Source organism: Malus domestica, chromosome 14, assembly GCF_042453785.1.
Source record: "Malus domestica chromosome 14, GDT2T_hap1".
Classification (NCBI taxonomy): domain Eukaryota; kingdom Viridiplantae; phylum Streptophyta; class Magnoliopsida; order Rosales; family Rosaceae; genus Malus; species Malus domestica.
Genome location: NC_091674.1, coordinates 5,295,359 through 5,439,537, shown reverse-complemented (window position 1 = coordinate 5,439,537; position 144,179 = coordinate 5,295,359). Strand labels below are relative to the sequence as shown.

Sequence of the window (144,179 nt, the reverse complement as noted above, 5' to 3'; positions counted from 1 at the left end):
AAACTACCTTGTCAAAGATTGGAAAACGCCTCTATAGGCTTCAGAAGGAAAACAAACCTAGTTATGGGACCAACTATTCCTATATCTTTTACTCTACTTGGGGATAAAGATGATGGGGAAAAAGAAAGAAAAAAGCTTGAGGCCAGCTAGCCAAATGAAGAAATAACCTTGGTAAAAACTCCACTTAGCCCATTAATATTCTTACAGAAAAATCAGGGGCAAGTCGAAGCAATGGTGGACAAGCATGCAGATCCCTTTTCAGAGGCCCCAGTAAATATGATTAATTTAGCATGGGCCGAGAAGAGAAAAGGAAAGGTTGCAAATGAGACAAAAGAAGAAAGGCTGGCTGATAAATCCACACAAAGGGTGATCAAATTGCCCGAACATCCAAAAGCAGCCATAATCAAAAGGATAGTTATGTGCAGTAGATGCCAATGCAAGTGTGAGCTCGAAATACTGCCAGCAGGAGTCCTCATTGATCATGAGCTGATCAAGAGAAAAGAAGAAGAAGAAAGAAAAGAAGCCCGCGAGAAAGCTAGGCGGACAGCAGGAAGAGATACTTCCTGAAGTGTTTTTCAGCGGTTGGGAGGGGATTCCCAACCTAGAGCTTTATCAGAAGTGTTTCGAAATCATGAAGCTTCTGAAGAGGCGGAAGACAAGGAGGCCAAAGGTCCAAAAGAGAGGGAGATATGGCATCCTCAATATAGCCATACAGGAAGAGAAGTAAAAAGAAATGATAGGATAACAAATCCTGTCAAAAAGGATAATCATGCCCGTCTCGGGAGAAAATGGTACGTGGTCGGAAAAAATGGGCAACCCGCTAAACAAATGGGAGCCTCCATGATTAGAAGGGTCCAGAGGCAGCACAAAGCCTACATGAACTCTTTAAAGACTCACGCAACATCTGATGCCTCCAAGAATCAAAAGTTCGAAAAAAACATCATCTGGGGGAAGTAGTCAGTTCCATTGGAGGAGTAAAAAAGATGTGGATAGGGCTAATAACAAAACAGAAGGCAAAGGGAACCATGTACCACAAAGCCTACACCCTGGGAAGTACAGGATTTTGAGGAGAGCTTAAGAGGATATGATAATGATGCCAACTCCCGAATGGAAGACATAACCTATTTGTTTTGGAACTGTTTCGCCCGAAAAGAGACTCCCTTCTATATCATTGGTGGATCCTTTTAGTGAAGTGCCAAAGCAGATACTAGATTCGGGCATACATCAACAGAAGGGGGCACCAGAACCACTACTCTCAGAAGATGCGATGGCCTGGTTAAATGAGTTTATGGGCCAAATTGAAAGCAAGAAAGAAGACTTTCCAAAGCCTAGCAATTTTCATATCAACATGACGTATGTGTTATCCGCCATGCTTGGTGCCGAGCTTGATCAGCCCGCCACTATGGAAGGTGACTATTTGATAGCAGAGCCAATGATGGCCCATGTTAGTGTTAAAGTAGCTGGAAATGGAGAGTTGGGAAAAGCTGAATCATCCGAGACATCCAAAGATGGTCCATTAAGGATCTATATAGATAAAATGGTGTTCAGCCGCCCAAACATATTGCTAGCCAACCATCTTAAGCCAATATATGTTGCAGCTCATTTGGAGGGGGTGCCCTTCAAAAGGGTTTTGATTGATGGTGGAGCGGCTGTGAATGTACTACTAGCTAAGCAAATGAAGAAGATGGGGAGAGGTGTAGAAGATCTCATTCCCACAGACCTCACGGTTTCGAGCTTCTCGGGCACTATCACCAAAACTCATGGGATATTGCCTTTAGAAGTGAAAGTGGGGTCCAAATAAATCATGCTGGCATTCTTTGTGGTGGATTGCACTTCCACCTATGGAGCATTACTCGGAAGGGACTGGATCCATCAAAGTCTCGCCATACCCTCCACTCTATATGAACAAGTTGCTATTTACCATGAGGTAGGGACGGAGGGGCCAGGCTTTTGGGAGATGGTGGAGGCCGAATCACATCCATTTCTCCTTACCGCCAATGTTGCGGAGGCAAGTTTCTACAATCCCAATGTAGGAATTCTGCAATGTTCATGAGCTGATAAGAACGGCCACCCTACCAAGGTGACGGCCCAAAAAACTCTTAAAACAAGGAATGCTCTTCACTAGAGAGGAATGGGATAGACCCTGCATCGTCCTAACATCCCGACACCATCAATGACAAAATAAAAGAGAAAGGATCAGGTAATGGCAATCAGGTCCCTGATAAAAAAAACGTTAGTGTGTGGGAGAGGAAGAAAGCAAGAAAGGGAGCTCTTAGAAAGAGAAGAGCAGGAATGGTAGCTAGGAACTCCAACCAGCCAGTATAAAAGTAGAGAAAAGCTTTGTGGAGAAGAATTGGATGCGGCCATATGAATGGCCGAGTGCATATATGACTTGGATGGGCCAAACGACTTGCCCGAAAGCTCGGAGTTGGTTGAATTTTTGTGCGCAGAGCCTAACAAGCCACCACCAAAAGTTCAGGATCCTTTGGAAGTCATTGATTTGGGGACAGAAGGAGATCCAAGACCTATACAAATTAGTGGCTTGTTAAAAACTAATGATCGGGCAAAGATTATCTGTCTTCTGCAAGAATTTAAAGATTGTTTTGCTTGGCATTATACTGAGATGCCATGTTTAGATTCAACCTTGGGGGAACACATAATGCCCATTAAGGAGGGATATAAACCTGTTAAACAAGCACCACGAAGGATGTCAAAAGAAATAGAAGAAAAGGTCAAAGAAGAAATTGAAAGACTAGTAAAAGCTGGATTTATTAGACCTGCCAAATATGTGGAGTGGTTGGCCAACATTGTACCCGTTTTAAAAGCCATAACAAAAGCAGTACAATGTTATGTTGATTACAGAAATATTAATGCTGCTACACCAAAAGATGAATATCTCATGCCCATGGCTGATCTATCCATAGATACAGTGGCAAAACACAAAGTCTTATCTTTTATAGATGGAAATGCTGGGTATAATCAGATAAAGATGGCCCAGGAAGATATACACAAAACAGCTTTTAGGTGTCCCGGGCATGTGGGGGCATATGAATATTAGTCATGCCATTCGGGCTCAAGAATGCTAGTGCAACCTATTAAAAGGCAATGAATGTCATCTTTCATGATTTGATTGGCCAGAACATGGAGATGTACATCGATGACATCGTGGTGAAATCCAAAACAGAAGAGCAGCATTTGACAGACCTCAGACAAGCTTTGACAAGGATGGGGATCCATAAACTAAAAATGAATCCAAAAAAATGCGCGTTTGGAGTGAGAACGGGCAACTTCTTGGGATTCCTGGTTCATCAAAGAGGTGTAGAAGTGGACAAGAACATGTCTCGGGCAATAATGGAATCACCTTCGCCCATCAACAAAGTGTAACTTCAGAAGCTGCTAAGCAAAATTAATTTCTTAAGGAGATTCATTGCCAATTTAGCGGGCAAGATCCAGCCGCTGACTCCTCTGTTGAGACTGAAAGATAAAGAAAATTTTGAGTGGGGACCACCACACCAAAAGGCTTTTGACAGCATCAAAGCCTATTTGACTTCCCCACCAGTGTTGGTGCCACCTCAAAGGGGAAAACCCTTAAAACTATATATCTCTGCTTCAGAGAAGTCAATCGGGAGTTTACTAGCTCAAAATAATGAAGGCAGGAAAGAACATGCGGTGTACTAACTTAGTAGAATTCTGACTGAGGTAGAAACAAAATACTCCCCAATAGAAAAATTGTGCCTAGCTCTGTATTTCACTGCTAGTAAGTTGAGGCATTACATGTTACCTTGTCACGTGCACATCATTGCCAAAACAAATGTGATAAAGTATATGTTGTCAAAACCAATGCTAACAGGAAGGATTGGGAAGTGGATTCTAACATTATCAGAGTTCAGCTTTCAATATGTACCTCAAAGGGCGGTCGAGGGCCAAGCAATTGCCAACTTCTTGACAAAGCATCAAGAGTCTCAAGATGAGATTATCAATATCCAAGGGACCCTGGAGGTGACTAGTGTTTGGATCCCACCAGGCAAGGGCATCTCGGGCAAAGAATAGTGGGTCCGACAAGAAATAAAAAGAGTAAATGGCCAATGGATTACTCCTTAGAGGCTCTATTTTGATGGTTCTTGCACTCAGAAGGCTTCTGAAGCTGGGATTGTCATCATAAATCCCCAAGGTGTTCACCATTATTACTCATTCCTCTTAGATTACCAAGGGAGCACCAACAATCGGGCAGAATATGAAGCCTTAATAATTGGCTTGGAAATCTTGATAGATCTGGGGGCAATGGAGGTGGAGGTGTTTGGTGATTCATAGTTAGTAATAAACCAGCTAAATGGAGAATATAAGCGCAGACATATCACTATGGCTGGGTATTATTTGGCTGCCACGCAATTGTTGAGCTACTGGGATTCGAATATATCAGTTAATCATGTCCCCAGGGGATCCAATCTAGCAGCCAACGAGATGGCACAAGTAGCCTCAGGAGTACCAATCCAGGAAAGGAAATATGGAGTAGATGTTGAGATTCACAGAAGAAATCTTCCTTCTATCCTAGAAAGGGGATTCAGTCTAGATGTAATGGTTCTAGAAACCGAGATGGAAGACTGGAGATCGCCTATCATTCATCATTTGAAAGATCCTTCTTCACCCATAAGCAAGAAGAACAGACAGTAAGCAACTAAGTATGTCTTATGGGCAAAGAACCTGTTAAGGAAAACTCCAGATGGGCTACTATTGAAATGCCTAGGCCAAGAGGAATCTATGAGAGTAATGGCCGAAGTACATGAAGGAGTATGCGGGGCACATCAAGCTGGAACGAAGATGAGGTGGTTGCTTAGGAGGTATGGGTATTTCTGGCCCGACGTAGAAAAAGATTGCAAGTCCTATGCTCGAGGCTGTGAAGAATGTCAAAGGCATAGACCCCTCCAACATGTGCCTTCAGTACCTTTAAATCCAGTGGTCAAGCCTTGGCCCTTCAGAGAGTGGGCAATGGACTTCATCGGGCAGATTTATCTAGCTTCTAGCAAGGGGCATACTTTCATAATTGTGGCGACGGATTACTTCACCAAATGGGTAGAAGCCTCGGCTGTAAAGACCGTAACCTTAGTTGCAGTCAAGAAATTTATTGAAACCAAGATTCTGCATAGGTTTGGGGTGCCCGAAACTATAGTCACGGATCATGGGCCATCTTTTATTTCAAAAGAAGTTGAAGAATTTGCAAACAAATACAAAATAAAGATGGTCCAGTCCAGTCCTTACTACCCTCAGTCAAATGGCCAAGCAGAGGCCAGCAACAAGATTTTGATAAACATTATCAAAAAAATGGTGACAAATAGTCCGAAAAAGTGGCATGAAAAGCTAGGGAATACGTTGTGGGCATACCGAACCTCTAAGAGGGCAGGAACGGGGACAACTTCTTATGTTTTGACTTTTGGGCAAGATGCGGTTCTTCCCATGGAAATCAATGTAAGTTCTATCAGAATTCAAAATCAATTTGGGTTACACAGTGAAAAGTACATAAAAGCCATATTTCAAGGGATTAAAGACTTAGATGTAGCCCGAATTGAGGCCTTTAACCAGATTCAAGAAGGGAAAAGAGTTGTTGCCCGAGCTTATAACAAAAAGGTAAAGTTGAAGTCTTTCAAGGAAGGAGATTTAGTATGGAAGCCAGTCCTCCCTCTAGGAGCTCAGCAAAGGGGCTTTGGGAAATTGAGCGCGACATGGGAAGGTCATTTCATTGTTAGTCAAGTATTAGACAAGGGAGGATACTACTTGGTGGACATCGAAGGAAATTGGCAGAAACATCCTATCAATGTCAAATTCTTAAAAAAGTATTGTCCTACATTATGGGATGTTAGGGATTGTTATATTGAAGAAGATTTAAGATAAAGCAGGCTTCGGGGTGCCGGAGTGCAGTGTTTGTTCATCAACCATTCAAGAAAACAGAAAGATAAAAGTTATTAAAATGATGTTTTATTCATTTCGACAAATTGGTGAAATTTACATCAGATTCAACTCCAATGTGCTATGCTCGATTCCTTCTAGTTACAGTGGTGTCTCGACCATTTTTCTGGTGTCTTCATGGATAAAACCCAATCAGGTGATCAGGTTGTGAACTACCAGGTATGATGGTGAAGTCCGACTTATCGGGGCAACTACCAGGATGGTGATCCCTCGACCAAACTTGTAAAAGTTCAAACAAGCTCAGAATGAGGAAACCGCCTGACCAAAGGTGTTGGGAATAGCGGGGTGTTTGACCAAAGATGTTGGAGATAGTAGTTATTTGAAGAAAATCCTTTTTCCCACGTTTTAGGAAACTTCACGTGAGTCCTGAGGAACCTATTTCCCTAGTTTTAGAAGAAAACTTAGAAGGCAGAAACGCCCGAGGGAGATAAAGGGGAATGTTAAAGATGATTTGTTGGTTGAGCATAAGAAGCTTTTGGCTTAAGTTATTTGTTCAAAAATGAAGATTTGAGCCAGAATTTATAAGAAGATCAGAGGATAGCTGAAATGTCATGGGAAGAGCAAGAAACGCGAGATTGTATTAATCTCGTCCAAAAGACATAAGTTAGGATAACAGGCGTACATGCACATACGACTATTCAATCAATATTGGTGCCTGGAATACCAGCCTGAATATTAATTGAAGGGGGCATTGTTTGGGTTAAAACTGGAACTTTAGGGTTAAAAGGAAGTTAGCCCAAAAGAAGGTCTAGAAGGAAGGAAGCCCATGGCTCAGCCGAAGCCTAGAAGGCGGAAGAAGCCTTTTTCCCGACTAAGTACAGATCACTTAAGCCACTTGCCCACCTACCTAGAAGTCAAGTGGTGTAGACTAGCCAGCTAATTAGCCCAAAAGTACTTTACAATGGCAGTACAAGTAAAAAGCTGATGAGTCACTATCTTTCAACAGCATTCGAGCAAGATCGATGTTGCAGGCAGCCAAGTCAAATCATCTATAAAAAGGGAAAGAGAAATCAGAGATAAGAACACTCAATCAAACAAACAAATACACAAACTCTGCTCAAGCCATATTTGCATACGAAGCTGTAGTCAGCACCAAGCCTTCATCCTTTTCAGGATCAACCTTGACCAAAAGTCTTTGTAAAAGCTCTGCTACCTTGTCTAAATCTTGTTGTAGTATCGATTCCCTCATGTAAACTCATCTCCCAATCTCCCCTTCTAGCTCTCAAACCCTTTGTAAATCACAAAGAGAGGAAGTTGCAAGACGATCAGCCTTGCCCGACAAGGTGAAATCTTGCCCGACCCTCTTTGTTCTGTCTTTTCATTCATAAATCTAGTAATATGATGTATACTTCCATCTGTATCCAAGTTATTTCTAGCAAGTTTATGATTCAAAGGTTTCTTGGTTCTTGAAATCTGGTCGATTTAGCTTGATTAGATCTAAGTTCTAACTTTTCGGGCATATAAGATTTATTAATCAATAGTCATTGGTCTCAAGGCATAAAAAAGAACTTTATGTGGACTTAACCCATCCATGACAATCCTTGATAACAAGAAGTCCGAAGTTACTTGGGGCGCAAGTAATCAGCCTATTTCTGAGTTTTACTTCTGTTATATTATGATTGCCACAAAACGCTTGAGTATAGAATTAATTATGATAGGAAGCCTCAAGGCCTATACCTAAGGCCCTACAAAGGCACCTATCTGGGTTCGTTCTGCTCTTTGGGCTCGGGTGATTAAAATATAACAGTTGTAATACTTCTGCAACAATGAAAAACCACTATATGTTCGAGTACTTGGTTAGTTTTGATTGCAAGCCTCAAGGCCTACACCTAAGGCCCTAGAAAGGCACCTTTCATAGCTAACTTGGTCTTTCGGGCATATACAATTAAACTAAACCTCTGTTTTACATCTGTCATGCTAAAGATGGTAGTGGCACGCTTGAACACTTAAAGTTAATTTTGATCATGAGCCTCAAGGCCTACACTTAAGGCCCCACAAAGGCAACTTTCAGAATTGACTTTGTCCTTCTCTTACAGCCCGCCAATAAGCAGAAGCCCGACAAACAATATCAACCGGCGCCAACCTCTTGGGGAGCTGTGTGCTCGTCGACCAGGAAACGTCCCCATCGGAAATTCTTCCAGACGAACAATATCTGCTCACTTATTGCTTTCAATTTCTTATGATCTGTGGAGAGAGATATTTTCTGGTAAGCAATTAGGGCTTAAGTTTGGTTTGTTCAATCACAATTAGGTTATTGAAAGTTATCAAGGGTGTGTAGATGGAGAAAAAGAATGTGCAGAGATCAGTTTTCTTTACTAGCCATTCTGATTTAGGGTTTGCCATTTATGGATAAATGATTTTTCTTATTGGTGACCTTTTAAACAAAGTTTTGCTTGTTATGTTGTTACAATAAAATAAAGGGAACTTTAACGAAAAGCTCCCGGTACTGTTCACTTTAACGAAAAACCACATTTTTACACTAAAAAGTCAATCCTGGTACTATTCACTTTACCATTTATTTTATCCTTATCGTTAAAACTCAAAGTTTTCGAACCTTTTTCATTAGTTTTCTTTAAAACAAAACATTTTATGTTTGTTGGAACTTTTAATGCTAAAAACAATATTTTATCCTTCTCCATCTCGAAGGAATTTATAAGTGAACAAAAGAACAGCAAAAGACAAGCAAACCCTAAACCTTAGGTAATAACTTAGAAAACAATTAAAAAACTTCATTCAATCTCAAAAATAATTTCATTTTCTCATTTTTCAACATGTTTGTAGTGAAACAGACACTATATTGTGTTACTGTTTTCTGATTTCAATACTTTGATTCATTGAAGATATTGGAGTAACTTACATATAAATTATATTTGTGCAAGTGTAGTTGTCTAGAAGATTGATCAGTAGACTAATATGGATTCATCTTGCACAATCAAACCAGTACTCTTAAGCAATTAATTGACCTTTCAATAATATCCTCAACCAAGTTTACTCAAGCAGGAGGCAACCACAATGTTCTTCCTTTTCCTTCGAGCACTCAGAGGACACCAACTACCGTCTCTTTGCCTTCAAGACGGAGAGTTCACCACCATCACATCACAACTTCCAAGTTCCCCACTATTGTAACAAACTCTACCACAAACCCCATATTCAGTGAGCGAAGACGCATATCCCACTTGTTCCGAAGAATACAACACTCGTCCCTCCCAACCAGTGCTTCTTGATCCATTCTCCTCTGTTATTGCTGTTTCCAACTACCTCTCGTCTGATGACTTCATCCTCTTCTGTCGAACTCGTCTTCATCAAGTACCATGCTAGAGTTTCTTAGCTACCAAAAAACTAAGAAATTTTGAATCTTTCTGTTGCTCGATCAAAACCCTGAATTGGGTTGCTTGGATGACAAGATTCATAAATATAAATAAACTTAAAAGAGACAAAAAGATCAATAAATTCGAGCAATACCCTGAACTAAAGGGTAAAAAGGACTGTGAATGCGTTCAGTGACTATCTTTGTTTGAAATTTAAGTTTCATTATATCTGTATTTTGTTCGCTTAGACATCTTAGTGTTAATTTATTCTAAGTAGGAACAATGGGATGGAAGATCGTTACAGTGCTCTTATTGAGCTTATTAGTAATCATGGTGGCTGATGGATTTCATCATATTTTTAATGGGAAGAAGTTTTCCCCTGGAGAGGTAATGAGCCTTTCATTCTATTCGCGTAATTTCGTTGAACATTTATCTTATATATATCTTGAGTTTATGTATGCTCTATTTTCTTTTGTATGTCATTTTTACAGGCTGAGTGTGCCATATTCTGTTTTTTGCATTCTGTGGACTACACAGATTCAGCTGAAATAGCTCGCACTCCTCCAGAAGAGTGTACTCCACTAGAAGAAAAATGCTCATGTATCACGGTGAATGCCTATGATAGATTGTGATCCACCACGAACATTGTGCACGTTAGTAATCTGAATGTGATAAAAAGTCTCAATTTCTACCACGGGTTATGTCGTTGTCAAATGTAATGTAACCACGGACAATGCATGTTGTAGATTGGAATCTAACACCACGTGTGTGGATGCAAATTTCTTCCTCTTTGATCTTGGACAAAATTGCACCTACAAAACAATTAACCCCTTAGGTCAAGGCCAGGAGCCTCATGCGCCCACGATGAATGGGGGGTTTTGGCCGAAGAATCTCCGATGCCAAAGTTAGAATTTAGAGAGAAAAAGTGTTTGAGAATTCTAGAGAATTTTTAGCAAGAGTTGGAAGTGGCTTTTTGGTGAGAATGGGAGTATATTTATAGGGATAGGAGGTGGCCAACCTAGCTAGGGTTTTTGGGTTTAATTTAGGTTTAATTAGGGTAATTAAAAAGGGAAAATGGTGGAAAAGGTGGAGAATAAGATGGTTTATTTTTTTATGGGATTGGCCGGACCCTAGCATGATTTTGGGGTGATTTGTTTGCCAATTAGGGGATTAATTAGGCAATTAATCTCTTAATTGGTCAATTATTATGGTTTTTAAAAAAAAAAGGTTTTAGGAAACATGGAATAAGTATATTTATTTAGCTAATTGATTAGCTAAATAATGAAATAGGAAATATATGAATAAATTAGATTTTAAGTTGATACCTATTTTGGGCACTTTTGACTTGGTTGAGGGATAATTGCTTGCTGCTTGCGCATAGGAATCCCGGTATGCTCCAAGGGTAGTTTTGTCTTCTTTTGTCAAAAATCCATGTGTCGCCCTGTGATTATTCTTGGCTCCACAAATGCCTCCACACCTGTTAGGCTGCTCGCAGGAAAGGGCAGCAGGTGTAGAAATCTTCTTGCTTTAGGAAACTTAAGATTGTTTCCTATTTTGATGTTGATTCTCTCTTTAATAGGAAATTAGATCCTTCTAGGAAAGGGAAATAAATTTTTCTCAAAGCCTATTTAAGTCCACCTTAAGTGGGTTATTAAATTAACTTTGGAGAGCGATTTATTCTACCCTACAAGAGAGAGATAGCTTAGAGGATATTTGTTCCCCCTCCTCTAGCAATTTTCTACATCTTGCCCATGCAAATGACCGTCTTTCGTTGGTTTCTTTGTCTTCTTCGTGGATGGTGTTACCGCGGGGCAGCTGTCAAGGTGGTGCGGCACGTCAGCTGGCATGGGCCAGGAGTCAGCTCGGCATGGGCCGATGAGGTATTGTGGTAGGGACCACTGCTTTAAGCTGCTGGACTTGGCTAGAACTAAGGGCAGCTTGTGTGGCTAGGGCCGCGGATTGTGGCGCTAGGGCGCAGTGCTAGGCGCGTCACATGGCTCATGTTCTTTTAGGCTTTTGGACATGACGCGAGTTAGGCCGATGATTGAGAGAAATGAAGAGGTAGCGAGCCTCATGAGCTGCTGGAATGTTAGGTTGAACTCCCCTGCAAGGTACCACGAATAACGTTGGCTACTTTAACTCTCTTTGTCAGGAGAAACGTGGGCTGCTCCCAAAAGAGAAGGTGAATAGGATTAAGGCGGGAAAATGGATCTTCCCTGCCTGCTCAAGAGATGCCGGCTGAGAAAAAACCAAAGACTTCTTTCGCTGCTCGCGCGGGTTTGCCGACTACTTCCAGGTTTGTGTTTGACTTGACTTTTTCCAAGGGGATGAAAAATGAGGATGTTAGATTTGAGCATGCGGCGCCTGCCATGTCAAGAATGGCTAGTACGATTATTGATAAGATTGTTCGGCATAAAGGTCCTGTCATGCCCCTAGTGCCAAATTTTGTACCAAGACATTTGTTGGGAGCTAAGTCTGGTTCACCATTGGAGAGGCTTACTATTATGAAGAGCGATAAGGTGGACTCTGCTGCTAAAATGACGTCAAGGCCCATTCCTTATGCTACTGAGACTAATTCGCCTGCTGGGAATTAGGAGACTGCTCACGTAGGCAGCTGTGAGAAATCCACTAAGCTTGCTTCTGGGGAGGCTGCTGAGATCTAAGTGCTTTTGAAACTAAATCTGCTTGAAAACATGGACGCTTATGCCAAGTTTGTTAATGGTGTCAGAAAGGTTGTTTACCCAAGCTCATTTGCAAAGCATACGACCCAATATAAAAGGACTGCTCTACTTGCTATGATGATGCAGATATAGCAAGGCTGCTAAGGAGATGGCAAATACTATGGCAGATTCTGAGGTCGGTGCTTTGAAAGGGTCTAATATTTCTGCCCCCACTTCTTTATAGCTTGAGACCACTCACCAAGAGATCGTTGACTTGAAGACTAGGCTTGACGCGATCCAAGTTAAGCATGAAAGTGCAGAGAAGGAAATCGGATGTCACATACCTTAGATTCAAAATCTTAAGCATGTCGTTTCTAACCTTCGTTCTGCTACAAAAGATGAAGAGTTGATTGCTGCTTATAACGAAGTGATCCACTTCAAGAGAATCATCGATAAGCTTGAACCCCAAGATTGTTGGAACTTCAAGGCGTACTGAAGATCAATGAAAGTCTGAAGAAGGAAGTGTATAAGCTACAGAGCATCCATGTTGGTCTGCTCGATGAGGATGAGCAGCTGAAATGTGAAAAGGCTGGGCTCGGGGTTTCGAGACCTTCTCTATTTCTCCGGAAGACTTGCTTGATTTTACTTTTGAGGCTTCCATTGGTGAAGTAGTTGGTGAAGTAGTTGGAGAAGTTAGTGCCCAGGCTGGGGCAGTCGGGGGTGAAGCGCCAGATGATACCGCTACTAAGAGTGTCACGGCTGTTGAAGGTGTGGCGACCGAGTAGTCGTGGGATGTCCAAGCTCCTATAGTCTTCTAGGTAGCCTTTAGGATTTTATTTGTTTTTCCTTGTAGCTCTTGTTTTGCTTGAACTCCTTCAGCCTTTGCTAATTGTTTATAAACATGCTTAATTCGCTTTTCTTCATCTTCGCTTCTTTTGTTCATGCCTTAACCTTTAGACTTGATATACCAGTGGCAGATATACTACTTTTTTTATAAGTAGACAAGCTCGCGTAGCCTATGCAGCCGTAGGTGTTGGTGTAGAACTTTGCAAAGTTGTTAGCCATAGGGTTGGCAGCCGGATGCCTTACTTACAGAAGCAGACAAGTCTACATAACCACTAGGCTGTTAACCTTGGCTTTCTCCAATTCTATAGGTTGCGTAGCAAGTATCACAACACTTTAGCACTTGGTATAGGTTGTTCCGTGCTTGGCAGAGGTGAAGCTTATCGACTACGTAGCATGTCAACAGTGGATAAAACTTCGTATATGCGCGCTAGCTTGTTTAACCTTTCACAAGAATGTGCGGTTGTATAAGTCTAGCGCGGTTTTACTGCTCGAAAGGCAAGTCGTAGGCTACCTTAGTGCACTCAGTAGTAGGTTTAGGGTCCCAGGCCAACCATCTGTAGAGCGTACTGTGTAATGTCCCCCTTCCGTCTCTAGGGCCCGGTTCCCCACAGATTCAGCCAAAAGACCAAAAATCCTTCAGTTAGCTAAGCCTTGAAAAAGACCATTGTGGCTACTTCTAGAAATCCCGGCGCAAGCCATCGTGCATCTAGTTATACTAGGGCAGCCAGGCTCATCCACGTCTAGATATTCAGAGTGTAAAGTTTATCCTCCCGTCTTGGAGAGCTAACCCATATGGGTGTCGGGGAATTGGTTTACCCTCTCGCACTGGAGAGAAATTATTTTACCCTCTCGCACTAGAGAGCATGGTTGGTCCCTCGGGGGGTGCAATTCCTGCGATGAGTCCCTAAGAATGGCGCAGTCTTTTTTTGAAGTGCATGAGTGATTAATTGTTGTAAGCATGCAGCCGAGCCAAGTTGTGATTACTTCTAAATTCCTTATTGAAAAATGAGTGAAACGAATGAGAATTTAGCTATAAGGTAGGAACTGCATAACAACTGGATAGTCCTCAGCTTGTGTGGTGGTACCCATCGAGCTTCTTGAGTCTTCGGGCTTTGATGTAGTGGGAGGTCACACATGGTACCTTTTCAGATTGTAAGCGCTCCACTGTTTTTCGATCTTTTTTTCATTGTGTAATTACTCTTGCTACCTACTCTTTTAATGTTATACAGACTTTCCCGAATGAGATTCATCTTTTTGGAGCCTTCTCTGTTGGCAGTGATGAAGGCTCTTCTTAGGACTAGATCTCTGGGCTAGAACTGCCGGATCTTGGCCCTTTTGTTGTGGCTAGAAAGGAACTATTGCTGGTAAGTTGCGATACGGGTGATAGTTTGCTCGCACTTCTCCTCTGCCAGATTTAAGCTTATGGCCATCTCCTTTCGGTTGCTCGTCTTTTGGTGGTGCAATATGCCTATAGACATCCAGGGCGTTCGTCTGGCCGTTTTCTTTTCTTATTGGTGGGGGATTTCTTGTGGCAGTCGAGGATTATCTTAGTGGATGCTTTGGCCCGCCTATTGCCTTTAGGATATCTTGGTGTAGACATGTGCTGCTTGATGTCATATTTTTGGAAGAACTTCACCAAATCTTTGCCCACGAATTGAGGGCCGTTGTTGGTGACAATGGATTAAGGGATGCCAAATCGGCAAACGATGCTCCTTTATTTGAAGCGCTCTATGTCCGTCTGAATCATGATCGTCATGGGCTCTGCTTCTATCTATTTGGTGAAGTAGTTGGTTGCCACGATCATTATGCCTTTGCCCTTAGTAGTCCAGTTGGTGATTAGCTGGGAATCGGAATGAATTAAAAGCCTTTTCACCACCAAGTCTTTTGTCATTCGAAGGCCTGTTAGTGGGGTTTCGTACTCTGCTTTGTTGTTAGATGCTTTGAAGCTTAGAGTGATCGCCTGCTCGAGCATTAAACCATTTAGGGTGGCAAGAACCACGGCTGTTCACGAGCCTTTGTAGTTGGATGCGCCGTCAACATGCAAATGCCAGAAATCTCCATTGAGGGAGTAGGTGTGGCTAAAGTGTGTTCGGCTGCCTTCAGGGCATCGTTGGGCCATTCTATTGCGTTGTCAAGGCTAGGCTTGAAGGCGCGGTAGGGAGCCGTGGAGCTGGGGCCATGTTACATGTAGCAGGAGATGCTCAACTTCCAGTATTAGGCCACTCTAGAGATGAATAATGGAGCAAGGGTCGGCTAGGGCCGTGTAACGCTCAGCAGGAGGTAGTGCTCGATTGCCAGTACATGTTGCTCTTATGTAGAATCTTCTGGGGTGACGAGGACAAAACATGCTTCTGAGTGTGTTTGTCTGCCCTTGGAGTGTCTTTTGGGCCGAGTTGTTGCGTTCGTCAAAAAACTTTGCATTTGCCACGGCCCACGCCTTTATTGTCGTGGGTTTGGATTCGGCGGAACAGTGCATCATGATAATGACTGCGTGCGTTTGAAGGTAAAACTTAAGCTTTTGGGTTATAACAACTATTGCTAAAGTTAGCTTTGGAATTTTTAATAGTATCGAGGAGAGCTTTTGAACTGTAGAATATAGGTAATCGGGCCTCCAGCTCTTCTCGCATGATGGTAGAGCTTATTGCTACTTTAGATATCGTCAAACAGGCGAATAAGTTTTTCACTGCTTCTAGGGATGATGTTGGGTACTTCTTCAAGTCCTTGAATGTGCATTGACGAGCCTCGTCCCAAAGTGCATGTTTCTCTGCCAAAGAAAAAAAGTCTGCCAGAGTTAGATCTTCTTTCATGATCAATTTTCCGAATAGCGGGTGGTCTGCAGGAAGGCCTTTTTGGAAGGCTGCTCTGACTATCGAGTCGTTGCCTCCGACTATCATTGCCTTCTCTGCTTTGAATCTCTTCATATAGTCACGAATTGACTCCTTTGGGTTCTTCTTGATGTCAAACAAATGGTCGGACTTCTTTTTGATCGAGCGATAGGATGAATATTCTTTAGTGAAAACCAAAGAAAGTTCGTAGAAATTTCGGATGGATTGTGGTGGCAGGGTGTAGAACCAATCTTGTGTCTCACCTTGTAGAGTGGTGGCGAATATCTTGCACATGAGGTCATCGTTGTTTCGATAAAGGATCATTGCGCTTCGGTAGTGCTTTAAGTGTCTCTCCGGGTCTTTATCCCTTTTGAAAGATGTGAAATGTGGCATGCTAAACTTACGTGGAGGCTCTGCCTACTCGATCTCATTCGTGAAAGGTGACCTGCTTATGTTGGTCATGTTCTGTTGTAGTGCTTCATCGGTGACCTCATTACGTTGGAAATCGTGCAATCGCTTGGTCAAGAGTCTCTTTACTTCTTCATGAATTTGCCTTTGTTGGGGTAGCTGAGCTCTCGGCTGCCCCCAGCCATGATTTGCTGGTCTAGGCTGCTGTTCCACATGTTTGGCTTGTCTATGCCGCGAATGCAATGCATGTGGTGCGTTCCTAGCAAGCGAGCGAGTTATTCGCAGGTTGCTGGTTGAACTTGAGTTGGATTGAGTGACTGCTTCTCTCTGTCCGTCGTGCTGCCTACTCCGATATGAGGTGGAGGATGCTCCTTGCGGGCTTAACCACGAATGAACACTTTGCCCGGAAGGTTGCTCATGTTAACTATCAGAGTGTGACCCCAACCGTGAATGTATGCTCATCAGTGGGCCTAGTCGAGAGTGCACGCTCCTCCGCACGTTAAGACGGGAGTATTCACTATCTCGGGGGCCCAATCGGGAGTGTACACTGCCCGAACGCTCGGCTCGTGGCTGGTCAAATGACTGTTTGCCGAGACACTGCTGGAAAGGTTCGTCCGCCCTTGTCTTACTTCGGGATAACTCGTCCGGGGCACGTTGGATCCCGATGCGTTGTAAAGGTTGATTCACCAAGGTTGTCTGTTGTGCAAGGGCGCTCGTTAACTCTATGACTTGTCGAGACAAGTGTTGTTCGCCATTTGGATTGGAAGAGCTTGGAAGGAATGTGCCTCTTTTGGCAGTGGAAGAGCGGTAGACTCCGGGCGCGAGATTTGAGTTGGGAAATGTCAAATCCACGAAAAACTGTGGTGAGAATGCCCCCGGCTCGATGGTAGGTCCGGATAGTTGAGATAGTCTTGGGCTAACTTGGGCTACTTGGAAAGCCACGATAGCAGACTAGGCCGCGAGAGCAGGTTGGGCCGTGAGAGCGAGCTGCTCGGCGGGAGCAGGCTAGACCACGGGAGTGGGCTGCTCGTCGGGATCAGGCTGGGCCATGAAAGCAGGCTGATCGACGAGAACAGGCTGGGCCGCGAGAGTGGGCTGCTCGTCGGGAGCAGGCTGGACCATGGGAGTGGGCTGCTCGTTGGGAACAGGCTGCTCAGCGCGTGATGCATACGAATGCAAGGCTTGGGCTGACCCGTGCAAGCTTGGATGGCACGGCTTGGGCCATGGTGGAAACTTGTAGTGGTGGTACCACTCCGTTTATGACCACATTTAGCCTCGTGGATCGCCGCAGTCCCATTTCTTGGGTACTAGAATTTTCACTTATGGAATTTTCTAAATTTCTAGCCATTATATTTTTCTTATATGTTTTATCAAAGAACCTTTGCAAATAAAAAATTCTAACAATAAGAACATATGAAAAATATTCAAATGAACTAGAAAATAGAGAAAAAAGCTTTTTATGCGAGAGTCTTCTACGAGCATGGATCTCAACTCTCAATGAAAGCACCAATTTGTGGATGCAAATTTCTTCCTCTTTGATCTTGGACAAAATTGCACCTACAAAACAATTAACACCTTAGGTCAAGGCCAAAAGTCTCATGCGCCCACGATGAATGACGGGCTTTGGCCGAAGAATCTCCGATGCCAAAGTTAGAATTTAGAGAGAAAAGGTGTTTGAGAATTCTAGAGAATTTTTAGCAAGAGTTGAAAGTGGCTTTTTTGTGAGAATGGGAGTATATTTATAGGGATAGGAGGTGGCCGGCCTAGCTAGGGTTTTTGGGTTTAATTTAGGTTTAATTAGGGTAATTAAAAAGGGAAAATGGTGGAAAAGGTGGAGAATAAGATGGATTATTTTTTTATGGGATTGGCCGGACCCTAGCATGATTTTGGGGTGATTTGTTTGCCAATTAGGGGATTGATTAGGCAATTAATCTCTTAATTAGTCAATTATTATGGTTTTTTAAAAAAAGGTTTTAGGAAACATGGAATAAGTATATTTATTTAGCTAATTGATTAGCTAAATAATGAAATAGGAAATATATGAATAAATTAGATTTTAAGTTGATACCTATTTTTGGCACTTTTGACTTGGTTAAGGGATAATTGCATGCTGCTTGCGCATAGGAATCCCGGTATGCTCCAAGGGTAGTTTTGTCTTCTTTTGTCAAAAAATCCACGTGTCGCCTTGTGATTATTTTTTGCTTCACAACGTGTATTATGACCGTTGTGGATTACTAATTTACCACGAGTAATGCCCGTTATAAAAAAAATTTCCAAAATAATATATATAAACCCACAAAATTGGAAAGTTACTAGTACAAATTTTTTAAAATAATCACATATTCAAAAAAAAAAATACAAATTGTACAAAGCTAACAACACCATCATTGATTTATGCTAGGAAATATCAAACTACACATGAAGCATCAACTAGGCCTCAAATAACAAGGAAATTGTCAGTTGAAAGACTTTACTTTTTCTTGAACACCTCCAAACACCTCTGAAAGTTAATACTATGAACATGTCATTAACCTATGAACAACTGCAATTAAAAACAATGTAAATCACGAACATTCAATAGTATTGAAAATCAATAAGCACTGACAACAACAAACAGACTCAAAAACATTACTTGAATTCTCTCATCGGTTAATATATATGCAATAATTGTACTTAATAAACAATTACTTGAAGTTGGGATTACCATTTCAACCAAATTTCTTGAAGTTATTTAGTGAGCCACCAAAAAGAAGGATCTTGGAGTCCTTGACCTTAAGGTAGAAATACAACTTGAGGTAGAAGCTTGAACAAGAGAAATTGTCATTACTGCAAAAAAAAATTCAAATAAAGCAATAAAGCATAGTGTGAGAAAAGACTCGAGTGCACACCAAAATACACATAAAGGAAGAAAAAATAATAATGAATAGGCAAAGAATATGGATAAGACAAATACATTTTCTGAGAAAACAACTTGAAAGGATTGCCACCACTCGTGGCCACCATATGGGTCTCCATTCATTAAACACCCACAACCAAAACTTATAAGAAAACAACTTTGAAATTAGGATTGCCATTTATTTGCAACCAGGTAATTCGATACAATTATATATAAAGTGGGAGAGAGACAGAGAGACCTTTGTAAACCACATCCCACTTATTATATCCACTTGTGTTGTTTCCAGTCCAAGCATAATTCATCCAGCACACATCAAATACTTTTATACACACCTACTAATTTAAAGGGGGCTGATCTAAAACCGTACAAATGAAAATAGAATTTACCCAACAAAAAAAAAAGAAAAGAAAAGGAATATGCATCCAATATATATCTTAAAGATCATATGATGTAGTTAAATACAAAATTATTTGAAAACACGAGGGACCACAAAGAGGGCCGATTCAAGCACACCATCCTTGACTTTATGGTCATGGGACACCTTCCCAATCTTAGCCTTCCCTGTAAACATCTCAATCAGTCTAACAAGTTCATATAAATACATCAATGATTTCAATCTAGATACTTGACAATAGGCATTAACCTTGTGTTTGGGTTAAAACTTAAATTTTGGGCTCAAAAGGGAGTTGGCCCAAAAAGAGGAGAGAAGCCCGAAGTCCAGCCCAAGCCCAGAAGGCAGAAAAGGCTTTTCCCGACTAGGTGCAAATCATTTACACCATTTGCTCACCTGCCTAGCGACCAAGTGGTATAGACCAGCCAGCTAATCAGCCCAAAAGTACTTTACAGTGGTAGTACAAGTAAATAGCTGATGAGTCACTATCCTTCAAACTGCATTCGAGCAAGATTACTGCCACATGAGGCCAAGCTAAAGTGTCTATAAAAGAAGAAAGAGAAATCAGAGTTGAGGACACTCAATCAAACAAACAAATACAAGCACAAACTCTGCTCAAAGCCAGATTTGCCTTCAAACGAAGTTGTAGTCAGCCCAAGCCTTCATCCTTTTCGGGATAAACCCTTACCAAAAGCCTTTGTAATAGCTCTGCTACCTTGTCCTAAGCTTGCTGTAGTATCGATTTCTTTCTGTAAACTCATCTCTCTACCCCCTTTCTAAAAACTCTCAAACCCCTTGATAAATTACAAAGATAGGAAGTTGCAAGACGACCAGCCTTGCCCGACAAGGTTAAACCTTGCCCGACCTTCTTTGTATTTGTCTTTTCATTCATTAGCCTAGCAATATGTTGTATACTTCAAGTTGTATTCAAGTTATTTCTAGTAAGATGACTATTAAAAAACTCTTTCAATGCTTGAATCCGATTTGAATATGTCTTCACAGTTCAAACCAGATCTAAGTTCTAAGCTTTCGGGCATGTAAGATTGATCATTCAAAAGTCCTTGGCCTCAAGGCATAAAAAAGAACCTTATGTGGACTTAACCCATTCACGACAAGCTTTGATAACAAGAACTCCGAAGTTACTTAAGGCGCAAGTAATCAATTGATCTCTTAGTTTTATTTCTATTATATTATGATTGTAGTAGAACGTTTCAGTATAGAAGGAATTCTGATGGGAAGCCTCAAGGCCTATACCTAAGGCCCTACAAAGGCACCTATTTGGGTTCCTTCTGCTCTGCGGGCTCGGATAATCAGAAGTATAATGGTTATAACACTTCTGCAAACAATAAAACAGACATCGTATGTTCGAGTACTGGGTTAGTTCTTGATCAGAAGCCCCAAGGCCTACACCTAAGGCCCTACAAAGGCACCTGTCATAACTAACACAACCTCTCGGGTATATGTACAACTAAAACTCAACATCCATTCTACATCTGCCATGCTAGAGATGGCAGTGGCACGCTTGAGCACTTAAAAGTTAATCTTGATTGTGAGCCTCAAGGCCTATACCTAAGGCCCCATAAAGGCACATTTCAAAGTTAACCCTGTCCTTCTCTTTTAGCCTTGCCCGACAAGCTTTGCCTGACAAGCCCGCCAGTGAAGTAGAAGCCTGACAGAAAACATCAACCGGCGCCAACCCCTCGGGGAGCTGTGTGCTCGTCGGCTAGGAGACATCCCCGACAGAAATTCTAGCCACGAACACCTTGCACAAACTGTTCTTTATTACACCGGAGGTTTTCCCTTAACCTCACAAAAGCACTCTCCAATTTATTTGATCATCGGTCTTTCCCTGACGTATGTGTAAAGCATCAGTACAAATAAACTAGTATTATGCCTTAATTTGGAAATCAATTGTACAAATAAAGTAGTATGATGGATCAGTACAAACTGTCTTTATTACACTAGAGTTTTTCCCTTAAAATCTCAATCAGAACAAAATAAGATATACTCATGCACATACCTAAGAAGCAAAGTGTATCATTCCACTGATTTTTTTTATCATTACTTTAGTCTAAAGTAGGAAGGGAAATTGCACTATTCATATGAACAGTGTTTTAGTCTAAGCAGGAGGGGGAAATTGCATTATTCATATGAAAAGTGTTTTAGACCGCATTTTAGTTTATTTACAAGACTGCCACTCGGATGCTTTTAGCCAACTATATCTTTATTTACAAATATGCCAGTTAGGCTTAAGACCCAATTTGCAGCTGCTTCATCTCTGGTTCTTCTCCCCCAACTCCAAAATCCCTAAACCCCAAATCATGGATCCAAAGCTCTTTGCAAGAACCCTAATCCGAAATGCGATAGCGAGCAGGACCAAGTAGCCGACCCTTTACAACAAAATCAGCCCGCTCGGAAACCCTAGCTTGAATGTGGTTCTAGAGCTCGACTACTGGGTCTACAATGGCAACAAAGTCCGAGTCACCGAGCTTCAGCGCATCATTCACGACTTCCGAAAGCGGAAACGCTTCTCCTAAGCCCTCCAGGTTTCCATCTTTCTCTCTTACCTTGCAATTTATGTTATCCCTTGTTTGGTTGCTCAGAAAATGGAAGAATTGATGCAGTTTTGGATTCTTAATTTCTTATGGATAAACCAATAGAATTAATACTGAAAATTTACCAATGGATAACACTTCAAAGTTAATTGTATAATATAGTTGTCCTTACTCTATAATAATTTCGAGTTTTTGACATATATGTGTGTGTGTGGAATGTAACATATTGGATTTAGGTTATACTGTGCATAGTTTTATTGTCTGTTGTTATCTGCGCTATACCATTTCTATGCAGGCTCTGAAAGTTATTCATGAGCTTTATAAGCACTTTCCATAATTTAAGCAATATGTTTTGGGTTCTTTTTCATTAGGTCATTAGCTACTGATTAATAGAGAAACGAGGACCATGCCACTGATTTTGGATTTTTTTCTAATCTTCTGATTTTGGGGTTTTGCAGGGAGTTCTGATGTACTGATCTGAGAACCATCTTCTTTTTCTTCTTCTGCTTCTCCCTGTGCATTCCAGTTTGACTGTCTGTGATCAAAAAGGTCAGTTCATCTAAATTCAGCAATTGACTCTCAAACTCTGAATTTGATTTCGTCTCCTTCTGTTGATCTCCTCCATTCCCCTCTTCTCTTTTTCTTCCGTAAATTTAATCAATTAATTCAATTATTCATTTTTTTTATAGAACATCTGTGACTCCACGAAAGATTCAGTTTTTGCCTGATCATTGTCAAATGCTGTAGCAACTGTAAGTTTGTCCAAATTTATAAGTATGGTTATTGATTGCTGGAATTTTGATGGTAGTGTTCCAGATTTACTTGCTCATGATCTTTGTATTGCCTTACTGTGAAAAGATGGATACTTTACTGCAAGATGTGTTTAATTTAATGGAGATTTGCTAGGTTTTTTAATACAATTAATTGGATAATGGATATTGGAGATTTTCTCCAAAAGATTATAATTTATATAGAATTTATAAGTTTTATTACTTTCGGGTTACTTTATGTTTCGATTTAGTTGGATTTAGCATTCTTCACAAGCTTTGATAAGTGTTTAATTTCTAATTTTTGTTCCATGCATGGTTGATTTTCTTTGATAATTGTTGAATTGCTTTTATATTGGCTTGGTACTTAGGATCTAAAGCATTTTGCCTTTTGAAGAGAAGCTGCAGGGAAAGTATGAGGTACCCTTTTCTTTGTTGTGTTTTTATTTTTAATTTCTAATTTTTATGCAAGACATGAAATATTGTAGGAATCAAATGTATGATTGTCACCAAATGTATATATCTTTCGTGGAATAGTATTGATGATTATGGTATGCATAGTTAGTTTTCCTTACTCTTGTTTGAATTTCTCTCTAATTTTCTTTACTCTTCCTCATCTGCTATGCTATGTTGTATGTGAAAATCTGAAATGATAGGATTTGTTAATCTACCTTATTATTGGTGATTATGGTAAGTCTATGCATAGTTAGTTTTCCTTACTCTGTTCGAATTTCTCTCTAATTTTCTTTACTCTTCCTTATCTGCTGTGTTGTTTATGAAAATCTGAAATGATAACATTTGTCAATCTGTGTTTTGGGTTGTGATTTCCATATTTTACCTAAGTCATTCCTTCTCCCATGGTTTCTCAACTTTTGAATATGTAGCGTAATGCCCTATTGCTAGACGTTCTGGCAACATAGGTGGTTATGTTGCCAGACAGTGTATATCGACCACACATTCTCGCAAAAGTTTACTTGATCAATGGTTTAGATTTATAGTTTGGCATATCCGTCTCTTAATTCAGGTATTGAGTATACCCCTTTCTGCTTTGGGGTCTTTAAAGTGGCTTTAGAGTAATAAGGGTTTAGGGCCGGATTAAAATTTTGGAGTTTCTCTCTCCTAACTCTCTCTGTAACCATCCATCCATTATGACGTTTGAGTGTTTCACAGGTTGGGGAGGACGACGACGACGACGAATCCGCTCTGAGTGAACTCGGCCTCCGCCGCAAAGCACTCATTGTCTTCGTTTCGCTTCAAAGATCCAAGCTTTTCTACATGTTGGTGAAGTACAAATTTGTTCCATAACTCTCGATTCAATCGTCGTTTGATGCATTAATTTCAATCGTCCTTTTTTTCCCTTATTTTCTTCTTCCTCTGCTTCGCTTTTGCTACTACTACTTCTTCTTCTTCTTGCCCCTTTTGGTTCCCCCCTCTCTTGCTTTATTTCTTCTGATATTTTCTCTCTCTCTTGCTCTCTTCAAAATCCCACAAGTCTTTGGAGTTAGAGGCTTTTGCTCTGTTGGGTTTTTTTCCAATAACTCAAAGGGCCGAAACGTATTCCCTTTTCATCTGCTTCGAAAAGATTTCAACTTTAATGTCTGTATGTGTTATGACTCTTCACTGAATGACAAGAACTAGGGTTAAAGAATCATCCTATAAAGTTTAAACCGGAAGGGGGCAGGTTATCAATTACAGTTGGGACAAGATTTTGGTATTAACCATTTAATCTCTCTGTGTTCGTGTTGAATTTTAGTTGGGGCAATCGATTTTAATAAGTGGGTTTGTGACATTACTCTATAGGCGAGTAATTTTAGGAAACATGTTTTGAAATTACAGAAGTTTCTATGTCGAATTCACTTTATTTCACTTTGAATCGTTGTCAAATGACTGCTTTTGGGAACTTGGTGGTGCATGAGGAAGTTCTTCAGGTTATGCAAACGTTCGGAGGTTAACTTTCCATTTGGAGATTCTATTGAAAATAAGTTGTAGTTATGAATTTTCAGCAAAAGAAGCTCGTCAGGTTAGTTTGACAATTAGTACTTCTCAATATTTAATCGTTTCATTTAAAATGGTCTACAACGACATCCATTATTTTGTGTTAAGTTTTTTTCCGTTATTGGTTTAGGCACTTATTTGGTTATGTCTCTGTTCTCTACCTCCTCCTCTAACTCTCCTTTCTTTTTCTTCTTCTTCTTTCCTCTCTCTACAAATTGCAAATATGGCGGAATTGGTGGAGCTTCCCACTAGCCTCGACATCCTTCCTTTTGCGGAACAAGGTCCTTTTAAGATTTGATTTTTTTTTCTTTGGCTTATTTTCATCTGATTTCTCAAACGATTTTGCTAATGAAGAGAGTGTTTGGTTCTTTGATTTCTTTTGTCTGCCTCCTTCTATGTTGCTTTGTCATTTGCATTTTCCAGTGTTGGCTCATGGAAATTTGTAAAAATGGCTGTAGTTTTTTGAGAATGTTGGGATTTTGGTTATGTTTTTTGCATAGGGAAGGGTAAATGATTCTTATTCTGTTAATCAGTCTCTATGTGTTTCATTCTCCACTTCAACTCCTTTGTTTGGTAGTGTTATATATTGTATTCATGCACTATAAACTAATGCTTAAATTAGATGTTGCTAAAAAAGGGTCTTTATCTTCTAAATCCTTAGCTTGCTCTACCTTGAATATGTTTCGAGTTCTTTTATATAAGATTATTCCTTATGAAGAAGTGAACTAAATAGGGAGATTCTTATTTTTCTTAAGATTTGGTTCCCCAAAATGATTGTGACGATGATGGAAAATGTTTATTCTGTGATTTTTAAAAAAGGTCAGATAATTTCGTAATTTTACATTTTTTTAGTTTGTCAAATCTTCTACCTTAAATTTAGGTGGAGTTTCCCTTGAATGGAAATTTTGAGAAAAAAGGGTAAGATTTTGACATTTTATTGCTTTGAGATGCTACTTCTGAGATTATTTTGAAGTTCCCATTCATTACAATATTGTGATTTTTATATGAGCTTTTACTAGATGTTTTTTGTTGAGTAATGGTTTGCTTGGTTAGAAGAAACTCTTTGAGGTTATTTTAAAATCTACTTTGTGGATGAATCTAATTAGTTAAATTTGTCGGGTTTAAGTTATTTAAGAAATTTAATTGCAAAGTTGTGTCTTTTTTTCTGACTTATGTTAATAATTCTACCTAAATTTTTTTGTAAATTCATGGTTGGGTTTACTTATATTAGAAAACATGGATCATTCAAGTCTCAATACAACTGGATGTTTGTTTACTTGCACAAAATTTTTGTGCATTCAAGTTTGTTTCTGCTTCTCAGGTTCTTTGTCCTTGTGTTTATTAATTGTGTTTTTGTCTATTTATTTGGGCAGTCTCAGTGGATTGAAGATCTCAGTCAAGGTTCGTTCCCTATCATTTCAAGCTAGATTAGCTGGTGAGTGATATGCTCTTTGTACAGGTGCGCTATAATTGGTGCTCACTTTGTACTACTCCTTTTGTAACGTTGGGATGTTTCAAGATTTCTGACTCTGTGTGCTCTCTTTCTCTTTGCACTCTCTTTCTTCCCTCGCTCCCTCTCTGATGTAAAGCCATTTTATGGTACAATGTGTTTATCCAATAGGGAGAGAAGAGAAAAATTGTGAGTGAGGATGTCACCCATTTGTGTGGATCTTCGATTCGGTGGGTGGGATTGTGACAATGAGAGAAAGAAAGTATGATAATGGGAGTAAACTATACCCCTTACAAATATTAGTGGGATGTGCTATCCACACTCCAAATTACTTCTCACACACTCCTTGTTAATTTATGTCCGTTGATCTTCTTCAATTCACCAAATCCGACGGCAGAAAATTAGAAGGGTGTGTGAGAAGTAAAATGAGGTGTGTGGATATCACTCCCCATATTAGTTTCGGTTCTCATGTCCAAGTGTTTCTTTCTACTTTCAATTAAGTTTTGTTTGTATGTTATTTTTTCATAGAATCTCTTGCACAGATTTCAATTACGTTGTACTCGAATATCCCGAACTCAAGTCAATCAGGATTTTTTTTTTTTGGTTGAAACCATTGAGAGTGAGTCCACCCCTAAAGACTTTGCGCTAGCACCCAGCGCATTTATCTACTCAAGTGAACATTAATAGACTGGAGTGAATAGTAATAGGCCAAGGTATCTCCACTCCTAAAAAAATGCGATGGCACTCAGCGCACTTATTTGGTGTGTTTTTTTTTTTTTAAGTTTATTTCAGATAAGATTTTTAACCAATTTTGGATAAAATTTCAAATAAACTTAAAAAAAATACACACTAAAATAAAATTACATACTTATCAAATAAACTTAAAAAAAACACACTAAATAAATGTAGTGTAAGGTGGAAGATGAGGGTTAGGTATTTATAGAAAAAAAAATAACTTTTTTAAAATTTTACTGTATTTTTTTTATATATTTTTAATTAATTTTAATGTAGTTAATTAATCTGGACCGTTGGATTTGAAAAATATTCAAATCTAAGAGCCCAGGATCGGCCACATGGCCATGCGCCAGCAAATGGCCCGGCTTATTGGTCAGCCTGTTTTGTGCTGGCCCAGAGACCAGCATGGGCTGGGTGCCAGGCTGTTGCGCGGGCTAGAGGACATGGACAGGGTGATGGGCTGCTATTTGGACTAAGTGTTGGGCAAAGTCCACTCCGGTGGACTTGCTCTGAATTTCGTTGTACTTGAATGATATAGATGTGGGGAATACATTTACATAAGGATTAATTTTAACCATTGAAATTTTTTCATTTTTCCTTGAAACTTGAGTAACAAGATCATCAAATTCTTATATTCGTGATCTATGAGAATAAATCCAGATGCATAACAATATTGTTACACTTCTACTTTTATTGGGTTTTTATACTGTTTGTGTGTTTGCTTAGTCATGCCTTGGAGTTGGATGTACTTTGTGTAATGGATTGTGATTTGTTTGAAAATATCTTTAGGGTGATGATTTTGAGGATAATGCGTTTTCCTAATATATTTTTGGGAAAATTAGATTCTCATCCTTCTTTTTGCTACTCCATTGATTAAAATTCAATTCATTTTCAATTTTTGATCAAGGTCATTGGGTATTAATAGCATCATTAATTATTTCAATAATAAAATATGTTTTTTTTATTTCTAAATACATTCATTTAATGTTAAAAATGTTACAATTAGTATATTTATATTTATGACTAAATTTTTTATCATATTTTTTTAGTTTTAGTTTGTACCCATTTTTAATTTGTAATTCTTTTTTAACCTGTACCAATTATCTTTTCAATTTTAATTTGTACCCGTATATTAATTTCTTTTTGTGCCCATATATTTTAAAGTTTATTTGTATTTGTACCCATAAATATTTTTTTATTTGTACTTTTTATTTTGCTAAATGTACTCATGCTAATTATATGTACCCATTCAGGTAAAACTTTTTAATCTTAAAATGTACTCATTCTTAAATATACCAATTTGTTATATGTAAAATGTACCCTCTTTTTTTTATATATAAAATCTATTCAATTTTTTTCTAATCCATTTTTAAACTTATATGGGTACATTCTTTTTTCTTTGATTTTAAAATGTATCCATGTCAAGTTTAATCAAAGAAATTTAGTAATGTTATTAAGCCTAATATCTTTTTTTTTTTTTTTTTTTTTTGTGATTTTGAAGAATGTAGCCATGTTTTGATACAATAAATTTTTTGGTTAATTTTGATGAATGTACCCATGTTTATATATACACACACACACACAATAGTATATTTATATTTTAATATTTTTAATCCCACAAATTATGGTTTTTTTATTTAAAATGTCATTTATATAAACAACTAAAATTTCTAATTTTTAATTTAAAAAATATAGTAACATACATAGAAATAAATTATCACATTAATTTCAGAGACCTCGATTAAAAATTAAAAACCAACAAGGTTTCAATCAAAAAATATTCATAACTAAAGACCGCATCTAAAGTCTTCCTATTTTTTTTCTCCCTCTTTGTAGTCTAGTCGTGCAGAAGACATCTTCATTAACTGGTAATAGATGAAATCGTTTGCTGTCGAGGTTCTTGTGCAAAAGAGCGAAAATGCTAGAAGTGGAGGATAGATAACAGCACAAGACACATGGTATGAGGGTGCAGATAAACTATACATATGCATCTGGAAAAAGTAAAAAGTTAAGGCGGGTTGGCTATAGCTTCTCCTTCTCGCCACAATAGAAAATACTTTTGAACTGCATTAAGCTGTTAATAAATTAAGTTTAACTTATACATTACTTATCAAGAATGGGTAAACTGTTTTAAATAGGAAAATTACCTATATATTACTTATCAAGAATGGGTAAACTGTTTTAAATATGAAAATTAAGTGCTTATATTAGGTAATTTTACAAAGTTTTCTGGTAAATTAGATATATAGTTTAATTCGAAGAGTTGTGTTGACCTTATATAGTTTAATTGTGTCCCCTTTTTCCAATCCCTATATATCTGCTCAACTCTTGGGTCAATTATTTGCCAGTAGGAATATTTAATTGCTTGATCAATGATGTCGATTCAATTTGAAGAAGAAATAGGACTTTTGTTCAATAGGGATTGAGACTCTCACATATGAGTAAGATGTCCTAATTGTTCATTGATTGTTAGGTGCTATGTCTTTTTAGTTGCTTTGTGTGGAAACTATTCATACTTGTTGCGACTAATACATTCAAGTTCCGCAGCAACGCACGAGCATATTTTCTCGTAATGTCTATTTCAAATATATGGGTTACCAAGATTTATTGAAGCTTAAGTTATTTAATGAAATTGAGGGAAACGTCTTTTTAATTTACTAACCATATGATGGCCCAATGGAAGCTGTGATCAAACCAACAAAACAACTACAACAGTATTAGAACAAATACAATAAAAAATTAAAATACAAGAGGAAGGTTCCAAAATTTGAGTGAGAATATAGAGAATCAAATTCAAAACCCTAACCCTAAAATCAGTCCAAATATATGCATACCAATTTCTAAGTTGCCCTACAACCCAATCGTCATCCACCATCATTCATAAGAGAGAATAAATATAGGAATAGTTTTTTAACAAGAAAAATATTATTGCGACAAATTGTTATCAAGGGCTCATTAATAAAGGAATATCTAAAAAATAAGATACAAACGAAATCAAACTTACCCAACAAAAAAAAAAGGAATATTCATCCAAATATAAACTCTTCCTATTGGCTGGCGAAGAGATGAGATTCAACGGAGCGATGGACATGCGGATCAACAGAATGAGCGGAGAAGGTGAGAAAGAGAGCGAAACAAAGACCGAATTTATAAGGTTTTCAACGAAATTGGGGAAAATTGCTATAAAAATAAAGCTTTTGATGGCAGTTTTGAAGAGGTTCTGGTGCGCATAGTCCCATCTCCACTGAGTTGGCTCGGAGGAGGATAAAGGGTTCTTTTGGCATCTGCAGAGGGACGAAATGGGAAATGTGAAGAAGGTTTGACAAGAAGTATGAACATGGGTACTAGTGGGGACTTGGGATTGGAGTAATTATAGAAGTCCAACAGGGGCTTGTACCCGATGGATCGTGGATTGCACAGGACTAAATTGTTGAGGCAATGAACTCCAACCCATGCGAGCTTCAGCCCCAGATAGGGCTCGAGCAACAGGCCCGACACAAATTGGTGGCCCGAGAGCCCGAGGTGGAGGTGATGCAAGGCTGACGTCAGGGCGACGTCAGCCATGTTTCAAATTTTTTTGCGTCAGGCTCGTGCACTTTAAGCGTGCGCGGGGGTGCGTCCCCGACAGGTTTTTAAACATGGGGCCCGCGGTGCAGAGTCTGAAATGTTACCGTTACGTGGGACATGTGGCTTCTTCACGTTCGTTGGATTTCAATGGTTACTTTTTATGGACCGTTGGATTTCCAACAGTAAAAAAAAAAATTCAAACCTTCATTAATTTCAGCCATTGGATTTGAGATCAATGGTCCACGTTATTCACCTATAGATTAAAAAAAATAACAGTAAAAAAATGAAATATTACCGTTGTGCCACATGGCACAATCTAGAGGGTTGGATTTCAAAATTTTTTTAATCCAACAGCAAAAAATTAATTATGTGAATAAAAAACATAAAAAATTAATAAAAAATCCGAAATTTAAAAAAAATGATTTTACTTTTCTATAAATACCTTCTCATTATTTTCTACCTTACATCACAATTTCATATTTTCTCAAATACTTTCAACCACATTCCTATATTTCTATATCAAAATTGTTTTCCAACAAAATGACTAATGATCCAAGTACAAATTGGACAATTATTGAAGATGTTACGTTGTGTTCTAGCTGGGTTGAAGTTATTCATGATCCAATTACGGGTAATGAGATGCAGTTGTGAGAAATGTGGAGTCTTATTCATACCAATTATCTTGAGAAAATTGGTGGGAAAAGAACCAAAGAATTGATGTCCAGTCGTTGGAAAATACTCAGCCAATCATTTAGTATGTGGAGAGATGACTTGGCACAAGTTAGTAGTAATCTTCGAAGTGGAGAAAATTTAGCGGATTAGGTAACAATATATTATTTATTTGTTTGTACTATACCCAAATTTACATTAGCTACTTTGATTATAATTATTTCTTCTCCTGCATTGTGTAGACACTTCAAGCACAAACTTGGTATAATGCCAAAACCAAAAGAAAAAACAAATCATTCAATCGGTGGGAATGTTGGAATATTGTCAAAGATTGTCCTAAATTTAGAGTTGTTCCTGTCGGTCCATAAGTTGTCATGAACAACACCCCTCTACACTGTATGCCCGATCATGCTTCGCATGTTCATGAAGATGACGTAGAAGAAGTGCCGAAAACGCCCCCTCCCCGAAACAAGCGTCGAGGTCGACCCATTCTAAAATTAGGCGTCAAGGTTAGAAGGCTTCAAAGAGAAAAGGGAGTGCTTCCAAGAATGATTATGGAAAATATATGGAAGAACTTGCTCACCAAGGTGAATTGACTTTGGCGCGGGAAATGGTTAAATTTGAGGCTAATAAGGCTAGAGATGAGGCAAAAGCTGCAGCTACTGAGAGATTATTTCAAGCTAATGAGAGAGAAAGAGAGATACTTAGGCAAGAAAGGGAAGAGATTAAAGAATAAAAAACGGTTCAACAAGATCGTGACATTATGAATGATCCTTTAGAGGGGAAGTCACTTAATTCTAAATATTTTTGGAATTCGGAGAAAGCGGACGTGGTGCGAATGAGGCGTGCAAGGAAAGCGAGAGCCAGAGGAGATGGTCCTAGCACCACAAGAGGAGATGGCCCTAGCACCACAATAGGAGATGATCCTAGCACCACAAATTGGTTAGGTGATGATTTTCCATTCACGAGGAACTAGGGAATTTGTTTTTAATCAGAGCCCATAATTTTCCAATCACTTTGGGTTGTAATTTCTTATTTATTGAATAGAGTACTTTATGTTGTGTTCAATTTATTGAATTTAGTACTTTATTTAAACTTAAGAGTATATTTATTTAATTTGGTAATTTATTTAAACTAAGAGAATCTTTATTCAAAGAATATAAACACACCAAATAAAAAAAAACTCACTAAATGAACTTTAAAAACACACCAAATAAAATTAAATAAACATACCAAATAAAAACAAACACACTAAATGAACTTAAGTTTCTTAAGGTTGTTTCAATTCCCATTGGTGCTCTATCAAGTCAATTTGATGGGCATTGTGCATATATGGGTCCTGAATAGCAGTATATTGTTGAATGAGCCTTTCATTGTAACATTCATCCCTTTGTAATGACTCGTGTTGCATAGGTTCTTCGGTGGCATCAAGAGCACAAAATATTTGTGTTCTGGAATTGTTAATCGTGTCTGGCTCATATTCATCAACGGCATCATAATTGTACTCATCTTCCACAATCATGTTATGAAGAATGATGCACGTCATCATGATGGATCGAAGCGACTCTAAATCAAACATTTTGGTAGCACCCCTAACAATCGCCCAACAAGCTTGAAGGATACCAAAACAACGCTTCACATCCTTCCTACACCCCTCTTGATAGCTTGCAAAGTGTTTTTCCTTTGCACTTCGTGGACGTGGCACTGTTTTGACAAACAATGATCATCTTGGGTAAATATCGTCTGCTAGGTAGTATGGCCCGGTACTTATTTTCGTTGACCCAGTACATGACTCTTGGTGCTTTTCCTTGCAGGACATCGTTGAACACTAGGGATTGGGTAGGGACATTAAGGTCATTTTGAGCCCCTGGAACACCGAAAAAAGCATGCCAAATTCATGTATCAAATGATGCCACCGCCTCCAAAATGATACTTTTTGCTCATTTTCTGTTCCCCATAAGCTCCTTGCCATGCACTTGGACAGTTTTTCCAGGTCTAGTGCATACAGTTGATGCTTCCAATCATCACAGGAAAACCTTGCATCTCGGCCTTATTCAGAAGCCTTTGCCAGTCCATCTCAGTAAGTTTCTAGAGGTACTCTGCTGCGTATAGAGATTCGATTGCGAAGCAAAACCTCATCAGGGACTCAAGAATGGTTGATTTCCCCATCCTTGCTGCCTTATCTACTTGGTCTGCAGATGCTCCATATGCGAGCATCCGCAAGGCAACAATAATTTTTTGCTCAGGAAGGAGACCCATAACACCAAAAGCATCATTCTTTTGCACAAAGTAAGAATCATGGTTGCAAACAGCAATCATGATTTTGTTGAACAAATGTTGTTCCATTCTAAAAAGACGTCTAAAGTACGTATTAGGGAATGTACTGTTACAGACAAAATAATCGTCGAAGAGATCCATACCTCGTCATTGCCCGCTTCTATCAAGGTTTGTGGAACGGTTGGGCCTGCAGATCTAAGTCACATCTTGGATGACTCGATGGGAATGTGAGGCCCTTTGGCTTCTTGCTTTGTCATCTTTCCTTCTACGCTCTTCATCCTCTTCGTCTTACATCTCATTTTGGGCCACTTGGAGATTGAACATTTCTTCCCCTTGCTTAAGCAATTCTTTCTCTTGCTCCTTGATTTCCCACAACATCCTTGAAGAAGAAGACATTGTAAGAAGGAAGCATGAACTATGAATAATGACAAAGATTTTGATTTTGGTGTGTGATTTCTAGTTCGGGATGGTGGGTTATATGGAGGAAAAAGAAAGGATTAGGTTGTAGATAATGCCACGTGGCATGCAGTTATTCGTTAAAAATCTAATCGAAATTTATCCTGAAAGATTGTCTTCAGATTGTGACACATGGCGCAATGTGATTAGTTAAAAATCTTATCGGAAATTTATCCTTAACGATTCTGACAAGCTAACGACACGTGGCACAAGGGCATTGGATAAATATCTTATTGAAATCTATCACAAAAAATTGTCTTATCAGATAATGACACGTGGCACAACGAGAACGATTAAAAATCTTATCTGAAATTACAAATAAAATTATTTTGTATTATTTTATGAAATAAAAAATATTAATATTTATTGCCTATTGCCATGGCTATTTAGTGTAGGGGTAGAGATGCAAAAGGCAGCTACTGTTCATTAGAGGCTATTCAATAGTGAGTTGCCCTAGAGGGCATTTGCAACGCTGGAGTTGCTCTGAGAGAGAGAGAAAAAGAGAGATAACAGAAATTAACGAATTGAAAAAGGGAAAGGGAAGATAAAGTGGAAGAGATGGGCATAAAGAAGGCAGAGAGCACGCAAAGTGAATTTGTCAAATTTCAAAGATTGTTTAAAATTTTGCAAAATTTGGTGTCCTACCTTCTCTAATTATTATTTTTTACTTATAAATGATTGTACCACACGTTATGCCTATGGTAGATAATAAAAAGGCATTGTGGATATTAACCATATTGACCACAAGCATCACGCGTGGTGGCTTAGTATATTTACAACATGCAACTTTCGCATGATCATTAATTATTTGTTGCCATGGATTAAAATTTGCCTGTGTTAAAAATTTGTTATTCACCATGTGCCCATTATGCCCGTGATAAATTTGTATTTTTTACAACGGACTCTTAATGACCATGATAAAATTGTCATCGTAGATGAGTTGCTCTATTGATTTATTTTTTTTCCCATAGTTATATTGCGCAATGTATATGCTATTTTGGTTAACTTTTGTTTGAACGTAGAGAGATTGGATGGCGGCACTAGCGGAATAGTGAGTATGCTTTGTAACCAGTCTTTTCAATGTCCCTGCATTTCAATATGGACTTAGTTATCAAGTGAGTTAGTTTTCCTGTCTGGGAAATTTCGGTGAATCCCAGGGTTCGCGTAACATGTGGTGTGGAAGGTAAACTAGTTTTTTTTTTTTTTTTTTTTTCTTAGGAGGTTATTTTTGCATCCAGTGCAAGAAAGCAATATTCCCATGTATTATTTACTTGATGTGCTATGGCGATGTCTTAATTAAGTTTCATCCAGCCGAAACAGAAAATTATACAGAATTTTTTTCTCCAAACAAAGATATATAGACAGAAGGCCATGCTGTTAGGCATTGGAAAACATTGCTATATGCTTTATTTGGACAGGCAGCAGATGTGGGATTATGTTGGTGATGCTTATGCTCACCGCCTGAACCAAGCGAAAGTTGATGGCGAAGTAATAACTGGTATGGATACTCGTCGTATTCACCGGAAGGGGGTTGCGATGCATGTAAATGTAGTGACGACTCTTGGAATTGGCGGAGCCCGCAAAGTTGAAATTGTGTACTTTAGCTAGCTCTATGCATCTTTTTCGTTTTATTCGAATGACAGATCTTTAGATGTTGTGCTGCTACACATTGTTAACGAGTATAACCGACTTCTTGCAAGTCAGCTTGAGACTCAAAGACAAGTAGGCTGTCAACGAACCCCACCCTTAATGCCTTCTGTGTGCTCTTACTTTTCCTTTTACCCTAGTGTATGGTCATTCAGTAGACTACAAAATTTGTTTTGATGTATGTATACTGTGTTAGTACTATGAATCTCAACTTATGAAGGCCAAAAGTACGATGGAAAGTTCAGTTTCCAAAGCAGTAGAGAGAGCTCTAAATTCCAAGATGCGGGTTTTTTCAAGTGAAACTGGAGAAATGTCTGGTGGAAAAAATGGTGTTGAAGATGTGAGTTTCTATTGTAATGTACTCCTCTTCACGTTATATTTACTTTGGATTTTGGCATAGGTATGTTGTGTTCATGCGAATTTTATTTTATTTTATTTTTTTTGTGTGTTTCTTTCTTAGATCAACCGTAATCTCATCAAAGACGAAACCTAGCACCGACAATTGAAGCAAATTGAAGAGAGGTACGTACGTACTTCCTCTTCATAGTTGAGTGATCAATTCGTCCCGTTTGAATGCTAACAGTTTTCGCTAGGACCATGAAGGTAATAATATGGGTTTCAGAATCTGAAATGTGAAATATAGAGAGGCATTTAGGCTGAACCCTGAAATGTGAAATATAGAGTGGCATTTAGTATGTGCCAAAACCACAACTCTATTCTTTCTTCCCACTTCCCCCTCCTGTCACACTCAACCAAGATCGAATACGACATCAGGACCGATATAACAGTGCTAGATCGATTTAGGATAATGGCACAGAGGACTTATGTGTTTATTAGTCGCACTGTATTCTTTCCTATCTGTATATTTCATCATTTAAACACCTTGGTTAATAAAGTTGTAGGTGACAAAGCTGACAAAGTAGCCATTGGCTATGGAACTTGAGGCTCTGAAGTTTGAGCGCATAACACATTCGAGGGGTATATTTACTCAGTGAATTTTGAGCCTATTCAAGGCTTTGTAATGTTTGAGCAAACTTTGCTAATATCCCTTCCACGTAATTGCATACTTAACCGAACTCGGATGGAGTTCACAAAAACATGGTAAAATGAATGAAATATGAGTTTTAAGAGATTAAGGAACCACTTTTCAATTACAAGAAATAAAGCGAAACTTAAATTTTGTTTATACACCAAAAAGCAAAACCCCACCACTCCACCTACTACACTTTGACCAAAACACAGCGAAGACAGCATTGTGGAGATGAGAAAAGCAGACAAGTCAATAATGGAAGACAAACGCATCATATTCAACAAGAGCATCCCCACTAGTTGCATTAAACGTGACAGTCTTCGCCTGAACATACCCGCGAGCCAGCCGGAAAACCCCACTTCCACCGATTACCGGCATCTCTCTCACGGCTTCAAGCACGGAGTTTCGACCCAGCACACTGAGACTGCTCCCATTATAATTGCCTTCATAAAATACGAAGTTCATGGCCATCAACAAAGCATCTTCACTCTGTGAGGCTGACCCGTATAACCCCTGTGCTCTCCCCACAAGTTTGGAGCTCCTTGTGGGGCCTACGGTTAGCGGGTCGTCGAACATGGCTATAGAGCCGAATAGGGTTGGAGATTTTTTGGAGATGGGTGTTTGGGCAACCCAGACGGCAGCAGGGTTTGGACCGCTGACTATGTCATGGAAGTAGAAATGGAGGTGGCTTAGCTTTTCTTGGTTTTTGAGCCCTAGGGTTGTAGAGAAGAGAACAGTGAAGGAAAATATGAGTAGGGTAGATGGTAGATCTGGGAGGGTTTGGGAGGTTTTGGCCATGGCTGGAAATGAATTTGGAATTGCAGGTTTCGAATATGTTGTGTTTCTGACTTTATGGTTTATATACAAATACAATCGAGCATAATTTGTTTAGTGTGAGATTTGAATACAGGGTAGGGCAAGGAAACTAAATTTGAAAAATAAACTAAATTATATATCATCAATAGAAATAGACACGTTTATCAATGTTTAAGTAATAAATCAATCATCAACTTTCATATCTTTTAATTTTTAATAATTAGTTTACGAATTTAGTCTCTCTAGCATAAGAGATTCTTTAGTGTGATTGGTACACGAAGTGGTACACCTCGTGTCACTATACAAATGGTGGGATATGTGTGCTAAAAAGTTAATAGCTTAAAAAATAAATTTTTCCATCACTTCTATTAAAACACATGATATACTATTTGTGTTCCGATAACAATTAAAATTTTCTCCTCCAGCTTTATTCTAGAATATACTGTTGATGGAAGAGGACGTGTAAATTGAACGAAAGCAGGTGTGGTGGCATTGTCATGATGACATTGTGGGTGCGACAGCTGAAGAATTATTATGAATGGAATCTTATGGTATTATTTGGAATAATTAAATAAATTAATATACCAAACAATTTTTTTATCATTAATATTTTCATTTGAAAAGAATTTATTTTCACGTTTTTCATATCCACATAATGGGGTTGCTTTTTTCGAATTTGAAAATTCTTCATGTACTATGAAGAGAAGTATCACCTAATCAGTAATTCAATAATTAATTGGTCACTATGAAGTATATGTTCTAGTTTGATTAATTGTATATTTCTTTTTTAATTATAATTTAATAAAAATCCCCAATATTACTAATGCCGGCGAAAATATAATATACCCACTTTTAATCAAATTTCAATGACATTCCATAATACTTTCACTCCCCCCCCCCTCCAATTCTATTATAAATTAGAGTAAACAAACATCTAATTAAATAAACTTTTTGGAAAGTGATTGTCACACATCTATTTTATAATCTTACACATTTCTCTCGTTTGATTTATTCAATCTGATGATCATAAATAAAGAGATATGTAAGAAACTAAAATGGTGTGTAAAAATCACTTCTTGAACTCTTTAATTAACATGATATTTATATATTATTTGCAACTTATCTGATACAAAACTTTGTTTCCCTGACACTTTCCTATAATTTTATAATCTTCATCACATAGTTGAACCCTAAACCCTGTTCGTAACCTCTTTTTGTGACAAGGCACAGAAGTCTGAGTCATCATCTGAGTTAAGGTCATCAATAGGTCATCCCCTCTGAGGGTCGGGTTCAAGGAACCCACTATGATACCATGTTAACATTTCAAACCATTTATTTTGGTATGTCAAACAACAAGAAAATAAGGGATATGATATATTGAGACTTAATACACGTTAACTTAATATTGGTTTAATAAAGTGAATTAATATAATTAATTCTTAGAGTTGGTTACAACACAAATGGCAACTATCTCCACGATAGGAAAAGCAGTTGCATCGTATACAATGCTACAATTCAAGTTTCATCATTAGTCCATGATCTCAACAATGAATCTAAAACATTGGCTTATACAGCTCAACATGTTGATGAATTGGAACCTTAGACAGTTTCACATCCACCAACAATAGTGACGGAAGCAGCAGCCACATCTTTCCACGACCCTCCACCTGTGTTGATAAAATCCACAAGAAACAAGAAATCTGCCATACCTAGTGATTATATGTGTTGTCTGCAAGAAGTTGAATATGACATAGGTGGCCATGATGATCTTGTAACTTATAAACAAGCAATTGAGAGTTCACAAAGTGCTCTTTCGGAAGCTGGAATGATAGAAGAGTTGGATTCAATGGCAAAGAATGGTGTTTGGTCATTGGTTGAAGGTTCTCCTAACCTTAAACGAATTGGCTACAAAACGTGATGCACAAGGACGAGTTGAAAGGTTTAAGGCCAGACTTATGGCTAAAGGTTTTACACAAAGGGAAGATGTTGATTATACTGAAACTTTTTCACTTGTGTCTACCAAAGATTCATTTCGAGTTATCATGGCCCTCACAGCTCATTTTGACTTAGAGTTGCACCAAATGGATGTCAAAATGCATTTCTCAATGGCATTCTTGGTGAAGACATCAACATGAACCAATCACTAGGATTTGTTGAAAGGGGGAAGGAGAACCAGGTATCTAAACTCAACAAGTCTATTTATGGACTAAAACAAGCTTCTATGCAATGGTATAAAATGTTTACTCAAGTTGTGCAATCATTTGGATTTGTGGAAAACAAGATTGATAACTGCATTTACATGAAACGGCATAAGTCCTATTTCATATTTATGGTTCTTTATGTTGATGACATACTTTTGGCAAGTTCAAATATGCAATTGTTATATTAGACTAAGGAAATGTTGTCCAACCGTTTTGATATGAAGGATTTGGGTGAAGCCTACTATGTTTTAGGCATTGAGATTTTGAGGAGTAGGATGAAGAGAATGTTTGGGTTGTCTCAAAAGAATTACATTGGTCGAGTTCTCAAAAGGTCTAACATGGAGAATTGCAGTAGTGGTGATGTTCCCATTGTCAAAGGTGACAAGTTTTCTCTATCACAAAGTCCAATGACTATCACTGATCATGGCATCCAAGCTATGAAGGACAAGCCATATGCCTACCTAGTTGGTAGGGTGATGTATGCACAAGTTTGCACTAGGAATGATTTGGCTTTTGCACCGAGTCTGTTGGGTATATTTCAATCAAATCCTAGTATAGCTTATTGGAATATAGGTAAAAATGTATTGAGGTACTTGAAGAAGACACAAGCTTATGTTTTGGGTTTTCATCGAGTTGAGAATTTGGAAGTAATATGTTATAGTGATGTTGATTTACTTGGTTGCATAGATGATAGAATGTCAACTAATTAGTATATATTCATATTAGCCAATGGTGTTGTTTTATGGAGAAGTAAAAAACAAACCACTATAGCAGTTTCAACAATGGAGTCATAATACATGGGTTGTTTTGAAGCAATGACGCAAGCTGTGTGGTTACAAAATCTGATTTATGACATGAAGATAGTGAGAAGTGTTGAAAGACCAATTAAGATTTTCTGTGACAATACTTCAGCGGTGTTCTTTGCCAAAAATAATAGAAGATCAAAAGCTTCAAGACTCATATAAATTAAGTATTTGAAGCTCCAAGATGAAACCAGAAAAGGGACAGTCAATGGAGTATATTGGTACTGAGCACATGATTGCGGATCCATTGACAAAAGCCTTACATGAATAACAGCATTTCAAAGGCTTTTGCCAAATATGGGTATGCATGCAATCACGGATAACGTTTGAATGTGGAAGTAAGATAATTTTTCACCATATTATGTATATGTTTTGATCAGAAATTGTGCTTATTAAGTTTGCAAGATGATTTACAAGACAATGTAATTCACTAGTAAAAGCTCAAGTCCAGTCAAGTTCGTATTTCTGTTTTGTAATTTTGTGCAAAAATATGGAATAAAGAATGACATTTGCAGCGTCATTAGGTCAAGCAAAATGTGGGAGTCATACAAGTGTATGATTTGACTCTCATCTAAAGTTTCTTTTAAGTTCAATTCTTCCTGGGTTTGATTAGTTTGTAATGTTAGAACACTAATACTATATAACTTTTATCTATTAAGTTGTCTGAAGTTCAACTAATAAATCATTGAATTGAATTGGAAGGTCATTATGTTCATCATGATTCAGTAATCACCATTTACTTTTTAGATATAATATTGGTTGATAGTTTGATTACACTCATGTGGGAGAATGTAAGAGTTTTTTTTTTATATCTGAGTTGATCAAACCATTTATTTTGGTTTGTTAGATAAAAAGTAAATAAGTGATTATGATATGTTTAGACTTAATACACGTTAACTTAATATTCGTTTAATGAAGTGAATTAATATAATTAATTCTTAGAATTAGAGTTGATTACAAACTCTCTGAAGTTGATGGCAACTATCTCCACGATAGGAAGAGCATTTGCATCGTACAAGTGGCTTGATCCGTTTTCTCAAATCGTTGTCGTTCTCTTATGGTTGCTAGTCCTATTGAGAGCAAAGAACGCTAAAGGATTTCGAAAAAGGGAAGATCAAACACTAAACCTTATTGTAATGTCTTCCACTGCAAGTAAGTCCTTTTCTCTCATCAGGGTTTACTGGAATATGCAAATGTAGATTGAATGATTGATTGTTATGATCTCTGGCAAAGACCATATAACTTAGGGTAAATTACATAAAACTACCTCAATTATTGGGTCATTAATAGTTTCATACCTCGTCTTTGAAAAGTTTCAATGTCATACCTTATCTTCGAATTTGTTGCAATGTCATACCTTCCATCAATTGTCTGTCAATTCCTCTGTTAAATTGTGACGTGGCATGAGGCGGAGCCCACTTTCTATTAAAAAAATCAATAAAATATTAATTAAATATTAACTAAATATTAAAAAATTGAAAAAAAAAACGAAACCCATATCCCATCACCCCACCCTCGAAATCCCATCCCCTTCATTTGTAGTTTAATAATCATGTTATCATTCATCCATTGATTTTCCATTCGATTTCTCAATCAATTCAGAAATTTTATGGCCAAAAATGCTTTTTCAACGGTGGCAGTAGCAACTGAAAGAATTAGTGCTAATGTCACAAGTATATAAACTAGCGGGTACACCTTGTCTTTTTTCCACTGGACCATTTTTTTTTATAGTTTAATTAGAACTGATGTTAAAATTGAAATGCAATCCTTTTTTTTTATTTGTAGTTTAATTAGGGCTTGGGAATTAGAATGCAAAAGTACACACACACACAAAATTGGGCCCCTAGGCCCTATACAGCTATGTCCTTGCTTAAAGTCATAAAAAACTTCGGTCCCAACTTGAGATCAATTATGTATAGGAATAAACTCCAAATTGTAATAACTTATAAATTTTTTTTTTTTGGGTTCCATCTTAAGAAAAAACAGCTCCACATAAAGTAATAATATTTTTTTTTAAAACAAGAAAAAATATATTAAAAGGAAAACCCAGAGTACAACCGTTCCCTACAAAATATACAATACCATAAATAAAAGTTTAAAATGAACTAAAATAATTCTAGTTGTTTGAAACAATGCTTTAGTTTTTAGAATTGATTTTACGTTTTTAAGCCTACGCGCGGCGCGTGTGCAAGAATTAAAATACTTAGCACTCAAGAAATATTATTTATGAAATACAACATTCATTATGAATAAATAAGTCCATAAACATTATTTTTAACCGCACCTCTATTATTAAGTAATAACCTCCTGACAATTATAAAATGGTTTTGGTCACAACTTTATAACTAATATAGGTTTTATTGTATTTGGTGATTTTCGGGTTGGTATAAGAAAAAGAAAAGTTAAGTTATTAATCTCTTTTGTTCTTTTTTTTTCCGTCGATTAATCTCTGTTTTTTTTTCTTTTCTTTTTTCTTTGTTTTTGTTTTTTTTTTTTTTTTTAACTTGGCTAAGGGTGAGTATTTTCCATGTCTGTTAGCTGCCCTTTTCAACTTTTGGACTGGGGGCCATAAATCCATTTTCCATATTGTTGAAAACATGGATCACAATCTAATATATTATTAACAAGTTTTTCCTCATTCCGTTCAATTCACGAAGGTTTCTCAAAGGTTGGGTGGGGTGGGGGTGGGGGTGGGGGTGGGGTTGGGCGGGGGGTGGGTGTGGGGTGAGTGGTGTCGGAGATCTGCTCTACATTTTGGCAATTGTTGAGTTTTATTACAAAAGGATTTTGTGTTATTAATAGTGAAAATATTTATTTATAAATACTAATATATTCTGCAGGGCCAACCTTTGGGCAGAGCAGACGGGGCGCCCTCACAGAACCCCAAATCTTGAGGGGCACTAAAATTAGTTTATAAGCATATGTAGATGGCAGTAGCGGTGGGAAAGAACAAACCAGGAGGACAGCCTGAGGTAGACGAAGAAGAAAAACTGCTTTTTAACCGTTGACTAAACTCTAGTATTTCACAAGGCTTGAGTTTCCAGGAGTGAAAAATTAAAGATGAAACTTAGAAGGGAATTCAGTAGAGCGCTTGTTAAGGTCGACAGTCCAATACTCCACTGGCGATGAAGGAGATCTACAGTAATTTGGTGGAAAAAGATAGTTATTGGGCCGTTTAAAAAATAGTTAATGGGTTATGATATCTAGGAAAGAATAGGGTATCAGTGAGTTAAAAAGTGTCATGCGTAGAGAAAGAGTGCAGCAATTTCTATAGGGTAGTGCTAACTTTTTCTTTTTTTTATTTTTTATTTTTTTTTAAACAAGTAAAGATCGTACCAGTCGGATTACAATCCATCAGAACCAATATTTCCAAAGATTGACAAGAATAAAAATCATCACCAAGAAAGCAAGCAACGAGTACTCGTTGATCTTAATACATGAACTACTAGATTTATCAAGAAAACCAACAAGAGAGTTGTTATGATGCAACCCATGATAAATTCATTAAAAAATATATAGGATAGTGTTATCTACATACTAATTTTTATTTCTCACACAACATTTTAATTTTCGATAATCAGATCAAATGAATTAAGATGATCAATTATTAAAAACTAATAAGGGTGTGTGAAAAGTAAAAATCGGTGTGCAAATAACGCTTTCTTTTCTATATCTTGATCAGTTTGGGCTCACTTTGGTTTGAACTTTTAGAAGCTCTGTTCTAGCAAACTTGTAAACAGGCGAGTGTGCTACAACCCGAATTTCAACACATTAGTTTTAAAACCGAACCAATTTGTTCGGTATGGGCGGTTTGGACTGGTTGAACGATTTGTTTGAAGAAAAAAAATACCAAACATTAAATGTATAGTTGTTAAAAGTTCAATCATGGGGACCATTTTTTCATATGTCTGAATAAAATACAAATTATCTTTCTTATGTGGACTTATACAACGGCGTTATTATTGGCCCTAAGAACTTTCATGAAAATGGCTTGAATCAAGTTTATTTTAATAAAAAATCATGTTATAACTTTATTTAATGAAAAAGACTTAAATTTTAATGAAAAACCCTTAAATTTTAATAAAAATGACAAAAGAACTTAAATTTTAATGAAAAAAACATAATTTTAATATTAAAAAAATCTGACGTGCTGACCCACGCGTCCTCACATTGTTTATGAAACTTCTACACTATTTATGAAACATACAACACTGTTTATGAAACTTACGATACTGTTTATGAAAACTTACGATACTGTTTATGAAATTTACGGCACTATTTATGAAACTTATTATACTGTTAATTCAAACGTGCCACTTAGAGTCTTCCAAAACATGGACATGGATATCATTATGGGTCGTCGTCACCTTCGGTGATTACAAAACCGGTATGCGCTTTTGACAGGGGAAGAAAAGCAAGGAAAACCTGTCGTAGTAATATTGGTGGGTGCGCCTGGAACCGGCAAGTCCACCTTCTGCGAAAATGTCATGCGCTCCTCCTCCACTCTTCCTTGGGTACACGTTTGCAGGTATTTCTCAGTACTTAGTACGACACTCCGCATTTATGTTCATTTGGGTTTGTTTGTGCTGTTATATTTTTGTAGGATACTATCAAAAATGGTAAAGCCGAAATGAAAGCGCATTGTATAGCAAGAACAAAGGGATGAGTTTGTGAAGCTTGGTGGTAGTGCCCAGGTTGATGTTCAGGCTGTGGTGCTTGATCTTCCCGCCAAGCTTTATATTTCGTGGTCTGTGAAGGGAACGGGCCATGAAGGAAACTTGCAAGGTGGGAGAGCTGTTGCGGTTGTGAATAGAACGATGCAGAAGAAAGAAGGGAACTTTAACGAAAAGCACCCGGTACTGTTCACTTTAACGAAAAACCACATTTTTACATTAAAAAGTCAATCATGGTACTATTCACTTTACCCTTTATTTTGTCCTTATCATTAAAACTCAAAGTTTTCAAGCCATTTTCATTAGTTTTCCTAAGAAAGAATTGTCTAAGCTTGGGGGTGGTAGTTGGCCAGAAGCGAAGTTGTCTGATGGAGTTTGTTTTTTTTTTGTGGTGGGGGGGGGGGGGGTGGGTAGGTGGGGGAAGCGCGCACGGTGCGCTTTTTATTTTTTATGTTTTTTTTATACCTTTTTGTCCTTATCATTAAATAAAGTTTGTGTATGGTTTTTTATTAAAATGCAAAGATTTGAAGCTTTTTTCATTAGTTTTCCTTAAAATCTATAGACCGGCCATGATATTCTATTAAGTTTTTAATGTGAGATTGCCCAAGTTAAAATGGAACACAAGGTGATATTGGGAAGTATTGAGTTTTATTAAAAAGGGTTTTTTTTTTTGTTATAAATAGTGAAATCATTTATTTGTAAATAATAATATATTATGTTAAATTTCCGATGTGAGATTACATACTTTGGTAAATTAGTAACGAATATATGATCTATGCATGTTATAGTATTACTTCAAATGATCATAATGTTTGAAAACGAAAACATTAAACAAGGCTACTAATGTGAAGAAAAGTATTAGAGGGTTTAGGATCAATGGTTTTGTTTTGGGAAACCTTACTATATATAGTGAAGAAAATAGATTTTTTTATTTTTTTTATTTTGAACAAACGATATTATCTACAATAAGGGGTGTAAGCTTAGTCTCACAATGAGCTAGCAATAATATGGTTCAAATTTGTATTTGGTGAGAATTGAATCTAAGACCTCTTTCACTTACAAGTAAAGAGAAATACCACCAGACCGTAATATCAAGTGGCAATGAAGAAAATAGATTTATATAATGACAAAAATTAGCATAGTTAGTCGTGACAAATGAGAAGTCTTAATTGAGATTTGATTTTAAAGGATTTTAAACAGTGATCAATGGATTTTGTGGATTTGGACAAATTAATTTCATAGTGTATTCTAGGCCTTAGCAAATCTAGACTCTCTATAAGATTATGAGGAAATTCAATCAAATCCCCCATTGAATCTATATCATCACTCCATCAAACTCCATTAAGGAAATTTAAAATCTTAACTAATTGACCCATTTAATGTCACTTATTATTATGATCTAGTGGTATTCCTCTTCACTTATAAGTGAGATGTCTTACACTCGATTCTTGCCAAAGGAAAATTTGAACCACATTATTGCTAACCCATTGTGAGGCTAACCTTACCTAGTCCCCTTAGTGTTGATAATATCATTTGTTAAAAAAATATGTGGTAGTTTATATAGCACTATTTTGGATGTAATTAATTTGTTAGGATAATTTGTCGTCATATACCTAAGTGAAATTTATTAAAATTATAAATATGTGTATGTATAAATTTATTAAAGTTATAATATGTGCATATATAAAATTATGAATGTTATAATATGTGTATATATAATATGTAAATAATAACATTGTGTATTAGAGTGATTGTTACACCCAAAAATCTTCCGCCAAAACAACCATGGTAGGAGGCTTCAATGCATAAAATTAGATGATAAAGAAACAAGCACAAGGTGTTGAAAGAATAAAACCTAGCCTCCACACACTTACAAAGAAGAAATTGTAGTGGTTGCCATATTGTTGAGGCCATGAAGGTCAGATGGTTGCCGTTTTGCTGAAAGCACAATGAAGTGAAAGGAAGATTTGGCTGCTATCTGAAGACGACTAAAACCAATAGTCTTGTGGAAATATGCCGTTTTGTTGAAAGCACAATGAAGTGAAAGGAAGATTTGGCTGCTATCTAAAGACGACTAAAACCAATAGTCCTGTGGAAATATGCAAATTTCCATGCCAGAAAAGAAAGGGTGTAATTGGTAGAATGTGGTGCAAAGACGACCAAAAAGTGCCAACGTTTATTGCAGTAATGCAATTCTGCGACCGAAACAAAACAATATAAAAGGGGAAAAGCATGGTCCCTGATGGTCCTTATTATATGTTGTCCAATTCGTCGTCATTTCAAGTCTTCCACAAGGTCTTGACCAAAGAGAAAAGAAGTGTCTTTAACACGGTCTGCCAAAGGAGCTACATATCTTTGTATGGTTCACGCCACATTGCCTATACGCATATAGTATATTTACGATGAGATCAACTTATATGGAGCAAGTTCATTATGTATTTGGTATTTGCTTTGTAGGATTTTCTTGTAGATTAAGGCTTTAGATTCCTTCCTCTTAGGTTTAGGGTTAGGGTTAGTTCTTTATAAATCTAATGTTTTGTAACTCATTTTATCTACAAGTCTAGCGAGATATAGTCTCTTCGGTATGTAGTCTTCTTGGAAATTCTATAATGTTTCTTTGTTTTAAGTTAATTAAGTAATATATTCGTTATTTGGTAGTCCGTTTGTTCATCTATTATGTATCCTAATTTTCAACTTATACAGGGTCAAGGGACAAAAGTTGCTTTTTAATCTTACACAAGGAATTAGTAAGTTCAAAATTTCCAAGAATGAAGATCTAGTTTCCCAATTATAAATTATAATCTTCTGCATGTTACTTAAAATGCTCATTATGTTGGAAAACCTAAACATTGAACAAGGTTACTTTGAAATATGCCCAAGCTACATGCATCATGCATATACAAGTACTTAAGTAACAAAATGAAATGACAATAATCAATTTTACTACAAATTATAGCGATGTGATGGCTAGATTATCGAATCTTCTTTTACATAGGACTCAAATGCGAATGATTTACGGGATGTAAAGGAAAAGTATATTCTGTTTCGTTTTAAGAAGTAACGATATTTATGGTAAACAATAACAAACAGTTACAATCGTCAAGAAGAAACCTGAATAAAACCAGGACACAATCATAACATGTTGTCATATTGCGGAAAATTAATTGAGCCACAAGACAGATCAAGATTCATATGTATAAGCCACAGAAAAGCTAGGAAAGCAAATAACACGCACACCAGTTAATAATGGAAGACATAGACATTATACTCCACAACAGCATCTCCAGTTTTGATGTCAAACTGGTGAGTGCTAGCATGAGCATAGCCCCGAGCAAATCGGAAAAGCCCACTTCCGCCTACTATCGGCATCTCCCTCATGGCTGAGAACACGGTGTTGCGCCCCAATACACTAAGAGTGCTACCATTGTACTTCCGTTCAACAAAAACAAAATTCAAGGCCATCAAAAGCCCCAACTCACTTTGTGAAGCTGAAGCATAAATACCTTGGGCTTTTCCGACTAGCTTAGAGCTCGATTCAGGGCTGATAGTCAATGGATCGTCCATCATGAACACAGTGCCAAAGCCAGTCATGGAAGTGTTTGTCGTGGGTGCGTCAGCCACTTTAACTGCCGTGGGGGTTCGGCCACTCACTATGTCATGGAAGTAGAAGTGAACATGGCTTAGTTTCTCTCTCTTTAAACCATGTTTTGATGAAGATAACGATCTTATAAAACGGTGAGTTTCTGATGTGACAAGGGTTGAGAGGAAGAAGAAGGAAGTGGTTATGAGAATGGTGTAGGTAGAACTGAGGTTTTGGAGGGTCTTGGCCATTGTAGAGAACAGAGGATTGTATAGAGCGTTTTGAAGGAGAGAAAGTATAAAAGGGTTTTAAGACCAGGAGTTTTGTTTTGGGCAACCTTAATATATAGTGAAGAAAATGGATTTAATAAATAATTGTAAAAGTTGGCATAACAAGTTGTGACGCTAAAATTTCATTGTGTAAAACCATGAAACGTGAATACATTTTAGCAACAGTCATGCGACCCTTGTGATCGCTTCGCTATAAAACTGTGTCGTGAAAGTCTTCACTGCTTATTGCGACGCATTACTAGGGAGCATAGTTCCAAACGACAACCAACTTGAAAGCATACAAAAACCAAAATTGAAAATAAGAATCATTCCAGGTAAATATATTAAAAAACCAAAATTGAAAATAAGAAAAATCATTCCAGGTAAATATATTAAAAAAAATGGATTCAACAATTAAAAAAATCTATCAAAAAATTACAATAATAATTGTCTTTCAGATTTGAGAGGAACCCTAGAAATCACTTTGAATCAGAAAAGAGAGAAGATGGAGATGGTTGCAGTGGCTTACAAGATTCCGATTGTGCTCCAGAATCTTGGATTTGTGCATTGATGATTTAATGTATCCAGTAGAGGAAAATCTGAACTCGATGATCTTAAAAGTTAAGGTTTTTATCATAAATAGTCACTGAAATTGACCCTCACATTCAAGATGGTCCTTAAAATTGAAAATCAATCAATGTAATCCCTTAAAATAGGTGTTGCAAATCAATGTGATCCTTCTGTCACAATTCTGTTAAAAATTTCATTAAGTGCTGATATGGCACATAAATGGGCTCCACAAGATTTTACTAGATTTGATCATAAATGATCCGTGAAATTAACCCACACCACAAGATGGTCTTTAAAATACCCATATCATCAAGATGGTCCTTGAAATTGACCCACACCATCAAGATGATCCCTAAAATTGAAAATTGATGAATGTAGTCCTTAAAAATAGGTGTCGCAAATCAATATAATCTTTCCACCACAATTCTGTAAAAAAAATTGTTATGTGCTGATGTAGGTTTAATAATTAATTAAAAAAGTTGTCACATACCTTTTTGCACAATGGAATTTTTTTTTTCTTATAGTAGAGTACTCCGAAGAGAGATCCTTTCCATAAATTTTCAAAAGCACAAGGCTTAACCAAGACCTAAGAAAGGGTTTGGAAATAGTTTTCAACTGACAATAGACTCACCTCGGTTATGACGTCATTATCACAAGGCAGACCTCACCATTCTTTGAGTCACCAGACCACCAAGGAAGCGCCGAACAAGCTCTCTAAGATTAAAGTTGTGAGGATGTTGATCGCCTCAATGTTAACGGTCATTTCCTAGAAGCCGTTGGCAAACGGCCAAGCTGTCACCAAGGGTGATCTTGATCCAGGTTCAATTCAATGAAAGGTGTCGAAGTGCGAATAGATAAGTGTGTTGAGATTTTTTTTTTTTTTTAAGAGAATGGACAACAGAGGAGGTAGAGGAATGTGGACTGGGATTGGTGGTGATTGCATGACTGGATTTTTGGGTTGACAACGTTTTACTAACTATTAAATTATTAAACCTATTTGTAATTTTTTTTAAATTTAATTAGACTTATATGACCCATTTGTGTGTCACACCAATGCATAACATAATTTTTGACATAATTATGACGGAAGAACTACATTGATTTGGGACACTTACTTGTGGGACTACATTCAAGGTTCTAAAAAACGCTAGGCGCTAGTCGAGCGGTGGGCTAGCGCCTACTGCCTAAGCACCTAGGCGGATTTAGGTAAATTTCTTGTATATTTTGTAAATAAATGCATATTGACATTTACAAAAAAATATTCTTGTATATCTTGGAATAAATATATTATATACCATATTCCTCTACTACTCACAGGGGACTATATTGCTATAAAGTCATGCCCTTTGCCCTAGAGAATGCAGGAGCAACTTATCAGAGACTGGTCAATTCAATGTTTGCCGAACAGATTGGGAAGAGCATGGAAGTTTACGTTGATGATATGCTTGTCAATAGCAAACATGTTGACTAACACATCACCAACCTATCTGAAACTTTCACCATTCTGAAGAGATATCAAATAAGGTTGAACCTCAACAAATGTGCCTTCGGCGTAGGCTATGGTAAATTCTTAGGTTTCATGATAAGCTAACGAGGCATTCAGGCTAATCCCGAGAAGATCAAAGCAATCCTCGACATGAAGGAACGAGTAACTTCAAAAGACATCCAAAGCCTTACTGGCAAGGTGGCAACCTTAACTAGGTTCATCTCTAAGGCCACAGACAGATGTACTCATTTCTTCAAAGCACTTAAGGGAAGTAAGAAGTACATCACATGGACTGATGAATGTGCTGAGGCATTCAAGAACCTCAAAGACTACATGAGTAAAGCTCCCCTGCTCTCCAAACATGAGGTTGGTGATACTCTCATTATCTATCTGTTGGTATCGGCTTCAACAATAAGTTCTGTTCTCATTCGAAAGGATGGTAATGTTGAACGGCTTGTCTACTACGCTAGTAAGGCTTTATAAGATGCAGAGACACGATACTCCAATATTGAGAAATTGGCTCTAGCATTGGTCATGTCTGCTCGAAAACTTCGCCCTTACTTCTAAGCACACTCCATCATCGTGCTTACCAGTCATCTTCTTCGACAGATACTCCAAAGTCTTGACACTTCCGGACAAATGATCAAATGGGTGATAGCATTGGATGAGTTTGACATCTCCTACCAACCAAAGCCAGCTGAGAAAGGCCAAGCAGTGGCAGACTTCATCGCCGACTTCACATATCCTGTTGACATTGTTTTTACGCCTAAAGAATTGGTTTTATTACCCTCGGAAGCTCAGAAAATAGAACCAACAGCCCCAACATAGAGTCTATACATTGATGGCTCGTCCAACCAATGAGGTTATGGAGCAGGACTAGTCCTTACGACCCCTGACAAAATGGTGATGGAGTATGCTATTCGTTTCAAATTCAAGGCGTCGAACAATGAGGCCGAATATGAAGCTCTCCTAGTAGGCTTACGTTTGGCCAAACACCTTGGGGTTAAACAAATTGATATCTTCAGTGACTCCCAATTGGTGGTTAACCACGTCACCAACAACTTTGACGCTAAAGATAGCTTCATGGCAGCATATCTGGCACAAACACAATTGTTGCTCCAGCACTTCCACTACCAAATCACCCAAATTCCTCGAGCGGTAAACAGCCATGTAGATGCTTTGGCTCGCCTCGCCTCAACAGTGGAAGACAAGATTGGGAGAAAAATTCAGGTTGAATTGTTGGCAGCACCAAACACCATGGCTGCGGAAGTGTGCAACTTACAACAGGGGGATAGTTGGATTACCCCGATTTATAAATTCCTTGCTCATGGCACCCTTCCAAATGACAAAGTCCAAGCTAAGCAGATTCGATACAAGGCTACCAGTTACTTGATCATTAATGACCAACTCTACAAACGGGGTTTTAACCTACCATACCTAAGATGCCTTACACCTGCAGAAGCGAAAACTGTCCTTTGAGAAATATATGAAGGTGTCTGCGGAGATCATGTTGGATATCGATCCCTAGCACACAAGGCTTTTCACCAAGGATATTACTGGCCAACACTCCACCAAGATGCCATCAGAATATCCCGCTCATGTGATAAGTGTCAATGCTACGCAACTATTCCTTACTCCCCTCATAAGCCGGTCACTCCTATGATCAGCCTTTGGCCCTTCGCCCAATGGGGACTTGATTTGATTGGCCTAATGCTTGCAGGGAAGGGCAAGGTTCGCTATGCAATCGTTGCAGTTGACTACTTCACAAAGTGGGCCGAAGTAGAACCCTTGGCAACCATTACTGAGGCAGAAATAGAAGACTTCGTATGGAAGAACATCCTTTGCAGATTCAACATTCCCAATGCTATAGTCACTGACAACGGGCGACAGTTCGACAACAATAAGTTTAGGATGTTTTGCTCTAAGTTCAACATCAACTTATGTTTTGCCTCCCCAACTCATCCCTAGTCTAATGGACAAGTTGAAGCCATCAACAAAATAATCAAGCAAACTTTGAAAACCAACTTGTATAAGGCTAAAGGTTGTTGGCCAGAATTTGTACCCTAAGTTCTTTGGTCGTACCGCACTTCGTATCGGACATCAACAAGAGAAATCCCATTCTCACTTACCTTTGATACAGAGGCAGTTGTCATAGTTGAGCTTGAGCAAGCAACATTCTGAGTCCAGAACTACGTGCAAAGTGAAAATGACAAACAACATACCCTCAACTTAGATTTAGTCGAGGAACACAGAAACCAGACTCACTTGAGGAATGTCGCCTACAAGAAGCGCATCTCCAACCACTATAACTCAAGGTTCAAACCTCGTTCTTTCAAAGCGGGGGACTGGGTATTGAAGAAAAGATTACTCTGCGATAGAGTCCCGAGTGAATGAACACCTAGTCCAAACTGGGATAGACCGTTTGAAGTTGTTGGCATCAGTCGCCCTGGCTCCTACAAGCTTAAAAGCTCCGATGGCAAGACCCTTGGCCATCCATGGAACGCTGATCACTTGAAGTACTATTACAAGTAAACTCACATTGTACAAGTGTTAAGCTTCAGCCGTTTGGCATCTTATGTAACGAAGACTATTTGGCATGAATTCAATAAAGAGGTGATTTAGACAACTTGGTCCTAATCCTCTTACATTCCTAGCAATGAAACACTCAGGTTCAAAGCTTCAACATGAATGCTTCCAACATGAAACAAAGACTAAGTACATGTCAACAAGACTATACAAATAAACGAACAGCTTCACAGTATATTCATTCAATCGTACATTCCAACACATACTTTGTGTCATTCGACACTTGCTACAATGTGCCTCGACACCTTGCCCTTATTCTCACCAACCAGGTGATGAAATGTACAACCTGTACTCTCATTCATGCCACCAACCAGGTGATGAAATTTACAACCCGTACTCTAATATCCTTTGGTAACTTGCCACTTATGCTGCCAACCAGGTGAAGAAGGAACTCATCTTCATGCCACCAACCAGGTGATGAAATGTACAACTCGTACTCTCATTCATGCCATAAACCAGGTGATGAAATGTACAACCCGTACTATAATATCATTTGGCAACTTGCCATTTATGCCACCAACCAGGTGATGAAATGTACAACCTGTACTCTCATTCATGCCACCAACCAGGTGATGAAATGTACAACCCGTACTCTAATATCATTTGGCAACTTGCCACTCATGCCACCAACCAAGAGAAGAATGAACTCATCTTCATGCCACCAACCAGGTGATGAAATGTACAACCCGTACTCTAATATCATTTGGTAACTTGCCACTTATGCTGCCAACCAGGTGAAGAAGGAACTCATCTTCATGCCACCAACCAGGTGATGAAATGTACAACCCGTACTCTCATTCATGCCATAAACCAGGTGATGAAATGTACAACCCGTACTATAATATCATTTGGCAACTTGCCATTTATGCCACCAACTAGGTGATGAAATGTACAACATGTACTCTCGTTCATGCTACCAACCAGGTGATGAAATGTACAACCCGTACTCTAATATCATTTGGCAACTTGCCACTCATGCCACCAACCAAGAGAAAAATGAACTCATCTTCATGCCACCAACCAGGTGATGAAATGTACAACCCGTACTCTAATATCATTTGGCAACTTGCCATTCATGCCACTAACCAGGTGAAGAAGGAACTCATCTTCGTGCCACCAACCAAGTGATGAAATGTGATGAAAAGTGATGAAGGAACTCACCTTCGTATCACCAACAAAGTGATGAAAGCAACTCACCATTCATTCCACCTACTAGAAAATGAGTTCTACAACTTGTACATGTGAACTCTTAGCATTCACAAATAATCAAAAACCCTCAAGCTTGACAACTCAACTAGGGGAGTACTTATGCCCAACAAGAGTTATAGTCACCAACAAAGTCTTATTGAAAGCCAACAACAACTTTAGTGCATGGCATACGAAGATCAAGCTATTCAGCCCTCTTGCATCCTCTTCAAACATTTCCCCTCTGTAACAATGCAAACACTACAACTCGTAGAAAGCTTCACACACTATTGATCAAGATAGTGTGAAGCAAAACCAATTTATGGTGTCAACAAGAGCTTCATCAAAGGAGTTCAACCACAATTCTCAAAAGCTTCACACACTCTTGATCCAGACAGTGTGAAGCAAAACCAATTTATGGTGCCAACAAGAGCTTCATCAATGGAGGGGCAACCACAATTCTCAAAAGCTTCACACACTCTTGATCAAGACAGTGTGAAGCAAAACCAATTTATGGTGCCAACAAGAGCTTCATCAAAGGAGTTCAACCATAATTCTCAAAAGCTTCACACATTCTTGATCAAGACAGTGTGAAGCAAAACCAATTTATGGTGCCAATAAAAGCTTCATCAAAGGAGTTCAACCACAATTCTCAAAAGCTTCACACACTCTTGATCAAGACAGTGTGAAGCAAAACCATTTTATGGTGCCAACAAAAGCTTCATCAATGGAGAGCAACTACAATTCTCAAACCTTCGAAGCAAATTCAAGACCGTTCAAAGCAAATTCAATTTATATGGTTCATCCAAACCTTCGACTACTACAAGGTGTGGCTTGCATCACAATCTCTTACTCAACAGTATGGAAGCAAAATTTGTATATGTTGTCTCACCCACATTTTCAAATTTTTAGTTTCCCAAAAAAAAAAAGAAAAAAAAAAGGAAATTCAACAAAGCTTCATCAATGGAAGACAACTACAAATTCTCAAAAGCTTCACACTATCTTGATCAAAATAGTGTGAAACAAAATCAATTTGTGGTACCCAACAAAGCTTCACCACAAAAGTTTCACCAACAAAAGCTTCATCAATGGAGAACAACTACAAATTCTCAAAAGCTTCACACTATCTTGATCAAGATAGTGTGAAGCAAAATCAATTCATAGTACCCAACAAAAACTTCAACTCCAAAACTTCACCTACAAAGCTTCAACTTCAAAGTTTCACCTACAAAAGCTTCACCCACAATAGCTTCACCCACAATAGCTTCACCTACAAAAGTTTCACCCATAAAAGCTTCACCCACCACAAAAGCTTAACCCACCACAAAAGCTTCACCCACAAAAGCTTCACCAATTAAAGCTTCACCCACAAAAGTTTCCCCCACCACAAAAGCTTCAAAGCTTCCCCCATCATAAAAACTTCACCCACAAAAGTTTCACCCATAAAAGATCCACCAACAAAAGCTTCGCCCACCACAAAAGCTTCACCCACAAAAGCTTCACCTACAAAGCTTCAACACAAAAGCTTCACACTATCTTGATCAAGATAGTGTGAAGCAAAATCAATTCATAGTACCCAACAAAGCTTCAACCTCAAAGCTTCACCTACAAAGCTTCAACATCAAAGTTTCACCTACAAAGCTATATATATATATATATATATATATTTTCGAAAATTTGAAAATTCAAAAATTCAGAAATTCGAAAATTTGAAAATTCGAAAAAAAAAAATTCGAAAAAAAATTGTCTAGGCCTCATCTTCTTTGGGCTTAACAACTTTCATAACAAATATATATGAAGAAGGAGTTTTAGGCTACCACTTAGAAAGGAAATGCCTCATTCGTCAACTCCCTCGACCGGAGACTTGGGGACTCCTACCATATGCTACTACACCTTGATACTCAGAAGTCTCACGACCACTCAGTGACTTGGATTTTTCAAGTCTCCAAACGAGAAGTTTTCCTCACTCGGGAAATTAAGGGAGCACTACCTCAACCTACATGCTTCACTCACAAAGCTTCAACATACAAGCTTCAACAAAAGGAAAAATTCAAAGAACTTAGTGAAGAAGGCCTTGGTGTATTTAACACAATACGTTGAAATGAAGCAAAACTTGTTTATTGATATCTCCAATAAGTTACAAATATGTACATATACATGAATCAAAATAAACAAACAAGAGGGAGCCTTCACAAAGGTTGCTCAGGAGAAGTCTCAACAGTCGGCAGAGCCCCCAAAAGAGGAGGCATCAGAGGGTAATTATTCGAAGCCTCAGTACTAGGCAGAACCCCAGAAGGAGGAGGCACCAAAGGTTGATCATTTGGAGCTTCATTACGTGGTACAGCCCCAGAAGACAAAGGCAATAAATACCTTTGGAACAAACACACAAACCTCTGATGATCAAGTAAAATCTGACCATCAGATTCCTGCAGCTGGTCGAGCTTCCTCTTCATGTTTGTAGCATAGTCATGTGCGAGCCTGTGCAATTGTTTATTCTCATGCTTGAGCCCTCTGATCTTCTGTTTGAGACTTATCATTTCAGTCGCCAATGATTCAACTTGGCGGGTTCGAGCAAATAGACGTTGGGCCATATTAGACACAGAACCTGCACACTGAACATTGAGAGCCAGAGAATCCTTAACAGCCAACTCATCAAACTGTTTGGAAAGTAGTCCGTTATCTTTGGGAATGAGAATGTTCCTGGCTACCACCGCAGCGGTCATATCATTCTTCATCACAGAGTCCCCAACGGTAAGATGACTAGTAGGGGATAAGAAGGATAGGCCCCATATGTCGTCTTGAGAAAGCATGGCTGCCTCTTCACCAAAGTTCAAGTTAAAACGACGGTCGGATGGGCCAGACATTCTCAGAAATGATGAAGGAGAAATGAGGTGCAATAAATCTCTGAAGTAAGGGGAAAATTCCTAAAAGCAATAACTCTCTGAATGTATTTCTTGCACACAATTGGTGCCGTTATAAAAGAAAGGGCAACAGGGTTGTTGGTTCAAAACTCGAAGAGGCACCACTCTCCGGATTCTAAAGAGGCACCACTTTCCACACGCAACATCAGCTCCTCGGGTACCATAGATAACTTTGCCAAAGATCTCTGACAAAGTTTAGACGAATAAATTTTGAAGGTCTAGCTACCCTACTATTACCCACAAGGGTAAAGGAACAGCACCACTGCTTGATAACTAGAAAGTCTCAATGTGTGTCAACCTCTGTGCTCCGTGGCAAGGCAGACTGGCAAAAATGCACAACCTTTACACACATTCGAGAAAACACTCCCAACAAGATTGCTTGCTCAAAAATCGAAGAGGCGCCGGTCTTCGAATCTCAAGAGCCAGACTCCCAACAGGATTACGTGCTCAAAAATCGAAGAGGCACCGCCCTCCGAATCTCGAGAGCCAGACTCCCAACATGATTACTTTCTCAAAAATCGAAGAGACACTGCTCCCGAATCTCAAGAGTCAGACTCTCAACAGGATTGCTTTCTCAAAAATTGAAAAGACACCATTCTCTGAATCTCGAGAGCCAAATCCGTGACATGATTGCTTGTTTGAAAACCGAAGAGGCATCGCTCTCCGAACTTCGAGAGCCAGATTTCCTTGGATAAAGCTTGTCTGCAATCTTCACACGCAACATCAACTTTCCAAATACCACATACCACTTTTTCAAAGTGCTTTGACAAAGTTAAAACACGTGAAGCTTGCAGCTCCTACTAGATTACTATGACCAAGAAGGGTAAATGAATAGCACTACTACTTGTTGTTATGGAGACTCCTATATATGTCGACCTTCATCCTTCACAGCCAGGCAGACCTACAAATAAAAAAAATGCTCAACTTTTCTTCACATCCGAGAGGGCACTCTCAACAAAGTCTCTCGAAATATTCAGCTTCTTTTCCTCCCGATAATACATCTGCAAATAAGCCACACCAGAGCAAGAGCATCTCATATCATCAGGGTTAAAAGCAAGAGTATCCTATATCATGCTTTTTCCCTATCTTTTCCTTTTACCTTGTTCTTACCTACAAGACAAGAAGAAATAGAGCAATCAGTCAGCACTTGGAATCAAGCTTCCAGTCTGCCTAGAACCCCTTGCCTGATTACTTACCTGGCATTGCTCTTGAGTACTCATCGTCAACATCTTATGCTTCCAGAGAAGATACCATATCTGCCTGAGGAACAGATAGGGCAAGTGAGAAGGATACAAGGAAGCATGTGGAGACAAGCGTAATAGAACACGTGCCGATACATCCACTACTTTGTCAACAGCAAAAGTGTCCCATATCATCAGGGTTGAACGTACTCTAGATTTGATGGACTTGTTTTGACTCTTAAATTCTTGAGTCGGCCTTATACTTTGGAGGAAACCAGAAAACCCTCCAACCCAGTTCAAGAATAAGCATGTGGAAAGTTACTTCTTCAAAAGCAAAAGTATCTCATATAATCTCTTCTCCATTTGCTTCTCCTTATCCTTGTTGCTGTTTACGACACAAGGAAAAGGAGAATAATCAACCGGAAGCCGAAGTCGAACCTCAGATCCAGGTTGCTTGCTTGGAAGTTTGATTGCTTACCTTGTCTGTTACCTCTTTCGGCAAATCTCTTAGCTCGGCGACTTGGGGGACTCCTACTATAGGGTTTGTATCGCACTGAACCAAGCCCGAAACTACAAGTAAGCTTCAAGTGAAATTGATACATTACCTTGTGCATTTTCATCGGTTAAAGATACCACCCCTAGATGGAGGAAAAGTACTTCCAGAGAAGATGCCACATCTACATATGAGACAGATAAGGCAAGTGAAAATGATACCACACTTCGGTACTTAGAAGTTTCGTGATTACCCAATGGCTTGGATCTTGCAAGTCCCCAACCGAGGAGCTTACCTCACTTGGGAACTTAGGGAAGCACTGTTTGTACCATACTTGACCAATCCCGAAACTACTGAGTACCGATCAACGTTATACCGTCAGGAACCCAAAAGAGTTTCCCTCTAACCAGGAGGCTAATCACAGCGCGACATGTGTCGACATCAGAAGCCAATCATAACGTGACACGTGTCAACATCAGAAGCCAATCACAACACAACACGTGTCAATGTCAGAATGAAACTAGAAACTTTCTTCTATAAATAGAGATCATTCTCTCACAATATTTCCTAATGTCATTTGTGCTAAATCATTCACTAGTACTTACTAAAGGAGAGCTTAAACCTATGTACTTGTGTAAACCCTTCACAATTAATAAGAACTTCTCTACTCCGTGGACGTAGCCAATCTGGGTGAACCACGTACATCTTATGTTTGCTTCCCTATCTCTATCCATTTACATACTTATCCACACTAGTGACCAGAGCAATCTAGCGAAGGTCACAAACTTGACACTTTCTGTTGTACCAAATCCTCATTAATTTTGTGCATCAACATACCTTATACCTCTGTTTTTGAACAAAGGGATACAAGAGAGAGGTGAGAGGAGTGACCTGGGTTTTGTACCGTATTTTATATTTTGGTCGTAAAGTTCTATTATTTCCAGCTACTAAAGCTTTAGCAAGCATAGTAAGGTAGAATGTTTAGTTCCACGTTTCTACATCAAAGATTTATGGAATAAAGGGGTTGTTTGTAAGATGAATTAATACTTAGAAGTTAAATTAGGGTTTGTGTTTCATGTTGGGGCCTATGGGTTGTGGAATAAACTTTACTTTTTGACGTGCTACAAAACAAGGAAAGAACAATTTCTGGTTCAAGTGTCCAATTGCAGAAATTTGTGAATTTTTTTTCGTAATGTGCATGTGGTGTGCATGGCTACAACTTATTATGATAAGCAGGAATGTACATTAGTTATAATGTTCATATGTTGGGCCCTAAAATTTAGCGAGTATAATCACAACCTAGTTGGCCTAGGCAAAAAAACAAAATTAAGAAAAGGCTTTGCATGTCCATGAAATAATGACAAGGAGTATCATCTTTTTCACATGCACAGTTAAGTGGTAGTTGATATATGTAACAAGACTTTTTAAACTGCCACTATAACCTTATTTACTTAATAGTTATATTTTAATTGTATCCATTATACCAATAGAGTGTCTTTAATGTTTCTTATTAATGTGAAAAGCAGCTCGTTGCTCGATCTCCAGTTCTATGCATATCATGTGCATGCACTGTACATCTGATGTGCATGTACTATATATATGATGTGCATGTGGTGTGCATATAGTGTAGATGGTGGTGACGTCATTTTTCTAATTTCGAAGATAGAGCTGTGAACTCTAGGTTTTTGGGTTGGCTTAGATCTGTGAACATATAATGTTCATGTAATGTGCATGTCAATGGAAATAGATGATTTTTAATGGGATTTCCAAAATCTATGTTCAAGTCAAAGATTTGTAAACTACAGATCTCTAACAGATTTCTGGAATCTAGGCCCCTACATATCACCCAATGTCGTTAATTGCACGATGCACATCCATAACAAAACCGACGTCGTTGCATGTATTGATACAGATAAAAAATTTGGGATTTTCTTCGAACTTAGGGGAGAAAGTGTTCATCGACGGAGGAGAGAGATTGCAGCAGAAAAAAAAAATAGTGTCTTTAGTTTTTCATAAAGGATTTTCTTTGATATCTGAAAATTTTTTGGACTACAGATGGGTTTTGAATGGGGTTTTGAATTTGGGGATGAAGATGATGATTTGAGGAAGAAATCCCCAATCTGCAACTGCAAGCACATAAATTTTTCATTTCCCAAAAAGGTCAATCAGCAAACACAAACAATCTCCCAATAAATCAAATCTTCCAACTGGGTTTCGAATTTGGGGAAGAAAATGACGATTTGAGGAAGAAATCCCCAATCTGCAATTGTAAGCACAAAATGTGCTCATTTCCCAAATACAAACAATCTCCAAATCAATCAAATCTTCCAACTGGGTTTTCCATTATTTTTCACTAATCTAAGAACATCTAATAAATATCAATTTTAGAGAAAGATGGGGAGGGAGAGAAAGAGAGTAGAGAGAGAAAAATCAGAAAATAGGAGGAAATAACTCATTTATATATGAGGGCAATTTGATCAAGGTGTAGGAAAAATCCTATTTCTATCCGATTGTTGTGCATGGCGTGTACATATTCAAAAAATCTTATTTATGTCTCAAGATTAAGAAAATGTTCTATTTTTGCTATTTCCCAAGAAAATATAACTATTTATATGTAAATTTGATTTGTTTGCGGGGTTTTGAACTTTTGAATCTACTAATGTTAGTTTTAACTCATAAAAGTTGGAAAACTTGAAGAGTTTTAGTTCATAACACTGCCAATTTTTGTTACTAGGTGAGTAATTAGTGAAAATGAGTCTTTAGTTCAAGAAATAGTGATAGTACTAGTGTTCAGTTTTAGACATAATGATAGTACCCCTGTTTATTTTAAGAAATAGTTAGTGTTTAGTTTAAGAAATATTGATAGTACTAGTGTTCAGTTTAAGAAATAGTGATAGTACCGGTGTTCAATTCTAGAAAATGTAAATGTTATGTTTAAAAAATAGTCAATGTTTAGTTTAAGAAATAGTGATAGTACCAATGTTCAATTTAAGAAATAGTGATAGTACCCATGTTCAGTTTAAGAAATAGTTGGTGTTTAGCTTAAAAAATAATCAATGTTCTGTCCAAATATTTGAACAACATCATCACTGGTTATTCCCCTTGCGTCATGATCTCCAAATTTTAATTTTTGTTCCTTTGAGTTGTAGCATTGCATGATCTTCATCAAGTCCATGTCGGACTTCTTCTTTTTTCCATTGTGAGGCTAAGCCCACCACTCTCCTTAGTATAGAAAATATTGATTATTAACACACACAAAAAATGTGATACAAAAACTGGAGTCTCCTTAACATTTTCCTATAAATTTATAATCTTCATCACATAGTTGAACCCTAAACCTGTTAATAACCTCCTTTTTTTCCAGGTGTAGAAGTCCAAGTCATCATCTGAGTCAGGGTCCAGGGAACCCACTATGATACCATGTTAACATTTTAGAGTCAAGTTTATGTTCCACTACTAATTACATTGATATTATCTCAATTTAATCAATGGAGGGACCAAGATTTTATGTGTGAGGGAGTCCAACTAATAAGGACAAAACATATATGATTCTACAAACAAAGAGCACATAATTTAAATAAATTGAATAAAATAGAAAGAATAAAGATTAAAAATTATGGCAGTAGATATTAAATGTTGGAAATAAAATATAAAGAAAGAGAGAATAGAGAGAAGAGAGACTGGAGAGGAGAAATAAAATATGCAGTTGTACAGTAGTGCAGATACAATCAAACCTCTTTGAAGTAACACTCTATAAAAAAATAACCTCATTAAAGTTAAAAAAAAAAACGGGTAAAATGACCTGACCCGAAATGGACCCGATAATATTAACAGGTAATATGACCAGATCCGTTACCCGTTAAGGAAAATATATTTTAAACCAATAAATAATCAAATGAAAAACATAATACTAAATAAGTATATACATATCATATTGTCACATCCAAAACATATAAACGTATTTTTCTTTTAAGTATATTTTCACTTACCTAAAATCTTTAATAGTTTTTTAATTAATGTAGAAGTGTAAAAAAATATAGAAAAATATATAAACGCTTGTAATGACAAGTTTAACAACTTTCATGAAAAGCTTAACTTCGAAATTCACCACTATAATCATATAAATCATAGATCAAAATTTAACAGTTGATTATTGTTTACATTTACGCTTCATTATTCTCATCAAATTTTGTTTTTTCAGATTTTCTTTTTTGAAAACTTGATCTATTAGAGAATGCAGGAAGATGAACGGTTTGAATCGTTGATATTATATTCAGAGTTTTACAGTTAGTGAAAATATTGTTTGATGTTTATAAAGTTTCTACAAACTATATGACATCGACTCATATTTCAGTTAACCGTAAATATCGAAACATGATATCAAAGATCTGAACCGTTCATCTTCTTACATCCGCCATATGATCATGTTTTCAAAAAAAGAAAATTTTAAAATGAAATTCAGTAAGAAGAATAAAGCGTAAATGGTAATTGACGGTTAAATATAAATTTAAGGTTTATGAATTATAGTGTTGGATTTCGAAGCTAACCCCTTCATGAAAGTTGTAAAGTTTGTCACTATGAGTGATTGTATATTTATTTATTTTTACATTTTTTACACTCCTACAATAATTATTATTAATTTTATTAATTTTGCCCTCAAATAAAAAAAATTATTCATGAAGGTTTGGAGGATTTTAAAAATCTAAACGATAATGTAAGTGTAACCATTATCTACTCGTGGAGGAATAATGATGAATCACGAGTGTTTATATATTCTTTCACATTTTTCATACTTGTATGTATGTCTTCTTAGTTCTTGCCTATACAAATACTATATTAATTTATTTTAATTTTGAACAACAACATGTTAAGTAAAATTTATCCTAATAATGATAATAGTGAACTCTCATAATAAAATTAAATAATGACTAAAACTTTTTTTTTAAACTTATATAGAATAATAATACAAAATTATATATTTAATATAGAATATATTGTATATATTAATGGCTATTGTATTTTATAATAAAGATTTTAGTAAATAAACTTTAAAATTATCAAAATAATTTTTTTCTTAATGGGTCGAAATGGGTTACCCATGTGTTACCCGCGTGTATACCCGTTAAGAACCCGTTATTAACATGTTCTAACAGGTCACCCGATAACGACCCGATAAGTTATCGTGTTGACCCGAAACCTGTTATTTTCGTGTTGTTTTCATGTCGTGTCAGAAACTACCGGGTCTAGTCAAAAGTCTAAGATTGAGAGTGAAAAACAATAAAACTCGACGAGTATAATAAATTCAACAACGTCAATTATGCACTAGTACAAAAAATAGTTTGCGCGACGTAAGTACCATCGTAGCGCAAAGTCAAAAAATGTTGCCTAAAAATTAGCCCAAAGACACCTTCGCTGCAGGAAAACCGTTGCGCAAAGTCTGTGAAAGCAGGGTTTGCGCAACAATAGCACCTGCGTTGCGCAAAATGACGCAGGTTACTTCTTCGTCGAGCAAAAGCTTTTTGTTTGCACAACTACAGCACCTGCGTCGCGCAAAAGGACTTTGCACAACGAAAGAACATGTGTCGCTCAAAAAGCTTTTGCTTGACGAAGAAGTAACCTGCGTCGCACATAGTCTTTTTTTTTCTTTTTTTTTATTGGCAAAAATATTTTTTATTTATTTTTTTATAAATATTGTATTAAGTTATAAACAATAATTAATAAACCAAGAAAAAGTATTTAATTATAAAATATATGAAAATGTACATACAAGATGTTCGAACATAAAAGAAAAAACTACAACAAGTAGTCTTCTAGGCTTGATGCATTAGGCTACTGGGTATCGGTTAGGCGAAGTGGCTGGGAGGTCGAAGGTGGAGTAAGATTAGGTGCTGGCATCAGGATTTGAAAGCTGAACATTTGTAAGGCACGTAAGATCATACTCATCTTATCGTCCTGGACCGATAACTGGGATGCAATCTCGGCTTTCCGGGCTGCTGCTTCGGCCTCTCGTGCTGCTTATTGGGCCGCAAGCTAACCTTTTAAGGTTGCCACTTCCTCCCTCAAGGCGATGACCTATTCTATGATCGATTTGGAAGAGAAGGCATCTGTCTCACGAACCAGCACCTTCCCCATACACCGAACAACCTTGCCATGACAACGACTGAGCTTGTGATCCAAGACCTCAGTAATATTCTATAAGATTTCAAAGGGTAAAAAGTCATACATGTAAATCATTTTGTAGATGTGTCAGTGTCAACATTAGACACTGGTTTGCACTTCGTGCAACAGACATTAGGTTTTTCCACCTGTAGCTATTTTTGTCCCTCAAAGCATAAGCCTCGTCTATAAGCACACAACTCCACTGCCATCGTTTCAGAATTTTACGATCATCTTTCTGCTGTGCACTGGAAGACCATAAGTAAAAGGAATTAAATTAACATAACATTAAAATTAAGGGTGTGATATTCACACACCTCATTTTACTTCTCACATACTGTTTTAATTTTCGGCCGTTAGATCAGATGAATTGAAGAAGATCAACGGACAGAAATTATCAAAGGATGTGTGAGAAGTCAAATGGAATGTGTGGATGGCACATCCTTAAAATTAATATCAATTGTCCATATGCAACACAAAAGCAAACATGTGTCTTTCAAATAGTGAGTAACACACGAGAATAACAATCCAGCTTTGGACAAAGAGTTCAACTCTTTTGAATATGTCGATCGTGCAACCCCATGATACTGGAGAACAGTGAATGATGGGCACCACTTTTTCTCTTTCCCAATTTTCCAAAACAGAAGCAGGGCATACAATCAAATGTGGACCCTACTCATCATTTAAATGTTTCAATAAACTAAAGCTAAAAATATTATTGGCATATGCAAAGAGAAAGAACATGCAGGTACCTGAATGGTCTTCCTGAGACCCATCTCGTCGACCAAAATGGCTGCACAAAAAATAAAGGATATTAAACTCTAATGATTCAGAATTGAGATTAAACCAAGCCATATATGCTTATACACTTAGCCTCATAAATTTAACAATACAGTAGGAAAATTTTGAACTATTGTGATCTAAGAACATTTAAGCTTAACATTTCAGAATCATGCAGTAGTAAAATGACTAATGAAATTCCATTTGGCGATCTGAATTTATTAGTCACACAGTTTAAGATCTTGTACTACTCAGAGTCTAGAGAATCAAAATTGATCACAGTCATACATTTTTACTTGGGGATTACTTTCTAAAGTAGAAGTAAAATCAAAATTATGCTTACAGAGTCTTTCAAAAAAAAAAAAATGCTTACAGAGAACAAAAATATAATTACCTCCACCAATACCCTTCTGATACAGCAGAAGAAGAAAGTTAACACCAATCAACTGATATGGCTTGAGAATAGGTTGAAAATCAGAATCTTCAGACCTACAAGCCTCAATAATGTCATCCTACAACAAATAACCAGTAGCCATCACCTGCCAATCCAATTGAAAGATGATACAACACCAGCAACAACAACATAAAAAAATAGCCAATTTTATGCTTATGAGGACCTTTCAACACATATTGAAAAGAAATACAAAACCTTCACGCAAGTAATACTCAATGACATAAATGAACCATACTTTTATACGGCTACATTCTATTAGCCTGTAATTTTCCTTTTTTCACTAATTGGAAACAAAGGAATACCAAATTTTTTAGCCCAATTATGAATGTGTAAAGGTAAGAGCTTTCTAACTCCATGTCATTCATACCACAAGAAGCTCAGTAAAAGTAAGAAAAGGCACTTGATTGACAATCCTCATATGGGCAACTTCCACTTCGGCGTACCGATCAGAAACCGTCGGAGCTGAACTTCCGTGGAGCTCTTTTCTCAAATCTGCCAATATTTTGGCACATTTCTACAAAGCCTTCCTAACCACGTCTTCATCAACTCCTCTACCTCCTCCTCATCTTCCTCACTCATTGACTCAATATTAGCCCAATCTTCATCGCTATCCTTGTCCTCGACCACGAACCGACGTCCACGATTGACCGGCCTGGCCTCCGGGACCTCATCTGAGTCGTTGTCCTCCAATTCGTTCTTAATAACGACGCAATCGAAGTCATCGTCCTCTAGTTCGTGTTTAATCTTGAGGCAATCGGAATCGGAGTCCTCCTCATCGTAGGAGAGCTGTTGGGGCTTGGAGGCTGATAGGAACGTGAGGATGAAGGCTACGGGAGAGGATGAGGATGAAGGATGAGGAGGAGGCTGGCTTGGTGCATACGCCAAAAATTGCAAAAACCAAACATTCAGATCAAGTAATAGAACAAAACTTTTCAACAGTTATAAACGAATAATCACGATTGAACGGTTATTTTAATTCTGGTTTTTAGGATTTTTTACAGCTACACTCCCTGACCCTATATGAATATAATGAATGAATTCGATCTTCAATTTAAAATATTTACACTAGTGGATACCACAAAATCTTATGTTATACTTGATGAAAGTATAAATAAACTCTTACGTGTTAGTGAATCTATTGTTCTGATGGGATACGCATTCTACGAAATTAATTTCAACGATTCAACCGTCAAACTTGTTTGTATATGCTTCGAGATGGCATACGCAAAAAATCGCAAAAAATCAAATATTCAAAGATCAAGTAACAAGACAAAACTTTTCGACGGTTATAAATGAAAAATCACGATTTAACGGTTATTTTAACTCTGATTTTGATAATTTTTTGTAGCTACACTCCTTGATCCTATGAATACAATGAACTAATTTGATCGTCAATTTAAAATATTTACACGAGTGGATACCACAAAATATTATGTTATACTTGATGAAAGTATAAATAAACTCTTATGTGTTAGTGAATCTATTGTTTTGATGGGATACGCATTCTACGAAACTAATTTCAACGATTCAACCATCAAACTTGTTTATATATGCTTCGAGATGGCATACACAAAAAATTACAAAACAAAAAAACATTCAGCGATCAAGTAACAAAACAAAACTTTTCGACGGTTATAAATGAAAAATCACGATTTAACGGTTATTTTAACTCCGATTTTGATAATTTTTTGCAGCTACACTCCTTGATCCTATATGAATACACTGAACTAATTTGGTCGTCAATTTAAAATATTTACACAAGTGGACCACAAAAACCCTTTGAGTGACATAGTTTGTTCGTCGCACATACACCCTTTGCGTGATGCATTGGTTAGAGTGCCACGCAAACAATCCTTGAGTAACGCATTGGTTGCTGCGTCGCGCAAAGTATGTTTGCGCAACGACCCCATTGTGACATTGCACAAGTTATATATATATATATATATATATATATTAAGAAAAAATTATTATAAAATTTACTGAAAATGTGACTTTACTCCTTTCAAATTTTTTTTTTTAGTTTTGTTTACATAAAACACAGTAATATATTTTTCTAACAAAAACCCGATCCGAACTACAATAATAAATTTAAAGTTACTTAATAAATATATATATACCATTCAATTTCTTAAGTGTTATAACAAAATAAATAAATTTAAAGCTACTTAATAAATATATATACCATTGAACTTAATGGGATACGTATTCTACGAAACTAGTTTTAACGATCAAACCGTCAAACTTGTTTGTATATACTTCAAGAACGCATATGCCAAAAATCTTAAAAAAAAAATTAAAAAAAAAACATTCAGAGATAAAATAACAGGACAAAAAAATTTCAACGGTTATAAACGAAAAATTACGATTTAACGGTTATTTTAACTCTGATTTTGATGATTTTTTTACAGCTAAACTCTTTGACCCTATATGAATACAATAAATGAACTCGATTTTCAATTTAAAATATTTGCACTTGTGAATACCACTAAATCTTATGTTATACTTAATGAAAGTATAAACGCCCTTTGCGCAACGCAGATGATACGTCGCGCAAACAACCTTTGCACAATGCATTGATTGGTACATCGCGCAAACAACCTTTGCATGACACATTGGTTTGTACATCGTGCAAAAACAGAACACGTACTACTTTCTGCTTGAGCAGCCTACGTTGCCACTTAAGTAACAGAACACGTACTAATTTTCGCTTGAGCAGAAGAAAAACCACCGCTTGAGCAGTAGACCCCAATGTAATGCCCGTTTGAGTGACCTAATAATTGTTTTTAAAAAAAAATTTGACAATTCTTAAAACAAAAGCAATGAAAACACAAAATTAAAGTGCCAACACCCAAACTTAAACGAAACATTGTCCTCAATGTTTGCAAAAACTAATGCATGCAATGCATTCATCAAAGCAAAGAAATGGAAAAGACCACATAAAGAAAGAAAAAATTGAAAAACAAAATAAAAATTGCAAAGATAGGATTTAGAACTCCCTTTAATGAAGTATCGAAGTTGACAAATCACCTATTCAACGATTCAACCGTCAAACTTGTTTGTATATACTTCGAGATCGCATACGCCAAAAATCGCAAAAAACAAACATTCAGAGATCAAGTACTGGGACAAAACTTTTCGACGGTTATAAACGAAAAATCAAGATTTAACCGTAGTTTTAACTCTGATGTTGATGATTTTTTATAGCTACACTCCTTGACCCTATATGAATACAATGAACGAATTTGATCATTAATTTAAAATATTTACACTAGTGGATACCACAAAATCTTAAGGAAGAAATAATTTAGTTTTGGAACCATTCATTAAGGTCTACAAAAGGTGATTAAGGTTGTATGCCTGCAGACATTTTATTAAACTAAATTTTTAAAAGGTCACATTACATTCGCCCAGAAGAAGGAGACATGCCTAGAAACTGCTGCAACTGGGGATTTGCATTTTCTGCCTCCCAAACTGCTTCAGTGATGTGAAAAAAGTTGTTGACTTTGCGTGACAAAGATTGTCGTCGCACAAAACTGTTTTGCGCTACGAAGACTGCAAACCAGTTTTGTGGGACCGCAGTCTTCGTCGCACAAAATGTCCTTGTGTGACGCTTAGTTGTCAACGTTGCGCAAAATGTCTTTGCGCAACATAATATGCTCCGCCGCGCAAGTATGTTTTTGTACTAGTGGTGTCTCGTGTGTTTGTTCTAAAATCAACATCATACTAACGAATCGAATATTAAAATAATCCATTGAATAATAAATTATTGAAAAGCAAAATATAAATTTAAAGTTTTTATTAACTTAAACTACAATCTTCAAGACCATATGATATTTGATTTAAACATTCGATAGAAATTGAGAGATTGAAAAGTTGAAAGAAAAAAAAAATTAATAAGGTACTTGAATTTATAACTTTATATGCTTTTAGACAAATGGATTAAGAGTAAATTTGAAAAACAAGAAAAAACTAGTGACTAAAAAAATAGCTCCACATTTCTTACTCAACCCCCCAAAGAAAAGGGAAACCAAACATTTCTACTGCACTAACAAATGAATTATGATATTAATTACTTTTTCTTTATTTACATATTTACATAACATATAAAAAAATTGGAAGCCCTAGGTAGGCACGTATATTGACTACCCTCATGGTCGGAATTGTGGGGGTAATTGTTAAGTTTTATTACAAAAGGGTTTTGTGTTATTAATAGTGAAATCATTTATTTATAAATAGTAATATATTTTGTTAAATTTTTTAAGTGAAATTTCATTCTTCAATGGTAACAAAATGGTAGAAAAGAGTTGGGTCCTTGCATGACGGCGTGAGTTTGAAGCATGTCAGTGGCTAATCTAACTTCTAATCTAACAAAATATATCATTTGACAAAAAAAAAATAGTAAGGCATTAATGATATATGCATGTTATAGTATTTACTTAAAACGATCATAATGTCGGAAAATGAAAACATTAAACAAGGTTGCTAGTTTTGAGATATGCCCAAGTTAAAATGGAACACAATGATATTGGCAACTGGCAATGGTAAGTGTTGGGTTTTATTACAAAAGGATTCTGTGTTATTAATAATAACCCATATATGATATATGCATGCATAGTATTACTTGTTTTAAGGAAAATATGATATCCATTGATAAGAGGGGAATACGTACAAAGTGTGGATAGTGTATTAACATGGGTCTCGATAAAAACCTTACCGGGGTTTTCAACCCGGTCGAAGGGAAAAAAAAGTCCTCCACAAATAAACAAATGTTTGCTATCCTCCACCGCCAGACACATACAAATTAATTTGATGCATCTTCAAATAAATCATCCAAAATTAAGTCCGGAGGTTCCGTCAGCCATATTACTCATGAGAACTTCCAACTCCAGCGCGAGGAACCCTGTGAGCCCCCTGGTTTTTCTCCCGTCTGACATGGTGGAGCTTTGTCTGCGAAAGGTCACTGAGAAACGCATGGATGTCGTTGATTATTGGACCCAGGGGAGAGCTATCATCTCCATGGCCGTTCCAGGCGGCAATGGTAATAAGAGAATCCCCTTCCAGCACAACCCAAGACTCATGCTGATGGATTTGTTTGAAGAACAGGAGAGCACTTCGCGCGACAAGAAGCTCCACATGCAGCACCGACGCCGCAAACTCGACTCGCGCAGAGAGCGCAGCAACAAAATCACCATGGCTGTTTTTGAGGATTACCCCCAATCCTCCACGGTTTGTTAAGTTTTTGAAGTGAAATTGCATTCTTCAATTGTAAATTAGTAACGCATATACGATAGATGCATGTTTTAGTATTACTTAAGACGATCATAATGTTGGACAACGAGAACATTAAACAAGGTTACTAATTTTGGGAAACCTTACACTATACATAACGAAGAAAATGGATTTAAACAATCATAAAAAAAAATTAGCATAGTTACTTGTGACAAATGGGAAGTCCTGATTGAGATTTGATTTTATTATTATTATTTGTTTTTTAGAAGTACGATATTCATTGATAAGTGAAGGGAATATGTACAAAAGAGGAACATGTGCATACATGGGTCTCGATAAAAACCTTGCCGTGGATTTCAACCCGATCTAAGGAAAAAAGAGCGACCCACCCCTTAAAATTACAAGTCTAAACTTTCCTCAAATATATGATCAGTGATAATAGCAGGGGGTTCTTCAAACGATGGCTTTTGTCCATCCATAAAAAGACCCAACCGAGCCAAGCGGTGTGCAACCCTGTTAGCCTCCCGTTTAGTGAAAGACAATCGCGTGTGGGGAGTTGAGTACAGAAAATGTCTAGCATCATTAATAACATGCCCCAGCGGAGACATATCATCCTCAGAATTTTGTTGAGGTGCAGCGATCACCATCTGTGCATCCCCTGCAAATTCCACATAAGCAGCCTCCAAATCGCGCGCAAACAGCACGGCAGCCCGAGCTGCCATCATCTATACTAAAAGTGGCCAAGAAATATTTAGATTTGCTTTTAAAGGATCTTAAACAGTGATATCAATGAATTTTGTGGATTTGGACAGATTAATTTCATAGTGTATTCTAGGCCTTAGCAAATCTAGACTCTTTCTGAGATTATGAGGAAATTCACTCACATTCTACATCGAGTCTATATCATTACAGCATCAAACTCCATTAAGGAAATTTAAAATTTTAATCTAATTGACCCATTTAATGTGGCAGCTGATATAGCACTATTTTGGACGTAATTAATTTGTTAGGATTATTTGTTGTCATATTGACCTAAGTGAAATAAGACTATTGCCATCAGATTGTCACACTACCAAGTATTGTTATTAATTTATTAAACTTATAATATGTGTATATATATTATATAAATAATTACACCGTGTATTAGCGTGATTGTCACCCCCGAAAATCTTCTGCCAAAACAACTATAAGAGTCTTTGACGAAGTATCCAATTCGTTCTTCTTTTCAAGGTTTGGTAGGAGGCTTCAATGCATAAAATTATATGATAAACAAGCACAAGGTGTTGAAAGAAAAAAACCTAGCCTCACTTGAATTTTACGGCTTAATTTCCATTGTATTGCATAAAGGAAAAATATATACAAGATACAACCCTTGTTCTACAAGGTAACAATAAAGGACTCACAAATCCTTCCTAATAAAGGATTCCTAATATTTACAATATATTTATGCCCTTTTTACAAAACCCCTCACGGCGACACTCTCCCTCAAGTTGGAGCATAGATATCACACATACCCAACTTGACAAGTGACTCACCAAACAACCTACTACACACGGCATGAGTGAGGATATCTACGAGTTGCTCTTCTGAGTTCACAAACGGTATTGACACAATTTTCTTCTCAAGCTTTTCCTTAATAAAGTGACTGTCAACCTCCACATGCTTTGTTCTGTCATGTTGTACCGGATTCTCTGCATTCTCCCGTGCAGACTTATTATCACAATACAAGCTTATTGCCTCATTTGCTATGAAACCTAGACCGCCAAGTAACTTACGTAACCAAAGAACATCACATATCCCATGTGCCATACCTCTGAATAAGGCCTCAGCTGAAGACCTTGACACCACATTTTGCTTCTTACTTCTCCAAGTAACTAGATTTCCACCAACAAACGTAAAGTATCCCAAAGTAGAGCGCCTATCAGTCACATCACCTGCCCAATTAGCGTCAATAAATCCCTCAACCCTCAGATGACCTGAATTTTTATACAAAATTCCTTTTCCTGGAGCCGACTTCAAATAAGCCAAAATTCGCATAACAGCTGCCATATGATCCACACTCGGCGAGTGCATAAACTGACTCACCATACTTACTGCATAGGCTATATCCGAACGAGTATGAGCTAAATAAATTAGTCTTCCTACCAGTCTTTGATATCTTCCTTTATCCACCGGTTCTTGATCCGGATAAATTCCCAAGTAATGTTTCTCCACAATAGGAGTATCCACTGGTTTACACCCAAGCATACCTGTTTCCTTCAATAAATCTAGAAAATATTTTCATTGAGTCAAGAAAATACCTCTGGACGAACGAGCAACTTCAACACCAAGGAAATACTTTAAGTCACCCAAATTTTTCATCTCAAACTCGGCATAAAGGTTCTTCTCTAGCTCGATAATTTCATCTCAATCATCACCTATTATTATCATATCATCTACATAAATAATCAAGGCTGTTACTTTATCGTTCCTCCGCTTCACAAATAAAGTATGATCAGAATGACTCTGAAAATACCCATTCTTTCTCATGGCCTGAGTGAGCCTCCTAAACCATGCACGTGGTGACTGTTTAAGCCCATAAAGGGACTTCCGCAGTCGGCACACTCCCATTTTTCCTCCATTGCTATACCCTGGAGGAAAATCCATATACACTTCTTCTTCTAGATGTCCATGAAGAAACGCATTTTTTACATCAAACTGTTTCAGTGGCCAATTCAAATTTTCAGCTAGTGAGATAAGGACTCGTACCGTATTCATCTTAGCCACGGGAGAGAAAGTTTCCTGATAATCAACTCCGTATGTTTGAGAATACCCTTTCGCCACCAACCTTGCTTTATACTTGTCAAGTGATCCATCAGCCTTGTATTTAACTGTAAAAACCCATCAGCACCCAACTGGCTTTTTTCCTTTTGGCAGCTCAACTACTTCCCATGTATTATTTTTCTACAATGCCCTCATCTCTTTATCCATTGCTTCGGTCCATTCGCGACTCTTCAAAGCGTCTTCTACTTGAGTTGGTACTTGAATTGAATCCACATTATTCACCCAAGCTTGGCGTTCAGATGAAAGGTTTTTACAGGACACATAATTGGTTATGGGATACTTCACTTTTCCCTCCGGAGAGAACCTGTCAGGAGGTACACCATGATTTTGCCTTGGTGGCAATTTATATGTACTTATAACATCATTAGTTACATGAGTGTCACTAGTGCTTACCTCAAGGATGTCCAGAGAAGATGTATTGGACAACGACTCTGTTGAGCTAGAGAGATGAGAGGAAGCTGCTTTGGCAACAGCTGGCTGACCATCAGTACACTCCTCTTCGGCAACACCAACACACGGATTGGCAGCCTCTTCTTCGATGAGAAGCTGCTGACCACTCACAACAGGCTCTTTGACAGGAAGAGATCGAGCATCAACTGCATCACTTGTCACAGCACCATGCACTCCCCCTGAAACCGTTACATCTTGTACATCCAACCATTCAAAAACACCATCAAGATCACAACTAGAACTCTCCCCCATTGTGATCGAATGGTGGTGATACGGGAGTATAAAAATATTCTGACTCAGAGAAAGTCACATCCATGGTTATATACATGTGGCGAGTTGCAGGGTGGTAACACTTGTAACCTTTCTGGTGGGATGCAAAACCCACAAAGACACACCGAAAAGCACAAGGATCCAATTTACTACGATGAATCTTGTGAATATGAACATAAGCAACGCATCCAAACACTCGAGGAGTGAGAGTATTGGTAGAAACAACCAGAACATGTTCCGTCAACACTTGGAGTGGAGTACGAAATTCTACAACCCGGGATGGCATGCGATTTATAACATACACAGCATAGGTGATGGCGTCTGGCCAAAAACTTTTGGGCACGGACCCACCAATAAGCAATGCACGAGCAGTTTCCAAAATATGACGGTTTTTTCGCTCAGCTACCCCATTCTGTTGTGGGGTATACGAACACGTTGTCTCATGAAGAATTCCTTGATCACGGAAAAAAGTAGATAGCTCAGAGTTAACATATTCTCCCCCATTATCAGTACGAAGAACCTTAATAACGGAGGAATATTGTGTAGCCACCATCTGAGAGAAAGACCGAATAATCATACTAACATCACTTTTATGTTTCAACATATAAACCCACGTCATACGAGTGCAATCATCAACAAATGTAATAAACCATTTAATTCCCGAAGTAGTACTAATAGGGGAAGGCCCCCACACATCAGAGTGTACTAGCGCAAATGGAGAAAATGTTCTATTCATACTTGGAGGGAATGAAGCACGATGACTTTTGGCTAAAATACATACTTCACATTTCAATTCTGAGTCTTCAATACCACTGAACAAATCAGGTAATATATGTTTCAAATAACCAAATGATGCATGCCCCAAACGACGATGCAATAACAATACCTTCTGTAGACTACTATTACGTGAGACATGAACCAAATTAGCTTTTCCATGAACCACATCATCCACATAATATAGCCCATCTCTCTTAGTGCCACGCCCAATGATCTCCTTTGTCTGAATATCCTGAAGCAAGCAAAATGAAGGATACATTAATACAACACAATCCAATTGTTTAGTGACTTGAGGTACCGACAATACGTGATGGGACAATGACGGAACCAATAAACAATTTTGTAAGGGAAGAGAGTGTGTAAGAGACACTGTTCCCACTCCAACAACAGCAGCAGTAGAACCATTGGCAGTTGCCACACACTTTCTATGAGGATGTGTCATAGATTGAAACAAGGTTTTATCATACGTCATATGATCTGTTGCACCAAAATCCAAAATCCAACCAGCATTCGTCATTGTGATAACTCACAAGACAGTAATACACGACAATTACAACACCACACCAATTACGAAACCACACGCTGAATCAATCAATTACTTGAGAACAAGAACAAAGGCACGATACTCGAGAACAATTCAAGTGCAGCACGAAACAAGAATTGTAGTTATACTCACTGCAACAAACTGGATAGCAAGCAGCAAAAAATTGTCACATCATCAGTAAACAACTCCTTGTTAAAGCCAAACGCATACAGCAATTTTGATTACAGTCGCACTGAAGACAGCAGTAAAGCACGTCAGATAGCCCTGTTACAAACTTGAAGTTACTACAGCAGATACAAATACTATTGCCTAAGCCAAATTGTATACGGCACAGCAACACAGAACACAACAACTACACACAAGGGTTTGGCTTGCTGCAGAGATGCAGCAACAGCCCAGAAACCTTGCTGCTTTCCTCTTTGCGATACACGGGTATGGTGGGAATTTTTTTCTAGGGTACGGTAGGCTCTGATGCCAACTTGAATTTTACGGCTTAAATTCCATTGTATTGCATAAAGGAAAAATATATACAAGATACAACCCTTGTTCTACAAGGTAACAATAAAGGACTCATAAATCCTTCCCAATAAAGGATTCCTAATATTTACAATATATTTGTGCCCTTTTTACAAAACCCCTCACGGCAACAGCCTCCACACTGTTACAAAGTATGAAGAAATTGTAGTGGTTGCCATTTTGTTGAGGCCATGAGTGGTCAGATGGTTGCCGTTTTGTTGAAAGCACAATGAAGTGAATGGGAAGATTTGGATGCTATCTAAAGAAGACTAAAACCAATAGTCTTATGGAAATATCAAATATGCAAATTCCATGCCTGAAAAGAAAGGGTGTAATTGGTAGAGTGTGGTGCAAAGACGACCAAAAAGTGCCAACGTCTATTGGAATAATGCAATTCTGTGACTTAAAGAAAACAGTATAAAAGGGGAAAAGCATGGTCCGTGATGGTCTATATATTGTCCAATTCGTCCTCATTTCAAGTCTCTTCCACAAGGTCTTGACCAAAGAGAAAAGAAGTGTCTTTAACACGGTCTGCCAGAAAAGCTACATATTGGAGGGTTCATGTCACATTGCCACTTAAATATATACATTATATTTACAAGGAGACCAACTTATATAGAACAAGTTCGTTGTGTATTTGGTATTTGCTTCTTAGGATTTTCTTGTAGATTAAGGATTTGGATTCCTTCCTCTGAGGATTAGGGTAATGGTTAGTTCTTTATAAAACTAATGTTTTGCAACTTGTTTATCTACAAGTCTAGTGAGATATAGTCTCTTTGAGTAATGTATCTTTTTTTGGCAATTCTATAGTGTTTCTTTGTTTTAAGTTAATTAAGTAATATATTCGTTATTTTGGTAGTCCGTTTGTTCGTCTGTTTTGCATATCCTAATTTTCAATTGATATAGGGTCAAAAGACTAACTTACACAAGGAATTAGTAAGTTCAAATTATCCAAGGATTAAGATCTACTCTCCCAATTATAAATTTATAATCTTTTGCATGTTACATAAAAGCTCATAATGTTGGAAAACCTAAACATTGAACAAGGTCACTTTTGAGATATGCACAAGCTACACGCATCATGCGTATACAAGTACTTACAAATGTGACAGTAATCAATGGTATTACAAATTATAGCAATGTGATAGCTAGATTATCGAATCTTCTTTTACATAGGACTCAAACGTGAAAGAATCAAGAATCAGCAGGGGATTGGAAAATTAATTGAGCCACAAGACTGATCAAGATTCATATGTATAAGCCACAGAAAAGTTAGAAAAGCAAATAACGCGCACACCAATTAATAATGGAAGACATAAACATTATATTCCACAACAGCATCTCCAGTTTTGATGTCAAACTGGTGAGTGCTAGCATGAGCATAGCCACGAGCAAATCGGAAAAGGCCACTTCCGCCTACTATCGGCATCTCCCTAACGGCTGACAACACGGCATTGCGCCCCAACACACTAAGAGTGCTACCATTATACTTCCCTTCAACAAAAACAAAATTCAAGGCCATCAAAAACCCCACCTCACTTTGTGAAGCTACAGCATAAATACCTTGGGCTTTTCCAACTAGCTTAGAGTTCGATTCAGGGCCAATAGTCAATGGATCGTCCATCATGACCACGGTGCCAAAGCCAGTCATGGAAGTGTTTGTAATGGGTGCCTCAGCCACTTTAACAGCCGTGGGGGTTCGGCCACTCACTATGTCATGAAAGTAGAAGTGAAGATGGCTTAGTTTCTCTTTCTTTAGACCATGTTTTGATGAAGATAACGGCCTTGAGAAACGGTGAGTCTCTGAAGCAACAAGGGTTGAGAGGAAGAAGAAGGAAATGGTTATGAGAATGGTGTAGGTAGAACTAAGGTTTTGGAGGGTCTTGGCCATTTTAGAGAATAGAGGAGGATGGTATAGAGCTTTTTGAAGGAAAGAAAAGTATAAAAGGGTTTCAAGACCAGTAGTTTTGTTTTGTGGGAACCTTAATATATAGTGAAGAAAATGGATTTAAATAATTGTAGAAGTTGGCATAACAAGTTGTGACAGATAAGAAAAGTCACGAATTAAACTTGTCATATGCGACGCTAAAATTCCGTTGTATAAAATTATGAAAGCATCGTGAATGCATTTTAGCAAAGGTCATGCGACGTTTGTGATCGCATCGCAACAAAACCGTGACGTAAACTTATTGCGATGCATGGTTTGGGAAGCATATTTCCAAACAACACCTACTTGAAAGTTTACGAAAACCAGAATTGAAAATAAGAAGAATCAATCCAGGTAAACACCAGGTATTAATAACATATCAACCATGTTGTATAACCCATCATCTCCAATTTTGAGTTTAAAGAATCTTAGAAAACGATGGAGAGATTAATAACATACCAACCATGTTGTATAACCCGTAAATAATAACATTGTGTGCTAATGTGATTCACACCCAAAACTCTTCTGCCAAAAGACAACCATAAGAGTCTTCGACAAAGAAGTCCAATTTGCTCTTCTTTTCAAGGTTGGTAGGAGGGCTTAATACATTAAATTAGATGATAATGAAACATGCAAAAGAAGGTGTTGAAAAATAAATAAATAAATAAATAAACCTAGCCTACACACACTTACAAAAAAAATGAAGAAATTCTAGTGCCTTGTGGCCGACCGACTAAAGATACTGAAGCTATGGTGGTTAGATGGTGCCATGTAGAAAGCGGAATGAAGTGAAAGGAAGATTTGGCTGCTATCTAAAGAAGCAATAGTTTTCTGGAAATATGCAATTCCACGCCAGAAAAGAGGGCATAAATATTAAAATAATGGGTAGAGTGTGGTGCAAAGACGATCAAAAAGTGCTAAAGTGTATTGGAATAATGCAATTTTGTGACTTAAAGGAAAGAGCAAAGGGGCATGGGATAGTCCTTATTGTCGTCGTTTCAAATCTTCCACGAGTCTTGACCAAAGAGAAAATAAGTCTTTAACACGGTCTGCAAAAAGGAGCAGTATGTTGTATGGTTTCATCCCACCATTGTATCTTCTTGACGTAAAATTATGGTGGCGGAGCTTTTCATTTAGGCTCAGTCAACGGTATCAAATGTGAAACCACTACCGGATGGTACAGTGGTTAGAGATGATTTCCAGACCCATCTTTCACACAGTAATTCCTGAGTTTGATTTCTGGCAATAGTGAATCACACGATGATGATCAGGAAATACTGAAATGCCTTTGTGAATTTCACAACCCTCGAAGGGTACCAAGATAATACATATAAGTAAACTATAGCCATAGTTTTCATTTACACAAAAATTGTCTTTGAAAGAAAATGAAATCACGTAAACGACACCACAGGATTCAACTGCCGTTTCAAAATATTTTAGTTTGAATCAATGCTTCTCATGTTTTGATCTTTCTTCAACTGTATTTTTTGGCATGCTACTACTGCCCCAACTTTCCAGAACTATCAACATCCAAAACCAGTAACGCGTCAACGTAATAATACTTGTATCTCAAACAAAACAAAAAACAAAAAATATACGAGTCCAAGGCAGGGTAAGAAAGGGTTTAGCTAATGGAGATATTATCTCTTCCGTAAACCAGTAACGTAAACCATGCCAAACAAAGTACTATTGTCCAGTTAATCGATCCACACTTAAACCCGACCTCTGATAACTACTCCACCAGTAGACACCGAAATAAAATACAAAAGCAAGAAAGAAACTCAATCCAATATTCCTCTAGCACAGGTATTCTTATTTTGGTAAGGGAAACCAATAAGAACGTATAGAAACCAATAACAAGAGAATTAAAGACATACAATAAATTATGAGCAAATTGTGTGCAGATGTGGAGAGTAAAATAAGAATATTCGCTTACGTGAAAAACTAATCAAATAGTTTAATTTAAAAATATACAATTATTGTCACTTAGGAATCCAGATTCTTGCCGGATCATCTTTGTGATGATCCCTTTGTGAGGATCCCGGATATTCAGGAATCATATCCGTGTACATCATATGGTCAGAAATTATTTTAAATATTTTTATTTAAAATTAAATATAAACAGTACCTGACAAAAAATGACCGTACGATATACGATGAACGGATACGATTTACAGATCCCCAAGATCCTCACCAAAAGGATTCGGAGAGGAACCTGTTGGGTCACTTAGTACTATGGTATGGTGGTATTCTTCTTCACTTGGAAGTGAGATGTTTTAGGGTCGAATCTCGTGCATAGCGAATTCAATACCAAATTAGGTTGCCCATTATGTGGCTTAACCGAACTCATCCTACCCTTAGTGTAAAAATATATCATTATGCTAAAAAAATATACAATTATTAGGTTTTTACTAAAATAGCTATAAGAATTGGGGTAAAACTTTTCTAATAATACGTATTCAGATTGTAAGAATATCAAAGCTAGTGATCCAAGTGAAGAGGAAACAATGGTTAAGATCATGCCACATGTCAATGGATAAAGAGGGTTATTATATAAAGGTTGTTGGAATTGTAGGTTGTTAGAAGTATGGTTTGTTGAAATAAGGAGGTTACACATTGTATTAGCTTAATAAGTAAGCTTTGTAATAAGGTAGTATATAAGACACTTTGTAATTGTTACTTGGTAATCAAGAAGGACCAATTCACAAAGCTCTCTCTCTCTCTCTAAAATCTTCTTCTGCATTTCTTCTGCATTCTTTGCAGTTCTTACATGGTATCATCGCCAAAATACGATATGGCGCTTCCGCATTCCTCTTGAATTCTTATATCTTCTCAATCCTCTAGTTTGTACAACTTCTAAGATACAATTGGGCAAATCTCATCATCCAATTCACAAGAAAATTGGAGTTCTTGGTCACGCAGATCAACTGTTTGATTAAAAGCATTAGTAAAGAAATTTCTTGTTGTCTACAAAAATGGTTACAGCAGCACAGCTACAGATTGTTCAATTGCCAATCACTAACCTCATTCCAACAATATCAACAACCGTTACTGTGAAATTGGATGACACTAACTACCTCACATGGAGTTTTTAGATCAAATTGCTTCATAAAAGACATGGAATTCTGAAATTCGTGGATGACACCAAGAAATGTTCAACAAGATTTGTCAATGATTCAACTGTTGAAGGGGTAGAAACAGATGCCTACCAAGTTTAGAAAATACACAATCATGCAATCATGCAACTCATTACTACAACTTTATCATCCACAGTAGAGTCTTGCATCATTGGCAGCACTAGTTATAATGAAATGTGGATGAATCTCAAGGAAAGATTCTCTTCTGTGACAAAAGCCAGTATCTTTCAATTGAAGATTGACCTTCAAGACATCAAAAAAGGTTCTGATTTTGTTTCTGAGTACTTACAAAAGATTAAAGATGCAAGAGATCATCTTACAACAACTGGGGTTGTCTTTGAAGATGATGATATCATCATTCTTGCTCTCAAGGGATTCACTGTAGAATACAACATTTTTCGACATGTTATCAAAGGAAGGGAAAAAGGTATCTATATCAAAGATTTTCGATCTCAGTTGCTTGTTGAAGAAACAACTATCAACCAATCTTTGGAGTCAAATTTTTCGTTTGGAACATCAATGATGGTAGCTAATCAAAAGTCAAAATGAAAAGCTTTGGTTCTTGATTCTAACTATATAGATTCAAGTAACCATGGTTCATCTTCTGGCGACAAATCAAATCAACACAACAACTCAAACAATCAAAGCTAGTCTTTTGGGAATCAACATAACTATAACAATGGGAATTACAATGGTGGTTACAGTGAAGGATACATAGGCAATAACTACAAGGGCAGAGGTAAAAGCAAGTTCAATTACAATTATGGGTCAAGGTTTCATACACCAAACAATAATCATGGAATTCTTAGGGCTCTAAAACCATATCAATCCACTTGTCTTGCTCATCCTTCAGAAATTCCAACATGTTAGATTTGTAGTAAAAAAAAAGGTCATATTGCAACTGACTGTTTTCACAGGCATACAGATTCTTCAAGCAGCTCATCATCACCTGTTTAATCCCAAATTTGTTGGAAATTTGAGCATACAACTAGTCAATGCTATCACGGAGGGAATTTTACATACTAAGGAAGGCCTTATGCACCTTCATTCAGTGCATTGCATGTTAATCATCACCATTCAGCTCCACTAGATCAATTTTGGATTGATGACACTGGAGCAACCTCTCACATAACACCAAAGCTTGCCAATCTTGAGTTACCTACTCAATATCAAGGCACAAACACCATAACCACTGCTAGTGGTGCATGTTTGGCCATTACAAATATTGGTTCTTCAAAGTTGCATGCTTCAAATCATACTCTTGAGTTAAAAAAGGTTCTTCATGTACCAAAGATGTCACAACAATTACTCTCCATTTATTAACTCTGCAATGACAATAGATGCAAGTTTATATGTGATGAATTTTCTTTTTGGGTTTAAGACAAGATCACAGGGACAATGCTACTCAAGGGACTATGTACGGATGGCTATTACCATATTCCATTTTCCATACCACAAAAGTTGTTATTTGCAGCATCTCACAACCATGCATGCAATCTTACAAAGCTAATACATAAAACCTTGTGGCATAAGAGGCTAGGACACCCATCAAATGCAATCACTTTTGTTATATTGCACAATAACCAAGTACATGCATCACAAGACTTTACTACAAACATTTGTACATCTTGTTTAGAAGAAAACTTTACAAAACTTCCTTTCTTGTATTCTCCAAATAAGTTTGTACAACCTCTAGAAGTCATTCATAGTGATGCGTGGGGACCTTTTCCTTTGTTATCTGTTGAAGGTTTTAGGTACTATGTAAGTTTCATAGATGAATGAACTTGGTTTATATAGATATTTCCATTACATAATAAAGCATAAGTGTTTTCAACATTTGTTCAGTTCAATGCATATCTAAGTACTCAATTTTAGGGGTGGGCAAACGGGCCATGGGCCCGCGGTTAGGGGTGGGTATTAGCGGTTCGGGGTAGTTCCTATTATTTTATATACAAAATGAGGCGAGGCGGGTAAGGTCTAAGTAAACAAAGGGGTGGGCCAGATCCAATTTTCTGAAGTAACGGGGCCTCGACCCCAACCATATCCAATAAACCTCACACTTTCAAATCTCACACATACACACACACACACACACATAAATCTCACACACATCTCATCTTTCTCGAAGACTCTCCCTGACATCCTCCCTCTTCATCTTTCTCTCCGAGAGTCCTCCCTCTCAATCTCTCTCATCCATTTTGATCTCTCTCTCACAGAGTCCAAACTGACACTTTGAACACCACCATCGCCATCGTCTTCTCCTAAACGTGACCACCCAAGGTCTTGTGAACCATCAACACCACCTTCGGCAGCCAATGTTAGCAATGCAGACATGCATGTCACCATGTCTTATAAGCAAGTGGATGGCAGACATCATAAGGGATTTGCTGTTAAAGAAGACTCTGCAAAAAATTGCCCACATGTTGCGACCCTCATCATCACCGTCGTTGAACTGCGATTCGAAATATCATATCATCTTCTCTGAAATTAAGGTAATTTTTAAATTAGGGTTTTTTGAATTATCTGGTTTTTGAGTTCAGGGATTTAGGACTTTTGAATTAGGATTTTTGAAATTTCTGGGTTACTAAATTTAGGGATATAATTTCTAAATTTTTTAGATTTAATTGGTTTTGGTTTTGATTTTAGTTTAGCTTTGGAAAATCATGTTGTAAAGGATCTTGCTGAACTTGTTGAAGTCTTCTTTTTATCCACTTTGGAGGCTCAATTTTGCTTGATTTTAGGCCACTGATAGCAGCATCGGCGGAGGATGCAGCGGCAGAGGATGCAGTGGTGCAGAGTGCAACAGCAGAGGATGCAATGGTGGATGATGCAGTGGAGGCTGTTAGGGTTTTTTCTGTTGGGCTTGGTTTCGTTGTCCTCTGGAGGTCCATACTCCATACTTTTGTTGTTGGGTTCGTATTGTATGTGGGCCTAAATGTAAATATGTGTTGTTTGTAATAAAAAAGCCAGCCCACAGTCAGACTTAACAAAAAAATGGGAAAAAAAAATTAATTGGACATGTGGACCTGTCTCGAACCGGCCGGTTTGAAAGGGGCCGGGTTAGGTCCAGTTCCCAAACTCAAAATCCTCCTACCCAGCCCATTACATTTTAAAACGGGTAGGTCTGGTTCCTTCAAATTTAGGCCCTGCCCGGCCCGGCCCGGCCAGTGCCCAGCCCTACAGAATTTTATGCACAAGTAAAAGTTTTTCAAAGTGATGGTAGTGGTGAATATCTGAGCAACAGTTTTAAAGCCTATCTTTTGAATCATGGTACTATACATCAAATTTCTTGTCCATATACACCAAAACAGAACGGTCTTGCAGAAAATAAACACAAGAACATTATTGAAACTGCAATCACCTTATTACAAACAGCACATCTTCCTTCTAAATTATGGTTTTATGCTTGTGCTACTGCAACCTACTTAATAAATAAGATGCCATATACTACTCTAAAAATGAAGTATCCATATCTATTATTATATGGTCAAATTCCTAATATACCTAAAAGTGGTTTGATGTGCATGGTTTCCATTACTTAAGTCATATAACACAGATAAGCTTCAACTAAAAACCAAAATTTGTGTTTTTATAGGGTATGCAAGTCACTACAAAGGTTTTATTTGTTTTAATCCTAAGACAAACAAAAGTATGTATCTAGACATGTTCATTTTGATGAAACACAGTTTCTTTATCACACTATAACTTCTAAAACACAAAAATCAAACATTCTACATGAAGGAAAAATTTTGTCCTAGCTAAGAACATGTGAGAATATTTGAACATATAGGCAAACTATTAACATATTAAAGTAGGCATGCATTCAAAAACAATTCTAAAACCCATGACTTTTAAAGCCTAGTGAATGGTGAACCATGAGACTCTTTAACAATATTAAAGAGAATGAAGGATTTAAAGATTCATTACCCTTGAAGCTCATCCTTGTTTACACAAGGGATTCACCCAAGTGGAGGGCCTTCAAGTCACCTCCTAGCTCCTTGGATCTTCCTTGTGATTTTCTTCCTTTTGATGCTCCTTTGCTCCTTGAGGATGTGAGGAAATGATCTCCAAGAACACCAAAGATTTGGTGTCTCTAAGTCTCCACACTAAGGATGAGGTGTGAAGATGAAATGGATGACTTGGAGAAGAAAAATTACTAGCTATCTCTTCCTTAAGTGGCCGGTCTCTTTTAGAGAAAAAGAGAGAAAGTGTTTCTCATCTTTGTCTCAAGAAAACCCTAATAAGGTAAAAGCTATAAAGATGCTTTTATATCTCTTTTCTTAGGTGAGTGGCAAACTTGCAATTAAGCAAAACTCCCACTTCCCTCACTATGGCCGGCCATCTTAAGTGATTGGGCTATTTGCCCATATTTGTTTTAGTTGTCATACAACTTAAACATAATGGACCTAGTGGACAAAACCCTTTTGGACCCCGAAACCCAAAACTAACTTAAAAACCCAATACGAACCTTTCGTATAATTAATTAACTAATTAATTAACCTTGACCATTTTTAATTAAACCATTTAATTGCTTATCCATTTCATTTATATTTCTTCACTTTCATCCTTATTCGGTGTACGATCCATTAGGTTCCAATTAGCGAGGCAGTGGGCGATTGTTACTCTTAACAATCGATTGTGAATTGAAACTTCATTTCAATTCTCCCTTTGATTAAGATTAGTGTTTGCTAATCTTCAGGGCTTCCACAAACCATGAGTGACACCTAGCAGCATGTCATGGCTACCCAAGCTAAATAGAATTGGTTGGAGAACCTATCCAGTTACAATTACAATGCAATACGGTCCTTCTCTAATACAATACTCTTAATCACATTGTTTGAGTGATAGTTTGTTTCATGTCTACTATCCAATGTAATACTTCTCTATATGATTCAATTAAATATGATTTGGAACATACTTCCTAAGTCATATTCGTATGCTTTGGCCAAAGACTCCCGAATCATATCTTAGAGTATTCTCCTTCCACCATGGAAGGTTAGAGATCCCTTGTTGTGCATTCATATGCCTACATGACTAGATAGCTTGACCCTAACAATGTCGTGGACACTCTCGATGGAATGCCTTTGACATGATCAAAGATCAAGGACCTAACCATTAGACATCTATGATGCCTCAGGTCAAAAGACTACTTTGCATATTGCAACTAACGAGTTCTTACCTGACATGTATGTTCGAACTCTCTTTTGATCGTTGTTCAGTGTACTCAATTACTCTTTCGAGCACCTATGGGTTTGTCTTAGTGTCCAACACTAAATGACTTGAGACTAGTCATACTCACGCTTGAGTTGACATAACACATACTAACCTTAGCGGATTGTCAATGCCCAATTGGCAATCCTATGGCTAGGAACGTTTAGGAATGAACATAAGAGAAAGGTCTCGTTAATCTAACTTACTTAGATTACTTCTCTCAGATTAAATACTTTCCTTGGATTCCCTTATTGCTTAAACACATGATACAATAAATAATGATTAACAATAAGCTTTGCCCTTTATTAAACATATAATAGTTTAATACAATAATTATTCCAAAAGCTATTACATCAAATGAGTGGCTTTGTGGGCATACTTCCAACACTACATACACAAGCATTGTCACCCTCATATCATGATCATTCATCATTGTCATTATCCTTTCACTCTGAGGGTAGCAATTTATCTAGTGTCTCATAATCTTTGTCTGCATCATCATTTAGTGCCACTGATTCTTTGCAAGCAGATGCATCCAGAGCCTCAGATTCAATTCAACACCCTATTAATGACATGGTTCTTTCTTACTATCCAAGCCTCACCACAACAATTGATTCCTTTACACAGTCACTTGTCCCTATAGATCCTGATTTCCAACTTGAACAGCTCACTGTTGTTCTTCCCATACCAATGAATTTGCATACAATGTAGACAAGATAAAAAAATAAGATTATCAAGAGAAAAGCTATGTCTGTAATTGTTGATTCAACATCAACAATTTTGGAACCAAAAATATTTAAGGCAGCCAACAAGATCACAAAATGGAAATTTGCAATGAACGAAATTGATTATGGTGAAACCTTCAGTCCAGTTGTCAAACCAACAATCATTAGACTAGTTATTGTATTGGCAACTCAATACAACTGGTCTCTTAGACAGTTAGATGTCAAAATTGCATTTCTGCATGGTGTTCTTTAAGAAGAAGTTTATATGAAGCAACATTCAAGCTTTGTGAATGACAAATATCCATTTAACTTTGTATGCAAGTTACAAAAATCTCTCTATGGGTTAAAGCAGGCCCTAGAGCATGGAATGACATATTTACAAGCTTCTTATCTGGTTTGGGGTTTCAAAGTTCACAAGCCGATTCATCTCTTTTTGTCAAGCGCTCATCACTTGGTACTATGGTGTTGTTATTATATGTAAATGATGTGATTTTAACAGGCAACAATCCACAACTCATTTCAGTAGTTATTAAAGACCTCACTGCAAAGCTTGATAGGAAAGACTTGGGTCAGTTGAACTACTTTTTGGGATTACAAATCAGCTATAAACAGGAATGTCTCTTTGTGTCTCAAGCCAAGTATATCTCAGAGTTAATTGATAAAGTGGATTTGCAGGAGTGCAAACCTTGTCCTACACCATGCTTGCCATATCACAGGTTATTGAAAGATGATGGAAAACCTTATCACAGCCTTGAGCAATATAGAAGCATTGTAGATGCACTACAATATTTTACCTTCACAAGGCCTGACATAGCCTTTGCTATCAATCAAACATGTCAATTCATGCATAATCTGATGGAATCTCATGTTGCAGCTGTCAAGAGAATTCTCAGGTACCTCAAAGGTATTTTAAAGCCCTTATTCTATAAAATGGACTCCCTCACCACCATTAGAGAGCATCGCCGCCTACTGAGTAACCGTATCGCCGTGAGCATCAACTCTAGCCCATCATTTATGTATTGAGGAGCGAGCCCTTATTCTATAAAATGGACTCCCTCACCTTCAATGCCACAAGCCGAGCCAACTAAGGCAACATAAGCCACAAGCCGAGCAGCCTCTTAACATGTGGTACTTCTAGTTTAGCATCATTTCATATTGGGCACCGCCTCATATCAAGCATCGGTTCTAGACGACATCTAGTTACTTCGGCCCATACATGGACTGAATTTTAAGTCTCTAGCCAAAAGACTCTCTTGACTGAAGACTTGGGGGACTACTGTTTATACCATATTTAGGGCCTCGTATTTAGATCTCGTACAATACTCGGGAGACTTAAATGTAATTATGTGATAAAGGAAGGGGTAAATATGTAATAAGTGAGGAGTCCTTATTCTATAAAAGGACCCCTCACCCTCACAATAGGGGAGGCCAATTCCTAAGGCTCATCACCCCTCTCAAAGCTCTCACTCTCAGAGCTCTCTCTCCCTCAGATAAATACATAATCAGTATGGACATAGCCCAAACCTTGGGGTGAACCACGATACATCCTATGTTATTTACATTTCTTGCAGATTCACGGTCGGATTTACGTTGTACCAAGACCTCCAGTTTTGTGCATCAACAGAGTCTATGCTCTTTGACCAAGAGGATACCAAGACTACCAATGAGGTGACAAAGACAATGGCAGCTGAAGCTTATTCTTCAGCCAAGAAGATCAAGAGGTTGGAGTTTGAGCTCGTTGCTTTGAAATTGTCTAAAATCTTTGCCCCCACTTCTCTATAGCTTGAGACTGCACACCAAGACATCGTTGACTTAAAGACTAGGCTTGACGCAGTCCAAGTTAAGTATGAAAGTGTAGAGAAGAAGATTGGATGTTACATACCTTAGATTCAAGATCTTGAGCATGCCATTTCTGAGCTTCATTTCGCTGCTTATGTAAAGGATAAAGAGTTGATTGATGCTTATAATCAAGTGATCCACTTCAAGAAGATCGTCAATAAGCTTGAACCCAAATGTTAGAACTCCAATATGCGTTAAAGATCAATGAAAGTCTGAAGAAAGAAATGGTTGAGCTACAGTGCGTCCATGTTGGTATGCTTGAAGAGAACAAGCAGCTGAAGGGTGATAAGGCTGGGCTCGAGGCTTCACTTGTTCAGAGTCAGGCCGATTTCTACAAGCTGGGTTATATAGATCATCTCTTTGGTAGGCCATCTGACTTTGAGTTTACTGGGAAGGACTTCAAGTTCTTCTTTATTTCTCCGAAAAACTTGCTTGCCTTTACTTTTGAGGCTTCTATTAGTGAAGTAGTCAAAGAAGTTGGTGCCCAGGCTAGGGTAGCCGGGGGTGAAGCGTTGGATAATGTCGTTGCTAAGAGTGTTGTGACTACTGAAGGTGTGGCGACCGAGTAGTCGTGGGATGTCCAAGCTGTAGAAGATTAGTCTTCTAGGTAGCCTTTAGGATTTTCTTTGTTTTTCTTGTTGGTTTTTGCTTTGCTTAAACTACTTCGGCCTTTGCTATTTGTTTATCAATTTTGCTAGAAAATTTAATATACTTGCTTCCTTCATTTTTCTTCATCATTGCTTCTTTTGTTTACGCCCAACCTTTAACCTTTAGACTATTGGCAGGCGTGTTACTTTTCTATAAGCAGACAGGCCCACGTAGCCTATGCAGGCATATGTATTGGTGTAGAACTTTTACAAAGTTGTTAGCCATAGGGTTAGCAGTCGGATGCCTTACTTACAGAAGCAGATGAGTCTGCGTGACCACTTGGCTGTTAACCTTGGCTTTCTTTAATCCTTTGAGCTGTGTGGCTTGCATCACAACATACTAAAGATTTTTTAGGTTATGAAATTCACTGACCTTTTGTATAAAAAGTACGCGGTTGTTTGGAATTTCGTAAGCAATAGGTTACGTAACAAGTATCACAATACTTTAGGAATTAGTGTCAATATAAACAATCATTCCGCGCTTGGTAGAGGTGAAGCTTATCGACGGCGTAGCATATCGACAGTGTATAAATCTTCGTATATGCACATTAACTTATTTAACGTTTCACAAAAATGTGTAGTTGTATAAGTTTAGCATGGCTTACTACTCGAAGGAAAGCCATAGGCAGTCTTTTGAAAATTGTAAGCTACCTTAGTGCACTCGGTAGCAGCTTTAGGGTTCTAGGGCAACCGTCCATAGGGCGTACTACGTAATGTGCTTCCTCCGTCTTTAAGGCCCAGCTCTCCACGGATTAGGCCTAGAGATCCAAAATCCTTCAAGCCTTGAAAAAAAACCATTGTGGCTACTTTTAGGAATCCCGATGCAAGCCATCGTGCACCTAGTTACACCAGGGCAGCTCGACTCATCCACATCTGGATATTCAGAGTGTATAGTTTATCCTTCCGCATTGGAGAGCAAACCCGTGTGGGTGTCGGGGAATTGGTTTACCCTCTTATGCTAGAGAGCATGGTTGGTCCATAGGAGGCGTAATTCTTGCGATAAGTCCCTAAAAAAGGCGTCGTCTTCTTTTGAAGTGCAAGAGTGATCAGTTGTTATAGGCAAGCAACCGAGCCAAGTTGTAGATTACTTATGAATTCCTCATTGAAAAATAAGGGAAATGAACGAAAACTTAGTTATAGGGTAGGAACTACATAACAACTGGATAGTTCTCGGCTTGCGAGGTGGTGCCCGTCAAGCTACTTGAGTTTTTGGGCTTTGATGTAATGAGAGGTCACACATTCTACTTCATCAGATTGTAGGCGTTCCATTACTTTTCGATCTCTTTGTCGTTCATGGTGGCGAGGATATAACTACATTTACCGCCTACTCTATTGATCTTCTACGGACCTTCCCAGATTGGATCCATCTTTTTGGAGCCTTCTCTGTCGGCAGTTATGAAGGCTTTTCTTAGGACTAGATCTCCATGCTAGAACTGCCGAATCTTGACCCTTTTGTTGTAGCTGGAGAAGAGCTGCTGGTAGTAGGCTACAATACGGGTGATGACCTTCTCACATTTCTCATCTGCTAGATCTAAGATTGTGGCCATCTACTTTCTGTTATGCTCAATGCTTAGCAATAGAGTGCTGATACTTGGCACAATGACATTGGGATGAATGATTGCTTCTAAACCAAAAGCCAAAGAAAAATGAGTCTCACTGGTTGCTCGTCGTTTGGCTGTACGATATACCCATAAACATCCAGGAAGTTCATATGGCCATTTTCCCTTATTATCCAAGATGGATTTCTTAAGGGAATCAAGAATCATCTTGTTTGATGCTTCAGCATGCCCATTGCCTTAGGGATACCTCGGCATGGACATGTGTTGCTTGATGCCATATTTCTAGAAGAACTTCGCCAAATCTTTGCCTATGAATTACGGGTCGTTGTTTGTGACGATGGATTGAGGGATGCCAAATCGACAAATGATGTTCCTTCATATGAAGCACTCTATATTCGTCTAAGTTGTGGTTGTCATAGGCTCTGCTTCCACCCATTTGATGAAGTAGTCAGCTGCCACGATCATCATGCATTTACCCCCAATAACGGGCGGCATTTGCCCTACCAAGTCGATTGCCCACAGCATGAACGACTAAGGACTCGTTTACGGATAAAGTTCATTTGCATGCAGTGCTGGTACCGGCTTGTAACTTTGGCAGTGATCGTATTTTTTTACTAACTCCTTAGCGTCTTGATGCATAGTAGGCCAGTAGTAGCCTGCATTAAGAGCCTTTTATGCTATGGATCAACCTCTGTAGTGATTTCCACAAACACATTCATGGATTGAACTTAGAACCTTTAGGTCATCAGGAAACGCTAAGCTGCAGAGATGTGATCTAGTGTAAGATCTTTAGACGAGAATGTCGTTCCACATATAGTAACATGCTGCCTTTGTTTGGAGCTTTCTAAACTCCAATCTTTCCATAGGAGTGTGTCATTGACCAGGTAGTCAATAATGGAATCTTGCCAGTTTGGAGTTATACTAACCTATTACACCTCGGCTGCTGGCTCCACCTTTATGCTTAGCTTATCTAGAAATTCCACCTAAATAGAGTGTTTGAACTGATGGTCGAGGGCGGAGCCTAGGCCGGCTAGCGCGTCTGTGTGGGTGTTGTCTGCCTGCGAAACTTGAGTGAGGGTGTAAGTCTAAAATGCCTCAAGTTGTTTAGTACCTTTTCTAGGTATTGCCCTATCTTCGGATATTTTGTCATGTACTCCCCAGTAGTCTGGCTGGTGATTAACTGGGAATCATAATGAATTGCAAGCTTTTTCACTGCCAAGTCATTTGCCATTTGGAGGCCTACTAGTAGGGCTTCGTACTTTGCTTTGTTGTTGGATGCTTTAAACCCTATAGTGATTGCCTGCTCAAGCATTGAACTATTTGGGAGTGATAAGGACCACACCTGCTCCTAAGCCTTTGTAGCTAGATGCGTCGTTAATGTGAAAATGTCAGAAGACTCCATCAGGTGAAGCAGGCGTGGCTAAGGCGTGCTCAGTTGCCTCCATTGTGTTATTGGGCTGCTCTGTTGTGTCGCTTATGCTAGGCGTGAATTCTGCTATGAAGTATGCTAAGGCTTGAGCCTTTATTCCCATACGAGGTTGAAAAACTAAATTGTATTAGCTAAGTTCCAACGCCCATTTCATTACTCATTGAGAAGCATCTGGATCATGTAGGATTGATCGTAGAGACAATGACTATATGAGCTTGAGTCGGCGTGGCGATGAGCCATGGAGTAAAGATTCTCACAGTCGTGAGTCGGATGCAAGATAGGCGCAGTAGGGGCCGCGGAGATAAGGCCATGCTACATATAGCAAGAGATGCTCAACTGCCGATATTAGGCCACTTTAAAGCTGAATTATAGAGAAATGGTTAGCTAGGGCCATGTGACGTACAGTAGGAGGTGGTGCTCAACTACCAATACATATTGCTCTTATGTAGAATCTTTTGGGGCGACGAAGACAAAACTCGCTTCCGAATGTGTCCTTCTTGTGTTCGCTGCCATTGGCACCCCTTTTAGACTGAGTTGTTGCATTCGTCAAAAAACTTTGCATCCACTAGTGTCTACCTCTTTATCGTCGTACGTCTGGATTGGGCGGAATAGTGCGTCATGAGGATGACTGCGTGTGTCTGAAGGTATAACTTGAGTTTCTAGGTTGCAACAACTGTCGCCAAAGTTAGCTTTTGAATTTCTGGTAGCTGATTTCAACATCGATGATAGCTTTTGAACTGTAGAATACAGGTAATCGGGCCCCCAACCCTTCTCGTATAAGGGTAGAGCTTATTGCTGCTTCAGATACTATCAAACATGTGAATAGGTCATCCGCTGCTTATGGTTTAGATAGTAGGGAGGTGATGTCAGGTACTTCTTCAAGTCATTGAATGTGCATCAGTGAGCCTCGTCCCAAAATGCATGCTTCTCTACCAGAGCGAAAGAATCTGCCAAAGTTAGATCTTCTTTCATGATCAATTCTCTGAACAACGGGTGGTCTACTGGAGTCCTTTTTGGAAGGCTGCTCTAGCTATCAAATCATTGCATCCAACTATCTTTGCCTTCTCTGCTTTAAACCTCTTCACATAGTCGCGGAGTGACTCCTTTAGGTTCTTTTTCATGTTGAACAAGTAGTCTGACTTCTTCTTGATCAAGCGATAGAATAAATACTCCTTGGTGAAAACCAAAGAAAGCTCATCGAAACTTTAGATGGTTTGTGGTGGCAAGGTGTGGAACCAATCTTGTGCCTCGCCTTGTAGAGTGATGGCAATATCTTGCACATAAGAGCGTTGTTGTTTCGGTAAAGGATCATTGCGCTTCGGTAATGCTTTAGGTGTCTCTCTGGGTCTCCATCCCCTCTAAATGAAGTGAAATGTGGCACGCTGAACTTGCGTGGATACTCTGCCTACTCGATCTCGTCCATGAAGGGTGACCTGCTTATGTTGGTCATGTCTCATCATAATGCTTCGTCAGTGACCTCGTTATGTTGGAAATCACACAATCGTTCGGTCATGAGCTTATATACTTCTTCCTGAATTTGCCTTTATTTCAGTAGGGAAACTCTTGGCTGCTCCCAGTCATGACCTATTGGTCTAGGTTGCTTTTCCATATGTTTGACTCGTCTATGCCGTGACTGCGGTGCATATGGTACATTCCTAGCATGCGAGCAAGTTCTTCGCAGGTTGCCAGTTAAACTTGAGCCGAATTGAGTGACTACTTATCTTCATTCGTTATGTTGCCTACTCCGATGTGAGGTGGAGAATGCTCCTTGTGGGCCTATCCACGAATGAACATTTCGCTTGGAATGTTGCTCATGTTAATTATCGGAGTATGGCTTCAACCGTGAGTCTATGCTCATCCGTGGGCCTAACTGAGAGTGCACACTCCTCTGCACGCTAAGACGAGAGTATAAGCTATCTCGATGGCCCAATCGAGAGTGTACACTACTAGAATGCTAGGTTTGTGATTGGTTAAATGGCTGCTTACCAGGACGCTATTGGAGAGGTTCATCGTCTGCCCTTGTCCTACTTCAAGACACCTTGCCTGGGGCACGCTGCATCTCGGTATGCTGCAAGAGCTGATTCACCAAGGTCGTCTGCTGTGTGAAGGCGTTTATCAACTCTATGACTTGTTAAGACAAGTGTTGTTCGCCATTTGAGTTAGAAGAGCTTGGATGGTATGCGTCTCCTTGAGTAGTGGACGTGTAATGGACTCTGAGCGCGAGATTTAAGTTAGGATATGTCAAATTTACGGAGAAATAGGGTGAAAATACTCTCGATTCACTCATCAGTCTAAAAATCTAAAACTCGAACGGTTGGATCGATCTTGGACTGGTTTGGGCTGCTATGAAGGCCATAAGAATGGGCAAGACCTCGAATTAGACCGCAAGTACTGGTCAGACCGTAGGTACAGGCCGGACCGTGGGCACAGGCTTGGCTGCTAGAGCACATGAGCGCTGGACCTCCTTCGGCCGCTGCCTTGTGGCACAGGCTTGGGCCTGCTGCTACAAGGTAGCCTGCTCATCGTGGGTAGTGGGCTCATCAACGGCCGCTGTCGTGGTTGCTACTGTGGTGGCTACCGAGGTGGTGCCCCATGGGGGTGGTACCGCTCCACTCGTCATCGCATTAAGCCTCATGAATTTTCGTGGTAGGGTTACGTCATGATCTCCATCACTTGGTCCAAATCCTTGAACATAAGAAGTTCTGTTTGTTGTGGTTTCCGAATTTCTAGTCATTGTACTTTTCTTTTGCCTTTATTCAAAGAACTTTATTAAAAAAATTCTAGGAATAAAAACATATGAAAAATCTACAAATGAATGAGAAATTAGAAACTTTGAATGCGAGAATCTTCTTCGAGCATGTGAATCAAGACTCTCAAAGAAAGCACCAATTTGTGGATGCAAATTTCCGTCATCTTCTCCTTTGACGAAAATGCAACTGCAAAATAATAACACCTAAGATTAAAGCCAAAAGCCTAACGCACCCACGATGAATGGGAGGGGGGCTTTGGCTAAAGAATCTCTTATGCCAAAGTTAGAATTTGAGACATAAAGTGTTTAGGAATTTTTGGGGAGAGAATGACCTAGCTTTTTAGTGGGAGAAATATGGCTATTTATAAGGGAGTGACCATCCCTATTTGGAGAATAGGACCGGCCATATATGGCCAAATTGTAAGTATAATTGCAAGATATTATGTGAAATAATATCTTGCAATTAACTTGGCAATTAAACCTAAATTGAATAGAAAAATCAGGAGTTACCTTTTGCATAAGGATTTGATGAGGAGTGATGAGAGGGATTTGAATAAATACTATTTTGATCACCTTTGACTCTTCCTTGATTGAGCCATTATTGTCCGTTGCATGCGCGTGGGAATCTCAGTGTGCTTCAAGGGTAATTTTGTCTTTTTAACCCCAAAAGTCCACGTGTCGTCTCCATAATTTTATTGATTATTTTTTACTCCACAGTAGTATATAAGACATTTTGCAAATGTTACTTGGTAATCAAGAAAGACCAATTCACAAAGCTATCAAGCTCTTTCTCTCTCTAAAATCTTCTTCTGCATTGTTTGCAATTCTTACACAGATGTTATCTGACTGATGGATAGAATTGAGAATTGCCCCACATTACAAAATGGGACCTAAACACAAAAGATAAAAGAACAACAAAATAAAATAAAACAACAAAATAAAATAAAGGAAGCTTATAATTAGGGCGGGGTAGGGTAACCTCAACTAAAATATTCAAACAAGAATTTGATCCAACAACAAAAAAACAAGAATTTGATTAGGATTGTTTAAACAACAAGATTCCCGAGAAAAATATTCATCTATGTTGGTAATAACTAATAAGTGTAGACACAACTATTGGCCTCTACAAGTGTAGGGTAATGACTCACTTGAGGCTTAGAGAATGAGTTAACAATCTATAGCAAGCTTTTTCAAGGTTTTGTTAAGGTTAAACTCTTTGTACTGAGTCTCATTAAGAAAACTATCCATTCCAATTTTCCCTGCCGACAATCCACATGTCAGGATGACATGTTTAGAAGAGATTGCATGTCTAATACTTTTGATATATCTTGAACTTAGTGAATTATCCATTACGATATAATCTTACAAACTAAATGAATCCAAGAGAAAAAGAAAAAAGAATCCGACTTTAAAATCAGATATCTCATACTTGAACCACCATGTGTTGGATCAACGATAGATTATTTAACTCATACATAAAAAGTCAAGTGTCATTTCGATTCATGACTTCTGAATCCCAAATAAGTGAACATGCCAATACAATCATAAGGACACATTCTATCAAGCCACGAGATTTGGACATACCTTGGGCCATGGTTCAGATTCCAAACCCTATAAACTTCATAGGCCCATTGTAGCCTATCACTTTGTTTTGTTAAACTAACCCATCATATTTGGGCCAAAGCATCTTAATACAGTAAGCTCAGCCCACATCTCAACAACTAATCGGAAACCGAAACCCTACCAACGGTCTCCGCTCCCGGACTCGCGATCTGTTCTCGAGGGCCTTCAGGAAGAAGGGGTACATCCCACTCTCCATCTACCTCAAGACCTACAGGACCGGCGACAATGTCGACGTCAAGGTTAACGGCGCCGACCACAAGGGTATGCCCCCCACAAGTTCTACCACGGCCGTACCGGTCGCGTCTGGAACGTTACCAAGCGCGCCATCGATGTCGAGATCAACAAGCAGGTTAATTTCATTTTTTGTTTTCTTGTGTTCTTTGTTTTGTAATTTGGGTTGCCTGGAAGGTGTTTGTTGATATGCTTGTGTGAAAATGTGTGTTTGGATTTGTGGGTTCTTGTTGAATTTTCGTTTCTTTTAGTTTGATTTGGACTCCGCAGACTTAAATGGCTGCAGCGTAATTATTATGGTTGATTAGATATTTTTAGGGCTTCGTATAATGTTAGCTTATGGATGCTAATTCTGCTGTTGGTGTGTATTTATGCTGTATGAATTGGGTATCACGCATCGGTGCTGAAAGTATTTTGTTTGAGAATTTATTTGGGTATTTCAGATCATAATAACCCAGTGAAATTAAGATGATAAAAAATTTACAGGTTAATTGGGAAATGATACGTATTGGCTTTTTCTCCAGACGTTGTGTGCCTTCAAAGCGACACTCTTCTTCTCCTTCGTAACAGACAACCTTGTGTTAGACTAAAATATCCAGTTCACACAAATGCTGCATCATCATGGTTTCCAAATACACCGGCCCCAGCAACACCCCTGGCTCATTTTTCAACCTCTATATGCTTGGCTGTGATGACATCTCCGAGATAGATAACGAAATCGGCAATTTATTTTTCATTCCTCAGATTCTATAACGACACAGCAACGGGATGCTGGCAGATCCACAGGCTAGGTTTAGTAGCAACATAAATTTGGTTCAAAGAAAAGGAAAATAACAGACCGTTGATGATATGTATCTTCACGTTTCAAAACCTAGGCCGAGATTAGGCTGAGTTTTTAACATTAGCACTGAGTTCCTTGACATACTCTAATAACAATAGAGAGCACCAACTCCCGCACCCACAAGTGTCGGAATTTTGATTTCTTTCGGCGCATTACTGCATATGCGTGTTATTTGTATGACTACGTGCCTCGTGTGTTCCTCGTTTGGGACCTCGTTTGGGACAACGTCGATGTTATGTTGGAGCGCAGACCATTGCAAGAATCCGTTTGCGCCTGAAACATGATTATGCTTGTTTTACCTGTATATGGTTTCAGAGAACAGTTGGTCGATCAGTGCATGTGTGTCTTGATTCCTCAGGCGAACTGATCAAACTCAGGATACGATGAATCTCTGTATATACAACTTCGTGGCTGTATTTCAAGTTGCTCGGTTGTACATAAAACTTCACGTCCGACCCCTTTCGGGGTGGTACATTATTTTTTCCCCAATAGATGCAGTTTACCGTACAAATGACACTTTCTGAATCAGTGCTGGTTTTTCCTACAACTTTGGTGCTTTTACTTAATACAATTACTGACCCACTTAATCATAAAAATAGAAAAAAAGGAAAAGAATCGGAGAAGTTAAACGAGCTTGAACATACTGACCGTACTACATTTGAGTTGGATTATTTAACACCAATCTCGGTATGAACCAAACATGAGATTAATTAACAACTGAATAAGCTGGGATTATACCTTCTACATGTAGGCCTATTTATCATGAGAGACCTAAATAGATCCAACCGAACCCAAGCCAAACCAATCCAAGTCAATCCCTACAATTACTCCAAGCCAAGCCAACCTATGCAACAAACTTGCCCTTTTAGGGTTTGTTGGTATTTTTGCTAGTCTTTTGGTCTTTTTTTCCAAATTGTCAAAAAAGTACTACCCTAACCCCAGTTTGCTATTTTATATTGAGTAGCATAGTGTATTAAATGACTATACGGTTGTCTTAGGAACTGATCTATCACTTCTGAATAATTGTAATAGGGAGAACTCAGAACCTCCAGTTATAAAAATACAAAAACAAACAGATTAATGAAATCAAACCTAGAGGTAGTAGATACTCCATCACAGTTTGCAGAAGTGGTGTCGTTTCTTGTCAAACGGTCTGTAGCTTCAGCGTTGGACACAACTTTGTTCTCTTAAAAAGATGCAGAAATGGCAATCGTACTCTAAAATTTCATTCTTTTAGCTGGGCCTTGATCAATGATGGGATCTATCTGAGGGTTTTGTGTCTCTCCAGCTTGTTGGGTTTCAGTGCCGTTCTCGGCTTCTGCAGTTGGAGCAGGAACATAGCCTTCTGGAAATGGTGGAGGTGGTGGGGCTGGTGGTAGCTGCATAAACAGTATGACAATAAGGACCTACTCCTAGTAAGACAGTTATGATGAGTTGATAATTACAAGCTTCCCAGGAATCGGGATACCCTCCAGGACGTTAGCTAATATCCATACCCAGAAGTGCAATGCAATAATTCACTTCAGTATAGGAGCACGGGAGAAGATGTGTTTCAGTTCTATTACCTTGCGCTGTAAGGATTGAAGAATAAGATCAACTCGCTTTACTTCCTTGAAGTCAATTGTCTCTTTGGTAACCTTTGATTCAAAGGCTGCAGCCTCATTTTCTGAATCGACTGCATCACAAAATTTAAACGAATTAGAAACCATGAACATTAAACTCATGCTCACACTTGAAAAACCACCACTTAATATTGAAATATGACAAGCAGTGACGAGCTTCTCATATTTTAAGTATACACTATACTGAAGATTTTAGCATTACATACATGATACACCTACCATCCTTTTACATGCATGATACTACAAGTCACCATTTTTAAACAGGCATGATTTCAAGAATTCAACCAAGATATTTTTGTGATCAAGAGCAGTATGATCCATGCATGGTAGCACACATGTCAACCAAATCCAAAGCGAATCCAACAATTCTTGGATTGGATCGGCCAAGTTGTTACAGGGCTTTGATTGGGCATTGGCCCTTCGATCTTTCAACTCCAAAAGGTTGGTTTGATTGGAATTGCTTCAAATTTGACCTGACCTGAACCGACCCTTGTACACCCGTAGTGTCCAAGTTTGTCATGCTCATCAAAGCAAATATCTCATTAAACAAAAGAAAAGTGATGCTGTAACAGACTGCACTTCAGAATAACTGACATCTAAAATACTGATTCATAGAACTTGACAGAATGGTTGAACAGCAAGATGTGGTTGCTTGATTTAGCATGCCATCAAAGCCTACAAATAAAGCTTTGACTTTGAGTTTGAATATTTCTGTCTTGCATAACATCTTCACATTTGCTACCGTGACGAGTGGGAAAGAGAAAAGTGTAGTGATTGAATCGTTATTGAACTTGCCTACCCCAATTAGTCCCAAATCCCTACAGCCACATTAAAACAAATGTAAACTAATCAACCATCTTTATATGTAAACTGGGGAAAACATCTGAGTTTGGGAAACATCATGGTTCTGCAAAGCATTAGAGTTTTCATCTTTCAAGTTTTGATGTAATGTAAATATCAACATAACTGATATGAGTAAAGCATTCCTATATAACTTTCATGGAGCACCAACAAAAATAACTATTACCGTAACAACAAAGAAACTGTTGAGAGAACTTCCCACTAACTGACTTATTAACATCTGTTTAAGATCATACTTATATAATCAAGATATCGGACAAAGTAGAAGGAAATCAATATACCGTATCCAATCTTCTCCAGCTTTGAGGCAGCAGTCGTAAAAGCCTTAGAAATATAATGGAGAGCACGTCCCTGCAACATGAGTAGACAAACAATCAGAATGGAATAAAGATTCCCTATTAATTCCAACACTTAGGAACACATCATACGACTGTATCACTGTCCAATCAAAATGCATAAATTTGAAATTACTTGAAGCTACTAGTTCTTTTATAATTATAATGTGGCAAACTGCATTCAGATATGTCCTAATCCGTTCAAACAACCCCAAAGAAAAAACTTACAATTCGAGCTGCGAAAACATTGCAAAGTTGTGGTGCTTGGTAAATTGTACCATCCAAGACATAATAAGTCAGCATCGGTGTAACTTTCTCCGGACCATCCCTCTTTTGCTTGCGGAAAACAAAAAGGTGGGGCTCCATAACTTCACTCAGCCAGTATTCAGTGCCGGTCATTTTCCTATAAAACGGACACGTAACCATCACTAACTGTGTCAATTCCCAAGTCCTAACCATTTGGGGTCAATCAAAAGAACCATATGAACAATCTGCTTTCTGGTCTAGCGCAATGATGCCCACAAAACCAAAAGAAAATTAAGTAGTTCCGTATAATATCTGTATCTAATCAAATTGATCAGACGATTAACCACGAATCAATCAGGTTTCATTAGTCCATACCAACAAAAAACAAAAAGCAACTGGGTTCTGCTTATAAAATTAAAAACCACCTATTTTTAATGATGATTCCAAGCATACCAATACCATTAATTCATATTTCTTCAAACTCTCTCTTAATCAAAAAAAAATTTCATACAAAATTCAGAAACCCTAGCTAAGTACATTCAGTACAAAAAAGAAAAAATTGAAGAACATTTCCAAAAATTGGGGATGGGGTTTTACTTACACGAGTTGATCTCGGTCGAGGGGGTGAATGGAGCGTTGACGAAGCTGTTCATTGTTACAAGTCCAGTCGTAGAACGGAGAGATAGCGAAGTAATCGAAGACCAGATTGCGATCAAGAGGATACGAGTTCAGCCATAGCTGGTCCTTGAAGCATATATCAGTCATGTCCGTACCCGGTGGCTGTGCTACCACGGGCGGCGGACCGCCCTCCATGTTCGGCAGCGCAACCGGTGGCGTCGCCATGAATTATCTTTCTTGCCTGTACAATGCTCTGCCTCCTAATTGGTGCCCAGATTTTGGTACTATATTGGCAAATAAAGAAGTGATAAGATCGTTTGGGTGACCGCGGGGTCGGAAAGGTATATATTAGTTTGGTGCATTTTCATTTTACCAACCATCAAAGATAAAATAAAAATAAATTAAATAAATAAAACTTCTTGGCTTAATTCCAATTTTCGGATGGTTTTATAATTTTACAATGTCAATTAGTAGTGTCATTGTTTATTACCAAGCAGCCACTGCAAAGATTATCACTTCCCTCCCCAACTTTTTATTAATCTTTATCCACTTCGTGTAATTATTTAAATGCCTTAATCTCTTGAATGCTTCTTCTTTACTTTTTCATCCATTTTCGGGGTTTAACACATTTTGTGATTGTGAAACAGGTATTGGATTGATTATAACAAGTGTGATTTTTTGTTAACGTTGATTAGATTCAGACCTTTGTGTCGATCGAAGTCATTGTTGTTGGGTTAGCTGAGGTATGATCGCTAGCTTTTTCTCTTGGTGCAATACAAAATGTTTTGAGTTGTTATATGGACTTAAGATTTAATAAGTACTTGCCGAAAGTTATGGGATTTTGAAATATCGATGTCTTGCTTGCTTATAAGCGTACAAATTTCTTTTTAGCTTAAACATCTAGGAACCAAGGTAGTCATTTTTCACTGCCTCACTGCGTACAATATGTTCATGATTTACACAACAAAATCATTCCCCACATGTGTGAGGATCTGTGTGTGCAACCTCATTGGTTAGGCATGCCTTGACATTTGCTGTTTAAGGCAGTGTTTAATCCATTGCCAGTGGTGCTCCACTTTGTGATACCATGGACGAGCAAGAAAGTAAATAGAAGAGTTTGATTGCATAATTACTCAGAAAAATAAGTCTATGTTTTTTTAACTATTCTGAAGTGAAATCAATAATCTTCTACTAGTCCGGTTCAATGTTGTCCCAGTTTACATGGGACGACGCAACACTTAAATGATATTTTTCTAATTAGAGTCTTTATGATGATCACTATCAATTCTCCAATGTATTGGGCATACAATTTTGTTGGTTCATATTAGGGAATAGGTTGATTTTATTTAAAGCCTTTCTGATGGTTGCTATTAGTTCTCACACATATGGGCAATGAAGTTTTGTTGTTTATTAGTTGTAGCGACATACTAAGTCATGATTGTTACAACGTCTGACCTTCAACTTTCTTTTTACTTATTTAGGTGAAGTTTGCAATCCAATACATGCGATGAGCTATCCAGAAAAATGAAAATTTTGACATAAGACCGTGAACATCATTAAGGTATCCTATCTATGAATATTTATTCTATCTGTATCCTCATAAACTTAGTTTATCTGTATCGCTTTCCTCATAACACTACATTAAGGGAGCCTCATGATCCTTATTATCATTAAAAACATATGTGTGATACATCTAATGATCCTCATTATCTTTAAAAACATATGTATGATACATCTAATGATCCTTATTATCATTCAGACTTAGATCTTATCCAACAATTCTACATTCAAATTCCAGCCAATAATTGGAAGGGTGCTTTAACGAAAAGCTCCTAATACTATTCACTTTAACGAAAAACCATATTTTTACACTAAAAAGTCAAACCTGGTACTATTCATTTTACTCTTTATTTTGTCCTTATCGTTAAAACTCAAAATTTTCAAACTCTTTTCATTAGTTTTCCTTAACTGGAATCCCCAATCTAACCAACTCAACATACATGTCTACAAAAATAGAACAAATTATAGTTTTAATCAACTCATTTTTAGTAGATTTTAGTAAAATAAAGTGTTCAAAGAGAATCAAATATGTAGTGAGCTGTATTTTTTGGTATTGTAAGGATAAGATGATATATATGCCTCCATTTTTTCTCAATAAGAAACTGAGATTGTATGATATGGTTGAAGACGCCAACAAAAATGCAACAGAAAGAAGAGGGACAAATAAAGAATAGAGGGTAAATACATTAGCTTCCTTCGGTTCTGTTAGTTGGTACTTTTATCATAGTTTTCATTTTTTTTATGGATGAATACATATCCATCATTCCTATATACAATTAGACTAACTATGTATTTCATGTATCACCATTCTCTTTGCCTGAAATCTTATTTGGATGTTTCCAGGTTTAGAATATACAATGTATTCATTTGATTCAGTTGAGGATGACATAAGGAATTTGTATCAGCCAGAGTTCTTGAATTCAATCTCACTTGGTGGTTTGCCTCCGCACAAGTTAACTTTGAAAAGGAGTGCTCGAATCATGCTTTTAAGAAATATTGATTCGAAATTGGGATTGTGTAATGGTATAAGATTATTGTGTCGTGGTTCTTACCGAAATCTTATTGATGCTGAAATTCTAACTGGACAATTTGCCGGATCCAAAGTTTTTTTACTAAGAATCCCTCTCAAAAGTACTGATATTGCTAAGCTTCCATTTGAACTTACAAGAAAGCAGTTTCCAATGAAACTAAGTTTCTCTGTCACTGTAAACAAATCTTAAGGTCAGACAATACCACATGTAGGTGTTTACCTTCCAGATCACGTCATCAGTCATGGACAATTATATGTGGCTTTATCGAGGGGGTCTCAAAGTCAACCACAACTGTGTTAGTAAAAAATAGCTCCATAGTAGGCCAACAAGGTGTATTTACACGAAATGTAGTATACAAAGAAGTCTTGCTTCATTCCAGCTAATTATGGTGATTCCTAATAGGTAACAACTTTATTAACGATAACCTTTCAATATGCATTTCCCACTTATCAATTAACTCTTTTTATTTGATTTTTAATTTTCTCACTATCGTTTGTAGATTCGCAATGAAAATTTGAAGCATCAATCATGAACAAATGGGTGGAAATTGTAGCATTGATGTCAATATGTAAACTTACTTTTCAAAAGAAACAATGACATATAGACTTTATGGGTATTGTGAATAACGTACATATTGTGATGTAGGTTTTATATTTTGACATTTAAGTTGTTTTGTATTTTGCTATGAGTACTTGATGTTTTCACCATCATCACTTTTTATATTTGTATCTACTTACTATTGTTCATAGACTTTAGGTAGGAACTTGCATCCAAAATCCCATGTTGTTTGACAATTGCATGAATAACATTTAAATCATTACTTTAAGCAAAGTGAAAATGAAAAACATGACAACTTTTTAGGATGTACATGGTAAAGAAAAAGTTCAACTTTGCACAATACATTTAAAATATATCTTGACAATTACAATGGAAAAAAAATAACACAATACACCTTTAGGGGCGCTTAGCACCCGTGATGCAAAAATACCTCTCGTACGCACTAACGTGCGTGCGGATAAGCTAGTAAGAAATAAATGCTGGAATATGTATGGTCTAAATCCTCAATCACAATGGAAAGACTTAATGGTATGTTTTCTTAACTTTCTTTTCTTGTTGACTTCCGTTTAAATTCAATATTTATTAATCTTTCTCTTCAGGGGAATTGATTGCTACCGATATATATACAAACTATCTTCTTTTTACCTAATCTGAATACATGGCTTATTCCTTGCTTGGCCATTGATAAGTTAAGTTGGACATGTGTATAGAGTATATCTTCAATGAGAGTATCTGCGTTTATACTTTTGTATGTCCAACTCAAACTTTTCATTGGACAACCAACCAGCTAACCATGTGTTTACAATAGGTCAAAAGAAGAAAGTCTTTGTTTATAAATTGGTAGCAACCAATTCCTCTGAGATAAGTTAGCAAACTGTGTCTCTGTATTGCAAAGAGGCACCAAACCATCTATATCTGATCATCTTTTTACAAGTATCATTTCACTTTTCAACCTGTTTGATTCAATTCTGCCATTTACACCAAAATACCTAAACAATGACATCAAATTTTGAAGTCAAAAATCTAATAACATTACTATGTTTTCAGTTTGATTCAATGACACAATCTATTAACTTCCTTTTCAATTACTTTTATTTGAACATATTCCACTTTGTTTAGAATCAATGAATACTTTTTCTTATGTCACCAATCAGTTATAGCTTACTATATCCAATTTGTATTTATGTTGTTTCTCTCATACTCTATCACAATATATTACTTATGCATAAATATTTACATAATTTCTAGTCTTAGAACCAAGGTTCTAAAAAACGCTAGGTGGGGTCTAGGCGAGCGCCTAAGCGGCCTAAGCGGATTTAGGTAAATTTCTTATATTTCTTGTAAATAAGTGCATATTAACACTTACAAAAAAATTAAAATTGTATGAAATTCATTGATAAGATAATAAAAGAATAATAAAATGCAAAAAGAGTATCCAACAAGCCCAAAATTTAAAAACACATTAAGCATATATGCCATAAAATCATGGTGAGGAGTAGTGTAGGATGACATATGTACAATAAGTTCATAATTTAAAAAGAAAATTATATATGTATGAAAATATGTAAAAATTTAGGCTCTTTTTGTTAGTTTTGTATCATTTTGTAAGTCTATAAATAAAATGCAAGTTGGGCCATGTATTCCTTGTACATTTGAGTAGAAATGTCGTCCATTTATAGATGGGCTTAATGGACCCTAACAAAAAACCCAAAGTCATCCAATCCATTTATTATCCTATTAGAATAAAAAAAAAAAAAAAACCAAAGACACTAGTTTTTAGGCATCCCGGTTCCAATCACCGAGTCACTTTCAAAAGAAAAAACCCTAAGCTGCTCATCAAAAACCATTACCGTCGTCTGCTTATCACCATATATGTAATTGCAGATTCTCTCTCTCTCTCTCTCTCTCTCTCTCTCTCTCTCTCTCTCAGACCATCGTCACACCTAGAGGAGACAGCGAGACGCACATCGCCCAGATTTCCCAATGTCCGCCTACTTCTGGGTAGGCTATCGTATTTTCCCAGGCCGCCCAGATCTTCCAACTTCCGTCTATCTCACCCAGCGACCGTTAGCCCACCTAGGCGTCCAACTTACGCCGCCTAATAGCTTTGCCGATTTAGTAAACGATTTCGAGATAATCATGGCGGAGCACCACCGTCTAGCGCCTAGGCCGCGTTTTAGAACACTGCTTAGAACATTACACTTCAAATAAATGTTGGCTCAAATATCATTTGACATATGTTCTCAATTTTTTTACACTTTTTAGATAATGGGCTTCAATATATAATCAAATGGCGTCTTCTAAATTTACTTCTTCTCACGTTTTCCTTTGCTTTTCACTTTTCACTCTTCTTTCTCACACATCTCAGTTTTTGATTGAGAATTTTTATGGTTTTTTTTCACCATTTTTTTATTTCTGCAACTATTCTTTTTTTTTTTTTACGATTTTTATCTAATGTATATATTTGTACATAATCAAATTATAGTTTTCTATTTTTGTTTTGAAGAAAGAAAACGATGGAAAGATAGGACTCCTATAAGATTTCGGTTTTTTGTGAGTTTTCAAGGTTTTTCTTAGCTTCAATTTTTCTTTTTCAATCTGTCTATAATGTTTCCATTAACCATTTCATCAATTTTTCCTCACAGAAAAATTACAGTTGTCAATCTGGATCCTGCCAATAGGAAGTTTTTTTGTATGAATCTCTATAATGTTTGCATTGACCATTTCATCATTTTCAGCTCATAGGAAATTTACAATCGTCAATTTGGATGCTACCAACGATGGATAATTGTATCCTTTACTCTATTTTTTTTTCTATTTTGTTCTTTGTAATTTGCAGTGTTGCATCACTTTCCAACGTAGAATGTTCAGCCTTTAATAAATTTAGTTCTGAATATTTTCTGAACATAGATCATCTTATAAAACTCGCTAATGTACTCATCTAATTTTTATGTTTTCAATATTTTTAATGGATAGTTTGGTATTTGTGCGGCTTTGATCTTTGATTTCAAATATGTGATTTTGTCTAAGTCTTTCTGATCCTTGATTTCTATTGACGTTTAGGATTTAATGGAGATTCTCGAATGAGGTTGGTTAAGACCAAAAAAATGGTATGTGCTGTATTTTTTTCTTTTTCTATTTCTCTTCTTTTATACAGAGTTTTGTTTGAATACCATCATTTTCACAAGCCCTTATGAGCCTTTGATTCAAACTTGATCATTCTTTAAATATATGTATATATTATGCTCACGTATTTTCTAATCTTGCAGCAACGCGTGGTCATTATTTCTAGTATTCTCTGTAAGAGAATATTTCAACGATTGTGCAATTTTTTTTTTTTTTTTGCTCAATATTGATTGATCAAAGTGTGATGAAATTCAACCTTGTTAGAATTTGAAACAGCATGCAGTGCAGGCATAACAGATAATCTTCAGAACACTGTCAATCCCGATATGATTCTTGAACTTTTTCTGTGCATGGCAATGAAAGACACTGTAAGTTGTAACTAGATCAAATTCTTGAGATAACCTCTTCAAGTGCGCAGATATTTGAGTGAATTTCTGCAATGATATGAACTATTCAACCGTAACATTGTTCTTGACATGTCCATTAATTAGTGGTAATGTCGATTGAGCCTTCATTCTGAAAATAAAAACCACCATTGGAAATAAATTGTTTGGCCAACTTCAACTTTTAATGCTGCCAAAGAAGAACAAAGACCATTGTAAGCGGCTGCTACCTCATTTCACTTGAATCATTACTGGAAAGTAGAAAATCAAACTTACGTGTCACCGACCCTTGTTTCGGCAAGGACAGTAACTCGAACTTCCTCTGGGAATCAGAAAATTGAGCTAATATAGCGACAATAAGAATCACAACAAACCTTTAATACTAACTGCTTGAATATAAAAGTGGTAGTGAGCCAGGCTTCCTGACATGCTCACAAACAAAAAAAAATTGTTTGAATCAATGCTTCTCATGTTTGATCTCTCTTCTATTGTATTTTTGGCAGGCTACTGCCCCATCTTTCGAGAACTATCTGTTGGTGTTGAAGATTTCTCTGGAGAGGGATCCTCGGACCTCAGTACAGCTCCCCAAGGGATTGGCACTTTGGATGTGTAGTCGGGCTTTTGCTTGTTGATGTGCTACAAGAAGATGACAAAGTTAGTTTTGAAATGTGCCTTTATGGGGCCTTAGGTGTAGGCCTTGAGGCTTGCAATCAAAACTAACTCAGTGCTAGGCGTGCCACTGCTATCTCAGTATATCAGATGTAGAACAAGAGTGTTTTTAGTCGATTACTTACGCCCCAAGTTACTCGGACTTCTTGTTATCAAAGGATTGTCGTGGATGGGTTATGTCCATATTAAGTTCTTTTTCTTGCTTGTAAACATGGACTTTTAGTTCATAGTCTTGTATGTTTAAATGAAGGGAGTCCATATCCCCTTAAGTCATTTGTTTGGTCCTATATTGCTTTTAAAGATAATATATCCATTAAACTAGTCGGATCCAGATACAAATAAGACTCTTAAAGTAGGAAAGCAAGTGGATATTTCTTGAATACATACTGAAGAATGCATTAAGTAATAGATCTATAAATTTAGAGAACAAACAAAGAGCGTCGAGCAAGATTTCACCTTGTCTGTCAAGGTTGAACCTCTTGTAATCACTTTTCTTTGAATTAACAGGGGTTTATATGCTAAAAATGGATGGATGGTAAACAAGTTTACACAAGGGAATCAATATTACGCCACTATGGGAGATAGCAGAGCTTTAAACTGGACAAGAGATAGATTGTCACTAAAAAGGACTGAATCTAGGTTGATTTCAGCTTTGGATGAAAATCTGGCTTAAAAGCAAAGTTTGTATGTTTGTTTGTTTGATTGGTTGAGTGTCTTTGTTTCTGGGGCCTCTTCTTCCTTTTATAGGTAAATCAACCCGACTGTTGTAACTTTATTCTTGCCCGAAAGCACTTAGAGGGTAGTGAGTCATCAGCTTTTTACTTGTATTGCCACTGGAAAGTGTTCTTTGGCTAGTAGTAGGTTAGTTTTCATCACTTGTCACTTCAATGGTAAGCACGTGGCTTATATCCTGGCTTAGAAGGCTGATAAGGCTTCACTTTGCCTGTGGGCTTGGTGCTGGGATTCGGGTAAGTCCCCTTTAATTTGGCAGCCTTGGGCTTTCCTTCATTTAAGCCCAATGTTCAAATATTAACCCAAACGCTATCACCATCCAACAGAAGATCATTAGCATTGTTTTAGTCCTTCTGCACTCACAAACTTCATGTCATACCTCTAACACATAATTAAAAGCATAGGATATTATCAATCAGACACCGAACAAAATACAAAAGCAAGAAAGAAATTCAATTCATTCCTCTTAACACTAAGGGAGGAAGAGTTCGGCTAAGCCACACGATGGACAGCCTAATTTGATATCGAATTCTCCATCCATGAGATTTGAACCTAAGACCTTTTACTTCCACGTGAAAAGAAATATCACCAGACCGTAGTACCAAGTGACAACATTTTATGTTAAGTTAAATTACATGTCATTATGTATTTTTCGAATTCAAATAATTTTTGAATTTGTCATTCCAGTTGCTTAATGCGTTTTCCTTATTTTTTGGAGAAATTAGTTATTAAATATATTTTCTCTTCTTCCAAACAAATTCACCCTTGACGAGAATTGAACCTAACACATCTCACTTATAAGTGAAGAGGAGTACCACTAAACCGTAATACTAAGTGTCTTCTACAAACATTTAATATTATCTCTTTTTACCAAATGGTTTTGATTTTTTATTCCAAATAGTTGGTGATCCAACATAAAAAAATTTGTGTAATTTTTTCAAATTTTTTGTGAAATCTTTGCTGCTTTTTTATGTATAGTTATTGACGACTATTATTAGGTACAATACATATGTATATATTATCAATGGGTACGTTTGAATTTGTAAAAATTGTTGATTGGTACATTTATTTGCAATTTTGGTACGTTTGATTTGATACATATTATTGATATTGGTACGTTTAATTGCAATTTTGCTACGTTTGATTTGATACATATTGTTGATATTCGTAGGTTCGATTTTGTACACATTGTTTATTGGTACATTTATATTGTTGTCAGTCATATTTTCTCTTCTTGTATTAAAAGAAAAACTTATTTTGGTACGTTTGATTTCATGGGATTTACAAATTATTTAAACCTTTTTGGAAAAAAAATATTTTAAACCGTATATGACACATCCCGTCCCGAAGGAGGGCATGCTGGCCGTCACGTGAGAGTGACGTAACCATTTACACAGTTCGAAAGCTTTAAAAATACAATTACTAAAATATAACACCCGAGGGTGAATCCTACTTTTGTGAATTCTGTCAGAACATCGTTGGATTCCTCGTGGCCACCAAAGCTCTGCTAACTTGAACCTGGAGGGGCGCAAAACAAAGTTGAGTGGGTCAGTAAAACAAAGTTTTTCGAAAACATTTCATTTAAAACATTTCTAACCCCTAGCTGTAAAACCTGTATACTTTCCCAGAAAATAACATAATAGCATATACCTTCAAATATCTCAAATTATCAATTTTTATCAAAACCAGAAAGTATGCCATGCTATAATGTCAAAAACAGAATATGAATGTATCAATATAACAGGTGAAATAAGGAATCAACCGGAGACCCTGCAGTTGGTCCTGTACGGTTAATTCTATAGCTCAATATCCAATCCAACCGGAGTCACCATGGTGACCTGTACGGCGCTACTCTGCACATAAGTCGGAACTACCTGAAGTAGTCTGTACGACAAGAATGGTGTAATAATACGCTCTAGTGCTTCTCTCATCAATCATCTGTGCACATAATCTAAGGTCACCTACCAGTCGGAACCACCTCTAGTGGTCTGTACGACTAGCATGTTGGAACCCTCTATCGGTTTGTATGACATGCACCTACTTGGATCCAAGGTGAGTGTGCGGTGCGGTGAATAATATAAGCACTAACACCAGGGGTGCAGGTTATGAGCTATCAACACAATTCACATCATCAATGATTCACATGAATAACATAAAACTCACCTGATACTCACATGTGCGTCCACAGCACCAATTCACATATATATATGCATCAATTATCAATTCATATATCTCATAATATGCATGCATGACATTTTAAAACGTACTTTCATTTAACTCAATTTCTGGGGAAAATATCAATAGTATATAGGTATAAACAGAAATACTACCCACTCACTTGGAGTTCGCCCAACAACTCCCTAGCACAACACATCAAGGTGTCATGACGATCGGCACCTAGAACAATAATCAAATCCAACCTTAGAAATCATATCGATAGAATATATAACTTATATAAAACACGTCACTACGTAGTTCGATCTGGAAGATCTGCAACTCAGATTTCAAATCCATAACTTCCAGAGGTCCACAATATACCTCTAGGACAACATCCTAAAATTTCATTACCATCCAACGGTCGGATCTCCGTCAATTTCCAAAACCAAGTGACGGTTAACATTCTATATTATGAACTTACAACTCCAATTCCGAAAGATCCGTAAATCAGATTCCCGATCCGTAAGTTCCTATAATCCTCAAATATTACGTATTACAACGTATCAAAGTTTGGTGACGATCCAACGGTCGGATCGTCAATTCACATTTTCATCTAACCACGAATCGAAACGAATTTAGGTTCAATTACCCAATTTACATCCATCAATTATCAAAACTGAACCTAGAACCTTAAACACATGCTAAGAATGACATTGACGGGCCATTGGCCACGCGCCGCCGCACGGGCCGCCGCGGGTGGCGGTCGGCCGCCCTGGCTCACCGGAAAATCCAACTATTTAAAAAAATTCTCAACAAATACAAAATTGAAGATCTCAATGAGTAGAGTAAACTTTATACCTGAGGCCAAGGCCAATTTGGCTTGGAAATGCTCCAATTCCACCAAAATCGTGAAGAACCCTAGAAATGGGTGTGTTTCAATTCGACCTCCAAACGTGTTCCGACGCCTCCACCACTGATTGGGCTTTGTTCCAGGGTTCTAAGGGAGTCTAGTGGTTCTAGGGGAGTCTAGTGGTGGTAGCAATTTGCTGGATTACCTTCACGATCGTCGGATTTTGCCATGGCATCCTCGGAACCCATATTTTCGTTCTACTCGAATTCAAGTTCAAATCCCATAAAATTTGATTGGAAATGGAAGAGGAAAGGACTAGGGAATGATTGGGGATGGTTTCTTAGTCCAATTTCGTGAGAAATCCGGTGGAAAACCACCGAAAAATATGAAGGAATGGAAATGGGTGCACACGGGTCACGGGTTGGGGAACCCGTTTCCCCCTTTCCCCCGCACGCCACTCTCTCTCCTATCCCTCCTCGCTTATGCTTCTGATTGGGCAGTCTCTCCCTTCCTCTCCTCTGATTGGGCAACAATCCTTCCTCCTTCCCTCTTTTTCTTCTTCTTCTCTTTTCTTCCCCATTTCCCGTCACATACACACACACACACAAAACCCTTCTACATCTTTTTATTTTTATTTTTATTTCCCTTACATCCAAACCATCCATTTCAGATTTCCTTTAATCTAGGCCATCCAAATTTTAATAATAAAATTTATAAAATGCCCAAACTTCAAACTTTAAAATCTTTTTCGTTATAACTCCAAATAACGCACCGTCTGCGCCCACGCGTCCATAGTGACGAGTACTACGAGGATATGTCAAGAAAACAAATCTTAGATGGCACGACATAACGATTAACCTCGAATAATGCGCATGCCTCAAAGGACATTTTTGTAAAATCCTTTATTAAAACTTTAAAACTCTTAAAATCAGGGACGGGCTGTCACAGTATATAATCATTGCTAAATTGTAGGATTATTGTGAAAATAAATTGAATCCAACCACATTTTTTTTGTAATTATCTCTAAACGAGACAGGGTAATCAAAACGTTAGATTATGACACCAAAATTATTAAAAAAATACTTAATCAAATCTCTAAAAGGCATAGACGTTGTCTAGAAAAAAAAAAAAAAATAAGGCGCCTATATCTAAAGATCCCAATCCTTGCTTTTAACTATTTTCTTTCGGCTTTTGTTCAGTGATTTGACGATTGTAGGATCACTTTGAAACCTGTAATGAACGCAAGTGAAGTGACATTTTTGCTTCTACAACGATTTTACAAAATTGGAACTGCAAGACTGCAATGTGGGAAGAAAACTGCTTCTATTATTTTTAAATTTCCGTTTTTTCTATTTATATTATGACAAAATTACCCCTGGGAATTCGTTTCTATTATTTCGGATTTTTTTTTGTTATAGGAGCTTTTATGTCTTTTTATTTATTTTTTGATGAAGCCTTATGATCCCAAAATAAGAATTTGGGTAAAATCAACCTTTTTATATATTCACATGTTACGTAACTCGCGGAAAGAATTGAGAATTGTCCCACGTAACAAAATGGGACCTAAACACAAAAAAAGTCAAAGAATAAAAACATTAACACTACGTTTGGATGAAAAAAACTTAAAATTATTAAGAAATTTTAAAATGATGAAAATTGAAATGATATGATTTTATTTTCTAGAATTTGTTACTTGCTATTTTTAAACTCTTAATCGTAAAAATTGGAAAATGACACATATTTACATGAAATTTAAACTTTGGGAATTAGAGATCCCAAATTCCAAGTTTTTTTTCTATGCAAAAATATAATTTTCTATGTTTATGAATTCAAACAAGAAAATTGGTACATATCAATTTATAAATTCTAACTTTTATTCAAATTTCAAATTTATTTATTTCATCTAAGGGCTGGTTTGGTATTGATGTGCTTTGAAAAAAAATTGCTTCTGCTGTGCTGTGAGAATCAGCAACAGAGTGTTTGGTAATCTTTTTTGTAAAAGTGCTTTTGAAAAAAAAAAAGCAGTATTATAGTGTTTGATAAAATTTTATGTAAAACAGATGTGAAAAAAAACTGGTTTTTCAAAGCTGGGTTTTGCAGCTTTGTGTTTTTGACTTTTTTTCACCCAAAACTGTGAAAAAAAACTGAAGCTGAATGTTTCAACAACAACAACAACAACAACAACAACAAAGCCTTTTCCCACTAAGTGGGGTCGGCTATATGAATCCTAGAACGCCATTGCGCTCGGTTTTGTGTCATGTCCTCCGTTAGATCCAAGTACTCTAAGTCTTTTCTTAGAGTCTCTTCCAAAGTTGTCCTAGGTCTTCCTCTACCCCTTCGGCCCTGAACCTCTGTCCCGTAGTCACATCTTCGAACCGGAGCGTCAGTCGGCCTTCTTTGCACATGTTCAAAATCACCGGAGCCGATTTTCTCTCATATTTCCTACAATTTCGGCTACTCCTACTTTACCTCGGATATCCTCATTCCCAATCTTATCCTTTCTCGTGTGCCCACACATCCCACGAAGCATCCTCATCTCCGCTACACCCATTTTGTGTACGTGTTGATGCTTCACCACCCAACATTCTGTGCCATACAACATCGCTAGCCTTATTGCCGTCCTATAAAATTTTCCCTTGAGCTTCAGTGGCCTACGACGGTCACACAACACGCCGGATGCACTCTTTCCATCCAGCTCGTATTCTATGGTTGAGATCTCCATCTAATTCTCCGTTCTCTTGCAAGATAGATCCTAGGTAGCGAAAACGATCGCTTTTTGTGATCTTCGCTAGATTGCTCCGGTCATTAGTGTGGATAAGTATATAAATGGATAGAGATAGGAAAGCAAACACAAGATGTACGTGGTTCACCCAGATTGGGTACGTCCACGGAATAGAAGAGTTCTCATTAATTGTGAAGGGTTTACACAAGTACATAGGTTCAAGCTCTCATTTAGTGAGTACAAGTGAATGATTTAGTACAAATGACATTAGGAAATATTGTGGGAGAATGATCTCGTAGTCACGAAACTTCTAAGTATCGGAGTGTGGTGTCGTCTTAACTTGCCTTATCTGTCTCATAGGTAGATGTGGCATCTTCTCTGGAAGTACTCTTCCTCCATCCAGGGGTGGTATCTTTAACTGGTGGAGATGCACAAGGTAATGTATCAATTTCACTTGAAGCTTACTTGTAGTTTCAGGCTTGGTCAAGCGCGATACAAACCATGTAGTAGGAGTCCCCCAAGTCGCCGAGCTAGGGGGTCTGCTGAAAGAGGTGACAGACAAGGTAAGCAATCAGAGCTCCGACTGATTGTTCACCTTCTCCCCATCTTGCAGCAGCATGAAGGATAAAGAGAAGAAAAATGAGAAGAGATGATATGAGATACTTTTGCTTTTGAAGAAGTAACTTTCCACAGGCTTATTCTTGAACTGAGCTGGAGGGTTTTCTGGTTTCCTCCAGAGTATAAGGCCGACTGAAGAATTTGAGGGTCAAAACAAGTCCATCAAATCTAGAGTACGTTCCACCCTGCTGATATGGGATACTTTTGCTTTTGACAGAGTAATGAATGTATCGGCAAGTGTGCTGTTACGCTTGTCTCCACATGCTTCCTTGTATCCTTCGCACTTGCCCTATCTGTTCCTCAAGCAGATGCGGAATCTTCCCTGGAAACATAAGATGTTGAAGATGAGTACTCGAGAGCAATGCCAGGTAAGTAATCAGGTAAGGGGTTCCAGGCAGTCAGTTCCTGGCTGGGAGCTTGATTCCAAGTGCTGACTGATTGCTCTCTTTCTCCTTGTCTTGCAGGTAAAAACAAGGCCAAAAGAAAAGACAGGGAAAAAGCATGATATGGGATACTCTTGCTTTTAACCCTGATGATATGAGATATTCTTGCTCTAGTATAGCTTGTTTGCAGAGGTATTATCGGGGGGAAAGAAAGCTGAATATTTCGAAAGGCTTCGTTGGGAGTGCCCTCTCAGATATGATGAAGGGTTGAGCATTTTTGCAGGTCTGCCTGTCCGTTGGGGATGGAGGTCGACATATATAGGAGTCTCCCTAACAACAAGTAGTAATGCTATTCCTTTACCCTGCTTGGTCATAGCACGGTAGTGGGAGCTGCCAGTTTCACATGTTTTAACTCTGTCAGAGCACTTTGAAAAAGTGGTCTGTGGTATCTGGCTCTCGAGATTCGGAGAACGATGCCTCTTCGATTTTTGAGAAAGCAATCATGCTGGGGGTATGACTCTCGAGATTCGGAGAGCAGTGTCTCTTCGATTTTTGAGGAAGTAATCATGTTGGGAGTCTGGCTCTCGAGATTCGGAGGGCGGTGCCTCTTCGATTTTGGAGCAAGCAATCTTGTTGGGAGTGTTGTCTCGAATGTGAGTAAAGGTTGGGCATGTTTGCTAGTCTACCTTGCCACGAAGCACAAAGGTTGACACACAGGGACTTTCCAATTATCCAGCAATGGTACTGTTCCTTTACCCTCTCTTCGATTTTGAGAAAGTAGTCATGTTGGGAGTCTGGCTCTCGAGATTCGGAGGACGGTGCCTCTTCGATTTTGGAGCAAGCAATCTTATTGGGAGTGTTTTCTCGAATGTGAGTAAAGGTTGGGCATGTTTGCTAGTCTACCTTGCCACGAAGCACAGAGGTTGACACACAGGGACTTTCCAATTATCCAGCAGTGGTACTGTTCCTTTACAGTTGTGGGTAATAATATGGTAGCTAGACCTTCAAAATTTATGTGTCTAAACTTTTGTTAGTGCTGTTTCTTTGCTATTCTTTTACCTTTCTTGGTCAGAGCGATGTAGTGGGAGCTGCAAGCTTCACGTGCTCAACTTTGGCAGAGAACTTTGGCAAAGTTATTTGTGGTACCCATGAGCTATTGTTGCGTGTGGGAAGTGGGTGATTGAACAGTAAGATTCATGGGCTTTCTACTTCACCAGAAGTCTTCGACAGAATGCCCATAATTTCTGCAAAGCTGAGTGTGCGTGTGACAGGTGCTGACAAGGCTAGAAAAGTAGGTGCCTCTTCGATTTCTGAGATCGGCCCTCGTGGTCTCTGAGCAGCCCAGCTTTTGAGAAAGCGAGCGCCTCTTCGATTGATTCGGAGAACGATGCCTCATCGATTTTTGAGAAAGCAATCATGCTGGGGGTCTGGCTCTCGAGATTCGGGGAGCAGTGTCTCTTCGATTTTTGAGAAAGTAATCATGTTGGGAGTCTGGCTCTCGAGATTCGGAGGGCGGTGCCTCTTCGATTTTGGAGCAAGCAATCTTGTTGGGAGTGTTTTCTCGAATGTGAGTAAAGGTTGGGCATGTTTGCTAGTCTACCTTGCCACGAAACACAGAGGTTGACACACAGGGACTTTCCAATTATCCAGCAATGGTACTGTTCCTTTACCCTCTCTTCGATTTTTAAGAAAGTAGTCATGTTGGGATTCTGGCTCTCGAGATTCGGAGGACGGTGCCTCTTCGATTTTGGAGCAAGCAATCTTATTGGGAGTGTTTTCTCGAATGTGAGTAAAGGTTGGGCATGTTTGCTAGTCTACCTTGCCACGAAGCACAGAGGTTGACACACAGGGACTTTCCAATTATCCAGCAGTGGTACTGTTCCTTTACCCTTGTGGGTAATAATATGGTAGCTAGACCTTCAAAATTTATGGGTCTAAACTTTGTTAGTGTTGTTTCTTTGCTATTCTTTTACCCTTCTTGGTCAGAGCGATGTAGTGGGAGCTGCAAGCTTCACGTGCTCAACTTTGGCAGAGAACTTTGGCAAAGTTATCTGTGGTACCCATGAGCTATTGTTGCGTGTGGGAAGTGGGTGATTGAACAGTAAGATTCATGTGTTTTCTACTTCCCCAGAAGTCTTTGACAGAATGCCCATAATTTCCGCAAAACTGAGTGTGCGTGTGACAGGTGCTGACAAGGCTGGAAAAGGCTGGAAAAGTAGGTGCCTCTTCGATTTCTGAGATCGGCCCTCGTGGTCTCTGGGGAGCCCAGCTTTTGAGAAAGCGAGCGCCTCTTCGATTTTTGAGATCGGCCTTCGTGGTCTTTGAGCAGCCCAACTTTTGAGAAAGCAAACGCCTCTTCGATTTCTGAGATCAACCCTCGTGATCTCTAAGCAGCCCAGCTTTTGAGAAAGCAAACGCCTCTTCGATTTCTGAGCAGGCGCCTCTTCGATTTCTGAAGCTTCGTCGAGTGCAGATTTTTATAGGGGCTGGCATTAAGTTCCAAAGCACACTTGAATCTCCACCAGTAGAAGCTTCATTCTTGCACTTCTAAGATCTTGATTTGTCCGACCTCTTCTCTCTTCAACACCTTTGAAAATGTCTGGCCCCTCCGACCGTCGTTTTGACTTGAACCTTGTTGAAGAGGCAGCCCCGCCTTCTCCAGACAACATATGGCGCCCATCCTTCGTCTCCCCTACTGGTCCTCTTACCGTTGGGGATTCCGTGATGAAGAATGATATGACCGCTGCGGTGGTGGCCAGGAACCTTCTCACTCCCAAAGATAACAGACTACTTTCCAAACGGTCTGATGAGTTAGCTGTTAAGGATTCGCTGGCTCTCAGTGTTCAGTGTGCAGGTTCTGTGTCTAATATGGCCCAACGCCTATTTGCTCGAACCCGCCAAGTTGAATCATTGGCGGCTGAAGTGATGAGTCTCAAACAGGAGATTAGAGGGCTCAAGCATGAGAATAAACAGTTGCACCGGCTCGCACATGACTATGCTACAAACATGAAGAGGAAGCTTGACCAGATGAAGGAAACTGATGGTCAGGTTTTACTTGATCATCAGAGATTTGTGGGTTTGTTCCAAAGGCATTTATTGCCTTCGTCTTCTGGGGCTGTACCGCGTAATGAAGCTCCAAATGATCAACCTCTGATGCCTCCTCCTTCTAGGGTTCTGTCCAGTACTGAGGCTCCAAATGATCCCCCTCCGGTGCCTTCTCTTTCTGGGGCTCTACCGACTGCTGAGACTTCTCCTAAGCAACCTTTGTGAAGGCTCCCTCTTGTGTGCTTATTTTGACTCATGTATATGTACATATTTGTAGCTTATCGGGGATATCAATAAATAAGCTTTCCTTCATTTCAACGTATTGTGTTAAATACACCAAAGCCTTCTTCGCTAAGTTCTTTGAATTTTCTTTTGTTAAAGCTTGTATGTTGAAGCTTTCTGAGTGGAGCATGTAGGTTGGGGTAGTGTTCCCTTAATTTCCCGAGTGAGGAAAACTTCTCAGTTGGAGACTTGGAAAATCCAAGTCACTGAGTGGGATCGGCTATATGAATCTTAGAACGCCATTGTGCTCGATCCTGTGTCATGTCCTTCGTTAGATCTAAGTACTCTAAGTCTTTTCTTAGAGTCTCTTCCAAAGTTTTCCTAGGTCTTCCTCTACCCCTTCGGCCCTGAACCTCTGTCCCATAGTCGCATCTTCTAATCGGAACGTCAGTAGGCCTTCTTTGCACATGTCCAAACCACCGTAACCGATTTTCTCTCATCTTTCCTTCAATTTCGGCTACTCCTACTTTACCCCGGATATCCTCATTCCTAATCTTATCCTTTCTCGTGTGCCCACACATCCAACGAAGCATCCTCATCTCCGCTACACCCATTTTGTGTACGTGTTGATGTTTCACCGCCCAACATTCTGTGCCATACAGCATCGCCGGCCTTATTGCCGTCCTATAAAATTTTCCCTTGAGCTTCAGTGGCATACAGCGGTCACACAACACGCCGGATGCACTCTTCCACTTCATCCATCCAGCTTGTATTCTATGGTTGAGATCTCCATCTAATTCTCCGTTCTTTTGCAAGATAGATCCTAGGTAACGAAAACGGTCGCTCTTTGGTATTTCTTGATCTCCGATCCTCACCCCTAACTCGTATTGACCTCCATTTGCACTGAACTTGCACTCCATATATTCTGTCTTTGATCGGCTTAGGCGAAGACCTTTAGATTCCAACACTTCTCTCCAAAGGTTAAGCTTTGCATTTACCCCTTCCTGAGTTTCATCTATCAACACTATATCGTCTGCGAAAAGCATACACCAAGGAATATCATCTTGAATATGTCGTGTTAACTCATCCATTACCAACGCAAAAAGGTAAGGACTTAAGGATGAGCCTTGATGTAATCCTACAGTTATGGGAAAGCTTTCGGTTTGTCCTTCATGAGTTCTTACGGCAGTCTTTGCTCCTTCATACATATCCTTTATAGCTTGGATATATGCTACTCGTACTCCTTTCTTCTCTAAAATCCTCCAAAGAATGTCTCTTGGGACCCTATCATACGCTTTTTCCAAATCTATAAAGACCATGTGTAAATCCTTTTTCCCATCTCTATATCTTTCCATCAATCTTCGTAAGAGATAGATTGCCTCCATGGTTGAGCGCCCTGGCATGAACCCGAATTGGTTGTCCGAAACCCGTGTCTCTTGCCTCAATCTATGCTCAATGACTCTCTCCCAGAGCTTCATTGTATGACTCATTAGCTTAATACCCCTATAGTTCATGCAATTTTGTACGTCGCCCTTATTCTTGTAGATAGGCACCAAAGTGCTCATTCGCCACTCATTTGGCATCTTCTTCGTTTTCAAAATCCTATTGAAAAGGTCAGTGAGCCATGTTATACCTGTCTCTCCCAAAAGTTTCCACACTTCGATTGGTATATCGTCTGGGCCTATTGCTTTTTTATGCTTCATCTTCTTCAAAGCTACAACCACTTCTTCCTTCCGGATTCGACGATAAAAAAAGTAGTTTCTACACTCTTCTGAGTTACTCAACTCCCCTAAAGAAGCACTCATTTCATGTCCTTCATTGAAAAGATTATGAAAATAACCTCTCCATCTGTCTTTAACCGCGTTCTCTGTAGCAAGAACCTTTCCATCCTCATCCTTGATGCACCTCACTTGGTTTAGGTCCCTTGTCTTCTTTTCCCTTGCTCTAGATAGTTTATAGATATCCAACTCTCCTTCTTTGGTATCTAGTCGTTTATACATATCGTCGTAAGCCGCTAACTTAGCTTCTCTGACAGCTTTCTTCGCCTCTTGCTTCGCTTTTCTATACCTTTCACCATTTTCATCAGTCCTCTCCTTGTATAAGGCTTTACAACATTCCTTCTTAGCCTTCACCTTTGTTTGTACCTCCTCATTCCACCACCAAGATTCCTTTTGGTGTGGGGCAAAGCCCTTGGACTCTCCTAATACCTCTTTTGCTACTTTTCGGATACAACTAGCCATGGAATCCCACATTTGGCTAGCTTCCCCCTCTCTATCCCACACACATTGGGTGATTACCTTCTCTTTGAAAATGGCTTGTTTTTCTTCTTTTAGATTCCACCATCTAGTCCTTGGGCACTTCCAAGTCTTGTTCTTTTGTCTTACTCTTTTGATATGTACATCCATCACCAACAAGCGATGTTGATTAGCCACGCTCTCTCCTGGTATAACTTTGCAATCCTTACAAGTTATACGATCCCCTTTCCTCATTAGAAGAAAATCTATTTGTGTTTTTGACGACCCACTCTTGTAGGTGATCACATGTTCTTCTCTCTTCTTAAAGAAGGTGTTGGCTAAGAAGAGATCATATGCCATTGCAAAATCCAAGATAGCTTCCCCATCCTCGTTTCTCTCCCCAAAACCATGGCCACCATGAAAACCTCCATAGTTGCCTGTCTCCCTGCCCACGTGTCCATTTAAATCTCCTCCTATAAATAACTTCTCCGTCTGAGCAATTCCTTGCACCAAGTCTCCAAGATCTTCCCAAAATTTCTCCTTCGAACTCGTATCCAACCCTACTTGAGGTGCGTACGCACTAATCACATTGATAAGTTCTTGTCCTATTACAATCTTGATTGCCATGATTCTATCTCCTACCCTCTTGACATCTACAACATCTTGTACCAAGGTCTTGTCCACGATGATGCCAACACCGTTTCTCGTTCTATTTGTGCCCGAATACCAAAGTTTAAACCCTGAGTTTTCTAGATCCTTTGCCTTACTACCAACCCACTTAGTTTCTTGTAGGCACATAATATTTATCCTTCTCCTCACCATAACTTCCACTACTTCCATAGATTTTCCCGTTAAGGTTCCTATATTCCACGTTCCTAAACGCATTTTGCTCTCTTGAACTCTACCCTTCTGTCCTAGCTTCTTCACCCTCCCCCGTCTAATAGGATCAAAGTACTTCTTTTGTGTGTCCCGGGTAAAGTTGATAGGAGCATATGCTCCCAAACAACTTTGAGTGGAGTCGTTCGAAAAGAAGTTTCTATGGCCCCCTTGCTCATTTAACACTGCATCCGGGTGCCGATGGAGATACAGCGACCCTTGCTCACTTATCACTGTGCTCAGGCCACACAGCGCGCCACTTACGGGTGACGCCCTAGCTTTAGCGCGATTTTGTTCTGGATTCATTTTCATAAGGATTCGACGTGATCATGGAGTGCCGGCTGTCGACTACCTGACGCCCTCCCCCTCCTCCTTTATCCGGGCTTGGGACCGGCCATGTAGGACATAGGCGGAGTTGAAGCTGAATGTTTACCAAACATAAAAAATTCCCAGCTTTTTTATAGGTATTATTTTTCAGAATCACCTCAGTACAAAATCAAGGCTAAACACAGCGTAAAAGAAGCCGGTGGTGCAACCTCAACTAACTAGCCCATCAAGCAAACATATCTTAAAGAATGATAAAAATCTCTTGACAATGTAAGCCCAGGCCCACATCTCAAGAACAAATCCGAAATACCAAAACCCTACCCGCCTCACCAAACCTCCTATAAATTCAAGATAACAGAGCCACACACACACTCTCATCTTGAGAAACCAACACCCAAACCCTAGAGACGCAGAGGCCTCTGAAAAATGCCGGCTGGACACGGTCTCCGTTCCCGGACTCGCGATCTGTTCTCGAGGGCCTTCAGGAAGAAGGGGTACATCCCACTCTCCACCTACCTCAAGACCTACAGGATCGGCGACCATGTCGACGTCAAGGTTAACGGCGCCGTCCACAAGGGTATGCCCCACAAGTTCTACCACGGCCGTACCGGTCGCGTCTGGAACGTTACCAAGCGCGCCATCGGTGTCGAGATCAACAAGCAGGTTAATTTCATTTTTGTTTTCTTGTATTGTTTTGGATTTTGGGTTGCCTGGAAGGTGTTTGATATATGCTTGTGTGAAAATCTATGGATTCATTGGTTCTTGTTGAAATTTCGTTTCTTTTAGATTGATTTGGACTTCGCTGACTTAAATGGCATGGCATGAGGGTAATTATTATTGTGCTGTTGCTGGTGTTTTTTGCCGTTAATGGAAATGGTTGATTAGATTTAAACGTTGCTATATACTTTTAGGGTTTCATATAATGTTAGCTTATGGATGCTAGTTCTACTGTTGATGTGGATTTATAATGTCACCTATCGGTGACGAAAGTGTTTTAGGTTAATTGGTATATGATACATTTTGGCCATTGATATAAGCCTGTTGTGTGTGCCCTATAACGTGTTTAATATATATTCCATACGGTGTATGCTCGAGGCTATAGGATGAATGTTACGAGAGTGGAGAATGTAAGTTAATCTTTCATGTTGATCCGTTTGGAATTCCGGTTTTGAGCATTGCAGATTGATTATCGTTGGAAGCATAGTGTTTTGTTGTTTTGTATGTAGGGGAATTCTGTCCTGCTTTGGTCACACTGTGCAGTGAGTGTTGTATACTTTATTTTTTTAACTTGATCACCAAAAAATTTAAACAGTATGCTTCTACATGATATCAGGTTGGAAACAGAATCATCAGGAAGAGGATCCATGTGCGTGTGGAGCATGTGCAGCCATCAAGGTGCACCGAAGAATTCCGTTTGAGGAAGATTAAGAATGACCAGCTGAAGGCCGAGGCTAAAGCAAAGGGTGAGGTCATTAGCACCAAGAGGCAGCCGAAGGGACCGAAGCCTGGTTTCAGGGTGGAAGGTGCCGTCATGGAAACTGTTACTCCCATTCCTTATGATGTCGTCAACGATCTTAAAGGAGGTTACTAGGTTTAATTTCCGTTTGCTTTGGTTAATTCTGATGGACTGGCCGCTTAATGAAATGTTTCCGTAGTTTCTTTTGACAAATTTTTGATCGACTTTCATGTGCTGCGGTAGAGACTGCTCGGATTTATGTCTTATGATATATGTTATGTTTTCAAGTACAATTTTGTGCGAATGTGGAAGTTATCATCGGAGTTACCTACAATCTATAGGGTTGTGCTTAAAACTTTTCCTGATTATTCCATCCTCTGCTTTTGATTAACTTGGTCTGCAGGTTCAACCTTGCTGTTTTTTATAGAACTGAACTAGCACAATTTTGCTAGAATCTAAGATTCAATTTGGTTAGATCGAATATGCCCCGTTTCTTTATGCCTACATTTCGATCGCTTGCTCTCTAATACGCAAATTTGTAGTGAATTGACAGTACATGACGCAAATTTGTAACATGAAATAATGAGGTAAAAGGATTTTTAGCCAAATGGTCTTTGAGATTGGTTTAAATGGTCATTTTTGTGCTACCATTGAAGTGGTTCCCGAGTTCGTTCACTGTTAATCATTTTGGCCCTTCTTGAAAAATTTGTCAAAATCCTGAACTCTCCCTCTCTGCCTCTTCTGAACTCCTGAAGCATAGCTGGAGAGGAGAAAAGTGGTCGAGAGAATTGGAATTCGGAAACCAAGCTATTTTTTATCTGATTTTTTGAAAACCATTTTCGAACTGGATTTGAGAAACGATTTCCTATTGGGACACCAACTATATCTATCTATCTGTATATACGTATGCAAAGGCATTACCGCCTTTAGTCTTGCTTCATGCTTTCTTAAGTCTTCCCCTACCCGTTACTGTCGCCGTCAGTTTCATCTTGTGGTGGTTTTCTTTGGTGCTTGTTCCACTACTGTTTATACGGATGGCGGCGATTTAGAAGGGTAGATTTCTAATGGCACAGTTGATTACAACGAGTGGATTTCATCAAAAGAATTTCATGTCGGCGACGAATTCATATTTAATTACAAACAGGAAGAAGATTTTGGGATGCTAGTTATTCAAGAAGATTATGACAATTGCAGCCTGTCACTTGCCTTATCCCATTACGGTGCCTTTACCGCCCTAACTTTTAATATACCAGGCACATACTATGTTATTTGCGGTGAAGCTCACCACTGTCAAGTTTGCCAAAAGATTAGAATCAAGATCAATGCCCCCGAAATAGAAAACTCAGTCGCCAGTCCAAGCCCCTCTCCTTCTCCATCCTCGACATCAGGTTCTTCCAAAGCAATTGTCACCGAGCTAAAATCACTAGACCGCTCGAGTATTTGATCTTTTGGATGCTTGGCTTGAATGTTGCCATCTTTTTGTATCTACTGCATTTAAATGAGTTTTAACGAAACACTCCCGTCACTGTTCATTTTTAACGAAAATAACATTTTCTCTAAAAAGTCACTCCTGGTACTATTCACTTACACCACCTTTTTGTCCTTTTGATTAAAACTCAAAGTTTTCAAGTTCTTTTCATTAGATTTCCTTTAAATAAATCCATATTGCAGACCGAAAAAAGTTCATAAGTCGTTTAAATGTATTCTTTTTTATTTTATTCGGATCGATTATAAATGAATTTGTGCTATGTTACATTAGTTCTAGCTTATTTATTTTGTTAAAACCTCCTTCCCTCTCAGAAAAATCAATCATACGAAGCTCCAAGATGAGACACAGAGAACAACAAAGTTAAAATGAATGAAACATTTATCTTAGCCAAATAAATTCGACCTGAATAATTGCATGCAGGAATGCTCCAAAGAGCCATCTGATGTGGGAGTTTCTGCACTTGCTATTGTCAGGATCATCAAGCACAAAGTTCAGTAAGTAACGTTGCCGTTATTAGCCGGAAGATTTCCGTTCGGCTTAATGTTTATGTTGCTCACTAAACGGGCGGTTTGGGACAGCTCAGACATAAGAACCCAAATTCGTAAAGCTTTTGACCTCTCTATGCTTTTCAACTTGCCCCGTTTATGTCTCTCAACTTCGAATTCGTAAAGCTTTCAGTTGACCTCTCTAAGCTACTCAACTCGCACCGTTTATCTCTCAACTTCTTTAACATTTTCCGCTTCCCATTTCCTAGACAAAGTTCACTTTTAGGCTGCTCGACGACTGAGGAAGACGACTTGAACTACGTCGTCCCCTTCTGTGTGGACGGTAAAAAAAAAAAAAATGTAATAGGAACCATGGACCCACCCCAAACCGACCCATTTGAAACAGGCCAGGTTAGATCCGATTCTAAAACTCAAGCTCTCTACCCGGTCCAGTCCGCCCCATTACATTTTAAAACAGATAAGGTTCAGTTCCTCCAAAAATTTGGGCCCGGGTAATTTCAACCGTATGGGAAGACAATAAAAGAAGGCAAAGCAAGCATACCATGGGCCAAGAAAACAAAGGAACGGGGCAGAGAAGGTGCAAGTGAGCAGTGGAGGAAATGAGAGAAGATAAAAACTGATATAATGTAGTGCCTCAGATTACACACCTGTTCCGAGTCCGGTTCAAGATGTAAGAAAATTAGAACTTCATATCGAAAACGTTTAGTCAAGGACAACACAAGAATACACGTTTAGTCTATCGCGGAAACAATGATTTAGTGATGCAGCATTCCCCTATATTCTTAAGTTCTCACCTATCCATGCTTAAGAACACAACACAAGAATACAAGTTTTCAAGCATGAAAATAAAACAGTCTACAACGTAAACGAAGAAAAGGGACTCAATGTTTATTGTGAAAAGAAAAACAGGTAAAGATTCTCAACAACCTACATGTGTAGCACAAGAAAAGCAAAAGGATGTGATAATTCGACAAAGGATCATTATATACAAGTGATCTTCACAAGAGCACCCCATTGTTAATTGTTAAATGCAATTATTGGCACGTAAATCTTTCATTTTATCAATCAGGCATACCAGAATGCAAAGTAATCTTTCGGTAATCAGGACGTGCGAGATAGATTGCCAAGCAGCCATTCTCAGTGCCCCAACTGGTCATAGCGCCAAGCAGCCATTATCAGTGCCCCAACTGGTCATAGCCTACCGATCATATAATGGCAGCAACTGCAAGCTGCACGTGGTTATTCGCTAGAACTTCAGTTTGTCCCGAACCCACACATGACTATGATACAACATAACACAGACCAGCTACCACTTCACAGCTAGAGCCAAGAAAGTGTGATACAAGATATATATAAATTCAGCAGCAAAGGTTATACAATTGAAAACAGGTTGGGACTAGATACAGTAGCCTTAAACCCTACGGGATTATGGAATTTCCATAGTCCCAAGGGACTGAGGTCGTTAATAAGGAATGGATCGCACAATGTTCAACAAAATGGATTGGAAATGCACCATATGAGCAATACAAAGGCACGTGAGAGGGGTTTCCAAATCCCTACAAGGAAAGAGTCATTTACAAATCTCTTTTACATGCCTTTGTAATGCTAATATGGTGCATTTCTAATCCCTCCTATTATCTAATATTTTGTAATTCATCCCTTACTAACTTGACATCAATCCCTTGGGAACTGAAAATCACTCATCCAAAACATAGCATAAAGAAATTAACCATAAACCTGTTTACCGTGTCTCATTAATGTGACTGCAAAGTTGAGCCCAACATACAAGGTTCCCTAGTTAGTATCCACACTTCAGATTGGGTATTCGCATCACGGTTACTCAATGACAGGTCCTACTCATGTGCATCATCAGGCTACAGGGAAACACCAGTTCAACTTCTACCATCACAGCAACTACAAACCCTTTCAGGTTCTTAAGGAACATGTCTGTCCAGCTCACATGCAGCATCAGCTACAGGTAAACACCCAGTTACAGCCATAACAACAACTAAAACCCCTTTAACCGACTATCAGGTCAAGCATAGAAATCCTAATTATATAACACTATCAGAAACAAATAGCCAAGCCATATTTCTTACCAACATATATCACGTATGGAGAAAATCAGCTTAACCTACTGGCCCTGCAACCAGCTCACTGCAAAAACAATCATACTTCTAAAACCAGCATCACAACCACGACGTCCATCTACAAACTAGAAACAGCATCAACGGCTGCGAATCAACATCCTCTTATCCTGGCCTCAATCACTCTTTTTCACAAACAACTATAAAACCCAAGAAATAGTTCCTGAAGAATCAGTCTTCCTATAAACTGAACTAGACAACTTAAGACCACAGACTCATATATCAGTAATAATGCTACAAAGAAGATAAAAGCGAATAGTAAACTGCACAAGAACAAAAATGAAGGGAAAGACACTACGAAACTTACAACAGACTATCCTATGTAAATAAAACCAATGTACAAACTACAAGCCCACAAGTTGCCAGATTATCCCAGCTAAATAAAGAAAATTCACAAGGTGCAGCATTTATATATTAGAGTACTAAATAAACCCGTCCTATTGAAACTAGCACTTAAAAACTCCAAAAGAAACAAGCATGATGATCAGGGGTCCCCGACATTAGCAGGGCTGCAACAAGTACACAACACGGGGTGCTTCCATGGTAGTTTCCATACAACAATATCAATCCTGTAAAATAAGGTCAAAAGTTACCATATCAATACTCTTCTCCCATGCAAGTGAAAGTAATAATTTCAGAAGCAATCAAAACTATAGACATCAACTCACATCAACATCTGAATTTCGAGGGGATGGGCTTTGAGAATCAGCAGGACGATGGCGTAGTGAAGCACTTCGAGAGGTTGGGGATTGTCCATCACAACTACGTCTATCAGGGCTGGCACTGCGGCTCCTGCTTAGTGGGGAAGGGCTCTTACGAGGACTAGGGCTACGCCTAGCAGGGGAGGCACTGCAATGCAGATTAGTATACGTTAAAGATAATCAAAAGGAAGAAATAGCATACAACTATAAATTCAACATAAAAAGGATATTAGCTTGGATTAAAACCTATCAATAGAACGACTTCGATGTGGACTCCGATACGGACTCAGACTCCGCCTTTCATCATCATAGCGCCCCCTTCCCCTGCCCCTGTAGTAATCAGGACTGGCACTGCGGCTCCTGCTTCGTCGGCGATAGTCTCTATCCCTCCCATGGTATCTGTCACGGTCATACCTGTCCCAACTCCTACTGCGACTTCTCCTGTAGCCACGGTCTCTGAAGTCATCTCGGTACCTGGAAGATTTTAAATAGTAAGTTTCAGGCATTCATTTGAATATCATCAAAAGTTTGTAAAGAAAACTGGAATAATTATCAAAATCTTGGCATGGTGTAGCAAATTGAGTTCAGGATCCTTGAAATCATATGACAGAAAACTATCCATCAAAAAGAAAGACCAAGAGGAGAACTAACCTTCTCCGAGGACTGCGACTTCTTGACCTGTGCCTTGATTTTGGTAGAGCTTCAGAAATCCTTCCTTTATGACTGAAATAAAGGCAAAAGCAAAAAGAAAGTTAATGGAAGCCACAAAATACAAAATTAGATTTTCAATATTCAATTCCATTATCAATGCAGCTGAAATACCAAGTTAATAACACACTACGCAAATTTGCCCCCTTCAGTTTTGGCTCAAAGGCATTTCAGGCATAAAACCAAAGCTATGGTTTTGTGAGATCCTTGCATGATTCCCCAACGAAACCGTTTGAGACTAATAAACAAGCTTTGGTTACACAACCAAAACCCCTTCTAACCAAAACAAGGGTTTTCAGTTTAGTATTCAGTGTTGTACAATAAAAAGAGATTGACCTGCTGCATATAGAATTGATACCATATACCATAGTATAGAATTGAAAAAAGATACTGCAATCTGTTGACAAGCACCGATACCAAAAAAGACAGGTAAAATAACATCAACAGGGTCGCATTAGTATCAATACATTTCCAGGTATAGAATACACCAATTGAACAAAACAGACAATAGATCAACCTCAATAAGGATTTAATATTTAAGAGTAACATATGCAGTAGTTAAGAATAATTTTCAAACAAATAGTATTAAAAGCATATGGGAAGGCCTAATACAAGTTCATAGTTCCCTCGAGGTAAATAAAGTACCAAAAAAAAAAAATTCAGCCACCAAGAATCCACAATAAGAAACATCAATAACTGACAAACTTACATCCTCTCTGCATTTGGCCCATATTTTGCAAACTGAACAGTTATCTCGCGGCCATCAACAACTCTTCCTGCATAAGTATTTAGAATTGTCAAGACACTTGATAAGCAGTGACAATTAAAAAAGGTAGCAAAAACACATAAATATTAACAGCAATAGTAATGATAATAATCAGAAAATTTGCATACCATCAAGCCTTTCAACTGCTTTCTGAGCCTCATCTGCATATTTGTATCGTACAAAAGCAAAGCCCCTCGACTCCCCAGTCCTAAACCACAGGAGGGAAATAAACATCTAAAATTCAGAAACAATTTGTGTTAACCATATACAACAACAAAATTAAGGGGGAAAGGACATAAATTCAAATGTGCACTTCCTACAATTAACTAGGCCTCCACTTCAAGAGAAGCTAATTGCTCCCCCGAACACTGTAAACAGGTGATCATAAGCGTCGAATTCCCATATCTTCTCAGCAATCATAAAAATAAGAAAAACAATTAATGTTTAGATACAATCACAAACAAAACCTTCATAACTTATCGTAACACCGATTTTCTCAAATGGTTTTCCTAACATACATATCGTTTTCAAACAAATCAAAGATACTTAATTTCTCAGGAACCAAACAGAATTAATGGAGCATTAAAAAAAAAAAAACATCTTTATCGAAACGAACCTTCGGTCCCTGGGGACGAAGACGTCAACAACCTTGCCGTACTTATCGAAAAGTGGAAACAGATCATCAGCACTCGTACCTGTTCATAGCAACAAATCAATCAATCAACAAATTACCAGCACTAAAGCCTGCCAAAAACAAATTAGAGAGAGAGAGAGAGAGAGAGAGCGAGCGAGCTTACGGAAGGTGATGTTGAGGACGAGGAGAGAGTAGGTGTCGGTGATGTCCGGAGGGCCAGACCTACCGAAGTGAGACATGGTTCTTGCACTGAGAGAGAGAGAGAGAGAGAGAGAGAGAGAGAGAGAGAGAGATTGGGAAATTGGGAATTTGGAATTAGGGTTAGGGTTTGTGGATGGTAGAATTTGGAGGGTAGAAAGATCGAACCTTCGTGAAGTAACCTTGAGATTCTGCACTCGAGTGGAGCCTGGACGCCTATTTGGGGGGCGGGGGGCGTTGGCGATTGGATCATCCAATTTGGGTATTTTGGCCCGTTTGGAAAAGTACTTCAGAAATTTTAAAAATTGCTCCTTTTAAAGGGATAATTTTGCTCCTATTTTAATAGTTTTTATCATCTTACTATTTTAATGTGTAAAAAAAAGAGTTCGACACATACGCTTCCTTTTTTAATATAAAAGAATAAATAACAAATTTCTTTTGAAATTTTGATTAAAGGGCTTTGGCTCCAAATCTTATTATTTTTATTTTTTAAATTACATGTCATTACTTTAAAAGCGTGGGAATTCAATGGATTGGGGAAAATAAATTTTCTAGATTGTGGGTAATTAGTTTCAAGGTGAAGATGCGTTTAAACTAATAACATGTACTTTAAAGAATAATTGGCAATTGATCAAAACCTCTTAATTAAATCTTAAAAAGAAACCAAAATGTTTTGATCTAGAAAGTATTGAAAAAAATGTAAGGGTTCTAATTTCTATTAAAAAAGCTCTATTGCCTTTTTACAAAAAAAAATAACGATATTCATAAAAAATAACTTTAAGAATACATTAAAAACATATGTGTATACGAATTTAACATAATTGTAAAAGCAAAAACACTAATATTTTAATTTCGGTCATATTTTTCTTTTGAGGTAAAACCATCACAAGGGAATCTCGAATTTGTTGTTAATGTTTATATCTCTTAACTTGAGTGTTTATATTTTCCTTCTTCTCATTTTAAAGCCATAACTAGATTATTGAACCCCAAAAAATTCTAAAGGTAGCAATAATCTTTGTTGGCTCCTAATTTTTAATCTTGTCAAAATAAACTCAACCTAAATCTTTTTATTTTATTTTTCATAAAATTCAAATCTGTTTACTTCTATTATCCTCCGATCAAAACTACAAAGTAAAAGGAAAAAAAAAAACCTTCAACACTAAGGAAAGAAGCGAAAGGTACGTCAGTTAATCGCCCCTATAAAACCTCACTTTTACCGCTGTCTATCATTCATCGTCAGACCTCTTGCGTCTTTGCCGTAATCTTCATAAAGTTCCCAAACCGTTCAAAACTTCTCCACACCATCTTCTTCTTCTTTCCAAACCCTAGCCATGTCTATCAGCATCACAGACTACGAGTTGCGCTACGACACGCACAGCATCTACAGAGTAGATTTCTTCGATGACTACATCGAAACCGTAGTCACGCACACTCCATCCAAGGTCAAGTACTGGATCAACAAAACCCGATACCTACACCGTTACCGCCTTCACAAACTCATCGTTGGCCTCGATGTTGAGTGGCGTCCCAGTTTCACTCGCGGTGTGAACAACCCGGTCGCAACCCTACAATTGTGTGTTGGCCACCGCTGCCTCATATTTCAGTTGCTTCATACCCCGGGAATCCCCAGGTGTCTTTTCAACTTTCTGGCGGATCCGGACTTTACCTTCGTCGGCGTTGGGATCAAGGACGATGTTCGAAAGCTTTGCCTTGAGTATGACCTTGCGGTAGCAAAGTATGTCGATCTTAGGGAATTGGAGGCGAGAAGGTATGGCTGGAGTGTGCAGCGGAGAATAGGGCTAAAGGACATGGCAGCAGATGTTCTAGGGCAGGAATTTCAAAAGCCAAAGACTGTTACAATGAGTCACTGGGATAAGCCGTCCCTTTCACTTGAGCAAATCAAGTATGCTTGCATCGATGCTTTTGTTTCTTTTGAAATTGGGAGGGCTTTGGGCGCAGCGAATTAAAGCGGTTGGATTATGTTCAAGGTTTTTTTTCCTGTTTTTTCTTGTTATGGATGAACAATTACCAATAAGCTTAATGCATATGTTATGCGTGTTTAATTTAAATTTGTATGTCCTTTTGAATTATTCTATATGGCAAGTTCGGGAACTTTTGTGTTATTTCCAAATCTTAGGTCTCACCTATGTTTCTGAATTTGGTATTCAAACATGCGCTCTTGCACCCAATATCATTCGATGAATCCAAGTAGATTGAGAATATTGGATGAACAATACACATAATTCGTCCGTTGGGTTTTACTGCAGAGAGAGAAAGGGATCTCTTGAAGAAAAGAGAGAGAGAAAGTTTAATTGGGTTTTACTGCTGAGAGAGAAAGGGATCTCTAAAGAGAAGAGAGAGAGAAAGTTCAAAGAAAAATGGAGGAAAAGAAAGGCATAAATGCTTTACAGCCTAGGGCCACTAAACAAATGATGGTTGATTGGGACTAGCATCGGAGAAAGGCTGTGGAACATGAGAGGTATGTCGGTTTAATTGAATAAAATAGGGCTTTTCTTTCGAGTTTGGTCCATTTTGTGACCCACTATTTTGTTAAAAAAAAACAAACTAGATCCACTATTCTTTGTACAAAATTAGAAAAAGAAAAGTTAAAAAATTATACACATATATTCATATTTTATGATATATATTATAAATTTATGTAAATCCGTCTAGATCGCCTAGGTGCCCCTTAAACCCCACCTAAGCACTAAGTTCTAGCCCGCTGCATGATTAGAGTCTAACGTTTTTTAAAACCTTGGTATTTAGAAGTTGCTTTTCTATATATACTGCTACCATTCATTCAGGCTTTCAGTATTCTGCATTTTCTACATTGGCCACCTGTAATTGATTGAATATGAATCGATCAGAGAAGGACTTACGTCTTTCTTCCTGAAATTGAATGGTCTTTGTATGCTTGGCCTCAAGTATTCGAGGAGTTGGTTGATAGATGTTTATTGTTGCACTATCGTGAACCTTGGAACTTGTTTTTTTTTTTTTTTTTTTTATAAATAATGTGGTGTTTTTCATCAAAATGTGAAGCTGTGATTCTATTTTAGCCGGGGTTGATTTTCATAAAGTATTTCAAGTGAGTCGTTATTAGCGGTACAAAAATTCATCGAGCATTCCTCTCACTTTATATTTTTACTTGCAAGGAATGCAATTTTGACTCTTCTATCGTGCCAATTACAGTTTCTTAGTAAAAATCATCCTATTATCATCAACACTCAACATATATAACATACCAAAACAATAATGGGTTTACTAATGTTTTCTGCTAATGGGTGTTGCCCCTACAACAATATTGGTATAGGAAAAAGGGAAATAATAAGGCTTCTTTTAAGCTCTGCTCTTTCTATCTACATAAAATATTACTTTATTTACAGTTTAATGGGTCTTTCTTTACTCCTTTGTACCAATTCTTCATTTCACATATAAACCCATTTCATCACCTCAGCTAACTTTAGTTTTGCTAGCGCGATAGGAGTCTTTGACCTTTCAGCAGTGAATAATGAATAAATTGTAAGTTTTACTAATAATTTTAAGAAATTGAGCCATCTACAGTTGGCAAGAAGGGAAATTTCGAGTTAATTTGGCGGGGTTTTTGGTTTTTGTTTTGTGAACGGGTAATTTTTTTTCACTTGTACCAAACCGCAAGTGCTCCTACCTTAATGAAACTAATGAATATTTTTTTTAACAAACGATATTATCTATACTAGAGGAGATGAGTAAGCTAAATTTCACAATGGACTATCAATAATGTGGTTCAAATTCACCTTTGACGATAATCGAACCTAAGACCTCTCATTTACAAATGAAGAAGAATACTACTACACCGTAATACTAAGTGACTACTAATGAGGTTTATTAAAACACAAAGGATGATGACAAAGGGTAAATTGATAAAGAAAATAGTGTAGAAGGTAAAATTAAATTTTGTATAGAGTATATAGGGCATTATGGAACAATCAAGCCAATAACCAAAGGAAATTTTTATAGCCATCCTAGAAAAGTCATTTTAATCTTCGTTTTTAAGAAAACACGAGGCAAAATATACAGAGAGAAGTGCATGATAGTTAGTATTTTACAAGTGACATTAACAACTCTTTCTTTTTATTAGAGAAAGACTATGTAAAATATAAAAAATATTATATTAATTTCGGCAATTGCTTCTCTTTGAATATGTGTAGATTATTCTACCGTTAATAGAAGTTAGGATTTTATTTTCTCTTGTAGCCTAAACTAGAAATTAAACCTGCGCGATGCCGCGGGTTTTAAAACTGTGTTGAACGTGTAAACTATAGTAAAATCTATTCTCATTCATAATCAAAATACAAAACCAAACGTAATTGTCTTGAGCGATCCGTCTTCCCATTATATCAACAACCAATTACAAAATAAAGCATATATCTCATTATTCAAACAAATCAAAATTATTGGTCTTACCCTCTCAGCCAGAACCCAAATCTCATAAGCATGACATAATGCTGGCAAAGCCCATGCCATGTCCCAATTCTGAAACTCCTGAATAAAAGTAAAAGCACTGCATATAGAGCCACTGAAGCCGCACGTTGCCGCAGTGGGCTTGCCCTCTGTAACGAATCTACCCACTTCTCTCAGCTGGTAGCAGTTAAAGCTGTCAGATATAGGAGAGACTACTTACTTCAAGTTCAAGGCAGGCTACCTCAGTACACGATTTCTCACCAGCCAAACATATATATAAAACCTATTTTGTCGTCAACCAAACATAACCTAAAACAACCCAAATTATTCAAGTGTTAAAAGATTTGAACAGTTGCTAGTACTGATCCTTGAACTTATCCTTAAACCAAAGTAAGATTTTTTTTTTTTTTTTTAACGAAAGATAGAAATATATTAAGGACGAATAGAAAGGTTTACATCCTTAGCAAGGAAATTAAACAGAAATTCAGGGCCAATACAATCCCAAGAGAAAGAACGTCCCTCCTTGAATACATACTTAGCCACCGAGTGAGCAGCACGGTTGCCCTCTCTAGGCACAAAAGCAAAAGAGACAGACCTCAGCTTTTGCGCTAGAATCTCAATGTCATCAAGAATGCATTCGATACTAAAATCAACCAAGATTTCTTTCTTCAACATCATAATAATCGTACTTGCGTCAGATTCAATGATAATGTCATCAAACCCATGGTCTATGCAAGACAATAAGGCAAACCTGATGGCAGAAGCTTCAGCAGCAGCTGCACTGTGGCTGAATCCAGTCCCAGACCCGCCAGCAGCCTGGAGCAAACCAGCGAAATCCCGCCCCAGCCAGCCCACCCCCATATGCAGAGTATCTTTACACCAAGCCGCATCAGTATTTATCTTAATAGTTCCAAACCAAAGTAAGATTTAACTCTTATTAATAAGACAACTCTAACTTCAATTTTTCCCCATATGTTTAAATAAATTGCTTACCTTAAGCACAAAGGACTTTGGAGCCCAGAAACAAAAGCCTCAAAATCCAAAAAAATAGTCTCCTGAAATCCTGTAACGAAAAAAAATGATTGCTTATTATTAAAATTTAATAGAATTTAATCAGTGCAATCAGTAAAATATATTACTCTTCTTCAATGAATTCTTAAAAGAGGAGAGAGAAAAAATGTATTCAATAGAATGCATTAAATTGATATCAGATGATGCGCACGCATGTATATTTTTAGTGGCCAAATTTAAAATCTAATTTTAGTACCAAATTGAACTGTAATATAATAAAAAACTAAAGAAAACTATAAATTCGAACTTTGAATTGAATAACTCAGAAGTTTAATCTAAAACTAAATTCTGAATTCAAAACTGTATGACAAATAATTTAAAATGCCTCAGAACACTATCGTGATCCAATTCTATATGAAAAATGGCAGAAAGTATTCTATGCCATTCTCAAAAATAGAAGATCATGCTATTGCTAAGAATGATAAAAATATGACCGGACGTTTTTAATGGTATGCGTGCTTTATTGCCTTACAATTTGCCATTCACACTTATGAACAAATTGCATCAATGTCTAGTTAAGATAGTTCTCACGCTTATTAAACCATAAGGATCAAGTATGATTAAAATACATGAGAATATTGTGCTTGTATAAGAGAACCATGAACCAAACATTATTTGGAAAAGTGTCCAACTTGACTAAAGGACGTTTATTCTAATTTTGGCACTTGATTCCATTGGAACGGCATATATAGAAATAAAAGAGAAAGTCCATAACTCATGGAAATAGCAGAGTAATCGGCTTCTTCCGTCGCAGACGATGTTGCCGCGACAACTTCGGCAACCTCTTGCACCACTACGGCTTTCCATCGTCAATCACCGTCTTTGGCGAGTCTGTCGCGACCTCGTCGGTCACAAACCGCACAGAGCTTCAGCGTGGGAACATCGAGGCACAGGGGTTGTCCACATCCACCTCGTCAGACGAAATCGAGGCGTTGGGGCTAAAATGGGTGGTGCCCCATCACCAAATCAGCCTCTCGATCTATTGAGTCATGTCGAGATCGAACTCGGAGTGACGTAATGGACCAAGCTGCGACGCGAGGTGTGAGATATCGGGTTGTTGTGGTGGTAATTGGAAGCGTAGTTAGCAGACAGGTGCGGCGTTGAGGACCTCTTTTTCCGTCGGGTTGTGGTGGTGGTATTGGGGACGAAGAAGGCCAAAATCCTTCACCTCCAGATCCTCTTTTTCATTTTTAAAGTTTTTAATTATTAAAAAATGGTTTTTTAAATAACTATTCCTTTTTATTAATTTTTATTTACTTGATGAAAAGTTGGCAACCACATCAGCACCTCATATTTGCCACTTCATCACTTAGCGGATTTTCTAATGAATGTATGAAATTGAAATGTTGTATGAGGTTGTAATAAACCTCAAACCTGTGGGGTACTATGTAATTTACCCAAAAAGTTATCTCTATTATCTCTTCACGTCTACTTGGATTGTGGGTGATGGTTTTCAAGTTTCTTTTTGGCCAGATAATTGGTTGGGCATGTCCTTAATTTTCTATATGACATCCATAATGCTCTTGCTCATATGGTTAGAGCCTAGTAAGAGACTTTATATGCAGTTTTGATTGGGAATTACTGTCGGATTTCACTACTAATTTTCCTAAAGTTGCTGCTTTAATTACAACTAATCCTCTTACATTGTAGGCATTTTAGACTCTTTATGTTAGTCCGGCTCTCTTTGGTATTCTCAGAGCTAAAGAGACTTATTCTCACTTGCTAAACTTTGATATCCAAGTGGTTGGGGGAGAGTTATTTGGTCTCATCGAATACAAACAAGGTAAAGCCTAACTAATTGGAAAGTCTTACATGGTTGTCTCCTCATTAATATGGTGCTCCAACATATGAGAGTTTCGATGGTTTCTCGTTGCTTGTTTTGTAATTCAATTGTTAAGTCTCTCACACATTTTTTGGAAGGGGTGTGATATCCACACACCCCATTTTACTTCTCACACATCTTTTTAATTTTTGGCCGTTGGATCGGATGAATTGAAGAAGATCAACGGACATAAATTATCAAGGGGTGTGTGGATAGCACACCCCTTTTTGGAATGTTCTTGGACTATGGGTCTTTGGTTTTGGTTGTTGGAGCTTTTATGTCGTCCCTCTCTAGTGGTACAATCAGTGTTATAGGTTTTTTCGGAAATTTTTATTGCTATTTTTTGCTGGTTCTACTAAAAAACTTTTGATTATATAGTAGATTGTACTTTTATATGGGGCATTTGGTTTCTTCATATCAAATCCAGTTCGAGGGCAAGCCTGCTTCCCTTGATTATGCAAAGTGCTGGCTAGCGGCTTGATTTCGTGACTCTCATGTTTTTCAAGTGGTTGTTCCTCTAGTCCGTAATCTCGACTTTCAATTCCATCTTTTTGTTCCGATTACCCTTGCATAAATGTATTTATGATCTTTTAGTTTGAATAGCCCAACTGTTGTTGCAAAATGTGCCTATAGATGGAGCAACTAATGTCTTTCTTACTTATTGGTTGGGCTCCTCTTTCTTTATGTGAGGCATTTTGTTCTTAAACCCGGGTTGAAAACCCCAATAAGATTTTTTGTTCTTTTTGCTTTTTTTTATTTTTTATTTTTTGGTTTTGCTGCAGAATTTTCAATTCGTTGTCCAAGAATGAATATTAAACCGGCTTTAATTTTTTTTTTTTAAATATTCCATTACAAAAATATAGTAGAGCAAAGAGATGGGAAATGATGCGTAGTCAACAGAGACAAGTGGGGCATCAAGGACTGCGGAGCCGGTGAGGTTGCTGTTGATGGACTTGTTGGAGACAGACTACCAGAAGAGGATGGAGGCGGCAACAGAAGATTCTTGTTGCATACAAGCACAGAGCATATGAGGATGGAGTATAGGAGGATATGGGGTTACTGGGGATGGGTGAATGCGGCTGGGGATGGGGAATACATGGGTTTTAGGGTTTTTTTTTAAAATATTTTTTTTAATTAATTATTTTTAAATTCATAAAAAATTATTTTTTTGCCACGTGGCATAAATGTGGTTGCCACGTCAGCTCTTAACGGAACAATGGATGGAAAATCTAACAGAGGTATTATTTTGAAATAAAATAGTACGTGAGGTATGAAAGTGAAATGTTTTAAAGATGTCATATGAGGTTGTAATAGATCTCAAACCTGAGATGGTACTATGTAATTTACCCTAACTTTTTAAAAACCCAGCCACAATGATGATATTTAAAAGTGAAAAGAGAAATCAAACATCTATGCAGGAAGCAAGCACACATGAAAATACCACTAGAGAGGAAGAATCCACCATATCCTAACAACGCTTTAAAATCAATGAACGATATAGAACCACCAAATCTTTTAACCCTGAGCTACCAAGACGCTTTAGATGACAACAAACATGTCAAGAAATTAGAAGAGTACCACGAGAGTCCGGATCACCTGATCAGAAAAAATTCATTATCCAACATTAAACTTGATTGAAAAGAAGACGGGGCCAAGCAATACTTGAAAACTACATATTAGAATGCTTTGGATGAAAGACGTGATAAATTGTAAGTGACCCACTTGAGAAAGCATAAGACCCTTCCAAGTCGAGAGTTTACATTTTACTTTATCTTCAATGTCCTCAAAATAACTTCGCTTAGGCCAACCTTGAAAGATGGAAACACCCAAATATTTGAATGGGAAAGAACCCACTCCAATAACCAGAAGATATCTGATAGATCTCTGCCTTGGTTGAACATATTTTACCGAAGAAAACCAAAGATTTTGATTTGTTGATTACCTGACCTGAGTAAAACTCATATTCCTTAATAAATCTCGTAATGCGCCTCAGATCAGCACGGGTACCACACAAAAATATCATAATAGCATCAGTAAATAAGACATGAGAAGGGGCACATAGGCCCCGATAGGCAGCCATGGAAACCAACTCACTAGATGAAATTAGCATCGACAAACCACGACTCAAAACCTTCTATACACCGAACAAAATAACAGAGAAGACAAAGGATCACCCTGTTGAACACCTCTTTAACAAGAGAAAAGGCCATAAACTTAAGCATTAACTAATAAAGATAGATAAGCATATCGTAGAATTTCCTCCACCCAATTATCGAACACATGGGAGAAACCAAAAGCTTTTAAAACGCGTAACAAAAAAGACCAGCCTAAAGTGTCAAAAGCCTTTTGAATATCAAATATGATTGTACCTCCTGCACATCGTTTATCAAGGACATTCGTGCACTCAGAAGTGAGAATAGTGTCATCTGAGATGGTTCGATCTTTAAGAAAAACATGTTGATGAGGGGATACAATCCTGGAAGCAATCGGGCCCAACCTCTCGGTAAGAATGCAAGTGATGATTTTGAAGACAATTGGCCAGAGCTGTAGAACGGAGTTGGGAAACTGAATCTGCACTGAAACCTTTTGGAATAAGAACTATTGGAATTGAAATGAAGAGGAATTTCCCGTCAATGAAAAAATTTTGAATAGCCACAACTATATTTAGACCAATTGTATTCCAACATATACAACATATAAATAGCCATTGAAGTCATCAGGACCGGGAGAACTAGAAGAATCCAAACTTTGATCTGTCGTATACGCCTACTCTAGAATAAGGCACTCTAAGCAAAGACACATTCTCTTCGGCACTTACCAAATTAGGATTTACTCTTTTAAATAGTCCAGTATCTACTGTATCGTTGTCCAGATACAGTGGATACCTCCAACTCCAAGGACCTCCGAGACCACCCAATTTTGGGCATCTGGTTGAGGAGAATAGTGAAATGGCGGACCGGCGGTTGTAGGTTCTCTAAATGATTATCGAAGGAGAAACCATTCATTTTTTAAAAAGGCTTGACCAAAACAATGTCGTTTTGAGTCAAACCATTTAAAACAAAATAATTAAAAGCAAGTCTTATTAAGCAACGTGAAGAAGATCAAGAGAGTATATTCTCCACCCAATCCCATTTTGCATTCACTTTCTCGAATTAGGTAATTCTCAATTATAATTCCATTTTCCTTCTTAACACCATCCAACCGATCACTAGGCCACCACCAACTGCTTCACGCCTCCACCTGTCTAAATTAATCATAGAGGATGTTAAAATTGATGTGTATGGGATGAAAATTTTACATTCATAATGAATTATAGTTATTGCTAATTTGTTGTAATTCTTTTTATATAGTTTAACTTATCTATTTTTTTAGCTTCATCAATTGACATGGTTTTTGTTTTGATTAATTGATGTGTAGAAATTAGAAGTATGAAATGATATTACAAGGGAAAATCATCATCGATCAGTTTAGACAATCCTATTCCAAGTAGTTCAATTCAAATTTTGGATAGTTCAACTCCAATTTTGGATAGTTTAAAATCATCATCGATATGTTTTTTCTTATATTAACAAGGAAACTATCATCATATGTTTTCAGAGAATGAAACCTCATCGTGGATAAAAATTTAGTCTTTGTAGCTTGTAGTGTTGTTTGTACAAAGCTTATGAATGAAAGGTTTGTAGTCTATTGTACAATTTCTCAGTATTATCGTCTTTGATCTTCTATATTAGGACCACTTTGTGTTAAAATCTTGGATCCCCCACTACTTCTATGCATTCTTCATGTCACATATAAACTCATTTCATCACCATCGCTACATTAGTCTTGCTAGTGTGATAGGGCTCTTTGATCGTTCAGCAGTGAAATATGAAGAAATTGTAAATTTTAATAATAATTTTGAGAAATTGAGCCTACGGTTACCAAGAAAAGAAATTTGGGAAA

General features: G+C 38.1%; 9 protein-coding genes and 2 long non-coding RNA genes across 16 annotated transcripts; 4 read left to right on the top strand and 7 right to left on the bottom strand.

The window, feature by feature from the left end:
• Positions 1-21,541: 21,541 nt before the first annotated feature.
• On the top strand, positions 21,542-26,592 carry LOC114821144 (uncharacterized). Of its 3 annotated transcripts, XR_003768559.2 has the most exons (6): positions 21,542-21,841; positions 22,309-22,399; positions 22,540-22,602; positions 22,989-23,037; positions 23,788-24,893; positions 25,986-26,592. It is a non-coding gene; the product is annotated as an uncharacterized lncRNA (long non-coding RNA). The 3 variants fall into 3 exon arrangements; XR_003768558.2 differs by lacking the exon at positions 21,542-21,841 and having other exon boundaries at positions 21,987-22,399; XR_003768560.2 differs by lacking the exons at positions 21,542-21,841; positions 23,788-24,893 and having other exon boundaries at positions 21,991-22,399.
• A 5,711-nt stretch (positions 26,593-32,303) lies between these two features.
• Positions 32,304-33,109, bottom strand: LOC139191116 (uncharacterized). Its single transcript, XM_070811666.1, has 3 exons — positions 33,040-33,109; positions 32,822-32,900; positions 32,304-32,625 (listed from the first exon to the last, which is right to left on the bottom strand). The coding sequence occupies exons 1-3, from the start codon at positions 33,107-33,109 to the stop codon at positions 32,304-32,306; spliced, it is 471 nt and encodes a 156-aa protein (XP_070667767.1).
• Positions 33,110-36,520: 3,411 nt separating this feature from the next.
• LOC114821186 (dirigent protein 22-like) lies at positions 36,521-37,359 on the bottom strand. The gene has a single exon (XM_029093136.2). It carries the CDS (start codon positions 37,239-37,241, stop codon positions 36,693-36,695), a length of 549 nt encoding a protein of 182 aa, XP_028948969.1. The 5' UTR covers positions 37,242-37,359; the 3' UTR covers positions 36,521-36,692.
• Positions 37,360-47,984: 10,625 nt separating this feature from the next.
• LOC114820839 (dirigent protein 22-like) lies at positions 47,985-48,840 on the bottom strand. The gene has a single exon (XM_029092084.2). The coding sequence runs from the start codon at positions 48,765-48,767 to the stop codon at positions 48,177-48,179; it is 591 nt and encodes a 196-aa protein (XP_028947917.1). The 5' UTR covers positions 48,768-48,840; the 3' UTR covers positions 47,985-48,176.
• Positions 48,841-64,925: 16,085 nt separating this feature from the next.
• LOC114821071 (protein CHROMATIN REMODELING 19-like) lies at positions 64,926-67,429 on the bottom strand. The gene is made up of 4 exons (XM_029092889.2): positions 66,965-67,429; positions 66,538-66,655; positions 66,116-66,156; positions 64,926-65,611 (listed from the first exon to the last, which is right to left on the bottom strand). The coding sequence occupies exons 1-4, from the start codon at positions 67,013-67,015 to the stop codon at positions 65,594-65,596; spliced, it is 228 nt and encodes a 75-aa protein (XP_028948722.1). The 5' UTR covers positions 67,016-67,429; the 3' UTR covers positions 64,926-65,593.
• Positions 67,430-78,226: 10,797 nt separating this feature from the next.
• Positions 78,227-79,185, bottom strand: LOC114821225 (dirigent protein 22-like). Its single transcript, XM_029093224.2, has one exon. The coding sequence runs from the start codon at positions 79,095-79,097 to the stop codon at positions 78,507-78,509; it is 591 nt and encodes a 196-aa protein (XP_028949057.1). The 5' UTR covers positions 79,098-79,185; the 3' UTR covers positions 78,227-78,506.
• Positions 79,186-98,127: 18,942 nt separating this feature from the next.
• Positions 98,128-99,635, top strand: LOC139191370 (uncharacterized). Of its 2 annotated transcripts, none has more exons than XR_011575401.1 (2): positions 98,128-98,401; positions 98,808-99,635. It is a non-coding gene; the product is annotated as an uncharacterized lncRNA (long non-coding RNA). The 2 variants fall into 2 exon arrangements; XR_011575400.1 differs by having other exon boundaries at positions 98,176-98,401; positions 98,770-99,635.
• A 478-nt stretch (positions 99,636-100,113) lies between these two features.
• On the bottom strand, positions 100,114-103,215 carry LOC103415045 (mediator of RNA polymerase II transcription subunit 6). The gene is made up of 5 exons (XM_070812164.1): positions 102,790-103,215; positions 102,171-102,345; positions 101,889-101,958; positions 100,690-100,799; positions 100,114-100,503 (listed from the first exon to the last, which is right to left on the bottom strand). Exons 1-5 carry the CDS (start codon positions 103,029-103,031, stop codon positions 100,342-100,344), a joined length of 759 nt encoding a protein of 252 aa, XP_070668265.1. The 5' UTR covers positions 103,032-103,215; the 3' UTR covers positions 100,114-100,341.
• A 21,331-nt stretch (positions 103,216-124,546) lies between these two features.
• On the top strand, positions 124,547-126,089 carry LOC103430899 (large ribosomal subunit protein eL21z/eL21y). The gene is made up of 2 exons (XM_008369041.4): positions 124,547-124,962; positions 125,633-126,089. Exons 1-2 carry the CDS (start codon positions 124,726-124,728, stop codon positions 125,888-125,890), a joined length of 495 nt encoding a protein of 164 aa, XP_008367263.1. The 5' UTR covers positions 124,547-124,725; the 3' UTR covers positions 125,891-126,089.
• Positions 126,090-128,613: 2,524 nt separating this feature from the next.
• LOC103434397 (serine/arginine-rich splicing factor SC35-like) lies at positions 128,614-134,054 on the bottom strand. Of its 3 annotated transcripts, none has more exons than XM_029092109.2 (10): positions 133,073-134,054; positions 132,870-132,955; positions 132,689-132,767; positions 132,201-132,280; positions 132,016-132,082; positions 131,250-131,321; positions 130,845-131,072; positions 130,566-130,746; positions 129,850-130,466; positions 128,614-129,722 (listed from the first exon to the last, which is right to left on the bottom strand). In XM_029092109.2, the coding sequence occupies exons 2-9, from the start codon at positions 132,943-132,945 to the stop codon at positions 130,461-130,463; spliced, it is 789 nt and encodes a 262-aa protein (XP_028947942.1). In that variant the 5' UTR covers positions 132,946-132,955; positions 133,073-134,054; the 3' UTR covers positions 128,614-129,722; positions 129,850-130,460. The 3 variants fall into 3 exon arrangements, with proteins under 3 accessions (XP_028947942.1, XP_028947941.1, XP_028947943.1); XM_029092108.2 differs by having other exon boundaries at positions 128,614-128,979; positions 129,496-129,722; positions 132,870-133,172; XM_029092110.2 differs by adding an exon at positions 132,393-132,477 and having other exon boundaries at positions 132,201-132,306; positions 132,870-133,137.
• A 181-nt stretch (positions 134,055-134,235) lies between these two features.
• On the top strand, positions 134,236-134,871 carry LOC103434396 (3'-5' exonuclease-like). The gene has a single exon (XM_008372733.4). The coding sequence runs from the start codon at positions 134,236-134,238 to the stop codon at positions 134,869-134,871; it is 636 nt and encodes a 211-aa protein (XP_008370955.1).
• Positions 134,872-144,179: the final 9,308 nt, after the last annotated feature.

Excerpts from the sequence above, each read along its gene's own strand:
- LOC139191116 (XM_070811666.1), bottom strand. The coding sequence starts at position 33,109 with ATGGACTGGCAAAGGCTTCTGAATAAGGCCGAGATGCAAGGTTTTCCT. Across the intron at positions 32,901-33,039 it reads GATGATTGGAAGCATCAACT|GGGCTCAAAATGACCTTAAT; the intron begins GTATGCACTAGA and ends TCGGTGTTCCAG. Across the intron at positions 32,626-32,821 it reads GGAAAAGCACCAAGAGTCAT|GGGTGCTACCAAAATGTTTG; the intron begins GTACTGGGTCAA and ends GGCGATTGTTAG.
- LOC114821186 (XM_029093136.2), bottom strand. The coding sequence starts at position 37,241 with ATGGCCAAAACCTCCCAAACCCTCCCAGATCTACCATCTACCCTACTC.
- LOC114820839 (XM_029092084.2), bottom strand. The coding sequence starts at position 48,767 with ATGGCCAAGACCCTCCAAAACCTCAGTTCTACCTACACCATTCTCATA.
- LOC114821071 (XM_029092889.2), bottom strand. The coding sequence starts at position 67,015 with ATGAGGATTGTCAATCAAGTGCCTTTTCTTACTTTTACTGAGCTTCTT. Across the intron at positions 66,656-66,964 it reads CTTTTACTGAGCTTCTTGTG|GATGACATTATTGAGGCTTG; the intron begins GTATGAATGACA and ends TATTTGTTGTAG. Across the intron at positions 66,157-66,537 it reads TCAGAAGGGTATTGGTGGAG|CCATTTTGGTCGACGAGATG; the intron begins GTAATTATATTT and ends TTTTTTGTGCAG.
- LOC114821225 (XM_029093224.2), bottom strand. The coding sequence starts at position 79,097 with ATGGCCAAGACCCTCCAAAACCTTAGTTCTACCTACACCATTCTCATA.
- LOC103415045 (XM_070812164.1), bottom strand. The coding sequence starts at position 103,031 with ATGGCGACGCCACCGGTTGCGCTGCCGAACATGGAGGGCGGTCCGCCG. Across the intron at positions 101,959-102,170 it reads ATGTTTTCGCAGCTCGAATT|GGACGTGCTCTCCATTATAT; the intron begins GTAAGTTTTTTC and ends CTCATGTTGCAG. Across the intron at positions 100,800-101,888 it reads GCTGGAGAAGATTGGATACG|TCGATTCAGAAAATGAGGCT; the intron begins GTATATTGATTT and ends TTTGTGATGCAG.
- LOC103430899 (XM_008369041.4), top strand. The coding sequence starts at position 124,726 with ATGCCGGCTGGACACGGTCTCCGTTCCCGGACTCGCGATCTGTTCTCG. Across the intron at positions 124,963-125,632 it reads GTGTCGAGATCAACAAGCAG|GTTGGAAACAGAATCATCAG; the intron begins GTTAATTTCATT and ends ACATGATATCAG.
- LOC103434397 (XM_029092109.2), bottom strand. The coding sequence starts at position 132,945 with ATGTCTCACTTCGGTAGGTCTGGCCCTCCGGACATCACCGACACCTAC. Across the intron at positions 132,768-132,869 it reads CGTCCTCAACATCACCTTCC|GTACGAGTGCTGATGATCTG; the intron begins GTAAGCTCGCTC and ends TGCTATGAACAG. Across the intron at positions 132,083-132,200 it reads AGCAGTTGAAAGGCTTGATG|GAAGAGTTGTTGATGGCCGC; the intron begins GTATGCAAATTT and ends ATACTTATGCAG.
- LOC103434396 (XM_008372733.4), top strand. The coding sequence starts at position 134,236 with ATGTCTATCAGCATCACAGACTACGAGTTGCGCTACGACACGCACAGC.